This window comes from Pholis gunnellus (genome assembly GCF_910591455.1).
Source record: "Pholis gunnellus genome assembly, chromosome: 2".
Taxonomy (NCBI): domain Eukaryota; kingdom Metazoa; phylum Chordata; class Actinopteri; order Perciformes; family Pholidae; genus Pholis; species Pholis gunnellus.
Window position 1 is genome coordinate 16,382,330 of NC_136536.1, and position 120,153 is coordinate 16,502,482.

At 42.9% G+C, this 120,153-nt stretch overlaps 7 protein-coding genes across 10 annotated transcripts; 5 read left to right on the plus strand and 2 right to left on the minus strand.

Moving 5' to 3' along the window:
- The first annotated feature begins 7,231 nt into the window (after positions 1 to 7,231).
- znf362b (zinc finger protein 362b) lies at positions 7,232 to 15,646 on the plus strand. Of its 2 annotated transcripts, none has more exons than XM_079166570.1 (9): positions 7,232 to 7,287; positions 9,230 to 9,293; positions 9,585 to 9,846; positions 9,970 to 10,074; positions 10,870 to 11,188; positions 11,760 to 11,984; positions 12,100 to 12,178; positions 12,306 to 12,464; positions 13,457 to 15,646. In XM_079166570.1, the coding sequence occupies exons 2-9, from the start codon at positions 9,231 to 9,233 to the stop codon at positions 13,571 to 13,573; spliced, it is 1,329 nt and encodes a 442-aa protein (XP_079022696.1). In that variant the 5' UTR covers positions 7,232 to 7,287; position 9,230; the 3' UTR covers positions 13,574 to 15,646. The 2 variants fall into 2 exon arrangements, with proteins under 2 accessions (XP_079022696.1, XP_079022697.1); XM_079166571.1 differs by having other exon boundaries at positions 9,612 to 9,846.
- A 93-nt stretch (positions 15,647 to 15,739) lies between these two features.
- ccdc30 (coiled-coil domain containing 30) lies at positions 15,740 to 29,838 on the minus strand. Of its 2 annotated transcripts, XM_079180326.1 has the most exons (27): positions 29,723 to 29,838; positions 28,560 to 28,742; positions 28,308 to 28,428; positions 27,806 to 27,996; positions 27,396 to 27,476; positions 27,146 to 27,220; positions 26,488 to 26,644; positions 25,953 to 26,024; positions 25,040 to 25,155; positions 24,821 to 24,948; positions 24,452 to 24,644; positions 24,116 to 24,214; positions 23,763 to 23,891; positions 23,470 to 23,607; positions 23,108 to 23,286; positions 21,902 to 22,139; positions 20,999 to 21,100; positions 20,408 to 20,578; positions 19,939 to 20,148; positions 19,449 to 19,606; positions 19,159 to 19,324; positions 18,465 to 18,586; positions 18,143 to 18,284; positions 17,858 to 17,994; positions 17,514 to 17,631; positions 17,284 to 17,366; positions 15,740 to 17,176 (listed from the first exon to the last, which is right to left on the minus strand). In XM_079180326.1, the coding sequence occupies exons 1-27, from the start codon at positions 29,732 to 29,734 to the stop codon at positions 16,927 to 16,929; spliced, it is 3,771 nt and encodes a 1,256-aa protein (XP_079036452.1). In that variant the 5' UTR covers positions 29,735 to 29,838; the 3' UTR covers positions 15,740 to 16,926. The 2 variants fall into 2 exon arrangements, with proteins under 2 accessions (XP_079036452.1, XP_079036453.1); XM_079180327.1 differs by lacking the exon at positions 27,146 to 27,220.
- A 1,928-nt stretch (positions 29,839 to 31,766) lies between these two features.
- Positions 31,767 to 34,759, plus strand: emp3b (epithelial membrane protein 3b (MAM blood group)). The gene is made up of 5 exons (XM_079172525.1): positions 31,767 to 31,999; positions 33,082 to 33,169; positions 33,271 to 33,373; positions 33,487 to 33,627; positions 34,119 to 34,759. Exons 2-5 carry the CDS (start codon positions 33,092 to 33,094, stop codon positions 34,292 to 34,294), a joined length of 498 nt encoding a protein of 165 aa, XP_079028651.1. The 5' UTR covers positions 31,767 to 31,999; positions 33,082 to 33,091; the 3' UTR covers positions 34,295 to 34,759.
- Positions 34,760 to 35,157: 398 nt separating this feature from the next.
- On the plus strand, positions 35,158 to 40,756 carry zmynd12 (zinc finger, MYND-type containing 12; the record flags this gene model as incomplete). Its single annotated transcript, XM_079167624.1, is given in 9 exon segments — positions 35,158 to 35,336; positions 36,733 to 36,856; positions 37,587 to 37,766; positions 37,769 to 37,811; positions 37,814 to 37,998; positions 38,262 to 38,384; positions 38,467 to 38,560; positions 39,164 to 39,309; positions 40,625 to 40,756. Coding segments are annotated over 9 exon segments (1,167 nt in total). The 5' UTR covers positions 35,158 to 35,196.
- A 4,286-nt stretch (positions 40,757 to 45,042) lies between these two features.
- rimkla (ribosomal modification protein rimK-like family member A) lies at positions 45,043 to 56,099 on the minus strand (the record flags this gene model as incomplete). The annotated part of the gene is made up of 5 exons (XM_079169676.1): positions 45,043 to 45,554; positions 46,190 to 46,393; positions 47,673 to 47,759; positions 49,607 to 49,837; positions 55,937 to 56,099. 5 exons carry the CDS (start codon positions 56,097 to 56,099, stop codon positions 45,043 to 45,045), a joined length of 1,197 nt encoding a protein of 398 aa, XP_079025802.1.
- A 5,223-nt stretch (positions 56,100 to 61,322) lies between these two features.
- LOC306712114 (forkhead box protein J3-like) lies at positions 61,323 to 105,769 on the plus strand (the record flags this gene model as incomplete). The annotated part of the gene is made up of 13 exons (XM_079181222.1): positions 61,323 to 61,391; positions 69,688 to 69,811; positions 70,113 to 70,589; positions 84,021 to 84,095; positions 87,291 to 87,374; positions 90,875 to 90,976; positions 93,377 to 93,532; positions 97,072 to 97,282; positions 100,447 to 100,725; positions 102,149 to 102,238; positions 103,638 to 103,910; positions 104,422 to 104,523; positions 105,645 to 105,769. The coding sequence occupies exons 3-13, from the start codon at positions 70,230 to 70,232 to the stop codon at positions 105,767 to 105,769; spliced, it is 1,857 nt and encodes a 618-aa protein (XP_079037348.1). The 5' UTR covers positions 61,323 to 61,391; positions 69,688 to 69,811; positions 70,113 to 70,229.
- A 3,004-nt stretch (positions 105,770 to 108,773) lies between these two features.
- pdpn (podoplanin) lies at positions 108,774 to 119,112 on the plus strand (the record flags this gene model as incomplete). Of its 2 annotated transcripts, XM_079169727.1 has the most annotated exons (4): positions 108,774 to 109,184; positions 114,906 to 115,373; positions 115,745 to 115,853; positions 117,498 to 119,112. In XM_079169727.1, exons 1-4 carry the CDS (start codon positions 109,121 to 109,123, stop codon positions 117,502 to 117,504), a joined length of 648 nt encoding a protein of 215 aa, XP_079025853.1. In that variant the 5' UTR covers positions 108,774 to 109,120. The 2 variants fall into 2 exon arrangements, with proteins under 2 accessions (XP_079025853.1, XP_079025854.1); XM_079169728.1 differs by lacking the exon at positions 117,498 to 119,112 and having other exon boundaries at positions 115,745 to 115,857.
- Positions 119,113 to 120,153: the final 1,041 nt, after the last annotated feature.

Genomic DNA, 120,153 nt, shown 5'->3' on the forward strand with positions numbered 1-120,153 from the left:
GAAAATACCTTCTGTGGCAATAAATGTCTTTTAAACTGTACATGTTAAAACATTTTAAGGAATCATACATGAGAGTTTATATTAATGTGTGTCGTGTGACAGCATCTGCTGCATATCTACAATATATATAGTATTTGTTTACTGTGTTTGAATCTCTCCAGTGGATAACTACCAAACCCTCAAGCACCAGTATGTAGCTACTTATATTACTGTCAGCAGTCGAAAAAGTACTTAGATACTATATTTAAGCACAAGTATCAAAACCACAAACGCTCCACATATAAGTAAAGGCCCATTCAAGTAGAGAAGTATTTAAAGCGAAATGTAAAGTATCAAAAGTACAAATTTATAGACATAATGGCTCATGGCGGTGTTAAATTATTATGTATTATAATAGTGGATTATCATCAAAGATTGAGTCATGTGTAAGAAGCATTTTAATGTTCATGTTCACGAGTAGTTAAATATATAACACTGTGTCATATTTACAAGCTGATCATAGTTTTTTCTTATTTAAAATATTGATCTCTAAAATAACTCGGAACTTGAGCTGTAAAGAGTCAAGTGAAGCACAACAACTTTAAAACTGTACTTAAGTAAATGTGCTTAGATACATTCCAACAGTGGTTACCTTTGAAGTTCGGGTCCTCGAGAGGCGGCTCCAGGTCTTTGTTCACACACCAGTCTGGATATCTGAAGGGGCTCCTGGCGAAGAGCAGCAGGAGCCAAAGGAATAACAGAAGTGTCACCAGAACCACCACGAGAAACAGCCAGGACATGTCATTCACTGTGGCATTGGCTGTGGACACACGGAAACAGTGACATCATTCCACCACCCATCAATTCTAATTAATCAGTTCTGTCTGATCCACAGGATAAGTTGAATAGTACTCAACGCTTACCACACATGGTGCAGCAAAAGCCAAATCAATCAGGTTCTGTTTAACTTACTAAAATATCCACAGCTAATGTGAGTATAAAGTATGTTTAGGCATATGGGTCACAAAACTACGAAACCATGGACCAATGAGTTATACTCTCATGTCACTTGTTAAAGTACAGTACATAGTTAGCACTAGCAGTTACCAGAAACTCGTTTCACATCAGGATTTGATGTGTTGCTTGAAGCTGTGATTCTTGCAACTGTAGCTGAAGCTGTAGTTGCAGCTGTGGCTGTAGATGTAGATGTGGTTGCAGCTGTGGATGAATTTGTAGAAGGTGGAAATGAACATTTCCTCGTGCATTCTGGCTTTTCCAAACACCTGAAAAAAAGGAGAGATTAATATAGACCACAGAGGAATCTGACAACACATATTTATTTCGATAAAGGATTTTCTTTAATCTTGAAAGTCTTAAAACAATAGCCAGGTGCTATGTGCGGGGCCTCAGTAAAGCCACAGGAACTGAGTGTCTGTGAAAAAAATTCAGGACATTTGCAACAGAATGGCATAAGTTTCCACTGCTCTAATAAGAAGATAACACGCCCCCTGACCTGAAATTATGCCGTGCTTCATTTGGCAACGGAGATACATTTTAGATCGAGACCAAAATGCAGTTAAAAGAAAAATAAGTTGTCGTAAGTCTTGGGTTTGTGTACTATATAAAAATGTCTTTAAATGTCTTGTTTTGTCCGCCCAACGATCAAAAACCCAAATTCTAAATAATATAAAAGGCATAAAGCTAATTCTAACATTTGAGAAGCTGGAGTCAACAAATCGTTGCCATTTTTGCTTGATTAAACTACTGAAACAATGAGAAAAGGTTTTTGCAGGCTTGGTCCAGTTAACATGACAGAGAAAAACAAACTGAATTTACTAATGTGCGAGAAAATGTAAACCGAATGCATAAAGCATAACATTATTCAAAAAAGAAACAATTATGATAGAAAGTATTACACAGAAAAAGGTAAATATAGCAAATGTTCTGTTTTCTGCCTTCTGTTGAAGTTGCAGATCTGTGTGCACTCTCCACTTTGCACCAAAGACAATCTAAACATGTCTGTTTTAGACAGCTATCATATTGTAAGATCTACCTTTGGCATGGCTGGCACTTCTTTTTGAAGTCAGGATGTTCATCAAACTCTAAAAAAGATGAAATTTTGAGAGTTAAAAAAAATGATGTTTCCTTTTGCGGGTATATTATATTGAATAAGCCAGGATGTTATTCAATATGGCAGCTGTGATTGCCAATCCAGCTCTTTATTAACTCCCTTTGACTTCACTTACTTTTACAATTATTACAGCTGCATCGCACACACTCGTCAGACTTGAAGTATCCCTCTTGACAGTCACATACCACATTACTGGTAGAGGTGCAGGGCTTTATTTCAACCTCATAATCTGGGGAAAAAAACAAAACACAGTGTTTCTGTCTCCATCCACAGCATTTATTAACACCCAGTCCTGCCAAGGTGGCCACAGGATTCCATGCTGATTCCATGTTGCCTTCATGGAACAATGTCTCTAACCTCAGACATACAGCCTCAACCTGCTACTTTGCATGTTTTAACTTATCAAACATAAAATGTTCCTTGGATACCAAAAAGTGAATCTCATCATGAAAAGAGTTGAAACATCATATTTTCATTTATATAACCAGAAAATGTCGATCCAATTTATTATCTCGGTCAAATGCAATTTTACATAATATCCCACAAGCTGACGGCATGTCTCTCTATCACCTTATAATGGTATTTGAAGAAGATACTTACGATTACATGTGCCACACCTCAAGCAATTTCGTGACAGGTTTTCTATTTCTGTAAATGTGTTATTGCTGCATTTTTCACATTTGTACTTTGCGCCACCGCAATCATCAACTTTATAATATCCTGGGAAACAGTGAAAAAGAAGAAGAAAGGGAATGAGCTCATATGTGGTTAATCCACTAAAACTGTAATAGACAAGGCCAATGCACACCGCCCCTTGTTAACCTACCTGGCGGGCACAGATTATAACATGAATTCCCCTTTCTTTCGGTAACCTCACTGTTACTCTGTCCAGCGGAAAGGTAGGCAAGTATCAGCACCTAAAACAAAAAAACGAGGTTTCAAGTGTGGCTAAGAAGATGCTCACAAATCAACTGACACATACAGCCTACATGCCACTACAGCTGCCATACAAAGGGACAACTGTAGTGGAAACATGGCTCAATACGACTCATCAAGTCATTACACGGGCATCTATTGTTTTTTCATTTCCATGCACCTAAGATATCAAACAGGTCTTCAAGTTATTACATATGTATGTTCAAATATTTTACATCCGTCCTATACATTAACACATACTACTAAAACACAAAAGAGAGGAAAAGAAATGAAAATAAACTCTACATTAATGGGGATTTGTCCAATTTTGAAAATAGAGCAGAAAAGTTTGCCAGATCTTATCAAACTTTCTGGTTGAGCCTTGACTATGCTTTAGCTGCATGAGATTGAGATGAAATGGTGTTTTTTAAAAGCAGTGTAGCAGCGAAGGTCATTGGTCTTAACCTTCTTGGAGACCACCTTGAATATGGATTAACAACTGTTTCGAGGTGTGTCAAAAACCTCTGTTCAAACAATATGGCAGCGGGTGCCCGGGTCACACCCTCATATTAAACAATTCTCACCCACTCCTGAAAAAAGGTTTTGACAATTTGATGTCAGATGGGGCCTGTGAAGTAGTGAAAAAACATGAAGCAACCCACGCCTTATCCATATTAATGGGGAATATACCGGACAAATTGTTAACCCCTAAGACATTTCTGGTATTCATAAGCCCAGCTCCTCTTCCCATTGCTGCTTCATGTGATCTAAGGAAGGAGATGGATTGGCTTGCATGAAATAGATACTACACACTTTTGCAGTATAGCTCAATTTCCAAAAGTTCTTCTTTTCAACTGCTCTGTGGGGCCTCAGGAGACTGAGAGAAATATTACTTTTTCTAACCTGTAGCTATCGGAAGCAGTTGGACGTGGGTATGCTAAACTAAAGAGGTCCTTTACACAGGTCACACCTCTCTTACCCATTGTTGTGCAGAGTTAATGAGCCCAGATTATTCAAAAAAGGATGCTTAAAACAATTAAAATGAATCCTAAACTGGCCTCAAATCTTAAGAGCTCCAAAGACAACAAGGTTGTTGGTAAAAGGGCTCTTGCTCGGTGGCAGCTGGGAACAAATCAGAGAGCTCAGTGTAACAGGGTTGTGAGATTGTTGCTCAGTGATCCCCTAATTTTTACAGTGGTTCAGAGTTATATATATATTTATATATTTTGGTCACAAAGGCACCAATATGTGTAAATCTTAGAGCTGAAGCGATTAGTCAATTAATCGATTAGTCAACCAACCAAAACTGAATACAAATTGCAGAAAGTCTGAGGATTAGGTTGCTCAAAGGTGATGGTTTTCTGTTTGTCTTTTATGACAGTAAACTGAATATCTTTGGGCTTTGGACTGCTGAAGCAAGACATCTGAAGATTTGCTGATATTTTACAGACCAAATGATTAATCAAATTATCTGTGCATTAAACAATATCGTGGATAATCCCAATAAACAAGAAAATATATTATGTTATTAATAAATGTGTAGACTTGACCATGACAGTTAGCCCCATTAATCCCTTCACTCATCCACATATACCTTATAGCATATAACTACCTCGGTGTATTACAGAGACGTATAAGAAGCAACATGCTGTGCCTTAATGTCAACTGAAACCACTAGTGAAACTGTACGTATACGTCTCTCTATTACAGTAAACATCCTCCAGAGTCACCGATGCTCTGCAGTGATTAATGTCACCCAAGAATATACAAATGACAAGTTTTTAAAATAAATAGAAGCATTTAAATTTGAAACGTCTTTAACCGACCTTAATTAGTAAATAATGTATTTTTGTACTTTCATGGGAACAGCAATACAGAGACAACAGCTACTGTAACGATGAGTGATGATCTAAAACCGACTCATAGAAGCTAAATCATCCCTGAAACGACCGTGAAGTCAAAATAAAATAAAACATCTTATTTAAATTACTCACCAAAACAAAATCCATGGTGAAAGAGTAGACAGTGAGGAATTGCACAATCAACTTCAGATGAGAGTTAATTTCATTTGAAAAAGAAAAAGTCAGATGATCACCAGACGAGGACACCACTAAAATCACCCGAAGGATGAGGAACTCTGGCTTTAAGCCATCTGTAGATTTCCTCTGAAGTTGAGTCAAACAACGTGTTAAAGGAAGCCTGTGTGTTTGTGTGTCAGAGCCTTCAGTTCTTTGAAAGATTCAAAAAAGTGGTGCGAGAAACAGGAAACAGTGAGATGACGCAACCCCTCAGTGGCAACGTCAATGAGATCCTCCGCCTGATTTCCTATAATTCCACTAAACCGCTGACATAATGATGCCTACGTACGTGAGAGTAAGTCATGGGCCGGATACAGTGTTTGGACGTAGGTAGTGGTGGTGTGTGTAAGAAGAGGGTGGGTACGCTGGATATACTGGGCACATTAGTGGCTTCGATGCAAACTCTTTTTTCCTTCTCTTCATAAGCGAGTCTGAAACCAAAGACACAAATGTAGATGAGAGATTGTAGGCAGGTATTGGAGAGAGGATCAATCAAGTACAGCAAACTGAATCGCTGGTCAGAGGCGTGAGAACATGAAAGTCCAACTGACTCTGAAAAAGCCTTCCAACACACATTCAAATTAGAGGATACCGTATATACTGCAGTAAACCTCCACTGGGTCAGTGTTCAAAGGAAAAATCTCAGTCTTGAATTACTAGTGTATATATACTTCATAAGCAATATGAACATGAATGTATATATAATAGGCTAAGTTTATTATTTACTTTCCTACAAAAGTTACAGATATTAGGATTGCAACCAGCTTTATGGATTGATGTCTCTGGTTTATTGTTTCATGGTTCAGACACTGAAATTACACTTGAATTATATCTACAACTGTTCAGTAACTGCGTGAAATAATGATTTAGATTCCGGTGTATAAACACAAAACAATATTGACGTGGAATACGGTACCTACAAGATGTAAAATACTGATAGAGTTCCTTTCTGCAAGGCAGAAAGACTTGAACAAGATAAAACCGTCCTCAGAGCGCCGAACCAGTAAGTATTGATTTGGTTATTTGGAGGTCAGAAGCCGTCTAGACGTGAAAGTCACGATTGAGATAAATGTGGGTGAAAAACAACTGTTTTAGATGTCGAGGCCACATATAACTAATTTCAACACTATTTCAATTTAAGTCCTAAACATGACCATTACCAGTGAAATATGGTCATTGAAATGCTGTTAAAACAATGTCTGTGAATGTTTAATTCAACTAAGTGTTATATTGTATACATCTCTTATAGACAGTATATGGTCTATAGTATATACTGCACCTAACCTTGGTATATAAAGAAAGACATGGCTCAGAAAGTATCATACAAATATTATTACAACAATAAACTATATCGGAAATAAATTAAAAACAATAAATAAGAAACAAAAAAACCTAAACAGTGTCAACTTTATAACTGGGCAACATTTGGTTGAAACGTGAGTTTAAAATAATGGACAATATTTGACCTGCTTATATTTACTGGGGAGTTTAAATGTGACTTTTGACTGATTAGATTGGGATACAGGTGCATTTAAGTATTATTTATTTATTACTTAATTTTGTTTTGGAGTAGGCTACTTTCATTTTTTTTCACCACTACATTTTATAAATATTATAGATTTAACTTTACTGCATTTATCTGTCTGGGACTGTCCTTGTAGTATTGCAAGATTTCACAATACCTATTTGAGTAGTTTAAGCAATTTAACCCCTGAAAGCTGCCATTTGTCGTATTTAACCATTGTTTCTTTACATATTTTCGGTGTATTTACCAGTCATCTCTTGACCTAAATGACCATTTGAATGCAGTAGGCTTTTTCTTTGTAATGGGAGTATTTTTACACTGTGGCGTTGCTATTTTAGGATGTGAGTGTGCTACTACTTCCACCTCTGCCGGATCTGTCGGCTAAATCCAACCCAGGCACGCGCTGAAATAACGTTATTAGATGAATCATACATGCGCAATAAACGTTAATAGAGCAGGTCATCGTGTAAAAACCCAAAACAACACTAGCTGTACACTTCCCTCTGTGTCTGTACTGCACTGAGCCTGCAGCAGCACCCAGAAGTGAACAAAGCGACCCGGAAGCGGTGGTCCGACTGGAAGCAGGCAGAAAGAACATCAACCTTTTATATTATAGCTGTAGCCTTCTCGCAAGACAATATCTGCAACCGGGACACCAGGTATTTGTGCATGTATGTTCGTGTCTACGCTGCCGTGCATTTCTCTGATCGGTTATATCACCCTAGATGCGTGCAATGTGCACAAAAATGCAATTGCTGTCCTTTGATTCGTCCAAAAGTTGCAGAATGTGGGGGAAAAAAAAGCTGCCCTAAAAGTGAAATGTGGTGAAGATGGCACAGCGTTTTTCGGGAGAAAGGACATTGTGCGCCGGGTACATTTTGACCTTAACGCGTAGCTACGGTTGTTTTAATCGGTCTGGTGTTTGGGTCGCGTCTGCATCTTGTCCGTTTCCGTGCTGTTTTTTTTTTTTTTTTTTTTTTTTTTTTTTTTGCAGGGCATGGTTGTTGTAGGAAGTGTCAGTTTTTTTAAGAGCTGTGGAGGCCGGGCTATTCAAACCTGCAATTCGCCGTAAACAATCATTCATGCCTTTGACATGATAAACACACCTTTGTGTCCGCGTCGCGCTCGCTTCTTATCCCCGTCACCCCCCTCACCACTAGATGTTCATGCTCCTAAATTTTTTGGGGTCTGCAGAATATGGCGTCCCGCCTTATAAAAATAAGGCTGCCATTTTTGTTTCTCTTTTGTCTGGAAATGTTTAAAGAAAACTGTCTGAGAATGTCTGAGTCGCACCGGGAGGGTTGATCCGCGAAACCCTCCATCGGTCCGGGTCGCGAGACGCTCTCAAAGACAGCCGACATGTCCGAAAAGTCAAAGAATGGAAAGTTTTTTGTTTTTTCCTTAGCGTTTATCTGAACATTTAAAGCGACGTCCACTTATTTTCGGGATTTCACTCTCAGACAAAAGGAGCAGAGGGGCTAAATGTGGAAGCTAATCGGCTAATGCTCTGTCACACTGATGCCTTTCTTATAAGTGACACGATACATTATAGGTGACATTTAATGTTTGACCTGTGTTCACTTAAAAGTGACAGTTTGGCTCGTGGTCACACTGATGGCCTAATCTACACTCTGGGTTTTATTAACATACATTTATAGGAACTCCTCACACTGTTACAATAGTCTTGACATGTTATTCAAGGGTTATGACTTATTTTACTTATTTTCAAGGTTAATGCAGGTCCTTAAAAAATCGATAAAATCTGATAAATCCAGTTATTTTTGACAAATGTAAACTCCAGATCCGCTTACTAGATTGTTCCACCTTTTAACTGCATCTCTAGGTCTTCCTCAGCAGATGGAGTTTGTTTATGATAACTGAGGAAGACCATGAGACTTGAAACTTTAATTAATATTTTTGTTTTTCAAACTATGCATTTCCAAGTTTTGCAATTTCAGCCTAAATTGTGGTTAAATGTAAAGCCCATTAAAGCCATAGCCAACATAACATTTAACTCATTTTTTTTAGGTTTACCCAACCTCCAGTTTCACTTACCTGTCTTAAGAAATGCAAAATAACCTTTTTATTTGTCCTTCAGGGAATTGAAACAAATATATATTAATACAAGCCCTTTTTAAAATATGAATAACTTAATATGAAGCTTCCTATTAAATATCCTCCAGTTGCTCGTTATTGTGCAACCAGTGCAGTGAAACTTTGGCTCTTAACATTTCTTTATTTTTGGTCTTAAGAAAAGGTTTCAAAAGTTCCTCAACACAATGTGTCCTCAGTGGATAAGTGGAGCCGTTTGAGCACCATGAATTGTAAACTGTGTGATTTAAGCATGGAAGTGCACGCAAAGCTGGATGAGAGTGTACATGCTGGAAACTAATGAAACCTGTCCAGTCATTTGGTGCCAAAGGAAAGGCTTCACCTTTTCTACTGTCAATCCCAGTTAAAGTCTGCCAGTCTGTAACTTTAACGCACACTGCCTGTAGACCTAGAAAAACAGTGGTTTGTGTCATAAACCCCTCTCTGACTGAGCTCAACAAGTATAGATTGACTTTTGATTGTGACTAAAATACATTTTATATATTTCAGGATGGCAGAGCCTCGATTTAACAACCCGTATTTCTGGCCGCCACCTCCATCCATGCCGGGCCAGGTAAGTCCACCCATCACATGTAATTACTGTGACATTTCCGCCTTTCATTGCCATTTGTTTCCTTGTGTGAATGTCTTTTCAAACATTCAGCACCAGTCTGTAAGTGAAGCAACCTCTCAGAGTGAGAATCCTACACAGGTCTTCCTCGTAGATTAAAAACAAATAAGTCATAATCAAGCTTGTACTGTGTGCTGGTCTGTGTTTTCTTTCCGGGGAAGTGTTTCTGGGGCGTGAATGACATTCACACACGGTGGTAGTTTTCTGTTGAGCATGACCCGTTAACCCTTTCAGCTGGATAACCTGGTGCTCATTAACAAGATCAAGGAGCAGCTGATGGCCGAGAAGATCCGACCCCTGCACCTGCCGCCTACCTCTACCCCATCCCAGCAGTCTTTGCTGGTGTCCAACTCGTCCCCGGACGGCAGCGCTCAGCACATCATGTCGCTGCCTAAGCTCCAGTCGCAGCAGGTGCAGGGCCACCACCCGCAGCAGCAGGGCTCTGGACAACCGGACATTGCTCTACACGCTCGCCCCGCCTCCAGCTCTGGGCCAGGTACAGTCTCCACTTTGTTGTTTGTAAAACAAAGTTTGGGTATTGGTACTGTATAAAAGGTCTATCTATATCAAGACCATTCACTGTTCACGGATTAAAATGCCACCGCCTGACAACTTGCAGATGGAAATATGGACGACAAGTCAGCAGTGAAGGCCAAAGGATTGTGGGAAGACTGGCACATGAGACAGCTCAGCGAGCAACAGAACCGGATCAACCATCGCTCAGGTACTGCAGCCAGGTGGTCTCTGTGGTCTGGTGGTGACATGGGTAAATAACAGCAAGAAAAAATCGGCCTCTGGTGGTGTTTAACAGTGTGACTGATTACATTTGATTGTCTTAGTAGATTTTGATACACAAATGCACGCAGTAAGGGTAAATGGACATACCATAGCTGGTAATAAGACAAGTTCATTTACTGTACTAACATTCAGTGTGCATACTTATGTACTCAGTGTGTCATTAGTCAGTTAGTTGAAAGGTGTTCCTTAGGAATTAATGTATGGAAATACATGGAGAGAGTGTTGTGCAGGCTGAGCAGAGTATTAGAGTATTAGGGAGTAATACGGTCTTTGGTTTTCAGGCAATTTTAGATTCAGCTAATTCAGACTGAAACCTGTGAAACTTGTTGTAGCATATTTACAACAAATCATGTATTCACAGCTAACCATTTAGCAAACTCTGCTGCGGTGCTTTATGAATTTCAGTAAATGTGTTCTCCTGTTCCAGGCAGCCATTTGTTTTTTATTCATTTCTGTACAGTGTAAAAATCGGTGAACAGACTTGATGTTCCCTTCACTGTGATGCAACAACTCAAACAAGTTTCAAGAGTCTGCTAACAGATCATTATATCATACAGAAATTAATAGAAACCAATGGCTCTTTTGAATAGTAGGAAATATTCATTGAAAAATGTAAAACTGTATATAGCATGCATTCAAAAATGTACCAAACATGTCAATCTGTAGAACTTCCTTCAAGTCACCTGTAGTGTTAAAGCGGGTCTGCTTTTCACTTCCACAGGTCTGGCTCCTTCATCCCGACCTGACAGTCACAGCACCTCAGAGGCCCTGACCCCCACGACTCCAACCTCCAGCAGCCTGAACCGCCTGGGCGGTGCCCCCTCTATGAACATCATCTCTGGGCTGGCCAGCGGTCCTGGCATGGACCACATGAAAATCGGCGGCCTGGCCGGCCTGTTGGGCCCCCCGCCCAAGGCAACCCGTGGACGGAAGAAGATCAAAGCTGAAAACCAGGCTGGTCCTCTGCTGGTGGTGCCCTACCCTATCCTAGCTGACCAAGGCTGTGTCACTTTGGCACCCAAAGAGGGCAAAATCTACAGGTTGGGCACTGGACACCGCTGCTATTGTCTTGGACGTTTTTATTGCATCACAGGGGGAAGAATATTTCCTCTCAGCGCTGGCCTCGTAAAGCCAATACACAAATTGAATTGCGGTCTACAACAGATCAATAGTCATTTGCTTGTTTGGTTTTAAGTCGGCTGTAGATGATTGAGATGTGGTCCTCCTTACTGAGACATCAACATGAACCCATCGTTCACCTGATTGGATTCACTCAGTGGACTGTCAATTGATCTTTACCCCTTATTATCACCTGGAATATTTTTTTGGATACTAAACCTCCTCCGACTTCTTCTTTTTTAAATTAATCTACAATTAAACTCTATTCCGACTTTGGTTGGGACCCAGGCCTACTGCTTTATTAAGAATTGGTCTTGTTCTGGTTTAAATGTCTTGAAAATGACAGAAGTAGTCTTGCTATTGGGAAAACAGTGGTTCAATACTTAAAAACATCAATGGCGTGACACTGTATAGTCTCGATAGGGCTCCATTTCTATACCACCCTTAACTGATCACATGTATGCATTCTTGTGTCCTGTTTTTGTCCCCAAGATGTAAAGTGTGCCCGCTCACCTTCCTATCAAAGTCAGAGATGCAGATTCACTCCAAGTCCCACACGGAGGCCAAACCACACAAGTGTCCCCACTGCTCCAAGACGTTTGCCAACGCCTCCTACCTGTCCCAGCACCTGCGCATCCACCTGGGGATCAAACCCTACCACTGCTCCTACTGCGAAAACTCCTTCCGTCAGCTGTCACACCTGCAGCAGCACACCAGGTCGGTCCAGCTGTGAGCACAAAGCAGGGGAAGCTAAGCTAATGGGGGGGGGGGGGGGGGGTTAAAAGCAAACCTATTTGTTTTTAACATTTCTGATCTGCTTCTTTTGCCACAGAATCCACACTGGCGATAGGCCTTATAAATGTGCTCACCCTGGATGTGAAAAGGCTTTTACCCAGCTGTCTAACCTCCAGGTCAGTACATGGTCACTCTACTTAATTCTTCCACAGCAGATACTACAACAGTCACCGTTACTTTACAGCGGTTCACTGCTTTTTAAAGCAGAATTAACAGCATTTGTCTGCGTTTCTTCCCTAACAGTCTCACCAGAGGCAGCACAACAAAGACAAGCCGTATAAATGTCCTAACTGCTACCGTGCCTACTCAGACTCGGCATCGTTGCAGATCCACTTATCAGCGCACGCCATCAAAAACGCTAAGGCCTACTGCTGTAGCATGTGTGGCCGGGCATACACCTCAGTGAGTAAACCACAGGTTATCTTGATGTTATTTTATGTGTGTCAGGTTTTTCCAGTGTGCCTTCAGACGGATGGAGAAGATGATGGCCTTTGATGTTACTCTGCCTCACTGGAAACTAGCAGTTTCCTCCTTTGTGATAATTAACAATTCAACACGTTCTTGCTCGTATTCAAACTATACAGAAAAGAGGTGAATTATTTTTTCTACAAAGTACCACTTCACTTGATCCTTTTACTTGTAAAACTGGGTTGTACGGTGCACATTTAATCTCTTATCCAGTCAAATCAAAATGTTTTCTGCCACCGCCAATCTGCAAATTACACTCCAAGCCCGACAGTTTACTCTAGAGCTGAAACAATTCATTTAATACTCAATCAACATAAAATGAATTACCTCAATCAACTGTTTTGATCATTGCATAATTGTAATGGCATCTTTTGGGCAGAAATATAAAATATTTACTGGTTCCAGTACCTGAAATGTGAATATTTAGCTGTTTTTATTCTTCATAATAATAATAATATCTTTAAGTTTTGAATTGGACAAAATGTGCTTGGAGCAAATATTCCGAAATAGATTAGACGAGTGCTTCACAACCAAGTGCCATCGAGGCGTAACAGTTTGCAACAAAACACAACAAAACCTTATTTTGCCAATAAGCACACCTTCAAAAAGATGCTATTCATCTAGGAAACAGCCTCTGTGGTGGTTGAAGTGTGAACAGCGGTCAGTCCAAAAACATACGTTTTCGTTTGGCGTTGTTCTTCGGTCGCATGACACAACTGCAAAGCCAGCTCAGCCAATGTCTTCTTTGGTGAATTAAGCTTTTAAAAGCGTTCTACTAAATGTGTCTTCAGTTCTTCTTGCTGGATCCACTGAATATTTGTGTTATTTCTGAAGGTTACTCCGGGTATATTGCTGACAAAGATAAGATGTCCAATCTGTTGTCCTTTAATCTTGGACTGTTTGGTTTGTTTTCATGTCTTTCGTAGGAGACCTACCTTATGAAGCACATGTCCAAACACACAGTGGTGGAGCACCTAGTGAGCCACCAGTCGCCTCAGAGGACCGAGTCGCCCAGCATCCCCATACGCATCTCCCTCATCTGAGCTCCCGGCCGCTCAGCAGCAGGTCGGATTCAAAGTCTATGTTAGGCTGGAGTTTATGAGGCCCTGCACCCACCGCCATCTACATAAGGCTTACATTAGCATTATGACCGCTGACATAAGCATTCAGTGCTAGATTCAGTAAACAGGCTGCCTCCATCCATCTTGACACAGGCCGTCTTTGTCAAAATGAGCACAGCGTTATTTTGTGAATGTAAAGATACAGCTAGATGTTGCCCGGAGGATCGAGTGGCAAAGAATGTCTTGCGTCAGATTTAATAAGCACTTTCGTAAGCGTCATGTAAACTGCCGGATGCATTGGCCATCAGAAATGTTTTAGTTAGATTTGTTTTTATTTTTTCCTCTTCCATGAAATGGGTTTCAAAAATGTGCCAGATGATATTTGCCCTTATAAAGAATTGAGAAAATGTAAAATAAAATGTTTGCTGGGTGTGTTCTGGAGACATCCAAAGATAATCTTAAAGCACTTTTAGGCCTTGTGGTTTTGGCTCAAATTGTTTCAATCTTGTTGGATGGGAAATGCCAAAGGGCATTACATGTGGCAGCTAAGAGTACTGTCTGTGTATAAATAACAGTCTTTTTCTATTGCTTTTTTTGTTTTTACAAAAAAAGTACACATTTACAGGGTCATCTAAATTTGAAGAAAGGCAATCGCTAGATGACAATTTAAACATTTAATGATTGTATTAAGAAGTTGCATTATTGACTTGGGAAGACAAAAAGTAGAGCAACCAGGAAGGGAAGAAGGATGAATGTTTTTCTTTTTTCTTTCACTCCATATTTGACATTCACCTTTAAGGCACCTTTATGATCATAACATGTGATCAAAGAAACACTGTTTTTGACATTATATTTTCCTGACGTCCCATTAACTTGTGCCATATATGAACCTTGTTTAGGTTTTAAGAGAAAGCAAATCTTGCCATAGCTTGTCAGCTTTCTCTAGTCAGTTAAGCTTTGACTATTAGAAGTATTAGAAGTTGAATGCATTGCACATGTATCCGTGCCAGCTCTAATCTACTCATCCCTTCTTTGAAACACAGCTAAAATGAATTAACTTACCCCGGTGGTAGATTTTAAACCCAAACATTGGACCAAAATGTGAAGTTATGTACAGCTCCTCTGACCCAGTTAAGTATTTTTTAAACTTTAATAAGCTTTACCCATTTGAAATAAACTGCAGTACAAGTCATATTCCATAGACCTATGTTACGAGTTTGTGTGGAGGTGATGCTTCTCCTTTTTGACTTATTTTTCTCCTTTGTATTCTTTTTATTGTACACAGTATTGTTTGTTGTATTTTTACTGTAACTTTAACCTCCGGATGGTACTAATAGAGTACTCTGTATTCTTCAGGGCACTTCAGAAAAGGTGCTACGGCTAGACGTTACGTTTGAGATGGAACTGAGAATGATGTAAAATACATATACAGTATATAGTATGTCTTCAAAAGAATTAAAACGTATTACTCAAGCCACTGGCCTGAAAACAGACATTTACGCCAACAACAGACCCTGCCTCTTCAACTTAATCTCTCTTTTGAGATAATGGGAAAATGTACATGTTGCTGTACTGTAAAACATGTTACTCATTTATAGTACCTATTTTTTGGTTTTCATAAACATGCTCCGTTTGGGTTTTGTAAAAGTTTATGTATGAACTTACTGTAATTATTTTAGTCTACCCATATGTTATTAATATTCATGTTTTATATCAGTTATTTACATGTAAGCCTTAACTGTTTTATCATCCCATTTCCATTAATCTGTATTGTGTTCTGCAGTATTCAGTCGTGTAAACATTTTAATTTTCTTCCTTCCGCATGGAGTTCCTGAGCTGTAATCTGTATGATAACTGTTTAACCCATGTTCTCTATGAAAAGATATTGCGTAGATTTATTACACTTTTTCCTGTCTTGCATTGTGGTTTCATATACAGTTTCTAGACAACTAAATATGCACAGCCAAGACTGAGAAGTTAAACTAAGGTTATCAATGTTTAAAAAAGGAAAACAAGCTTTGTATCTTTACCTTGTTTAATAAACAGACTGTTATAAATTCATCAGTGATTGCTTGTTTTGTACTAAAAACTGTACCTGCCGACAGATCTGTGGTTTAAGAGAGGAGGAAACAAATACTACGTTCATTTAGTCACTTTTATTTATGAAAATATTTGTTTAAAAAATTATTTACATGGATGCAACACAAGTCAAAGTTTCTCGTCGATTTAGATGTCTGTTGCAAATAGGCTTTCGTTATTTGACGTGTTCACGCAGCAGCAGGATAAAGTTAAACACTTCATAATTTCAGGCACATTGTAGACAAAATAGAGCATGCTTTCCGCACTGTACAATACTATTATTTACACAAAATAGTACTAGCTCATGTGTATTTAGTTCACACACACACACACACACACACACACACACATCTCTTCGTAAAAGGGTGCAAGTACTTTCTGAATGATTGAGGTTGACCAATTATTTAAAAAAAGAATTAATTTTGGCCATTTTAAAAATTACAAGCGAAGAAGCAAATTGTAAATACTGGAGTGGCTACACATCACATGCAACAGGCAAGTGAGTCCATGATATCAACGTTATATACTGTACGACATGAGTAAAAATGCGCTAAGATTTTTGACACAGTAAAACCATAGACATACAACACCATTGGCATTCTTTCATTGAAAACACTGCCAGGATTAAATACAACTGAGGAAAATACGTACTATTGACATACTGCTACATTTTCCCAAACTGTAAACAAGTAAAACTTCTCATAAAGTGCTCAGTTTAAACTAGTCTCACTCAAACCTCCCTCATCAAATGTCTTTTAGACATTCACTGTGCTCGTGTGAAGTACATCGTCTTATCTTGTACCATTACATTAAAAAAAATATATATATCATCTTTTTCCGTAAGCCAACACGAGGCTTTCAAGCATTCTGGTTTGTCGATGCAAACAACTGACCAACCTCCCAGGCATAATGCACACAAGGATGTGCCACATGTATAGCTTCCAAATTAAATCTTCCATCACTTTCGGTTTCCTTTTACAAATGTCATAAAAATTGACACTTGCACAGGCTTTTTTTTTTTTAAAAGTCCATCGAATGTTAATTCTGAATCTGGATCAAAAAACAGTGCTGGCAAGCCGAACAACGATACAAAAGAGATATCACCCTGAGCAGAGCTCCAGTGGAAGCTCCCATATCATTATTACTGCCTTAAAACAAGGATTGTTTACTATCCAAGATGTTTTCACTTCTTTATTCTGTCTTTTGTCTCCAGTGGAAGTGGCGGATGCTTTAGTCCAACCCATGACAGTTGACTTCTAGCACATATCCTCGCTGTTGGAAACACCTTCCACCGCTTCCACCCGGTCGCTGTTATCAGAGCTCCCCTCTGAGCCTTTGGTGTCTGGAAGAACTAACGGTGAGGTGAGGTTCAGGTAGCTCTGCTCTGACGGTTGGTGTGTGGAGACAGACGCTCGACTGCCGTCCGCCACCACTACGCGATCGGACACCTTCACGCGGCAGATTGCATCAAGGATGTCGCGTGGGTCACACGAACCGGACGTCAGACTGGCAACACAGACGTAGAGAGAATTAGCAGAAAATGCACATACAAGCACAAATGACAAATGTCAATCATCATAACAAAACAATTAGTGGTCTCAAAACCACCTTACCTCAGCATAGATGTATGCAGGAAGGCATCACAGAGACTGTCAGAGGGGAGCACTTTCTTGGCAGTCTGTTGGGCATTTGCACCCTTTATGATAATAAAAAAAAAAAAAATTACAATTAAAGAAGCCACACGTCACTCAGCTGTGATGTAAAGCATTATAAAACAAGATCTAAAACCTGTGGATTTTGTGTGGCATGTCCCATTAAGGCATACCGATGTGTATGGCGTTACCTCCAGGCTGTAGAATGATTGGACGTTCCTCACGGCACGCTCTAAGGAACTGACTTGGTTGGAGAGCTTCAGGATTCGATCCTGAAGGTGTCTGTTTTCCATTTCTAAGACGTTGACCCTGGAACAACATTAGATTAGCTTTAGTAGTTTTCCTTGACAATAATCTTTAAAGTCTTTGTTGAGAAACGTCCCAATCTACAATTGTACCAATAAAGTAATTCAGTCAAGTTAACATATGTTCAGCAATCTGATATCCAATCAGAACACTTAATTTGCCCCTTCAAAAGAAACAGCGGCAGGTATGAGTGTTAAAAGTTATTCATCAGTGTGATTCATTAAGATACCTGTGTTGGACAGTGGAGGCGGTCCTCATGCCTTTGCTGCCCATTTCCTCTGCCTCGCTCAGCTTCCGCAACAGTTCCCTTTTCTCCTCCAAAAGCTTCTCATTTTCCTCCGTCACTGTATGGATCCTGTCCTTCTCCTGAAGCCACCGGGGAGAAATAGACAAAGACAGGGATACTTTAGAAAAGATTTTTCTGGCAAGTAGAGGAACTCTGACAGCGTTCTGTGTCATGTGTTTGTGTGTGTGTGTGTGTGTGTGTGTGTGTGTGTGTGTGTGTGTGTCAGACCTTGTCTGAGAGGCTGGAGGCCATCACCAGGTCGTTCTCCAGTTTCTGGATGATGCGATCCCTCTGGGCAGTCTCCTTGAGATACACCTGCTTGGCTTGACGCAGCCTGATCTTGTGCTGACTCTGCTTTTCGTTGTACTTTCTGGTTGGTGGAGCAGAGGAAATTGACCTCAGGCAAAGCAACTACTTCTCCAAGTGTACTGATAACGCTAAAACCTTGTTCAGCTGATCAGGAAGTACATGGTAATTAGTTAGCCAGGGTACCAGAGTTCATTATATTTCAATGTCAATACCTATATTCATGCTTGTGTGGGCGTCTCACCTGCCGTGTGCGTCCAGTTGGAGGAGAACTTGCTGCAGCTCCTCCTGCAGTCTGTCACACTCCAGCTGACTGGTCATCAAGTCCTCCTGCAGTTTGTGGCATGACTTCTGGCTGTCTCTTGCCTGAGGGAAAACGTATAAATACATAAAAGATAAACATGGCCAGCAGTTTAATGTGAAGACTGTGTGTACTGACTTTGTAAAGATAAAAATCCAAAAGTCAAGTCATTTGAAAAACACATTTCTACAGTCAAAAAAAGAGATTCTATCCCACTTGTGGGAATTTACTGGGTTGCAGCTACTGACTGAACTCTTGAGACCGCTCAAGATTTGAAGTGGAGATAAAGCAACAGGGCTGGTAGGCGGTACAAAAATTGTTTTGGGTATTAGCCGAAAAAACTCCCACTTTATATTACACTTCTATTAATTGAAGTTGTGCTTTGGAAAAACAGAAAGGCAAACTCTTCAGTATACGAGTCACAAGAAAAATAAAATAAAATCAAAGAGATGATGAATGACACAAGTTAGAATCCTACATTGAAAAGCTGAGTAAAGGCTGAGAACAACAATGGATATAAATTGTGAATCACGTTTGATCAAAACTTTTGTCGTGACGTGAAACGGACATTAAGACTGGCGTCCAAAACCCTGCAGCACAAATAACATCTGCTGAGCTGTTGTACACCGTTCCTTACCTCCTCTCTGGCCTTGCTAAGCTCCACCTCCAGGATGTTCAGACGGGTGTCCAGCTGCTGGGCACGGTGGCTGAGCTCTGTCTTTGTCCTAGTCATGGAGGCCTCTTTCAGCCTCAGGGAGCGCACCTGCTGCTGCAGCTCCTCGTCACGCTGCTCTAACAGCTTCCTGAGATAGAAATGGAAGACAAGATGGCTAGAAGGAGTGCCTTGCAATGCTGGTAATGGCACTATTACTGCTGCTGGGACCAAGTCAAACTGGACAGCGTCAGCAGCACCGCAATTTGTGCAACCTGGTGATGTGCTCCTCCTGCTGCTGGGCTCTCAGAGCCGACAAGGTGTCAGACAGATCCCTGCTGTCCCTCTCCAGGCGGCTGCTCTCTCCGGCCCGGGCTTCCTCCACGCGCAGCTGGTGCTGGGCGCTCTTAAGCTGCAGCTGCAGCTCCAACACCTGTCATTCCAACAGAGCCACAGGCTTCACTCAGTGTGACAAACAGATACCATGAGCTGCCAACCTCCCATCATTTCCAGAGTACCCCTGGATGTCCTGAAGGTATTTGACACAAATAGTCTATAACGTTGCTGAACAACCCAGAGAAAGAGCTACGCCAAGTGAAGCACAACACGTCTCTGCAAAATGAATGTCCCACGGATTCTTAACCTCAACAAGAGAGGAAAAACTGAGGCGTAAAATCCTCTGGGGTCTCTGTCGCAAAGCCTAAACTAGATGGGATTTATTAAAAAAGCACCAGATTCGACACCAGATGAGATGAAAGTGCTGACCTTCTTGTCAACAGCAATGAGCCGCGCCCTCTCGGCCTGCAGGTCCTCCTGCAGACTGGTGGTGGTGCTGCGGTTTGTAGAGTTGCGTGCCAGGTCCAACTCCAGTTCCTTGATCTTCTGCTGCTGACGTTCACACTCAGCAGCCTGTGCGCGGAGGCTCTGCTCCACCTGGACCAGCTTGGTCTGGACCTGCTTCAGCTCTGCAGAAAGCTGAAGGAAGCATGTGAAACACCAGAGCATGAGCCCAAAGCAGATGCTTAATAACACCAGCGTAACAGCTATTCTGACAATTATAGATTTCTGTATGGCACCTTTTTTACAAGTTAAGTTACAGTTTCACATTTGCTCATGGTGATTATCATTTACAGGGAGATGACTGGGTAACGAAGAGATTGATTAAGATGGTGATTATGTAATAAATGTCAGAGGCATTCAGGAAATTCCAACTGCGCTGTACTTAAATACCAACTTTGAGTTTTTCCTGGTCCAGCAGGGTGTTGTGTCTCTTCAGGTCCATGTTTTTCTCCTTCTCGTAGCGCAGCTCTCTCTCTGCTGAGGTGAAGAGGTTCCGGGCCCTCTGCAGGTCCTGCTTCATCTGTTTAGCCTCCTCTGCCTTCTGGCTCAGCACCGAGTCCTGGGACTGAAGAGGGAAATGTTGGGATGTGTTTAACCGTGAGGGAGGACAGATAAATAAAGGCTAAGCTAAGCTTGTTTTGCGGCTGCTGTGAACCATCAAGCCAATCCCAAGTGCCCTCGATTTAAATTATTTAAAAGTTAAATTCTGTAAAAAGCACCATGTAGCACTGGAATTGGGAGACCTAAAGTTTTAGTTTTTAATCATCAGCATTTATTATTAATATTAAAGAGAGGAAGAATGCCAGAAATGCTCAAATTGCTGCTGCCTAGGTCAAAGTAAAGCAATACAAAGACAATTATGTAATAAACTGAAACTCAGAAATACTGAATACAAGGAGACCGTGATTATTAGAGATTTTAAAGTGAACTGCAGGAACAGCATGGCTATCTGGGCATGTTAAGGGTGAGTTATGATCGTGCATACCTTGATGCGTGCCTGGGCTTCATTGACCTGAGCTTGCAGTGCCAGTTGGTGCTGAGATGCCAGCTGCCGCTCCTCCGCTAGGTTGGTCTGCAGATGATTCAGCTACAAAGAAAACACACACATATACAGTATGTATAATACATGATTCTGGCAGAGGAAATTCCCTCTCTGCTCGCCTTCCTCTACAAGCAGGTCAAAGGTTAGGATCAACTTCAGTACTCAAGCTGGTGGGAACTAGTGTCTCACTCAAGGACATAAAAACTGGACAGCTGCACATTGAACCAGGGCTGTCATGCTGAAGGACATCCTCTCCACTCTAACCCGTTACCTCAATTACTGAGCTTCTAAATAATCAATACGTATGGAGCTTTTTACAAACCAATTTAAAACTACCAAAGGACATTTAATCCAGTTACCTCCAGCTGGTAAAAAACACAGCTGCTCGGCTTTCATAACAGTCCTGTTTTAGTCTCTATTCACTGGTTACCAGGCAGTTTTAGAATTGACTTAAAGATTTTACTGATCACCTTTAAAGCACTTTTCCTCAGGCAGGACTCTGCTGGCTGTTCCTGAGTCCCAGCTCAAGACTAAAGGTGACCGGGCTTTTGCGGTCAAGGACCCTCAGCTCTGGAAGTAGCTGCATGAGTGTCTGAGGCTTGCAGAATCATTGGCTTCTTTGATATCACTTCCCTAAACTGATCTTTTCAGTAAAGCCTTTCATTTATTTTAGCACACCATTGTATCGTCAACATGTCTTATTTGTGTATTGGCCAGATTTCAGTCCTGAAATGTTTTCATCCTGGTTCGAACATGTCAAGCACTTTATAAATTAGTTTTAAAAAGCACATAAAGCATACTTTAAATGTATATTATTATTATTGTTATTATCATTATTATTATTACCTGATCCAACCACTCCTCCTTTGTCCTCTCCCCTGGACTAGTGTGCTGTTCAGGCTTCTGGCTGCTAGTAAGTGCTGCTGAGAGTTGCTCTTGATGCCACTTGAGCTGCTCTTCGAGGCGCTGCATCTCAAGCTCCAGTCTCTCTCTCTGCCCCTCAGCTGTCAGCTTCTCCTGGACACTGGAGCTCAGCTTGGCCTGGAGCTCGGCAGTCTGCAGCCGCTCAGAAACCATGTCATCCCTGGAACATATGCAAAGTTATGCAAAGACTGAGTAAGCTCCGGTGTGTCATGGCCGGTCACAGGATAGGACTGGCCATTATCAGAGATGGGCAGTATTTCTATTACTTGTATTTGAAATACGTATTTCAATTACTTTTGAGTATTTTGTAATTTGTATTTGACTGGGCCGATTAAAAATCTAATGTAATTTGTAACAAAATACTTTAGAGTGGAGTAATTTTGTATTTAAAATACTCAAAATACTTTCTCCACGAATCAAAAAACAGTTCACGAGTTCAGTCTTCAGATCTTCAAGTTCAGCTGATTGTCTGTCAAGTTAAATATTGTATCTGAGTGTGACAGACGTCAACTAGCTTGATGTATACTTTATGTCTGGGTCTGGCTACATAGCCTATTGTATATACATGGTGATGGTTAAAATATCAAGCTAGCGATCGATGCTAACATGCTAGCATGCTGTCTAGGCTAGTGCATAGCCAGTGTTTAGCAAGTTAGCTTATCAGTCGAGTAGCTAGCTATAGGAAGAGGGAGATTGGGAGCTTGTATTTCATATGTGATGAATATTTTCTTGTTGATACAAAGCCAAAGTTTATGGGCTGTTAAGTCCAATTAATACAAATATATATATACATAATCAAGTTGTTGTCTTTCAATAGCGTTGCTTAGTTACACTGACATTCTGTGACTGTTCTTCCTTTTTGTGGGGTTCACCAGAGCTTTGTGTACATTATAGCACAAACCTGAATGCTCTGCTATACCAAATTGTGAGAAAACAGAAAATCCAGAAAAAAGTATTTCCTATATTTTAAATACAAAATACATGTATTTTGTTACATTTTCTGGCACCAGTATTTTGTATTTTGTATTTTGTTGTAATACATTTATTTGGGGGTATTTTGTATTTTGTATCTAAATACATTTTGATGTATTTTTGCCCATCTCTGGCCATTATACATGATAGAAGTACCTGAAGGCATTGAGTGTCGTCTGGAGGCTGCTGAGTTCAGCAGTTAGCCGGTCAGCCTGCTCCTTCAGCTGCTCAACCTGAAGCATGCTTTGCCTCTTGTCCTCCTGGGCTCGGTTGCTCTCCTTGTAGCACTCCAGCTCGTTCCCCAGCCGGCTGTGGGCACGCTCCATCTGGGCCACCTGTCCGGCAGAGAGGCAAAGACGGGAAAGTAGTCAGAAACTATAGTTTTAGTGGTGTAAATGTGAAATTGATGCTGTAAATTGACATATTTTAATGTTGTCAAGTTCATTTTCATTTATTTCCTCGATTTAATAATCATTTATCCCTATCGCAGAGCAGGCAGACTTGTAAAATCAACAAACCTTCTCCTCCAGAACTGCTTTTTCCCCCTTGACTTGGGTTAGGCTCTTGATGAGTGTTTTCCCTTGTTGGCAGTCTGTCTGAAGGCTCTTGACCTCGAGTCTCAGCTTCTTCAGCTCACGCTCACCTATCTGCAAAGCCTTTAACGTAGAGAGTGAGGGATTTGTGAGGGAATCTGTGTGGCTTGTAACTCTAATTTTGTACTGAAGGACTAAATCTCCTGAGCTGAAAATTGAATTTCACATATTTGTGTAGCTGTGATGTTATTGCTCTGGCTATGTGTGTGTTTTTTTACCTCCTTGTCTTTTTTGAGGGCGGCCTGGGCAGCACTGAGGTCTACCTCCAGCTGTTTCCTCCAGTCTTTCTCCTCAGTCAGACGAGCCTCTAGAAGAGCCGTTCTCTCCTGGCTGCTGTCCCGTAGGTGCTTCACACACGGTGTCAGGGGAACACAAAGTATTTTCCGGTTGTTGCTTATATTTAAAAAACAACAATAACAAAAATGTTGCTCTATTCAAATCTGTGTAGTTGAGCTCATCACAAGCCGTAGTGTTCTTGCTGCGTTAACAAACCACTGTGAAATGAGCACAGAGGAAACATATAATATATACAACAAATATATATGATATTCAAAAGTGAGCAATGTCTTACCAGCTGCAAGTAGGACTCAGTGGTTTCGACCTCCTCACCATTCTTCAACATTCTGTCATGGACCTCCTGCTTCTTCAACTCTGCCTCCAGGGCCTTGATCTGCAATGACCAGTTAAGATTACCACTCAGCCATTAGGGAGAATAATAAGAGACAGGTGCTAGACTAAATTATATGAGTTCTTATAGTCAAGGACTGGCATTAGTGAATGTCAGAGACACCAGCTTTCTTCACCATCTCAGGTGAAATGTCTTTAAACTCACATTTAGTATGTTTAGTAAATAATCCGTTCATCTTTTGTTTGGTTGAGAAAATGTCTTTTTAGCGCTGCTCCTTACCCTCCTGTGCAGTCCCTCTAGTTCTCCCTCGTGGCGATGCCTCGCCCCCTTGCTGGCATTCTGGGCCTCCCCTAGCAGAGCCTCCAGCTCCTCATTCCTCTCCTCCAGCTCTTCCAGATCCTTGCGTAGCCTCAGGAGTTGCCGTTGCAGCTCCCTCATCTGTATAAGCCTGTCTTCTACCGCCTCATGACACCTGACAGAGAACGATGGTGATGATGATGATGATGATTTAAAGTCGGAAAAAGCAGGTGGGATAGTCTCAAAGAATGCCAACATTCATTTATCACACTATCAACCACTGTTGAGCTGCTGTAACGACTGAATTTGCCTGGTGTGGGAAAAATAAAGATGAAAAATGAATGTATTTACCGTTTGTGAACGTAATCCTTGTCTTGGGTTGAAGAGCCAGACAGACTGTTTTGTTGTTCACTGCTAATGCAGTTGTCCTTTCGATCCTCTTTGGTCACAACATCTTGGTCTGCGTCATTTATTGCCGACTGGACAGACACACAACACCAAAAAATGGCACGCTGCTGCAACAACACTATAAGTTTTAAATTCAATGAAGAAAATGAGTGAAATACCAACCTGGTCCAGGAGTTTTTCCTTTTCAGACTCTAAAGTGCGGACTCTCTCCCTCAGAGCTCTGTTCTCAACGTCTAGCGTGTCATTTTGCTCTTTGGATCGCTGCAGCTTCAGCATATCTGTGAAAAGACAAAACCATGACCGTGCATGAATATCTAAAATCTTGTTTTGCCCTTTTAAACCATATTATACAATGTTACACATATACGGTATGAAGTAGCTATGATGATAATACCTGTAGCACACTGTGGCCACAAAGGGAAGGCGATCAATTTGTTAAGAAAGTTGTTTGAAAGTTGCTCAGCATGTTAAAAATGTGTTTATTCAGTCCGTAAGGCGAACCGCATGAAGCATTTTAACTAACTAATGGAACATTCTGTTGGGACTAGTGTTACATTAGTGACTTTGTGCATCGGTCTGGTTATGCGAGACTGTTTTCTTGCCAAATGTCGTGCAAAACCATGGATGCATTCGGTAGCTGCTATAAGATTTGACTGTTTCAATCAAACATTTTCCTCCAGCTTATTATGAATATAAGGGGAATAATACAATGCCCTGTTCAAGTGTGCAAGCCAATGGAGAGGGATATACAGTAGAAAAGTAATAGTAAGTAAACTTCCTAATCAGGTAGCATTTCTTCTAGAAACCTGTATCAAAATGAATTACATTTAAAAGAATAAAATATGAATGTGAAGGATTGAAATTAACCGAATATAAAAAAATGAAAAAAGTGTGTTGAATATATTTTCCCTTTCTTAAGCACAAACAGAACAGTAATATCTAAACAATATCCAACTCGAACTCTTAAACCAACCAAAATGTTTGAATAATAAAATAAAATCTCCAAACAATGTGGCTGGTGTTAACGTCACACACTGAATGGCAGTTTTTAAGTTCACACCCAAGTCTGTCTCACCACAGTGTTTCAGTTTGTCCACTTCCTTCCTCAGGTTCTCTACTTCTTGGACCGTTCCTTGAAGCTCAGATCCTGAGATTATAAGCATATTTGTTATTCTATAAAGCCAAGAATATGTGTTCTTCTCATGCATGACTTTTATAACATTTCTTTTTATATGCTGTTAACGGAGTCCTGCAGATTGCTAGAACACACTAGTTCCACATAAAAAATGTACAGCTTAGAAAATGAAGTTGTTATATCGCCAAATCTGTAGCCTGACAACAACAAACATTGACATATGAGTGGGGCAAGACATTCAAGCTGCTTTATATGTGCATAAAAATATTTTAAAGGTCAGAGGTAGCCAGCTGGGTAGACCAGAGACTGGGGCTGCATTTGAACACCTGCATGTTTCTTCCAACCACCTAATTCAGCAACAGTGTGCAAAACAAAATACAAAACTTTAGTGTATAGTCTCAAGAAACATGACATCAAAATCTAACCCAGACTCACAATTCTTTGAGGGATACATACTGTAAGTCTTGCTACATACCACTTTGGTCTAGGTTGTTGTTTTTGGCGGCATCCAGCTCGTTGGTGAGTCTGCGAATATCCTGATGAGCCATCGCCAGCCTCCCAGACGCCTCTTCAAGGTCCCGCTCCAGCCGCTGGCGCTCATTTCGCTCCTGGGAAATCTGCTCACTGTGGGCCTGATGTAAGAGAATAAAAGCACGGATGGTAAGAGTGGGAGGAATGCAACAGGTAAGAAGATTGGTAGTTAGGCTGGAGATGCAAGTGTCCCAACATGCTGATGTAAGAGACATGCACTCAGAGGTTGAGAGTCATCATCACCACAGGCCTGGAAAGGAGTGAGGGCAATGAGTTATTCTCTTATATTTCAACATTCTCCTGCGCAGAGAGACCAGTGGGACAAAGAGTACACATGCGGTTACCTGTGACATGCCATTACTGTTCCACCCACTTCGAGCACTCGTCAGTTGTTAGAAAATCGCAATCACAGACGTGTTACTGAGACAAGCAATGTCGTCCGCAATCGTATTGGTCATGCAGATATCGAAGCACATTGTCAGCGTGGAAGGTATTTCAAAATGTAGCAACACTTTGAAACAAGCCTGCGATGCCCTCTTTATCACAGCGTCAGTGTTAGTTACTTAGTTAGTACTGTAGAATGCGGTGAGGGGGAAACCTACAGGGGTAATATTGTGTTTGCTCTGACCAGACCTGCGCAGCCCAAAGAGCTTCTTCCATGGACTCTGGGATGAACACTGCTGAGAGGAGAGACCCATGTGTGCAGAATCACAACAGACACTACATAACTATCACGTGGTATCCCTGTCCTTTAACTGGAGACAAAATATTGTTATTTTCTTCACAAATTGTATTCAACCTAAAGTTATACAGACCTGTAACACAGCTAAGGCACAATGACGGTCACCTCACCTTCGTCAGGTTATCTTTGGTTTTCTGCATGTCCTCCCTCTGCTGCCTTAGCTCTTCTTCCATTGTGTGGCGAATAAGCTCCTGTCCAAGAAAGACACTCACTTAACCACGTTTACGTTTATATCTCTGCCCTGGATAACCATTACATTCACTGAAACTATGAAGTCTTTGGACAGGTCAATTTGAAACGTCAAGGTGATCTTTGTTTAAGACGGTAGAGGCTGCGCACTTTCACCGGAAAACTGTCATGTACAGTTTAAATGATGCAAAATGAACCACACCAATGTACATTCTATATTAGCTGTTAAAACATTTCAAAATTTACTTTTGTGTGCGGTTTGTTTCCTGTGAATAATTGATATTCTGAGGAAACTGAACAGTTCTGATGTACGTATAGGTCAGTCCTTTACCTGGTGGTGGACTTCCCCAACGTCGACAGTGAGGCTCTGACTTTCCAGTCTCCTCTCAGCCGCCTCCAGCCTCTCCAGAAGTGTGGCCCTCTCCACCAGCAAGTAAGCCACCTGCTCGCTGGGGCTGGTCAAGCCTATCTCCCCGAGGTCCTCCTGAGCTAACATCTCCGCCAGCTCCTTGCTCTGAATCTCTGGAAGAAAGAGTTTTTTCACTGGTCAGAGATTTGTGAAAAATCACTGCAGACAAGACAAAATAGTGCACAGGTTCGCTATATGGCAGAAGATTTAACATAAACACAAGTAAAAATAAGTAAAGATAGCAGTAAAGATAGCAGATCCTTTAATATATTCACAGGCACAATTTTAGAAACTGTAAACTATGGTGTGTTTGAAATATCCATCTCAGGGGCTCTGGAGAGCCAGGCAAGGCTACAACTCAAAGGAAAGAATGCCAACATTTTATATTCCATACTATATAGTACTACATTCATATCGAATTCACCTTGATGTTGCCTGATCTGGTGAAGCTCTTGTCGCAAGTGATCATTGTCTCTCTCATGGTCTGCAGTCACACACTCTCGCTCTTCCAGCAGCCCTCGAATATGTGCAACATAGCTTTCCACCTGACAGACAAAAAGACAAAAATTCTAACTGCTGACAGGAACTGACATACCATTTTGAGCAATTGGCAAAGGTATGATAGACTGGAAGCTTGGGAGCTTTCCATCACACACATCAAACAGCCGGTGTTCACCTCCTTCATTTCACCGGCCTGCTGGGTTTGTAAGGTCTGCAGCTCTTGGGTGGCTGACTGAAGCATTGCCTCCCTAGCAAGCAGCTGCTGCCACAGGTGGCGCTGCTGCTCCTCCACACTGGCCCCTGGGGGCAAGCCATCCTTCTGAAGCCGCATAGAAATCTGGTCCAGCTCTGTCTTCACCTGAGAAACCCAGGAGGAGGAGCTGTAAGTTGTGTGACCGGCTATCATATCTATCACATACGTGTTGAACTGTTATGTTGCGCTGCAGCTTGTAAAATAAATGAAATCAAGAAGCATCCACAAATGAGGCTCGTCAGTGAATGAGTGGCATTGAGTACCCTGCATGTCACAGCAGTTATAACATAATATACTTCAACTCACGTGTCTACATATGCAATCATTTCCTTAACTTTTATGCTTTATGCGGTTGTATACTGCTACAGGTTGCTTTTTAATATGTGACACGCTATAACAACTGCAGCACAATGAGCTAAATAGTCGTACTTTTGCACTTGTGAATTGTTTACTTTTGCCAAACAATTATCCAGCAAACTAACCAGCAAACAATAGGATTAACAACAGTGTTCAACATCAAGGTGGTCAGTCTCGCTGAAAGCTGAGCCCGTGCGTGTAACACACAGCAGAAGGACATCACAACATCAGAGTGGCATGCCAGCACTAAACACCTGTTGCTGAATTCAATACTGTACGTTGTAGGGCTTGTAACCTGAGCAGCCCCCCCCCCCCCCCCCATGCAGCATTCAAACTACTCCTGGAGCGGTCCCTGCTCCAACAACATGCAACATATTGCTAGGTATCGGGTCTCGTGTGCCTGCTGTACTTAAACATCACAGAAACTGGTATATGATCTTGCCTTCGTGGGACAAACGGCTTAAAAGATCAGACATTAACTACAACCACCTGGCTATGGGTGCAAGATGTATACACTACAACAGCATCTTTCATTTTTACAGTAACTTATTCTTGTTAAATTGCCGGTAGACAAAAAAGCATCAGAGATCAACAAAACAATGTCACAAGTTGTGTAGATTGAAATGGTTAACAATCACATATTTCTGGTGTTGAACACTGGAACAAAGCTACTCAAGAGTGACTGCCACCGTGTTATCTGTAAGCAAATGAACAGCTGTGAACGTTACCTCGTGATCCATGGTCTGAAATTAACTTTGATGAAGCAGCATCTGTGAATGATGAAGTTCTGATCCCAAACAACAATTTAGCCGACGCGGTATCCAATAGAACACAAGTCGGTTTGAAATGATGCAGCAATGAACAACAAATCTTCAAACTTCATCACTTCCATTGTTGTTGCAGTTCATCCATGACAACGGCTCTTGTCCTCGAGCTCCCCTGCAAAACACGAGATACATTTTAAACAATGCTTCATCAAGTCATGTTGAGACTTGCGGTCACAAGTTTAGAGGTGAGACAGTCTCTCTCAGTTTAGACACAGGGCCACTTCAGTTCAACAGCTGAGTTATATTGCATCACCTGAGGCTATGCAAAGCTTCATGATGATTAGCTATGTTTGATCTACTGCAGCCAATGTAATCAGGAGGAATTTAACAATATGGGTGACACCTCTATCCTCGAAGCTTGCGCTTGCAGTTGGGAACGTTGCATTTAGCGACACAGTTTTTACTTCCATGCAATGTGCACGGTGTCGCTGCAGTAAGTAACGGTTGTTATCCCTCATGTGGAGTTAAAAATCTCTGCTTTCCAGCTACCCATTCTTCCCAAAATGTCTGACGAGGAGGAGCAAACGAGGGTTTGTGTAGAACAACAGCCACTTGCATTCCTTTTGGCCACGCAAGCTCACTTGTCATAAAGATATGGTTAACGCTAACTAATATCAGCATATTTGCTGACCACGTCGTGCTATGATAGGCTGGTAAATAACCAGCACCGGCACCTGTGATCACCCGCAGCCCTGCGTAATTAGTTAAGTTAGTTTCAAAGTTACAATTAGTGTAGTTTACGTTCAGCTAACGCTAGCTCGCTAACGGTAGCCATAGCTTTCTCCAGTGACCGCTTGGCAGCAGCGGGTGAACGCTGCGAGGGTTTCGTTGTGATAACTGAAGGCTGCTGCTTCAACGGGGACTTCTTTGCGTTGGAGAGCCTGAGTATGCAAGGTGTCGCTATAGTTAGTACTCACCTTTCACAAGGTAAAGGCGACCAGAAAGCCAAGTACCGAGGACAGGCGTGGCGAAGTGAATTGGCTTCTACTAGCACCTAGGCAACGGAGCGTACCATTGGAATAATGCAGGGGGACAATCGGTCAGGGAAGTTGCAAGCAAACAAATGGTGGTGTTCGTTTTGGTTTAGAAAGAGGTAGTCCGGGAATATTTTTATTTTAAATGACAGTTTTGCAATTTGGTGCAAGTCCTAACACTAAGGAGTTGTAACCGAGATAGGGTTGACCCGGGTCTTGACCTGGACCCTATGCATGGACCTTATGGCAATTAAACAATCTTCAAAATTGGTTTCGTCCATGGCAACCAGGGAGTAATCCAAAAGAGATCAATCTTTACCAATATCATGCTTTATTCACTGTTTTCAGTGAGAGTTAATGGACATCGATTTTGATGAAGTATGCCCATATAGAGCCTTATGAATCCTTGATTTGTAAACACCAGGGGGCGACGAACAAACATTAGTCTTTTTCTACAGGGAGGTGAAATATCAGATGTTAATGTGATGAATACTTACTACCAATCACCTGATAATATTTAGAAATTATTTATTTATAGACTCAATGGAGGGATACTGGCATTCACATAAACTTTTTCAAGTATATCCTTCTTACTCTTTCCCTTTTTAACGTAGATGAAAATGCATAATTGGTGTTTTGAAACTTCATGTTGTTTTGCTGTGGCCTCCACTGACCTTACTACATCAACTAAGGCATGTGTACATTGTCTCCCCCACCCAGATGTTTGCTGGGTGACCAGTCCACTCTCAAAACTCATTATGTTCTGGTTTAGAAATGTGTTATGTTGCAGCTGAGTGTTTATTTTTCATATTTGCCCCAACAAGACTGGAGTCATGAATGGATGTGACATGGTAGAATGATCATCATGCCGAAAAGCATTCCAAGTGGACTGTTTACAGAGGAGGGATTTTCCTGTGGTTTTGTGGGCCTCCACTGCCCATGGGTGGGTCTCTTTTGAGACTTTTTTTGGAGGGTGATGTTGTGCAGAGCGATTACAACGCACAGCAAAAGAGAGCTCTGTTCTGCACAGAGGAAATGGGCGTGCTCCTTGGAAAGTTTGGATGGAGTCACTGTAAAAATAAGGGTGTGTGGTATGGCTGGAAAGGAGAAGACCACCAAGAGGGACAGAACGTTGTAATAGAGTGGTGAAGCTGCTTCTACGCAGCTCCTGAGACCTGATTCACAGAGACAAGCAACACACAGGGTAAGTAGACGGATGCTTGACTTTTCATATGATTTCAGTTCATAGCGTGTTAAATCATGGTTCCAGTTGATTTTAAAACAAAGATGTCTTTATGGTGATTCTTCACGTCTTCTAAGAACACAAGTTCTAAAAGTATCCGGGAGCAAAAGAAATCATGCCGTCAAAAGACACATGTTTTTATCATCACACATTTTGTGTGCCATTGCTTATTTTGATAATAAATCTTACTCATTGTATCTGTGTCATTGGTGTATTTTATTTGATTCTTGCACTAACATTTTTTTCATAACCATTGGTTTTGTTTTTAACCCATTTTCACGTAATGTTTACCTTTCATTGCCTTTCATGTGATGGATGAAGTCTAGTGTAATGACATAATGTTACAGTGTTGTGACTCCACCGCCCACCCAAATGGACCTCTCCTACAGATAACGATCTACACAGACAATATTTGTCTTTTATTTCCCTGTCTTTTTCTCTCTCGCTGCATGTCTCCTTATTGTGAACTGAAATCATTTTCACTAGAGCTTTGGTAGCCTCTGAAGTGGTCGCTTGTGCTCTAGGCTTACTACTGTATAGGTGCAAATGCCAAAAAGCTTTGTAAAATCATAGGCTTTCCTCAAACTATAATTCTCAGCTTTAATGAAATCCAAATGTAAGTTGAATTACAGACTGTCTACCCTATATACGCAATTACAAAAACAGCCATTCAGAGGGGTAGAGAGATTAATTGGGTAAATATTTTGGTGCCGTTTAGATTCCAATAGGCCCTCCCAGGTTCTCTGTGGTTTGCTGTGCGATGGCGACACACAGCCCAGTCAAAGAGGAGTTTCAGAAATAACTCATTTCGCTCTGTTTTGAAGCGTGGTCTTACGCAACACAGAGTAAGCTCTGTTCAGCTACTCAGATTTTCCTCTTTTTTTTTCTTCAAGGCAAAACAAGAAAGTTCCCCAACACTGAATTTCACTGTGGAACCTACAAACACGTTAAATTGGTCGCACGCAATTTCCTTGCTAACCCGTTATGTTGTATGCAGTTGCTCAGGAAGCCTATATTGAAACAGTTTTGTTTGTTTTTGGCAGGGAGTTGAAAATGGCCTACCTGCTTATGTTTGTGACCCTGCTGCATCTCATCACACTGGCAATTCTCTTCATTGCAACGATGGAGAAGGTAGTAGTCATATTTAGGACAGCGAACAATCATGCCCTACATATTCAGCTGTATGTGCAACATATCCAGCTGTATCAATCACGTCTAATCTCTCTTTAAAGTCCTGGTGGGTGTGGGATGGCATGGAGAACTCCGACCTATGGTACAACTGTAGGTTTGACAACTTCACAGGAACCTGGTTGTGTGCATCCTCCAGAGAAACTGGTAAGCAACAATGTCTTTTTCATTACCTCTACATATGAACATTTCCCTCCAAAAGGTAAAATCTGAGAACTAAGACTGTTTGTTTAGATGTCAGGATGTTTTCTTTTTCTCAGAGTGGCTTAAGGCAGTGCAGGTCCTGATGGTTCTCTCAGTGGTCTTCTCCTCCGTCTCCTTCTTGGTGTTCCTGGGTCAACTGTTCACCATGTCTAAGGGTGGACTCTTCTACTTCACTGGGCTGTGTCAAGTCTTTGCAGGTAACAGTGGAGTGAAACAATGTCCCGCCGACATGTCTCAATATGATGATATCATTTGAAAAGGCTTGCTCTGACAAATCTATTAAATAAGCTACATTTTAGCCCTCTAAATTTTAGATTCATTTATATAATGGTATAATCCTTGAGTACAGTGGCTGTACCTTTAGTTCACTCTTAGTGATGGCTAAATTGGTACAAACCTGTGTAATACTGTGGATCAGGTATACATCTGATTTGTATACATCTCTATTTTTTAAGTCTATATTGAAGGAGTCACGCAAACACATACACAGATTTTGCGTTGCTTGCAGATATTAACATTTCTGTGACACTGCCGGAAGTAAAAGTTAGTATGTTGTGATGTATTCATGTTGTTTTGCTCAACAGGTGGTTGTTGCTGTCACTCTATTGTATATGACATTAATCATATAGGTAAACGAAATGAATCAGGTTAACTAAAACAAACTTCTTGCCTTTTTTTTTTTTTCTAGGGCTAACCGCCTTTTCTGCAGCTCTCATCTACACATTACACAATGAGGAAATCCTTCAGGACTCCAGAGAACTGACATCTGGACACTTTGGCTACTGCTTCATCCTGGCCTGGGTGTGTGTCCCCTTGTTGCTGTGTAGCGGGGTCATATACATCCACTTGCGTAAGAAAGAGTGACCAGAAAAGTAAAAACAAAAACAAAAAATGTTTTTTTTTTAGAGGTGCAAAGAAAAATAAAAAAATGAATTGACTTCTTGTTAATCAGAAATGTTTTTTTCGCAGGAGTCACAAATGCCTATATGATCATTGCTCAGGCTTTGGTTAATCTGATCGTGTTTTTATGGCCTACATGTATTTTTTTTTTTCCTTTCGCAAACATTGAATCCTCAATATCAATCCAATATATAATGCTCCCCTTTCTATTTTTTACTATAAGAGGTTTTGTTGTGCACTGTTGTCCTCTGTTGACCAAGGAAGGTAAATACCAAAGCAGTGTTATGTATTTTTGAATAGTGTTTTTAGGTCTTATTAAGCATTTTAATTACTTTTAATTGCACCTGCCTGTAGAGAAAGCTGAAAATGTGTATATTTTTGTACCTAAAGCTGATATTAAGAATATATTCAGTAGCTGTTTGAAATAAATATCACACAAAGAAAGAAAGTGTGCAAGTCTATTGTTTTCATTTTTGATAATACATTAAATAAAACGCACATTTGATACCATTAAAGCTGTACATTAGACATTACTTGATCATATTAAGAACATGTATCCTACATTACATGCACCACGTAGACTACAGTGTTGTGTGTGTGTGTGCGTGTGTGTGTGTGTGTGTGTGTGTGTGTGTGTGTGTGTGTGTGTGTGTGTGTGTGTGTGTGTGTGTGTGTGTGTGTGTGTGTGTGTGTGTGTGTAACGGCAGCAGAGAGGAAAACTGCCATAGCTAGAGAATAGTTGCATAGCGACCGTAAACTTTGAGTTTCTGAACAACCGGCATTCGCTGAATCAGTTAATTTGGTTGGAAAAACTAGCATAACACTGGACGTGTGTTGACCCATTTTAAACGGGCTTATTTGTGATAATGCAAGCTCAACCTTGTATAACGGGGACAACATCAGAGGTAGTTCCTCTTGCCTTACCCAAAGGACAGAAAAAGTTGTGTGAACTTTGTCAAGGAGCAGCGCGCCTGCAATGCACCAGCTGTCGGGTCACCTTTTACTGGTAAGTTCGAGTTGTCCTCGACATGACACAGTGGGGCTGTTCGTGGCTGTCGGGACATTAATGGTGTGAGAGCATATACTCAAGATAACTCGTCTAGTATTCTTGTTTGTGTGAGCGTGTTCAAACCACGTCTGCGGTGCGGACGCTAGGTGGCAGTGTTCGCCATATTGTTTCACAGCACACGCCACAAGAGAAACCATGCACGTAGCACGTCGGCCGGCGTGAGGAGCGACCACGTGACTGTGTCGTCAGGAGGGAGAGGAACAGCTGGAAATACAATCACCAACACGTTTTTTTGTTCATGTGACTGGAAGCCCTTGCTTGAATTCGTCCACCTCATCTCTTTTTTTCTTTTTTCAAATGAAGGTCAACAATACCGTTTGGAATAGGTGGACAACTCTTCAGAGTCAATTACAGATCAGAAGATGGTGCTCATTGGGGAGTGAGGAGGAGCACGTGGTGACGTCCCTCCCTGCAGGGGTTTATGTGAAGGGATGATGCATTAAAGCCAGTCTCCTAAAAGGAGCTTACAGACACTTATTGTGCTTGCTTCCCTCTCTGGCTTTTAAAATGAACTACACATTTCTTGAGTTAGATTATGAACATTATAGCCTACATGTCATTCAGCTGTACCTCAGAACAAGGTATAGAGGGGAGAAAACAGGAGTTTTTATCAGAACTGAAACAAATACAACAGTTTATACATGTTGCTAGTTAAGAGACTTACTTACTGTGGATCATTTATTATTATGCAATATGCAAAGAAAGCTCAGCAGAGACAAGAAAGTATGACCCCGCGACCCTAGAAGACCCCTTTTATTTGTTTGCACACCAGCTATGTCAGTGTTGATGTGACGTGGCCGGATCGCTGTCTGCTCGCTGCCTCTGTCCCAAGGCCAGAAACACAAATACACTGGCGCGAACACACATGCTCTTCAGTAGAAGAAGAAAAAAAGAAAGGAAAACCGAGACAGTTTCCACAGAAGTATGCTGGAGAGGAGAGCCAGATGAACAAAATGACAGACCAGTTATGTAATGGCATACAATTTAGCATGCCCTCTGTGCACTCAGATGATGTTTTCTAAATGGGATAGAGGCTCTGCTTTGGAAAATGTTAGCAAACCAACTGATATAAACAGTATAGACGCATTTCCCTCAGAAAAAGTTGTGGCAAAGTTGTTCAGAGAACATTTTTTTTTATCAATAGCTCGATTCCTGAGCCAACATTCCCCACATTGTGCCCAGAGGGGGCTGAGAAGAGGGGAACTGAGGCAATGAGTTCCTTGAGGCAAATGTGCGATGTGACATTGAGGCTATTTGAATAATTTTGACTTGAAGGAGGGAGTCAGCTCGGGATTATAAACATGACCTGAAGTTGCACTCCTGTATTCCTCAGTAATGCAGAGCACCAGCAGGATGACTGGGTGGGGATCCATGAGAGAATCTGTCAGTTGCTGGTTCCCATACGCACCCCAAAAGTTCTCCAGCAGGCTGGCCCCAATGAGACAGAGCCTAATAAGGTGAGGACCTATGTGATGCATTGGGACCACATGAACACACAGACGTCTTGTTTTGAGTTTGAGTCTAGTTTACGTTTCTCACTGTCAAGGAAAATGCAACGAATAACATGAAATCTGAAATCTTCAGGCCATTTTTTATTTTCTTCTGACGGCCTAGTGTTTGGCTTGCAGGTTTTTTTGTTTTAGCCGTCATAATTTAATAAGACTTAAGTTGCCGAATCCAAACCCGGAGCACACGATGAAATAGTAGAATTAACTGTCTAACAACAACAAAACAGCACAGATTCTCACAAATTCAGACGCAGACTGTGTTATCTCTCAGGAAACAGTAATGGTAAAACACACAGACCTTTGCTATTACGAAATAAGCTGAGTGAAAATGTCATAAAACACAGAATCGATAAGTGTAGAGGGATAACAAGGCTTCCTTACTGCACTCTACACTGTTTTAGTCTCAGATCTCCCCTATATAGTCTTTTATTTGAGCAGGAGGTTGTCATGTGCTGTGACTGACATAAGTGCACAAAGTCATTTTTTTCCTAAAGTTAAATTGAACATTGTTTTCTGAAATTTACATCAAGGTTCCTTTTTGCTTTCCTAGTCTGCTTTCCAGAGCGAGTTCCATCTTCAGTGGTCAATGTTTGGATGTTACATTGGTGATATTCAAGCTCATATGGGATATTCCTGTCATTGCTGTCAGTAAAAAGAGTGGTTTTGGTTCCCTGCTTAGGTGGAGCTGATTGAGATTTGCAGGTCGGTGGCTCAGAGCAAGCTGTCTGAGGGGAAACACCGGGAGGCTCTGCCGGCCGCCCAGTGCTGCCTGCGCTGCTCCAAAGACGTCCACGGCCCCAGGGCTGTCCAAATGGTCCCTGCCTACCTGCTACTGGCTGAGGCTAACATGGGTGAGGAAAGAGCTCAAATCATCTCCGTTCTCCTTCCCCTTATATGATGTTTAATGTGTGTATTTGTACTTTCCAGGTTTGGGTAATCTAGCCCTGGTAGCAGAGCTCTTGGCAAAGGCAAAGTGGGCAGTGTTGAAGAACCCGGAGCACCCAGTCCCCCACCGGCTGCACAGGAGCCTGGGCCGCCTCCACGAGGCGACTGGAAACCTCGAAGCAGCTCTGTTCAACTTCGCAAATGATGTCCGTGTGATAAGTAACTCACTCACCAGAGTACATTAAGTCTTTTCAACTGTTCAGTTACTTTGTATGCATTGTGAGAAGCAAAATGAGCACAAGTTCCTGCACTTTGTTCACCATATGAACTTGTCTCACAGCTTGTAAATACTTTTTTAAAATCAGAACAGCATAATGGTGTACATTGTTGATCTCTCAGGACCACCAACATTGGAAATCCATATAAAAATACCTCCTATTAAAGCTAATTTCTCTGATTTTTATTTCAGATATACTTTGCCAGTGAGGAATATGGTCTGCACAGCACTGTCGTCTGTGGCGGCTACTTTCTCATGGCTGGTGTGTTTGCCAAACAGGGGAAAATGCCCCTTGCTCATTCCTTGTACTCTAAGGTAAAATCAATCTGATGTGATGAGGCAATGTTTTTGTTTGTTTATGTGCTGCGTGGTTTATCTTATATTGCTCATATTGTAGGTGGCACAAACTTGGCACGGCCATTTGACCAAACTCCTGGAGACCCACGCCCAAAATGTCCAAGATCCTGCCAGGGTGTTGGAGCCCTCTTATGGTTAGTCTTGTCATCAAACACTTTGAATGTGATAAAGAATCACTAAAAAAATGCATACATTTAGGATTTGCCGCACAATTAAAACAGAAAAACTCAGAAAATGACATCACCAAATCCATCATTCGCTCCGCTCACTAAACAGCAGGGATCTCCATTGGCGTATCACTAAAAAACAAACAAACAAGGACAATAGTGCCTACGTTTATCTGAGCTGTCTTGCTGTGCAATCCGAAAGCTAAACCCCAGATTTACACTAGCATGCTTAGGGCTGACCTGAGACCAGTGCTGCTGACACATCTCTGGCTGTGCAGCATCCGCACCACTAGCCTCTATCGCAGTTGCTGCCCTACATATGATTCTAAGCCTGTTAGCTGCCGTGCAAATTTCCAAGGCTCTCTGGGATGTTTACCGGGGAAAAGTGGATGTGGAAGCTTTAACAAACTATACAGCAGACGCAGACAAGACCAGAATTTTATGTGGATCACGATTGAATTAATTAGGTGTTTCAATCTTCAAATATACAGTGTACTTATGCTCAGGGTAGTATACTGTAAAAGTTAACGAACATACGCAACTTTGTTTCTATCCCTGACTTTCAATCAGACGCAGCCCAGCGAGTTGAAGTGGACGATTTGTTAAAATCCTTGTTGGAGTTTGAGCAGAACTACTCCAAAAAAGACTCAGCTCAGGTTGCACTGGTGGCCCACTGCCTGGCCATGCTGTGGTTCCTCGGAGGAGACTCCCTAAAGGTGAGTCACCTGTCCAGGTGTCCAGGCACTAAAGGTTTGTTTTGACACAGTGACACAGTTCCACATTTCCCCTTTACACGCCTGCTTTGGCTGGCCGGACTCAAGACGGGATTATCTCTTAATTGGTAAAGCCGTAAAGATGCAGTGGGAATTAGCAGGACTTGATTTGACTGTCTCTCTTCTCTGACGTCCTCCAGTCTCTGTAATGCCTCGGAGGCTATTTGTGTGTGAAAACCGCACCTCTTTAGATGTGCGACGAATGAGCAGATCTCCAGTGTGTCACGCCAGTTTAGAGAATGGGAGAAATGGTGTGTGGGTGTGTCCATACCACTGATTCTACAGCCTGTACCAGTGAGGTGACTGCCACAGACTTAAAACCTTGTTGGGGTCTTAGGTTCAGTGGGTCCTGGGCAGGTGGGGATTGAAGATTAGATAAGATCTAATGGCAAAGTGCAAGTATAGCCTCACTCATAGAAGCAGACACGACACCACGACTACTATCAGTGTTTGTGTTCTATTGTTTCACACTCATGTTTCTATCTGGTGGTTTGGTACAGCTGGATGAAATACAGTTTCCAAAACTCTTTGAAAATGGTGACTTTTCACTCAGGTCAAAATGTTAAGCAACATAGGAAAGTTAGCACAGTTACTTATAAACTGGCAGCTGTAGGAAGAAGGACAATGGCTCACCAGGATGGTGTTACCTAACTAATCCCGAGGGCCTGATTGAACAGTATCTTTGATTACATATTTTGCTTGCCTTCCTCAATATGGAGTTCGTTGTCAGCTATACCATGTGCTCAACCTCTGTGCCATCAGGCCACAAGTCTACTGTTTCTGTCTCTTTTCCCTTATATTTATTGAACTACAAAGTAAAAAATAAATAATGCACAGGAGCCTTGGTATTCACGACTGAGGGAGCTCTGGGTGGATATTACACGAAACACTCACACAAACACTTGAATAACACTTACACAATGCATAGCTCTTTACAAATTGCAGGAATTCCACGGATTCCACTGCAAAGCTCAATGAATTCCACATGGTGCCTGTCATGTTTCCATCTAAGCATGCATGGTTTTGTCAGCAGTATAAGTCAGTGCTTTGATATCGTCATTTTTTCTTGGTTCCTAACTGTTATACAGTGCAACAACGTACCACATCAGGTTGTCGGAGGGGTTAAGTGGGATAAGTCAAGCCGACCAGGTTGCAATCCAATTTTCAGATATATTGTTATATAAGTCAGCTTTACTCTCCCCGGAGAGTCTAACAGCTGCAGCTGCTGTGTTTGTTTCCGTTTGTGTGTGTTTGCCAGGCACTGGGATTTGGCAGCACAGCCCTGCAGGCCAGCCAGCTGATACCGAACCATGACCTGACAGAACCGATCCGGGGCCTGCTGCAGCTGGTGCAGAGTCTACAGACAGAGCCACACACTGGTTCTGACTAGTCACAGTACCGGCCCCGCTGATCCCCTCTGCTTACAGATGTGCTTCACCGGGACATCTGTTTAGGCCGACAATGATTCACCCGTTCAATGAATTAGAGACAAATAAAAGAGGACAGAGCTTCTGATGTAATGTGGGGTTTATCCAGCTGTTGTGAATTGGTATTGTAAGCGTATAACGATAAAAGATTGTTGCTCAGTTACGTATCTTTAATAAGCATGTAAAAACATTTTGATATTGAAATGCTGACATAAGGAGGAGGAGACTCATTTTCATTAGTTTTGAATAATGACTCATCTTTATTTGAATCTAAAAAAAAGAGGGATATATATTTACATCATTATGCACATTTGTAAATAACATGATTTCGGGATCATTTTCGTAACACTGTCAGAATGATACAGAACAGAATATTGGTTCGGGCATTTGCTAAAACCATTTTTTTTTTGCGCAAAGTTTTTTGCGTACCTCGTATTTAGCAGTCCAGAACCTCATCATCTATTCACCATGTTATGCAAATATAATCCAATGTCTATAAATCGTCAGCGGAGCATAAACATTGCATTTTCCTTCTGCAAATCAAAGTACATTGTAAACCCACGCAAACCTCAGGTTCGTTTTAAAACACATTGACAAAAAATGAACCCGACGATTGCAGTGAAATTCTTCATATTATATACAATTCAGAATGTTTTTTTCATTATATCAAAACAAACAATCACCTTTAAAATCATCCCACTACTAGTGTCACTAGTACTGAATTGAACAACAAAAGGTTTGTTTTTTTGGCATTCAGATTCATTTTCATGTGTCGAGAGGCAGCAAAACGTGGAAACACTGGGATTTCCACATATTCCCTTTTTAATTTCGGAGCCAAATATACATTAGCAGCAGTTTGGAATTAAATAGTAACCTTGTGCTCTGTTGTGTGCTGTCGTACACAGTGACCAGTCCAGAGGTCCCAACACATTTGTTCCAGGCTGCCCAGGCCCCACACAGGCCAACACACGTCATGATTTGCACACGTTTTCTCTTCCTTCCCCGTGTCACTACCACGCAGTGCCCGTTTCTTTCAGCAGCATCCACGTCTTGTATGCACTTTATCATGGCCATTGTTGCACAAACACCAAGCAGAAAGAAACACCACCTGAACTGGGATCGTGACTCAACTATGATCCTCAAACCATTGCTCCCAGAGGGAACCAGACAATGAAAAGGCATTGTGAAAGTTGTTGGGGCACAGTGCTAACCCGAAACGGCTAGATGTGCTCTGTGTGCATATGGATGCTGTGTAAACTACAGATTGAAATAACAGGGCTGTAGGAATGATACGAACATTTCACTCTTTCCTATGGCTGGCTTGTCAAATGTGAAGGATATGTGATCTTTGATCTACATTTACGGACACAATGTAGAAGGACACAGGCATCAATAAAAAGACAAAAGACTTTTCAAAAAAATAGCGGCCAACCACATCTGGAGATAGTTCGCTCATACGAGCGTCTATCTCGGGATGTGACGTGTTGATGGATCAAGGCCACCAGCCCTTGCATGTCAGGAGAGTGGACATCAGCGGATTTCACAGTTTGTTTGTCAGATACTTTCATTATGTAGATACGGTGACGTCACAGGCGTGCAAATGGTGCCATCTTCTCAGTGGAGCCACTGTGAGCACTTGACAGGCAGACTTAAAGCTGCATTCCCTGTTGTTTCGTGTTCAGATTTGGCACCCTCGGGGCCCCTGTTAGATTCCAGGCGGTTAGTAAATTTGGCCCACAAAAAAAGGAAAATAAAATCAAGCTTCACAGCGGTTTCACTTTATTGAGACAATGTTAGTGCACAAAACCCACTTTTCTTTTCTTTAAAAATACTATAAATTAGGAAGAAAACAAGGAACAATATAAAACAAGCAAGGAAAAAAAGTGAATGTTAACCATGGTATACACCACATTGTCTCATACTGTAGTTTACAACCTTTTTTTCCGTTGTTTGTGTGTCTTTTTGTCTGCCTGTAGGTAAGTGTAATGTTGTTTTTTTGACATGTCTCTAGCTTCCAATGGATATGTCGTGCTTTTGGGGGTCAGGGGTGAGATCCAGGCTGCTTCCCTGAGTAGTGTTCAACAGAAAGGGTTAGGAGTCTAAAAACATGGACGTCACTACGTGGATCTGAAGAATTTGTGCTTTTGATCAGAGCTGTAAATTCTTCTTCTTACTGAATGACATTTACACCAGAAAACCCGACCTCTACGTTGATAGCTATCTCCGAAGGCGTACAAGGGGGGGCGAATCAACTGGAACAAAAACCATACGCAAGAAGCTCTTGGCCACTGAAATCCCTGGATTTGTTTTTCTTTCGTAAAACGTAACATTCTAATCAAAGAGACTGCAAAAAATATAGTTCCCATTTTTTTTATTTGTACATCATGCCAACAGATTTGTGTGTGTTAGGTACTTCATTGTTATCAAAAAGTAAAACAACAAAAGTTAAATCTTACAAATCATATGACTGTGAAAACACACCTGACCAAATCCAGAAATGTTAGCACCAAATTTCAGTTTCAACCTGTTCAGTATTGCAGGTCTGTACAAACAACTTTGTCCACTTTAGCCAAAGAAGATTTCAATGTTGGCAGTTATGTCAGCCATTCCAGTTTCATCCGCCTGGAAACACTAGTATGAAGCTAATTCACTACCTAAATATGTACATAGAAGAAGCTAAAAAAAATAGAAATAAAAAAAAATAACACTACTACCATTTTAGCTCTTGGACATAAAGAGAAGGAACACCTGGTGTATCAGGGGCCACTTGAAAACCACAAGGATCCTGTCTGATATGTACTGTATGTCTGTATAACTATGTCATCATGGCAGTGAAAAGTCACCGTTTTGAGGTATATTTTGTTCGCATGTGTAGACGCAGCTTTCACACTGTATTGTGTTTCCTAAATATGTCATCTGAGCAAAAACAAAAAAACAAACAAAACAAAAAAAAGCATCTGTTTATCATAAAGTGCTATTGAATGAATTTTAAAAAGCCGCAGGCTGCTGCTGCTGGTAAGGCTAATCAAACAAGCTATCTATGAAATTAAAAACTAGGATTCGAGTCATGGCACTCGATTCATTTTTTAAAATGTTCCGGGATGCAAGTCTAAAACAGGACAGCGATTTGTTGTTCCTCCCACCTCGCTCAGGTTAGTGCAGCTTTGCTGACATTTATATTCGCCTGCTTCACTCACAGTGAATGGACACCGTGTCAGCACCCAGGATGACTCTCTGGTGCTGTGGGGGTTTGTAGTCTGGGCTGATCATATTCCTATTGACGCATGAAAGGGAACTCATGCTGACAGCACGACGTCAGCCTCTTATTTAACGGTAAGAGTAGAAGCTCTGGCTACATTTAACACATTGGCAATTCAAAATTGGGATTTTAGTTATCGGAGCCTTAAAACATTGTGTATACATTCTGTTGTAGTTGGATTTACAACATATGACATATGTAGTGAATTCAAGTCTCATTTCAGTTATGAGTAAGAAGTAAACGTGACATGGAATCCAGTTGCTGTAGGACGGTCCCCATACTGTTCTGTGTCCTTGAGTACTACATTGCTACATTGGAACAGTATAATGTGCCTAGCATGAGGATGTATTCCTCTCCCAAGGAGCTAATCACTTGAAAAAAGTGACTTCATTTTGCCTCCAATCCACCAAACCAGTCCCCGCAGGAAACCCCCTTTTTTATGACAACATACTGTAGATTTGCCTTTAAATAATAGAGTAAAGTAAGGATAAAAATATGGCATGTGCCTTTTATGGGAATCCCACGCCCAATACAAAAAACATAGTTACCTTCACCCTTGCTATTTTGCAAAATAGAAACTAGGAGAGGCCAATTTGGCAGTCATCTTATGTACTATATATCCCACCACCGTGCCGCCACCCTGCTTGAGTGCGAGCTAAGTTTGGGAAGTGGGGTTTGCCGTTTGGGAGTAGAGGTGCAACGTGAGGAGAGTCAGGGGAGCAGCCTCAGATCTTTGTTACTTTTGACAGGAGTTAGTAGCAGAAGGCTCATGTTTTGTATTTCTGTGGTTCGTGTCTGTATGTGTGTGGAGTTTTTCGTTTTTTTCCCCCCTCTGCTCTTGTTTTGCATTTAACATTCTATGTTTTCATAGTTTTTGGATTGATATGTGTTTTAAAAAAGAAATGTCTGTTGGCATGCGTACAGGTGTGTGTCTGCGTGTTTTTAATATGTATTTGTGGTGTTTGTGTGTGCATGAAGCTGCTCGAAATCTTACTCAGTCAATAATTTCATTTCATTGGCGAGAAGAGTGTTGAAGTTGTAGGCTGGATCGGGGAGATCGGGGAGGGCGGGGGCTGTGGACTGGCGGGGCGAGGACTGGGAGGGCTCGGCCAGCTCTGGGTCGCTTTCGCTGGAAGTGGAACCCACGCTCATGTTGCAGACGGCCTCGGGCAGCGAGCCACCGCCGGTGGGCACGGGGCACACCTCCGGCTCGCTGCTGGTCTCGCTGGTGCTCGACACGACGGACAGCAGGGACATCTTACGGGTGAGGCGGCTGGGGAGCATCGACAGGGCGTAGTCGGCGACAATGCCCGCCACGTCCATGCCGCAGGCCTGGTCGAAGGCGATGAAGCCCACGTTGGCGTTGGCCTCGCAGACCACAAAGGAGCCGTCGTTGAGCTGCAGCAGGTCGATGCCGCACACATCCATGCCGAGGATGTTAGACACCTCTATGGCCAGCTGCTTTCCCTGCTCGCTCAGCGGGCACATCATACCGACGCCGCCTAACGATCCAGAGAGAGACATCAAACTGATTAATACAAGAGCAATATTAAAACATACAGTATATGGGGATGATATAAGAAACACCACATCAGATCCACCTACAGTCAAGTGTCAACATGATCTGTTTCATAAATGCAGAATGATGGCTGGTGTCCTAAATATATCACGTCACATTCCAGCATCCACTAGACCAAACCTGTCCGTGCTCTGACATTGAAAAAAGCAGTCTCATCAGCTGGAATGCTGTCACTTGATGTCTCCGGGGGCCGTTTCAGGATGAGCTCGTTGATTTTGACCAACGAGCTCATCCTGAAACTGGTTTGTATAGCTGATGGAGCACTTGATCAATCATTTAGAAAGACGATTTAATCGTTAAATATTGTCCTCGTATACACAAATGATTAGAACAGATCCCATAAGATCCAAAGGATCATTACATCAGAGTCAAAAGAAAAACATAAAAAATAGTTTTCCAAGATTAGGATCCGTTCCAGTCCGACAGTGCTGGCTTTGGTGGTGACTGTGACGGTAAATGAGGGTAAGGGGCAGCGAGTTTTCAGCAGTGTAATGTGTGTGTGTGTGTGTGTGACAGTGCTCAATAGTTGAGTAATTCAGCGTGTCACCGTCTGCCTACCCAGGGAGCAGTTGCTCTGCATGCGACCATCGGTGGAGCAGCGTAGCATCGAGCCGATGACACGGCCACCCACCAGGACCACCCGGACATCGCGGCCGTGCGACTCCTTGACGTACTCTTGAAACAAGTAGGGGGTGTCGTGCCGGATCAAGTGGCACAGGTCTGTCAGGTGGTGTTTGTCCCGCGCCAGGAAAACAGCCTTTCCTGAGGGGAAAAGGAGGAGAGATAAGATTAAAGAACAAAAGGAAAGATGAGCAAGTTGTAAGGCTGTGATGATAAAGTAGACGGGGTTTTATGTGCACATGAAAATAAGATGAGTGCGGGGGTCTGACATTTTGCGCAATATTAGCCGAGGTTGGATAACTTCCTCAAAGTCCTGCTGACAAGTAGCTGCTTCTGCTGACCAAGTCTCACGCCAGTTCCCGTGTCCCCTATAATAGATGGGACGCTCCTCTTAGCAGCCACAGAATTGCTTCTCACAGAGGATAGAAAACGCCTGTTTTAATTAGTTCCACTCGGCTCCGTCTCCTGGTTTGTCAAGCCCTGATCCAGCACCAGGGAAAATGTTGCGCGTGCTACGTGTGTGTGTACATTGTGAGTAGGTGACAATCCAAACAAGATGACAAGGCAATCCGCTGGTAACATCATGAAGATGTGAGGACGGACAGTGGCAGGCACACCTTACAAAAACAAGACAAGCAGGAAATCATGGTCCTGTGACTCACTGAGACACATGACTACTGTGTCTAGTACTGGTGGTACTAAAACATTGATTTCGAGATTGGGCACACGAAGTCATTCACTTAGTTTTGAATTACAGTATTTCACATCCCAACAACTGGCCAGGAAAATCACATGACATGTGGGATCTAGTATTGGCCTGATAATACAAATGATTTGTAATTGTTTGCAGGTCTTTATATTTGCTCAACAGAATAAAGGAAAGCCGGACTTAAGCCAATGACAATGGTTAAACACAGAGGGGAGGAAAGCAACGCTGGAGATGCAGAACTCCGTAAAAAAAGGGTCAAGTTAGTGGCTGACCAACGGCTGCTTTCCCTAACAATGCGTTATGGCGGCTGCCTGGGCGAGCCACGGTGCATTGTTATCCCTCGGCGAGTCCTTCATGTGTCAATTACTATGAATAGGAAAATCCCAATGGGTCAGCAGACACTGGGGCTCATCTCCAACATCAATGGCAAGGCTCAAATTTCCCCACACAAGCCCCCTGTGAATTCATGCAAAATGAGTGAAACCCGGGGTAAATTTACTAGGGACAGACGTGATTAACCTAGCAGCCATCCTGCAAGCTTCTGTCGCAGCACCGGAGTTCTAATGATTTAACACTGTCAACGAATTTCATGTCGGGGTGGACTGAGCTGCCTGCAGCGAAAACAGATTTCTTTTTTCTTTTCTTTGATAAGGTGTGGTGTGGTGAATAGAGCTGGTGACAGGAAGAAATAGACTTAAGAAATAGTCTTACCTCTGTGGCCACGTGCATTCTTCACCACCACAGGGTAGCCCAGCGGCTCTGCCTCGTCAATCATCTTACGGAAGTTGTCATGCCCTCCTGGGATACGCCATGCACACAAACACGCAGCAGACACACACCCAGAAACATGCACCCACACAGTGGTGTCAAAATATATAGTTTTTGTAAAAAAAAAATGAAAAAAATAACGTCCTTTGTTTTGATAGCATGGTTCACACATTACAGCGGGCTGAACAGGGTGTGTGTGTGTGTGTGTGTGGGGGTGGGGAGGGAGGGAGCACGTCGCCATGGCAACAGAAGTGACTCAAAACAGCCAGGCTGTAGGAGCGTTGTCCTGAGCTTGTAATCGTTTTTTTTTTTTTTTTTTTGCTGCTTTGCTTGATTCATGAGATTGTGGAACAGAGCAGTCACTGAGGGATGCGTTGATGTGGAGCAGCTGACCACATCTGACTTTGAGTCAGAGTGGCAGCTTGTGCAGCAACAGATGTGCTTCGGCTTGAGAAGCGATTGAAAATATTGAAAAAGAAAAACGAGGTGTAACTTCTTCTTTTTCCTCTCCACTACTCCACTACTGTCTCTCTCTCTCTCTCTCTCTCTCTCTGTTTTCCTGTCTGGTCTTATCTGGCATTCGCTCAAGTGAACAGATGTGAACTGCCCCGTCGCATGTTTTTTATTTTCCAGATTCACATGTGTTTTTTCAGTGAGAGGGAGAAAGAACAGAGGGAGCGGAGGAGGAGAGAGTGGGCAGCAAATGTGGGTCCATCCACGTCATAAGCTGCTGAGGTGGAGAGCACAGGACGGAGAGCAACGGCATCTTTTATTTTGAAAAATCATGAGGGGGAGGGGGGGGGGGGGGGGGGGGGGGGGGGGGTGTTGAGGGGGTGTTACATAAGCTCTCCAGCCGCTCTGCATGCATCGCCCGGCCTACTGTGCAGGGAGACGGATGGAATGTAGGCCAAACACCCACCCCTCCTCTTTCTTTCCCTCTGTCTGTTTCCTTCTCTGTCTGCTCTCACAAACACCACACCGCCGTCGGTTTTGTCTTAGAAAATCAGCAAACTACAACCAATAAAAACAGCAGCCCGGCTTGTGCTTGTGAGGGCCGCATCCCCACATATCAACAGTGGTAACTTTAAGTGCACGTGGTTTAGTGGACAGAGGATGTGACTCGGTATGTAAATGGGATTTTACTCTCTGTTGTTTGAGTAACTGCAGTGGTGCAGTGATTGTCTGACGAATGGCATATTAAACTGTTATACAGACACGTGGACAGAAGCCTGTGATGCGACTAATGTGATAGAAATGTCCAAAAAAACAACATACTTGACACAGCAGTCATTTCACTGTAGATGATGCAGTTATATTCCCCTATAATTTGTTATACATACTTGCAGACACTATTGACATCTATCATAATATAATATATAATAATCTATAGCTTGTATTTACTCAATATCACTTAATTTGACTAAAACACAGCCATATCATTGACATAAGCAGCAAGGGCTGTCCGTATTTCTTTGAAACACAATCATGTGGGACATCATTTCATAAATAATTGATGGCTGATGTATGAAAGAGCTGAGGCTTTGAAGCAAGCTTGACTCGATCTTTGGTTCAGCAGGTGCTGTGACGGAGACGTCTATTAGAGCCAGGGGTTTCTGTGCTTATCCGTCTGTGCACTTCTTTATGCGCTCCGCTGAGCGAATTACAGTCTGCACTGGACCCCTAGAGCCATTTATAAAGGTACAATGCAGCGTGGACTACTTGTTGTCCACACACTGGGAAGTATTAATGAAGCCAGTGGCATCACACTTTTCCTCCGCTGACTTGTGGACTGACGCCTTAGTTGCAACAGCGCCGTGCCGCCACCACCAAAACGCCAACACTGTGAAAAAAGGATAAACTCCCAAGTATTGATTTACCGTATGAGAAGGTGTCCGGCAGAGGCACGCCGTGGCCCGCCAGCTCCTGAAAGGTCCAGAACTTGTTGACACAGTTGAGTATGGCCTGGGGACGGTTGATCAGCCGGCAGCCCATCTTCTCCAGGTGGCGCAGCACGGTGATGTCGCTATCTGACTGCACCCAGGGCGTGGGCACCCGTACCACCACCACCTGTGGATAAGATGTCACCAATTCTTGCTCCACTCGCAGACCTGGAGGTTGAGACGGTTGGGGTGGTGGAGACAAGAAGGCCATCATTAAACAAGTATCCAAACCTCTTACATACAGGAAGTTCTTCAGAGCACGCAAAACAATTCTGAGCCACTACAGCGAGACCGTACTCTTATCCGGAGCCAATCTACAACACCTTGCTTGTCTTCTGTACTTGCCACATGAGAAAAGCAACGTGTCATTGTTTACAGCTACCATTACATCCCCCAAAGTCATATTCACAGGAGCTGGAAATATTGGGAAGGGGGGTCGGTGAGATTTGGAATCCACCATCTCCTGGTGGAGAAGTTAACTCTTCCTCTGAAGACTCTTTGTGGACATTGCTGCAGTCGTTCCCCGCACAGCTCAGACTGAGAGTTGGCCGGGTTACAGGACCGGGCAGAGGCAGCCAGCTCCCAGGCTGGTGGTGTTAAGTCATGAATTTGGAAGCTGCCTCGCTAGCTGATACGATTATTTACATGCTGCCCGTATCCATAAACAGTACTCCCCTGCAGCGCTGCCAGCTCTCCTCTGCCTTTTGGCCTCGCTGACGTGCTAACTCTACACACTACCTCGTCTAAATGTAGGGCAGTGGGGTAGCCAGAGATGTCTGAAACCCCAAGGGTCTTGAATGTAATCACACCAGAACACACTTCATGGAGAAAGGCATGGTTGGAAACACTATATTGTATTTGGTAATCAATTTTTATGAACAAAGCTAAATAACAGTCTTTAGTGTCTGTTATCTGAAATGTAAGGTGTTTTGTTGACAGACTGAGACATTAAAAACCAATTTCAGACACCACTTTATATATATATATAATACTATTGTAAGCTTAGTAAATACGACGGGCTAACTGAACAACTAACTTCCCTACTCGCCATCTCCAGTCTCTATCAACAGCTATCTGGATCTGCAGAACAGAATACAGTTTTGATGGAATATTGGCTTGATATTTGCCAAACACAGATGGCAAATTCACCGGCCAAAGCCAGAGATTTGGCAGCGTTTCACTGGTGACTGGTGTTACTTTGTCAACCCGGTTGAGAGGAGGAAACAGAGACAGACTGTGAGATTCTTGAGCAGGCGATGCCACCCAACGGCTCATCGGGAAGAACAGATTGGGTGACAACCAAACCTGTGTGTTCGTGTGGGTATGCACATATATATATATATATATGTGTGTACGGGATAAAAGGGAGGAGACACATTTGTCACTAGCACAGCACTTCCATCTCTAACCATGACCTGAATTTCAGCCATCTTAGAATCTGCAGGCTCACAATAGAGACAGCGCCACTGGCTGAGATCATCAGAGGTCACCAGAAGCTTGATGGTTGCTGCATATGTAATAAGAACAGACAGCTGCTGATGTGCCGGCAGATGCGCTGCGCCTCAAGCTCGCATGGTGTGCGTATGGTGCGCGCACTATGGGCGGGGCCCAGCCAGGCACTCGTTCTTCTTCTTCTTCTTCTTCTCTGTGCAGAGACAGGTAGAGGAGGGAACAAGGGACGAGGCAGCAGGCAGAAAAGGTCAGGGATGTCTTGTAGCCTTAACACAGAGGAAGGGAGGGAGCGAGGAAGGGAGGGGCATAAGAAAGCAGTATGAAGCCATGAAAAGACTGCCGCCCCTCCCTTTTTCTCCTCCTCCTCCTCACAATCTCAGTATAGAAGCGGGAGGATTTACTGTCTCTCCGGCCACACTGCTCTGATTGTGCAGCTACTGAGAGCTCTGAGAATGGTATTACAGTGGGAAGTGTCAGGGGAGGCGGCCGCATGCTTTTTGACAGACAGTATTCTCTGTTCATGGTGCTCGTCTCCATCTCCAGGGGAACCAAACAGAGACAAACGATGCAGCCAGATGAATCAGTCCTATTCATGTGTGCAAGTGTTCGTGTGCGATGCACTGTACGTCATGTGACCGTTTGCAAAAAGACATTCAGAAACCCTTCCTGACCATTTTGGTGTACAACAAAGGCCACATGCGGGTTTGTGTCTCCATTTAGTGTGGACGTGATCTGTTCACAGTGACAGCGGATGGGATTTTCTTCTGTCCTCTATGACAGAGCGTGGTGTTTTTATGGTTCAATGGACTGTGTATATATGTGTGTGTGTCCATTTTCAATCTGCCCGACAAAGCGAACAAGCATTACAAACATTCTATGCATACCGCTGCAACGTCACAAAGCAGGCAATGCTGTTGCAACGCTAGGCCGGCGGGTCCGGTCTGGGTCTTGGTATCCTGTCTTAATTAGCATGATGGGGCAGCAGGATTCTCCACAGTTTCCTCTGGTTCGTTTTGGGCTAACAATGCCTTCAATGGACAATTTGCATATGTGTCATCAGTAACTAACATCAGACAAAAAGAAACTTATACTGTAGGCCTGTACTGTGAGGCCAAGCATCGGCACAGCACAGCCAAGTGAAGCCGAACACTGAATAAGACATTTTTTTCAGGCGACCCAAAAGGTTACAATAAACTTTCAAGAACTGAAAACGCACCGTGACAGTTCTGAATATAATAAAAGCTCCCAATAAATAACTCCCAGGTCGGCCGTGGAAGCGGAATCACAAGGTAGCCACGCCCTGGAGGATAACCCGCTTATTTTACTTTTAATGGGACCGTGACTTACTAAACGAACATCATGCTGTATTAAAGAAGACGAGGGATTGAGATCATGAACGATGTTTGAGGTGATACATCAGGTGAGAAGTAGTCATTTTCTATACTTTCTGACTTCTTTTGGCTGATTTAAACTGATGAAGTTCTGAAAGGAATGAAACATGTTTATGAAGATTGTTTTTTGAAGGTACCAGTTTTCTTTGACATCACACATGCAGGTCAATGTGGTGTGCAAGTACTACAGTGATGACTTTAATACTTTAATATACATTAGTCATATATATATATTCATATACTATATGTGTACAATGAAGTAAATTGTTATTAATGAGTAATGCAACATGTCATTATAAGGTTTGTGGGAGAGAATGGAGGCACTTTGGTGGCAGAGTGAGTCTGTACACAGTCTTGCCATGGCAATGCAATGGCTATTCATTACCTGGTAATACTGAACAACTTTAGTGTGGGGGCTGTTGTCAGCTTGTGCAGCGAGCCGTTTATGTGGTATGACAGGAAAATCAGGGAAGAAAATGTAGGAGAAACATTATCCTTTCCTTAATATTTGTGGGTTTGTGGTAACCTGCAGCTTCCTCCCAACGCAGTGAGTTTGTACAGCGTTGCAACATCAGTCAGCGTCAGATAGTATGACGTTAGAAGGTTTGGTGCAGCAGACACTGTCCTCTTTGACTACTGCAACTACGCAAATTACAATGTGCTTATTAGCGGTATATGACCGTATATAAAAGAAAAGGCTGAACACTCAACACAGCTGGTCAGATTTGATATGGGAAAGATGTGTCAGCCGCTCACCCCCTGATAAGGTGCTGCTGTTCTTTTCTATCAAGAGGAAAAAGCTACTATGAGCCTCTTTGCGAAACATGTAAATGTTCCTGACTGCATGAGAGAACTTGCAAATGACATTACAGCAGGTTATTTAATGATGAAACTTTCTTTTTTTTGGGAGGACTCCGAAGGATCGTAAAATATCCGATATCTGTTTTAACATCTTCAAGCAGCACAAGCCATAAAATGTCAAAATGCCTCTGGCTCGCTGAATACTGGTTTGGCTCCCTTCGGTATGTGTACTTATCTCTCCTCCCGGGGCCACATTGAACCCCGTGACCTCAACCTGAGCAGGACATACAGGTGTTTGCTTTCTGACCCACCCTAACAAATACTTTGTGTCCAGGAACTGTTTTTAGTTCAGGTTGTTAATGTAGCATCTACTGCTAGCGTAAAGCTCATCTTTGAACCAGCTCTGGCATCAGAGTCTGTTTCCCATCATTTCTTTTAACTTAACCTCAACATTGTTTGTTTTGCTTTTGTATGAAGTGGTGAATAACTCTTTGGTCAGTGACCAAAAGGGCCTTATTGATCACACGATAGTGACATAGAAACAGTAAGGATAGTACACACTCACTGATGTTGTACAGTATGCTTATGCTGTATTGCTGTCTATCCACACAGCGATTCAGACAATCTCAAAGGATATGCATGTTACAAGAGACTGGCAACGTTATCTCGGTAAAGACGATGCGGTCAAGCTGCAGTTTCCACTGGAAAGTATCTTCCAGCTCCAGAGTTGCTGTCGTCTATGTGTAAATGTAACGTGGGTTAATTCAAACGTAGATAAAAAACAGCTGCACGTAATGCTCGGTGTACAGGGCCAGCATGCCTCCACAGAGTGTGTGTGGCAAACCCACAACGTGGCTAATCTGTCCGCTGGCTGTTAATCTGTGATGTTAAGCCAAGGCTCAGAAGACGTATACGCAGACTTGGGGCCAGGCTGTATTACAGCTCATGCTAACGGCCCTGCTCCAGTTGTGTGTATCTTGCTAAGCCACAGGTCTAGACAGCCGCCTACCTACCTGTGTTGGCTAATATGGTCTCAATTTCAGTATTTCCGTGATATATTTTAGCATTTTCTGATGATAAGCATATTCTTTAGATAAGATCTTGATATGGTAGCAGAAACAGCGTCATAATGTGATGTTCTCTATACAACTAGCCGTTTACAGGATTTCCTTATGTTCACAAATGTTCCTTTGGCTGAACTAAGGTGTTAAAAAGACATGCGATTTCTTGAATCGGAGGATTAAAGCCTTCCGCTTTAATACTCCGTTGTTGGCGTATGAAGCTGTACAGTAGAGCTGATGTAACAGCATCATCGGTATGTCGCCTGCGAGGGACGTGCTCGCTCAATCTCGCCCCGATTCATCCCACATGGTCTCCAAACTATATTCAGCATCTGCCAGTGCCAGCCTACACCGTTTATGTGTTAATTGAGACCCGCGCGCCTCTCATCTGGTGACACCGGCCCCACTTCACACCGCCCCGATGAATTCCATGTGTGTCTGTTTGTCGAGAGTTCCTACTGTTACCATCTCTTTCACAAGGCCTCCTGGGTAAATAGTGAGAAAGTGTTGTCATCTCATAACAAGCTGAACTCAAACAATGTGTTCTGGACAAAGCAGTAACAAAATGTACATAAGATCTGTCATTGTGACACAATGTGGGTATCGTAGATACGGTAACAATATACAGAAAAACCTGTGTGTGTCAGATGAAGCTGATACACACAGGGCTGCCCTCCACCAAATCAATTAGTAGTCGACTAACACACCTGTGATTTTGTTGGCTAATTGATTTAATCGATAGATCTGTAAAACTGAGTGTCTCTAATCATGTAAAAAGATGTTATGTGCACACGTTTCTCTGCATTAAGTCATTCGAAAGATTAGTCGACTAATCGAATAAGAGAGTTTTAATAATCAATCTCCCAATTTAGCAATTTATCCAGTCACATTAATAAACAAGCGCAGGTTATGGCTCCATTTGCTTCATGTTTTCCCTCCTTTAACCTGTATACTTGTTTGCACTCAATTTAAAGATATCAATGTAGTTGCTGGTTGGATCTGGTGTGCATAACATCGTGACCTCTCACATTTCACAGAGTCAATGTTTTAATTGATCACTCAAACACCACTAGTCCACATACGCCCCTTTGTATGTGAAGCATGTTAGCATGCGCCTCCTATGGGCTGTGGTGCCAGCACACGAGAGCATAGCACATTGTTTTAATTACAAGTCCTCTGTAATAGTAAAAAAAAAAAAAAATCCCCTGTTGCCTTTGTGATATTAAGTAAATCGTATGATCGACGGCATTGCCGGGATTGTAACGTATTCAGCGAAATCAAATCAAGCATCCTCGCGCCCCTCTGGAGGCACTCTCGCTGGAAAGTGGGTTAGGCGGTCACGTCTGTGGTTACACTTCGCTTCCTTGCTAGCAGGCAGACCGGGCTAGCCCTTCCTTTCCACACAGCAGTGTGGTCCCCCAAACAATACCCGCCTGCCATTACAACTTTGTGGGACCACGTAGATCACCGCTGATTCCCGAAACGATCAGCTCCACTGCACCCGGCCATGTGACACAGCCCACGTCAAGACGCACCGGCTGCTTTAATTGTGTGATACTTGCCTAATTGTCCCTCGCTGATCGTTAGCACGATCTGGTCCATGAGAAGCGAGCGGAATTCAACGTCCTCGTCGGCGCAGTGCTCCGTCAGCGCCCGGAGGATCTGAACCTGAGGGTATTCCTGGCTGATACGGCGGTCGGTCACGAACCAAATCCGAGAGCACATTCTGGATGCGTGGATTAAAGTACAAAAAATATAGATATCCGGCACAAAAAAAACACACACACACAGTTGTAGCTGTGCGAGGCGGCAGGTGTGTGTGTGTGTGTGGTGATCCGGGAGCTCACACAATGGAGAGCTCGGCGGCTAGCAGCGCGAGCAGGTTGTGATGTGGCTACAAACAGGACCACGGCTCGTTGTCTGGACCGAACCGGCTAGGACGAACGGTCTTCTGTAGCTATCACCTTCGATTGCCTTCATTTGCAGCCATTTAGTCTCCCCGTGGTGCAGCTAGTTGAACCCCAGGCCGCGCAAAATTCGACAATAGTGAGCCCAAGATAACGGTGTGTTTACCCGCAGAAACGTGTCCCTTTTCCGCGGTTAACCGGCTCTCGGCGCTACTTGCCCGCCGGGGCGAACAAAGCCAAAGCCGTGCCGCTGTAGAGTGTCCACTGTACGACTCAAAACTACCAATGAAGTTTTCCCGCGATCGCAGCGGTATGGTAATGCGAACCGCAGACTAGTCGGTTTAGTACAATAAGCTAGCCCACAACCACCACCCTCTCTCCTTCTTGTGGCTGCTGTCCACGAGTTTTGGTGCTGAAACGTGCACGAGCTTCGTTTACAACTCCACTTCTGTGCGTGCCCGTGCACAACAACATACGGGGCCTGCCCCAAAATAAAAGTTTTGGAGTGGCGTGAACCAATCGCAAATCGGAAACTTCCCCATTGTCCACACAGCACGCGGAGAGATGTGGGCGGGACGCGAGCGTCCTAACCAATGAGGGCGGAGCCTGAGGAGGGCGCGGAGTGCTGCGTGAAATCAGTGCGTGGAGTCTGCAGTGCGCACGAGACTGCGCACATCCGCGAACCGGTTCAGACCAGACGTTGCGAGGAGGTTTTGGTGAATACCAACGGCGCTGTCTCCATGCCGAAGTGGCAGGAAATGAAACAAGGTCATGACAAACCGAAGCCACTATATCTTCCTTTTGTTTTCCTCAGTTCTGCTTCATAATCCCAGAGATTCAGAGGCGTTTACTCCGCCATTACGCAGTAGTGTGACAGTCCTGGTGTCTAGCAGTGCTGTCCAGGGACCACTGAGTCCGCTGAGTTTAAGGAAAACACTCCCATGTGATAATGGTGCGAAATTATGCGAGTGACCCACTTCCTCCCTCTGTCCCTGTGCCAGAGACTAACATCGCCAGTCAAATGTGAACACGCAGATATGATACATATATTCTTAGATTCAGTGGGACTTTCTGGGGATATCATGTCCGATGTCCATCACGAATAACGTCCACGAATCAGGTCTTTAAGTTTTCTTTAAAGTAATCCAATGTCTGATGTTTGACAGTGATGTCTGTATATAGCAAACATGAAAGGTAATAACTCATTACAATGGTGTTGTAACCCATTGGCACCATTGTATATATGTGTATAGTGTTGAAAACAGACAAAAACCTATATATATTTAACCCATATATGCATTAAAAACACAAAAAAAGTCCTTGACTAAATAAGGCGCACAAGTAATCTATTCAATTTAACAGAACAAAGAGACGATACTGACACGCCCAAGGAATATTTATTAGAATAAAAGAAAAATATCGTCAAAAGTAGGCATGCAGCTGCCTATAACAATTTCAAACCGTTACATTTTAATTAAATCCATCTGGCGCTCTTTGCTTCAGTCGGCTCCAAATGATCCTCGTGGTGACCCTGTTAGGAAGCATCAACAGACATGTTACAGAAAATACACGTCAGCATAAAAGCTAATTATTGAAGCGAACTCACCAGAACAAACTTCTTTTTTTTTCCTCCATCGTTTAGGATAATTGTTTCGGCAGATGCAACTGTGCGCATGCGCAGCACTCTCTTTCTCATGGCGAGCTCGGCGTATTCTCGCGAGGCTGGGTCATGCTCTGTTCTGCTGCCATCAAATATGACATTATAACATGATGTAACTGGACTCAACTCATACATCTGTCATCTTGAGATGGTTACTCATTCAGAGGACATGAAAGCCGTTGATGACTTGTTGCACCCAATTCCGGACTGAGAAGTTGCATGTCCGGGTGTGATGTGTGTGCGCGCGCGCGTGTGTGTGTGATATCTCGGAGATCCCTTGCCTCCACACACTGCAACATCTGAAAGTCAGCAGGATCAAACCGGGCAGATCCAGTCGTGCTGCCTAATTGTCACAACATAAGGGTAAGGCGAGGTAGACACACCTCTAGATCAACGTCACACAAACATATCCTATCATGTTTACAACATAAACTTAAACCTTAAATTATGTGCCAAAACTAACTGTGGTTGTCCTGAAACCGCCTATGTTTTACATTCATCGTGGAAAAATACACTGCATACTTGACCCACACATGACTGCACTAGTATATTCTGTTTGCATCATCATTCAGTGTCACTTAATTTGCCGAATTTAAGCTCACCATGTTTGGATAGAATCAACACAGAAGATTCAGCTAAATAGCTTTTCACATGACAGCCTGGTTTTCACGTGTCTCTTCACAGTTTACAGTGTTTAAATACATTAGATTAAAATAATACAAAACACAGATAAGTGCACATTTAAAAAAACAAAACAACCTTCAGGTCTGTCTAACTATGGCAACACATTATTTTTAACCTGGAGAGTCCTCTGGTGGTGGACTCACAAAATACAACAGCTGGCCCAGAAGAAATTCCAAGATTGTTTATTCCTATGTTTTCATTTTATTAATCTCTCAAAGAAAGAAATAAGAGAAAATTCATGAACATACATGGATTTGTACCTTTACAGATTTACAATCTCTTTCATCCTAAAAAAATGTAGCACTCTTTATTGCTGCTTTGAAAATCCTCAAATCCTGGAACACATATTTGCAATTGCAACCACCTCCAACATCCAGACGAGTGCAGCACTGAGCTGTTTCTGAGCTGATGAAGTGGGACTGGAGCCACGTGACCAAGCTCGCAGACAAAAGGCACCTAATTGGTCTGACTAAATGTAGTGGTGTTACAAGATAGGGGAAGAAATTATATTACAGGAATGCTGATCAGAAATGTAATCGTAGTTGTTTTCATAGATGAACACTGGAGTTTGCAGGAAGCTTAAAGATCCCATTGAGACATAAAACTATATATATATATATATATATATATACATATGTATATATATATTTGTGTCCAATATGATTTTTACCTTATTTAACACATTTAAAATGGCATCTGCTCCTTCTCCCGAATTGAAAATCCACAATATCTAAATGTGCAAATATTGCTAATTTCAAAAGATCAACTGTTGGACACCAAATGTATTTTTTTGCCCCGGAGGGTTCAAGAATCCACACCACACTTGTGTAAATTACATGCTGGACCACCAATGGTGGTTTCTAAACCAGTTGTAATGTCACAAAACCATGCTTGTTTTAATATCATTCTCCACATTAAAGGTCAAACAGCCAAGTGAAGTATAACAATAAGCAAAACTGACTATTATTTGCAAGTCAAGCCAAATATTCCCTATTTTTTATTTGCTCATCTTGCCAGCATCATACCAGTATTAATCAGTTTTTAATACGTTTATTTTTGCACTTTACAACAAGAAGGTAGTTCAAAGTGCTCCACACGAGACATCAAATGAAATTTCATACAACTATGTCTCTACTCTGAATTATTTTATTTAAAGTGAATTGTCTCAGCCATCCTCTCAGGCTTGATGGTGGGATTATGGAGTTAGCTGTGTGCTAACTCCACAGCAAACAGCTATGGAGCTAAGTGTTAGGGGGGTTGTACACTTGCCAAGCTAATTTTTTTCTGAGGCCTATTATGTTTGCATAGATTCAAACCTGGCTTGTGCCACTGTCATGTCTTTCCTCTCTCTTACATATGTATATATATATACACACATATATATCTACTGAGCTACTTAACTCACTAACAATGTGTAGAGTGACATGAGGTGCTGTAACATAAAGCTGTTGTTCATATTGAGTTTCCATGCATGTGTATTTGGTGGTTTATATCCCAGTCAAGAACTTGAGTGTGTATTCAATGCTGAGTGAAAAACCTCTGTGCCTTTTATACAGATTTCACTCAAAATTTGCATTTACATCCAATAGTTACACGCAAGGCATGCAACTAATTTACAGGACATTACAACAGCAACAGCCGTTTGTGTGTTGTGGTTGCATGATTGGCAAAGCTCACGCTAATCCGTTAGCATTATGTGTCTTCAGGGTTTAAAATCCATATTTTGGCCAATCATATTTTAATTTACAATGCTCAACCCCCAAAAACTGCTGCAACAGTACAGCCAGTGCGAGACCACACAAACAAATATCACTCTGACCAGAAATCTTCAGCTTCAACAAGATGCTCTGACTGATGCTCTGTCCAGGTGGCCGCGCTGTGCTTCACATCAAGCTTCTCCTTGCATTCAATCAACAAATTACCGGCATGCAGCCTGGCTGAGGAATCACAAAGCCCCCTAGTTTATTGTGTAACAGAACAATATAATAGGCTGCTATAGGTGCCATTAAATGCCACTATTTTGCAGCAAATTATTTGCTGCACTTTTAGCAGTGTGTAAATTGAATGTTTCCCTCCCTACAATAACTGGATATCACACAGACAGTGTTTACACAAATAAATAAAAATAGTTTCACCCTTTTAGCAAAATGATGCTTTAATAATTTGTCATACTTCCAATATTTATGATTAGAGTGCATCAGATGATGGTGATTACTTAAATACATAAACCTAACATAATAGTGTGATAATGATCACGTTGTTAATATTAATAGTTATTATATGTATGGCTTATATGCTATCCATGGGTTAAATGTGGTATGTCTGCGTGTGTCCTGGTACAATCTCATTAATACTGAATTTGGGAACTAGTTAAATGGATGTGATTTAATTTTTTTTTTTCTCTCCATTGTGGTGCATGAATTTATCTTCAACGTGCTCCGGCTGGCGTTGGAAGTAGTTCCGGTGGTTCAGCAGCCGAGCGGAGCACAGAGACCCGGGATCTTCGTGCTGTTGAGCGCAAATGCGAATTGCCGGTCGAGTCCGCCCGTCATGACTGTCGAGTGACCCACGGCAGCGGTCAGCTTGACGCCCGCAGACGCTCACTTGCGTGCAGCCCAAGTGACAGCGTCCAGGCACCGCTGGAGCTTTTGTCTTCGAGGGGGGATTTTTCAATTGCGGAATAGGCGTCTGGAGCTTCTGAACCAGAGTACACACACACACACACACACACAACAATTTGAGCCGGTTCATATTCAGCATACGACGGTGAGTAGCTTGTGCAGAAGAATGTTTGAATGTCGGTCGTTGAGGTTTTGTGACAGTATATTGATTTACCGGGAAAGCTTCTAGTGCTTTTTACTCAACGAGCAGGCAGGCTATGACAAGTTCGCTGCCTGTCACTGTTATGCATGCAGACACGGGAGCATTCGTCTTTATCCCGAATGTCAGTCAGATAAAGTCAACTTATTTATAAGTTTGCAATAGCATTGAGATAGTGGGGGGTCGTATTGGACGGAGGACGGTGCTCTGCACAGCTGAAAACACTTTTGAAGTGATTACGGTGGAAGAAGCTTAGAGCCTGACCGAGCAACAGACCAAGCTCGGAGAACACCGAGTCCTCACCGGCAGCAACGTAAATGTATGGAGAGGAAATGTATCTTTAAAGTAGTGAATCCACCGCAAAGTTTAAAGCACATTGACTCGATAGGTGGAGAGGAAAAAGTGGTTAGAGAATGGAAATGATGTCAGTTCACTTGATTTGCGGGGATTCATGATGGTCTAATGAACTTTGTTTTTACGGCTTCAAATATGTAAGCTGCACTGTCGGTGTTGGTTTCTGAATGTATAGACTTTTAGAGTATTTTTCCTTTGTGTGTAGGCTCCTGTGTGGATGTACAGTATGTCATTCATCCCATGTATGCATCATCAGCCGGCACATTTTTTTTTGCAGGATGTGTCATTTTCAGTGGCTCCCCATGTCTTGTTGGGGACTATTTTACAAAGATTGTATCCAGTGTGAGGACTTGAATTGCCAAGTCAGATTTACACCATTCATTATTTACAGACTCAACGTGGTGCTTCATATGAGACACAGACTGCACAAAATGGCACATCTTTGAGTGGAAATATCTTGGTATACTTGATTCAGACAGTAGATACTGCAATTTGCCATGGCTGCCCTTGAGTGCCTGTTTTTCAACAGTGCGTGCAGTTCACTTTTGTTTTCCGTTTGCCAATAATAATTGGAGTTTGTTGATGGTGCAGTTATGCTCATCTACTATGGATTTATTTTCCACAGGCGGCCTCAAATGGACAGGTAGCCTACAGTCTCTTTCCATGAAGAGACTACACCACCTTAACATGAACGGTGACCATCCATTACTGTAAAGGAGTCATTATCTTTCATCATGCTGCCGTTGGCCAGTCAACACTATACAAAAACGCACAGACATGGGGAGGGGTGTGTGTGTGTGTGTGTGTGTGGCAAACAGACTGAGAAAACATTTGAGAGAGTACACTTTTCCTGATTTGGATGTGCCTCTAATTCCTATCAAGATGAGAGCTGTCTGAACAGATTTCTCTCATCATTATTTGCTCTGAGATTTACTTGCGCTTGTAAATGGTGTTGATTGAGGGTAATTTGGCTTTTTAATTGCCAAACAGCTGCCACACTCACTGCTGATTGCCATTGTAGACTTTTTTCAGTAGATCACTCATAGGCCCCTAAATGCCTCATTACAACGTTATGCAGAATCGCATGAAACGCGAAGAGAAGGAACCCTCATAATGTTTGACTGATTTCTGTTTTATCGTCAGAAAGGTCGCTGTTATTATCGTCAATGTCAGCAAATGCAACGCTAAGAAAACGGGTGTATGAGCGACGTTTTTGAATCAAGGGCTATTTGTGGATACACTACATGCGTTTGCATTTTTTGGATCAAGATGAACTCCATATGCCAGTGTAACGGATGTTAGGTTGGCATAGACGAGCAACACGCAGACCATTTATTCTATTCTCTGCAGAAGACAATATCACACACGTAGATTTCCTCCAGGTTGGTCATTGCACATCTGGATCATCAACGCAAAGCACCACTTTTAGGACTTCTGTCTTTATAATGTCTCAAGCGACACAACAATACTACATTTCTTTGACATAGCTTTGACAATGTGTTCCCTATGTTAGAAAATTATTAGCGAAGAGTTTTTAAAATTGACTGGAAATCCTTTTTTTCACCTTTTCCTTAAATCAATAGAACAAAACATTAACTGTCTCTCAATAAGACATTAATAACATAATAATAATAACATTTAAAATATAGAAAATGGAATCCAATGTAATAAGATGCATGTGGAGTTAAGCCACTTAACATAGGCGACAACATAACACTTACCTTAGATCATGTACCTGTATGAAGACAATACGACACATATTTCATTCTGCAGTTCAGTCACAAGACATCTGGACCTGTATTTATAAAATAACAGCGAGATAACCGCCAAAATCTCCACGTGAGTAAAGTTTAATGCTCGGAATGACGCTTAGCGAACCTCAAAGGTGAAATAGAAGCATCTATAACAATAATGACAGCTTAATCACAAACAGCAAAGTAATTTTAACAATAGGCATTACAGATTACAACTTGATTTGTGTACAAAAACCAGTAAAATAGCACCACACTAGTTACCCACAATGCAAAGCAGCACTGTGAGGGTTGTTACAGTCCATTAACAGCGATGTGACTTAATCAGCACAGGACACGTTGGTAAATAAAGATAGCCGAGGCTGCTCAATGACATGAAACTCACAGATTCTAAACAGAATTATTTAATTATGAATACAATTCACATATGCTCAATAAAATTCGGAACTAATAAATTAAGTACATTTTATCCATCTTAAAGTGACTTGTAATGTTTTCTTTTTGTGTGAATTCATTAGTAATAGTGGGCAGCCAAGAATGATATATATGATTTATACACACATACACATATATATATATATATATATATATATATATATATATATATATATATAGCTCATGAGCTCCCTGTAAAGAGACTATAGGCTCACCTTTCCATACCTCTGCCATTATACAGAATCTGTGTTTAACCTTGGAGAGAAGATCCGTTTACTTAAGGACTTAGTAAGTACGATTATGCTTTTAGCAAACACTAACACCCACACTCTTCAGTTGTACAGATTGATGCCTGCGAGCGTCTTCGTTTTCTACTGGTGTCTCCTGCTGTTGATGAACTGCCATGCTGGAAGATGGCTCGGCCACAGCTATTAAAAGAGATGAGGAAGAGGTCTCAGAAGCCATCTGATCTTCCTCTGTAATTATCCGGCCACTACAGCGTTACTGGGTCAACAGGTCAATTTAATTACCTCAGGTCACGTCAATAATCAGCTGTTTTAAATCATCATTTGGACAAAGTGATTATTGAAATGACCTGATATTAGATGTAATTAGCAAGTGAGTGGATGTGAAACCCTTCATCCCCAATCAGCTGTTCCTTAGTTGTTGATGTACCTACTGTATATACCGTACCATAGCAAACTCTTCTATCTGCAGGCTGGGAAGGTGAAAAAAACTAAAAATTGACAAGGCATTACAGCAGACTTACTCTCCTTTTAAGTACCTTTAAGTTCTCTGAGTGCTCCCAGTCAGTGTGATATTTGTTTTCTTGTCCCCAGTAAAGTACACATAATTTGGATTCAGATGCAGCAAATCCTTTTATCTTGTCAAAATCCTCTTTTGATTCTGTTCAGAAAGCGTTGCTGTGATTTGAAAGAGAAAGATGTAAAAGATAAGACGGGGGGGGGGATGATCACTTTTAAAGGGCTGTCATTTGGATTGAACTCAGCGGCGGCGCTGCCAGCAACCAGAGTTCAGTGCAAAGCCTCCATTGTGAACCTGATGTAAAGCCCCCGTCTTACACAAGCTGAGAGTGTTGCTGCACTCTCCTGGTAACGTTTTTAATGAGGAACAATTGTTAGCCAATTTGCATGTAAAACAATGTAATTATAAACAAGCATCAAAAAGCTGTAATACTTCTAAAAAATGTAAATGACTCTCCATTTATAAAGCGCAACAAAGACCTAAGCCATGCCTCTGAGCCAGGGCCTCTAGGTTTTGGATGCTCGCTTCCATTATTAATGCTATTCACAAGCCAAACTTTTTAGTTTGGGCGCTTTAATCTATTTTTGCTGTAAATTAATGAATTTTTAAAGAGGACTAGTCCTCGCTGAATAGGGCTTGATGTGAAAATGTAGTTTGAGTCGTGGTGATGCAGCGCTATAGCCTCCTTTTACTGTGCAAAGCATGAGTTCACAAACAGCATCCCGTCCGTCTCTCGGGACCTTTCGTTGGGGGAGTTTGCCGAAATGCTGCACTCCTATGTTTTATTTATGACAAAATATGCCTTTTTAACTTCGCCGTTGTCAGAATCTGGAATTGTGATAGCTTTTTCCTCGTCGACGGCGGTAAGTCTTCAGGGTCGCTAACTCCCTCTACCTCGGCAGATGTTTTCAGGTGTTGTGTTCTGTGTGGGCTTAGTGACTTCAATATTTTATTCGAGGCCTTCGGGGGATTCAGTGGAACCTTCTGATTTCCTTGCCTTCTTTCAGGCCTTAGAAAAATGATTTTCATCAGGAGGTTGTGTTTCATTTGAGATGCCACTTGATTGACACGGGCCAGCAATCAGAAACCATTAATCAAAGTGTTCTGATCCATTATCGTCCTTCCCCCCCATGTTATTTTTTCCTCTTAAGCATTAGTTTGCCTGACCACTCGCTTTAAGTAAGGCCACCAAACTGGACTTTGAAACGGTGCGTTTCATCAATGGCTCTCCAGGTCTCCTTTGAGAATACGTAGACAGTATCAGGCGATGATTGCTAAACCCAGCATCCATTGAGCGAGGAGCAAGCAGCCACTATAAGGGCAGCTGATTTGCCTTGATATCTTATAATTGAGCCTTTTCAGGGGTATGTTTTCTGGCGCTGATGCAGAAAGTAATTAAGACGTTCAATACTGCTTTTTGGACCTTTTCCTTCTTCCTTTGAATGGCCCACCCTCCTCGACACGACAGCGCTCGCTCTGCTTACAGACGCTCTTTTGACACATTAGCCTTACCGTTGCCAAGGCAGTCCTTCCCAGAAACCCCCTCTGCTTTTGCGCGCTCCAGGGGTGGGTATTTTGTCATTACTTCATTTTCCTCTGAAAATATTTTGATGCCTCTTTCTTTTGGCTCCCCCCCCCTTCGCTCCCCCATCCCCCGCCACTCCATTCAAAGTTCTCTATTAAAATGCAGAACTGTAAAGCCTCTCTCAGTCTAAAAGCCTGCTAGCAGCGGGGGACTGTTAGCTGTTAGGGATGCATACAGCTGAGCGAGTGCATCACAGCTACAAAGTCTAATGGGTGAATACATTCAATCACACACGGACCCTCAACTCTTTTTAAAGGGACAATGTTCCCAGTCATGAAAGCCCCCCCATCCACAGTGCAGAGAGTGATGTGTTTAAATTCTTTGGAGGATGAAAGATTTCTTCATAAACATCCAAATCCTTGCCCTTCTTTTTATATTAATGCTTGTAATCTTTTCTGGAAGTCGAAATAGATCACAACTTCCAAGTTGCCAAAGAAATTTCGGGTAAGAAATTTAAATCTGAGATGCCACATATTCACCATCTTCTAATGTTAGCCAAATGTCTATCTCTGACATTGTGCGTTCCCCATGCACATTCACACTACAAGCATTGAAACTATTTAATCAAACAGTCCTATACTTCTGTATGATCAGCTGCCAGGATATCCCCTCTTCACTACCGTTTGTTTTCTCTTCAACTACAGCTCTTTGAAATGTGCCTGGTTGGTAGAGTTTGTGATGTGTCCTGATCGATGATACGGAATGTGTCTCATGGGGGATTTGTCTTTTACTGTGCAGGAATTGTGACATTTCTGTTACTCTATGAGCCCCTAAATCATTGTATTACAATTAGCTCTCTCCTGCCCTGCAGCAAGGAGAATCACTTTCAGGGACGATTCTCTGAACTGTCACCACATTTACTTTAAATTATTCGGTTCAGTTTTGTCTCTACACATGCAGTTAATCACATATTTATCAATGAATACAGATACATTTTGTTATTGATGATAACATAATATCAATATAGTGTTTAAAGTGACACCTGCATTTAATAAACAGTACAATTACATCATAGACTCTTGATAAGGATCTTAATTTGAGCATGATGTAGTCATCTCTGGTTACATAAGTGGAGTACGTGCAGTATACTGATAGATTGTATGGATGCTCCCAGTCCAAACGTTTGTCCCTGAAATGCAACATTTTACCAAAAAGAACATCAACAAAGACCGAAATAGACGGAAGGGTTACTTTCCTCTCTCTCTCACACGTTGCTGTTTCAGTACACTGGATAATCACGAGCAATTACACAAGACGGGAGTTTAGCACTCAGCATCTACGCATACAATACAATGTGTTTCTTTAGAAAACTGATAGCCCTAAGATAGAGGAGATATACAGTAAGCTGTCTTCTCTGCCGTGATCTTTTTTCCTCCCCTGAGACCATGCGGGCCTCCGAGGCTGATGTGAAACGGCAGAAATCAGAAACAAAAGGCACAGTGCTGAGGTTGGCCCAGTCACCTTGGGACCAGTTGACTGAGTCGACGAGGTAATTGGTAGCGTCTACCAGCCGAGCAGGGCCCCTCTCCCCCAGAAGCCAAGTCATGCCCCTCCTCTCCTCTCCTCTCTCTCTCTCTCTCTCTCTCTCTCTCTCTCTCTCTCTCTCTCTCTCTCTCCGCTCTCTCTCTCTCTCCCCCCCCCCCCCGCTCTCTTCTATTACTCATCATCTCGACGCCTCACCGGGCTAACGGTGCGAAAGCTACACCGTGCCGCCGTGCAGCCAGCCCACGCTCCCAAACTTCTCGACAACAACAGCAGCCACGGCAGCGCAGCACAGCAGGTCAGGGCTTGTGGCGGGCTGATTTGCAACTTGAGCCTCCTTTTAATGAGGGGAAAATAAGTACTTGTTGTGATGTGTCTTGTGTGTCACCACCCCCATCCCCACCTACCCGCCACCACTACAACTAGCAATAGCTACCTTCCCTTCAGCGAGAAAAGAAGAAAAAAAAAAGGTGCACTAATTAAGACGGCTTCCTGGGATTTGTAAGAGGGGGGGTTGGCTATGGCTTCTCCCACTGTAGCAGGGCCTTGAGGAGGAGATGGGGGTGGTGTTGTGAAGGAGGCCTCATCGGGCACATCTCTTCTATCCTTTCATTTCCCGTAGACCCACTGCCTGGCTTGTTTGGCTTGACGAGTCTGCGGCTAAACATTTTTTTTTACTTGTAATTAAGCAAGGTTTCTGCAGGAGCTGAGCACTTCCCTTCCTCTTCTTCATCCTAGTGTACCGGGCTCTCCAGGGGGATTGGTGGAGAGAGAGAGAGAGAGAGACAGGGATTTGTGTTGCTGGTAGGCAGGCTCCTTGAAGTTCTCCCACCTTGATTATATACAGTGAGCATGAATGGAAAATGCGTGGGCCAATAGGCTCTTTGTTGTTCAAGGACATGCGAAGGTTGCTGCATGGGATGGCAGATGAAGGTTGAGATGTAGATTTTTGTATCCTTAGGAGGCTGAATCCATCCAGCCATTGTTAACTACACCCTGGCATTGGCCCACTCTGTATCCATCTCTTTTATAAAACTCCCAGGTTTACCTGCATTTCCCAGAATGCAGGATGTTTATCTTCTAAAAGCACCGAGAAACGTAGCGAGGCCATTCTCCTTGTGGAATCAGAGTGCGGTCTGAATGCAACACCTTCGCTCCGGTGATGAGTAACAGTTCCACGTCATTCTCAGTCCAGTAGTGACAAACCTACGAATGTTCTGTGTCAGAACAATTGGTGAGTAATTTCACTCTAGTGTCAAATGATCGTCTTTGAAAGTATTTTCAAAAGCCCCCACCACTCCAAAAAAACGAGTTCTCTACTTATGCAGGACACATTTTTAAGTTCAGCGCTGCTCTAAAAATAGCTACCAAGTTAAAATGTTGGGACTTCTTGAGTTCTTTCATTGTTGTTGTGTCTGTCTGAACAGGATCTGAGACGCTGGGGGGAGTAGCGGGGGGGGGGGGGGGGGGGGGTTTGACAGGAGAGTGAGGCACGTCGAGAGTCGGAGAATGGGAACACGGTGTGGGGGGGCTACACAGAGAGGGAAAGGGGACGAGCCTTTTCGGCTCCTCTAGAGGGTTGGAATTCCTCCCGCGCTGTTCCCCCCCCATTTGGCAGGCACTTGTGAAAACAATTCCCCAGCTTTTAGTCACTCCGCAGATCCAATTGCCATTTCCACTTTGGAGCGAACGACACTGAGAGAGGCAATCCAGATAGACAGAACACAGAGAGGGAAAGAGAGCAGAGTTTTAATCGGACTGGACAGATGCCGAGGCCAGTTGAGCGCTTGTGCGATATTAATATCTCATGAAGGCTGTTTGGCAGCGCGAGCTCACCGTCTTGTGTGGTTTTTGTGTTTGTGCGTTGCAGCAGCGGCCATTGCCGTGGCTAAATGAAGAACGTGTGAGGATGCACGAGGGAAGGACTCTACCTTTCACTTCGGTGACTTCCCCAGATGCTTTGGCCCAAAGAACGATGGAAAGGAATGGGAAGAGTAAGACCCTTAACTCATACCTAGCCTCCCATACTGCTCTGCTTTTCACTGTGTAATTAATGGAATACAACTGTGTGATTTAAAGTTTCTCTCTTATCCATAGCGCACGTTGCAGATCATATTTATGTGCAAAGAGGAAGTAATGAACCTGCCAAAATATTTAGTTTTCCATTATACAAAGCAGCACTGTATGTGGAAAATGATGTGCAAGTTAACATCTGCGTGTCTCTTGCCAAGTGTGCTTTCTGCTCCAACTAAAGGAGATGAATAGTCGTAGTAAACAAACCTCCTGCTCTTCCAGACTTGAGCCAAGGCTGCTGCACAGCACCCATTCAGTGAGCCAACAGGAGATCCTCCGTACGCCACGTCACTGAGCCGCTCACCCCTTCCCTTTGGACCCCTTCATCCTACAAGAGCCATGACCTCTGAGCTGGAGAGCAGCCTGACCTCAATGGACTGGCTCCCCCAGCTCAGCATGAGGGCGGCCATCCAGAAGACCGACGGGGTCCACCACCACAGCCACCACCACGGACACCACCATCACGGCCACCATCACGGGCACGGGCCCGGCAAGAAAGTGGTCCACCTGGAGCCGGGGACGACGCTGGACCAGGAGGAAGCCGCGCAGCACAGAGACGGCAAACCGCCCTACAGCTACGCCAGCCTGATCACCTTCGCGATCAACGGCTCGCCGCGCAAACGGATGACCCTCAGCGAGATCTACCAGTGGATCTGTGACAACTTCCCCTACTACCGAGAGGCGGGCAGCGGCTGGAAGGTAAGACCAGACGAGAGAGGAACACTTTGCAATATGTTGTCAAGCTTTTTTTGGGGTTAAGCTTCTGTATCTGGTCTCAGGTCTGTGTGTCGACATGTCTAATACCTCGTGGCAATCACAATCACTGTGGGAGAAAATATTGGAGGAAGGCAGTAGCTTATGTCAAATTTTATGCTTTTAAATGACAATTACCTTTTGGAATTTAATAAACAGATATTCAATTAGTCTTTAAATTACTTTTTTTTTTTAATTCGCTTTTAAGAAATTAGTTCTAAGGTCGTTATTATTAAATTGCTGCTGTTTTATTTTATTCGTAGCACATCCTCTGCTGAAGGAGTGTGGTCTCTTTTTAAAAGAATGAATGTATCTATGTTGTTTTTGGATAGGTTTTGTCTGTGTCAGATTGCAACCTAGCCATTCTGAATTAGGACCTTCCGTTTTGGAGCAAGTAGCTCATGAAATACAAGCAGGCGACAACAATCATTTGTTTTATTGTGCTCATGTTATTATCATGTCATAGCTGCTCAAAGTGCTTCTACCTTCCCACGCGACAAAAGGTGATTACCGATCTCCATTTCGAGTGAAGTTATTTATAACTTCCAAATGTTGAAGGCTAAACCTAGACTAAACCTGATACTGGACTGATCAAATGCTATCAGACCTCAACCCTAGTGCTCAAACTGCACAAATCTCATCCAGGTTGCCCGGAAGAGCACAGAAACCTTTTAGTGAACCAAGAATGATTGACAGACGCGTGTTGTCTCATTCAGACGACATTATTAAATCCTTATGTAAATGCCGCTATGCAAATCCTGGGTGGTATGAGCAGAGAGGTGGCAGTGTTATTGGAGAGAAATGAATAGATCCCTACGGTTGTGTCTTGGGGATTCTCTACCTTATTAGTGAAGAAGGGGAAGGATACAGTCCTTCCACTGACACATTGTAAAGGCTGTCTGCAAACTATCAACCAATTCATCTCGCTGAGAGCGGCGACATTTTTTCTTCTTCTCTCATTATTTCTCTCTCTTTCACTTTCTATCTTCATCTCCCAAGCACTTGCACTTCCCCCCCTCCCTCTCTCGTCCTCTCTCTTAGTCACTCACTCCTCTCTTCTCTTCTTCTTTTCCCTTTCACAAACCTGTGTTTGTTCGCCGCCTATAATCTTCAACACACCCGTTCCCTGAGCAGAGATGCACGCCAGAAACGGAGACAAAAAGGTTATGATACAAGCCAGGTTGTGTTGGCAGAGCTTCTTACCTGCATGTAGGATTCAATCAATTCCATTTCAGTTTCGGAGAGAGAGAGGATATGGGTTATTAGGACCATTCAGGATATCTCTCGCTCCAGCTCACGACTGCATTCTCCTGCTGGTTGTACTGCCGGGATGTTTTAGAATCCCATAATTACACCTTTAGATTCATTGATTAGTGCGTATGTGTGGCTGCATTCAAGTAGCGCCATTAAAGCGCTGCACTGATGGCGTTGTGGCTATAGTTACACATGTTCTGGCATTTATCCACAATGTCAGTGCAGAGAGTTTGTTGTGACATACATATAATAAGTTGTGTTACTTTCCTGTTAGGCCAGGTCCATTTAAATACTACACAATGATATGCAGTATTCAAAGCACAACAGTTTGTCCTTTCTGTTTTTGGCCTGTTATCAGTGAAACGTAATACAGTCTTACACAGATCTGTGGTGAAATAAGAAACCACTGACTTGTGCATGAACAAGTCAGCGTTCAAGAAGTCCATAAAGTATCAAATTCAGCAGTACTTCAAGGTAAAGCAAAAGTCCCATCTCTCTGTTAGAAAAAGCTTTAAACTGTTGCTTCCTGGATGCCCCGACTCAAAACAGTGGGGCTGGTTTTATACCAGCCAATGGCCGTCACAGGGAAAGTTACGTAAGTCCAGTTCATTCCAGTTCAGGTGATTGCTGTCAGCTGTACACAGTGGGACACAGACACAGAGATTGTCTGGCTGCCACGCTCGGCAGACATGGTCGACTCACACGTTGCACACTTGGAAATCCGTGTTTTCTGAATGTACCGACTCAAGACGAAACGCTTGAGCTTTCAGAAAACGCCTCATACGTGGTCTGTTGGGTTTGGCGTCTCCTTTCACCCTCTGCCACACAAATGCGTGGAGACACACACACACACACACACACACACACACACACACACACACACGTACACACATACACACATACACAGAGAGAGACTCCCACTCAGGTAGGCAGTGTACGTGTGCAGTCTGCAGATTACACACAAGGAGCGCAGCAGGAGAGGAGATGAGGGTGGGGGGGAGTCGGAGAAGAGAGAGGAGACTGTCAGAGAGCAGAGGAGAGTTTTACTACCCAGCACACGCACTCCGTCTGCTCTGTATGATAATGTGAGAGGAGCGCAGGAACGGCAGAGTTGAAACCAGGACACACACACACACACGCGTCGGCTTCCATCCTTAGAAATCACACAATTACGTACACCGGTTGAACACCACAGGCTTACTGCATGTTTTGCGTATACACACACACACACACACACACACGCGCACGCGCTTTCAAATGCTTTCCAAGGTCGTGAGATTTTTGTGTCTTAGCTGAGCTCTTTTCATCTGAGGAGTAATGATGAGCACCTTCCTCCAGAGCTGTGGAGGAAATTTGGTATCTGCAACAAAAAAAAGCAACATGAAATTAGATAACACACATTTGCCATTTGTTTATGGAGCTCGTTGACGCACCCAAAAGCATCTCTGTTTTTCAAAGCAACCGAATGGAGCTACTGGAGCAGAATGCAAACAGCATTGCATCAGGCTGCATCATTCCCACATTATGTTTTATCACTGGAACAGCATTATGGCCTGCATGTTATCTTCCCCAACCTCTCCCGCTCTCTGTCTGTGTCCTACACCGTGCACCGCTCTACTTTCCCATGTTCTCTGCAGCCCTTTCACACCCACGTGTCCCTCCACTTTAGGGTCCACTTTTACCACAACTCGTAGTGAGCACGCAGCGGGAAACCAAAGCCTTGCAGGGGTTTCTCTTTTTGTTGCTTTTGTCTTTGTCTCTTATTCATCAGTTTGTCTCAAATGAAATCTGTTTTTGGTATTTTGAGAATGTCTTTTTTTATTTTATTCCAAGTGCAATCACAAACTCTAAAACAGACCTTCACCACCTGCCCGACAGTATTTTCCGTTTTGCTTTAATTATCTTTCCTTTTATGCTGTTATTTCTCCCTATTTGTTTGACAATTTAAAGACTAAATGATAAATTGATTAAATGAAAAGCTATGAAAGATGAATCCGTATTCAATGCTGCTCTATTCTATTCAGGCTGAACATAATGATGGGAAGTGTTGGGTATTCAAAGCTCACCTCACAGTTATATTATTATTGAAATGTGAAGACCTTCCCATTATTTACCGCTTGAGAAACGCAGTCTCGTCCCTCACCTTCACCGAATGGTTTGCTGCAGTCGGTGCTGCTCCCTGGCGACCCCCATCGCCTCAGGCTAGCTCCCATGCAGCCAGGCTAATTGCCTGCGAATTAGCAAGGCCTAATGTGACGCTGTAAAGGGCAGCGCTACCACAGTGGCCTTTGGCCTTTGGCTGAACACCACATGTCGCAGACAATCACCTGATATGAATCAGCACTGGGCCATTATTCTGCCTCCCGTCCTCTCCTGCCTGCTCTGTGGGAGATCTCCGGCTGAGCTCAGTGGAGATCGGTGCACAGTGTCAAGTGTACTTACGTGTGTGGGGAAAGGCTGTTGTCATTGGCTGCTGGGAGTTTTTATTATGTGGATGTAGCTGCACCGGGGCTCCTGAGCTTGTGTGTTATGAGCACAACAGAAATTTCACCACAGTGCTGTGCTTGTTGTGATTCAGCTTTGAGATAGTCTGTGGAAAACACAGTGTGTGTCTGTACATCTTCAGAATATGATGCACATGTACGTCTGGGGCTGAGATGATGCGATTGTGTGTACGGCGGCTTGCTTTTGTCTGTGAGAGTCATTTCAGGAAGAGAAGAACGCCACAGCGGTCTGTTTGTTTCATTGTGTCTCTGTGTTGACCCCTTCGCCACTGGGTAACGCATACATAACTGTTACTCCCAGTCTCCATGTCACGTCAGACCGATCTGCTGTCCAGGTGTGTGTGTGTGTGTGTGTGTGTGACTCAAAGTCTCCTTCCTGACGCTGTAATACATTATAATATACAATATAGATCCCATGTCATTCAAATTAAACTTTGACTCTGACATTATTTTGATATTTCAAATCAAAGTTCATATCACAACCGAGATCTAAGTAATAAAGTGTATAGATGGAGCCGATATTACTGAAGGTAGAAAATACTCTTCACAGTTAAGCAAACTCTCAAAAACTCATAAGTTGTCATAAGTTATACTTTTGTAACATGAAAGCATCTTGAGATAGGTGAACCAAAATATATAGCTTATAAAATAATATACAACAGCAAAGTATTTCTTCTTCAATACAAAGTTAATGTCATGCAACAAATATTGTTTAATTCCCCGATTTGCAAGAAGTTGTGAAACTGAAACAATGAGATGAGGCATATATATATATATATATATATATATATATCTACACACGTACATAATTTAACTCGTATGTGTAACACTGCTCGTGCTGTTAATTACATACTAATCACTAATAGCAGTCTCGGTATTGAATTCTTAATTAAAAACAAGGAATTTCTCTTGCGGCCTCCTCGAGGATTTGGCGCCCATCCAGCACTGCATTTCCCTCTCGAACCATCCAGGCCTGTAGCACTCTCCATATGGCTAATAACAGGCTTATGGCTGGTTTCCGTAGCACTCTGGAATGCAACAATTATACCACAGAATGAGCTTATTCTCTAGTCACTGGGTTTGAACCCCCGGAAAGAGACATGGGGCCCATCTCTTGTCAGATCCTAAGTAACGTCACAGTGTTTATAGAATTAAAGAGGAAACTGTAGATGTTTGACAAAGGTTAGGAAAAGGCACATGAAATGGACACTGGTATCATCAGTTGACTGTATTTTGACGTAACCAAGTCTGAACCAAAGCAGACTTCTGTCAGTGATTGTCAGTTGTGATCAGTTGATTTTACATTTTTAGGTTTTTCAGAAATCAATATAAAGACAATGGAAGTATTGACTAAATGCGAAAGCTGTCTTTCATATAGTAAGTGGTATAAAGTAACAAAATAACAATTCTTACTCTGTTTTGCAGTTGAGCTTGTTTGTGCTCTGAACACGGTCACTGCGATCAAACATGCACAGTATAAATGTGTGGACACTTTTACATGAAAACATCACACTTTTCACTTTGCATGTAAAAACCCACACGCCGCCACCCTGGCACTCTCAGGTCATTTTGGTAGAGATCACTTTCCACACTGAAACAAGTCAATAATGACTAGAACTCCTCTTTGTGTTGCCAAACAACAAAGGTGTGCAACGGTTTGGGTACTTTGCTGAATCTGAAATGAATCTCCAAACTTTCACAATCTGTTCATATTTTGGGGATTCTGTAGTCCGACAACTAAGCTAATAGAAAAGAGATGTGACCGTGGCTGGTACCAACCTGAACAGCATCGAGAAGAGGAAAAGCAGGCTGTCGAACATTGGTAGAGCAGCAGAGCACAAGCAGGACACTCCTTCTTCTTCTCCTTCACCTCCTTCCTCCTTCCCTGCTCACTCGCCTCCGCTCCCAGAAAGCCGTTGACAGAAGCTGTCACCTCGCCACACCGCTCGGCTCGACACAACCAGCAACAGGAAGTGTGCCACAGTGGCCTCTTGCTGCTCCGCAACCTAGTTCGGTCTCAGTGTTGTTTTTTGAAACATTAAAACAGCAGCTGAAAGCATTTGTCTTCCAAATCAGTTGTGAGGTGAGAAACGCTGCCGATGTGACACAGGGAGGATGGTAGAGTCGCTAGATAAATCCGAGGGTCACAAGATGGGTACTTTTCTTTAATCTGGGTAGTTTTGCCACCTCAGGCCTCTTGGAACTATTTAAATGAAACAGGACCAGACCAACACTTAGTTGAACTTTCTTTAAAGTGGTGGGAACAGTCTTTCCGAGCTGAGCCGTGAGCAACTGCGACCACTCAAGTCATGCTGGAGTATTTATCCTCTGCACAGAATGGCGTGGTAAAAGATGTGACCAGACCTGCTACCAGGCAGGACCACTGTCAGGATGCATTGGAAGCGCATGTGTTAATGGCTTGGCACAGCGCTTTGCAGTAATTAAAGCAGGCCGACTAAGGCTCGTTACCTGTGGTTGAACGCGCTCGTGATTCCTATTTCTTCACTGACGATGCAACACTGTGAACAACAAATCCCTGTTGAAATCGGCAGGAGGAGAGCTAGCCGACGTTAGCTGTTAGTAGCCCTGTGATGCTAAATAACAAAGCTAACAGCTAAATGAGTATTGGCCAATGGTAAACTATAACATCTTGTCAAATGAAATTTTTACAAAAAAAATTAACAAATCCAGTTGTTTAAAGGAGATGTTTTCACATTAATATGAAATTGATGTAGGAAATGGAAATGTGACCTTTTTTTTCATGCACTGGTATTGGATCGATACTCTGTATCTGCAAGTTCAGGTGTTGGTGTCGTGAAGGAGAAAATCTCAAAATTTGAGAATATCATTGTTTTGGAGCTTCTTACTAGATCTCCAGAGGCAACAGCAATCCTTCTTCCACCTTGTCTGAGATGTCTTTGTGCCAGTCACACACACACACACACACGCACGCACACTCACACTCATGCCCTTTTTCTCCTCCTCTCTCCATCCCACACAAACATATCTGTAAGCAGATACAGGTACACTATTGCAGTAAAACATGCGTATACACACTCATATTCACACGGATAAACAGGTGTGACAGGCGCCTGCACAGATGCACACACACCTGCCTACACACACACACTTGTGCTCAGGTGAATGCGCAAGCAAAAACTGAACAAACACTGTAAATACTCACAGCTGCAAGCACGCACACACACACACACACATGCAAGCACATACAGCAGTGTACAAACACACACTGCACAGTCAGTCACACACACACCTCATCTTATAGATGACTTGTGTGAAGTACTTCAGTGAGGGAGTGAAGAGGGCGGGGAAGGGTCCATCAAATGAAATGAATATGTATGAGATGGAGTTTGAAGTAGTGACTTGTATCCTACCCTGCATTCTCACGGAGTGTCTGTCACTCCGTCACCATCAGGATATAATAAGGCATCTGAATGATGCTCAGAACCCAGGAGACTTTCACATCTAAGACACCTGTCCGCATGCGATCGTACCCCCACATTTCCTCTTCCAGCCGACTCCAGCGCTTCTTCTTTGTGCCTCTTGCACCCCCCCCCCCCCCTCCCAGCTCCTTCTCCTCTGCCTTACCTTGAAACTTTACCACATTTTACCCTCTCTTCATGCACTGTATGGGTTCAGCTGAAAGTTAATAAAATCTCCAACCTCTCTCTTCTCTCAATATATCCCCTCTCGCTATATCGTCCTTCCTTTTCTCTCTTTTTCTTCGTTTCTCTTTGCCTTGTTCAGTCTGTGGGCGCACAAGGACTCTGTGCTTCCACAATGCATCCACTTTGAAGGGCACTGGAAGCTCACGAATGCTGCTGTGAGTGTGTCTGTTTGTTTGTGCGCGTCAAACTCCATAGGCCCTCCACAGGTTAATGCATCAATGCCAGCAAACGTCTTGCCCTTTGACCTCAGTCTCCCTGCAGGCGCACAGTTGAGCGGAGATTCCACACAACCACATACATCCGTTCTGTCTTACCTGGCAAAGTAGAGGCTTCCAGACTTTTTCTCACAGCTTGCCAAGCCACACTTACTTTTTTTTTTCCAGCCTCTGAGGCTTTGCCATATCCAAAACAGCAATGGTCCTTTTTGTTTGATTTAGTTTCTGTATTTTTTACTTTTTTTTTTTTTTCCAGCTGTAAAATCTAACATCATTTAATTGTCATCTTAAGCTTTATACAAGTTGATTGTGCATTTTGCTTATCTGTATTTGTGTTGAATGTCCTGTAAATTCTTAAATAATCCAAAAGCCGTACTTGGGTCTGAAATACGGAATAGCTGTGATACAAAAAGAGAAAAGTATCAATGTCTGTACTAGCAAGGCAAATTTACAGTCATACTCACTTGTGTTTGTATGTGCATTTTCAATTAAAAAAAAACAGTTATCTGAGGTGAAAGCGTTGGTTTATCGATAAAAACAAAAAGCAACTTAGCAAATACATTTGAAGCAGACATAAACATCCGTTTTAGTCATAATTTTTCAACATTGTTTTGTTCGTTTGCCTTCTTCTTTTAGAAAACATCTAAATCTGGTCTTGTAGGATCCAATCACATTACAGTCATTCAGCAGATGCTTTTATCCAAAGCGACTTACAATTCAGATTCTATCACATAGGCACAGCTACGGGTTAAGTGTCTTGCTCAAGGACACATCGACGTGCGACTAGCGGAGCTGGGAATCGAACTGCCGACCCTCTGATTGAAGGACGGCCCTGCTCTCCACTTAGCCACAGTCACACTCATAGAAAGAAGCTGATGGTGACAAAAAGAACATGTTTTGAGGGCCTTTAAGCTTTTGTTTATCACATAAATGTTGTTTGGGAGTCGTAGTTGACCTTCCTCCTTAAGTTTTTATGCTCACACACTTGTGCCTTTGACTGTTTTATCAAAGAACCAGATATCTCGCTAATGCAGCTGCTCAGCTGATGATTCAACCAGGACAGTTGGAGTGTTTGAATTATGAGTCACCTCACATTTTCTCTGCAGAAAATGAATTCAATTCAATTAATTTTGTGTAGCCCAAAATCACAAATTTGCGTCAGAGGGCTTTACAATCTGTACAGCATACGACATCCTCTGTCCCTGGACCCTCGCATCGGAACAGGAAAAACTCCCCTTCACTGGGGAGAAAAGAAAGGACGAAACCTTTGAGAGAGCAACAGAGGAGACAGGAGAGCAATAGAACTGTCACTCCTGGAAACTTAGGCAGCCGAAAGTACTTCCTCCCAATTTGCGACTCTATACCAGTTGGGCTGCACTGTATGTTTCCAGTGCACCCAACTTCACCAACCCGCCATTTCAGTGTCATCAGCATTGTTTTGTTAAAATGGGACTGTTAAGGCGTTGTTGCCTGACTTGTGAAGCTTTTCAAGACTGTTTAATTCAGTTTAGAGGAAATGCCATCTCGTGTTGCCCCTTTGTATTTAACTCAGCTGCCATGACCCAAATCTTCCAAACCTACCCCGCTTATATAACTTCAGCCTTCTCCGTGTGACCTGTTTCCTTGGCGTATCTACACACACACACACACACACACACACACACACACACACACACACACACACACACATACAGCAAGCTTCCTGCCTATGGCCAGAACATCCTTCTGGCTCCTTCAACCTGCACCGTACCTCATCTTCACACACACGTGTACATATTTTTACCTCTTCGACCATTTCTGTCAAGCTTCAAACGTGGCGGTCTTTCTTTGATCTCGCTTCTGACTGATCCACACAAACATAAACACACACACACACACACACACACACACACACACACACAGTCTTACACTCCATTCCTCTGTCTTTCCTCCCCACCCGAAAGCAAGTTTCCAAAACCTGACTTTTTGTCACACATCACATTATATCACATTGCATTTAGTCAAAAAGTCATCCATGCTTATCAAGCCCGCCTTATGTAACTAACCTCTTCAACGCCAGGATGCTGCGCCCTACGTTAAGCAGCAGCAGCCACACACAAACGTAAACAGTCTCTACTGTAGGTACCCCACATGCATGCACGAAGCCTCGTATCTAATAATAACTGTGTAAAAACAGTAGTTTGACCTTATTTCTCTGCCACATAGCTCTTAATCTCCAATCTCTAAAAAATGGTCCTGTAGAATCGCGAGGCTTTATGGGAACTGAACTGGTACGATACATTATACAATGAACGGGGTGCATTCTAGTTTGCACTAAACATGTAACATATATTCAGTGTCTTCATACACATGTACTCACACACTGCTTGTCAAATCTCCATTTGTGACTCTATCTATCCATCCATCCATCTAATGTGATGATAAAACTTCAATTAGATCATTATTAATGAGTTATTTATTCATTTTCATTATTAATTTTGACTGCAGAATTATGGTTTACAATATCATTATTTTACAACAATAACATTGTGTCGAAAATGTAAGTATTACCTCAGACAATATGCAAGTTTTTTTCATAGAATATACAATGCTGATACAATTATTCATACATTATTTAAATCAAAGATGTTATCAAATGGAAATATTGTAGTCTTGTTAGTCGTATTGTATACATTTTCCCAAAATTCAGTCTGACATATGTCTCAAGAAACTTTTGGATCTGTACTACAATTTATGAATTGTAGTTTAGTGTTGTAGATGGAATAAAAAAGTTTATTTAGGTTTGAACAAGCTATGCACAGCATGAGTGGGAAATCCTAAGTGTACTTGTTGTGAACTGCCACACTCGAGGCAGAGTGAACAGTAGAGAGGAGGGAGTCAGGATATTGTTTTATTACGGCTGTGACGGTGCACATTTTCAGACAGTCGCTTCTGGAAGACATCCATGGTGTTGCACTTGATTGTACTCATTAAAGGGACATATAGGTGTGTTAAGAATAAACAACGGGAGCCATAGAGAGAAGTCCTGGCTCCTTTCTCACCTCCACACAGCTGGCCAATCCCGGCGTGCGTGCGTGCGTGCGTGCGTGCGTGCGTGCGTGTGTGTGTGTGTGGGATTGTTGGTTTTCGGAAAGTTAAAGAAATTATGGGACAGGGACGCCAGTAATCCGATGTCGGAAAGGTGTGCGGGGGGAGGGGCAACCTGAAGCTATGTGATCATCGGACGTCTGACAGCTTAAGGCTTTGTATACAAAGATTGGTTGTGTATGAAAAACATTAACATTGTGATATTGCTGATTTTTTTTCATTTGGCTATACTGCTACACATATATAACACTGATTTACTCCATTTAGAGATATTTTCCTGCAGTGGAAACATTGCGTGTTTATAGAGAGGGGGAGTTATAGAATTGGACCAGTCGTTCAATGTCCTCCTTTCATTTCACGCAGACACGACGCCCGCGACGGTGCGATCCATCAGCTGCTGGGCAGGAATGGCGTGGCCTCATCCCGGACCAATAAGCTCATTAATCAGGCAGGGTGAGGAGCAGGAGGAAGGAGGACACAGCAGTGACTCTCATTATCTTACTTCACAGCACTGCTAATCAGTACATTTATTGATGATGTCTATTCCCCTTCAGTGAGGGGATATTACTGTTTCCTCAACATGCAGGAAAGAAGGCATTGTATCCAGTATGTGCACACAAGCAGGCGTAGACTGATGCTCTCCAGGATGATGGGCTCCCTTCTCGCTACACAATTATACACACAAAGACACACACACACACACACACACACACAGTTTCCTTTACGAACATGTTCGACCCTGAAGCTATGTGAGTGGGAAAATTGTGGTAGGTTTTGTTTTTTGTTCCCTTTGTCCATTTTCTTTTTTCTTCGGTTCCTTTTTTGTGTGATGTGAAAACAGGCGTTGTTTGGTATCCTGGTGTTTCAATGGGTTTGGGTTAAAGGGTTATATGTATGTGTGGATCACCAAACGTAAAGGACACACCGATGAGAAAAACAAGCTCCCCAAACCACCCTAGAAATACAAAAATAGAAAAATGACTCCATGCGGCGGGGGAAACCTTTATCATACCTAATGACATGAACAAATATTCATTCATAATATCAGATTTTAACGTCCGCATTGGTAACTTTTCGGTACACCGCCCGGCCCCCACAGAGAACACGCACGCCTGAAGGTGAAATTGCCAGAGTGTGCAAAGTCTGAAATACACCGGATTGTGCATTGCAAGTAGTGCACAGGTGTGCAAAAAGTTCTTGGGTAATAAAAAATAGTGTGTAAGAAACCATAGATAGAGGTTTGCAAAGTTAGACGGGCTGGCTGCTGAAGGGACGATTGGACTCGATGTTAATGATCCAACGCCACCTCCCACAGGAACGTTTTCCAGAACAGATGGTTGCCTTTGTGTGCCGAGCTGGTGGCCGTTCCTCCTTGACGTTTTTTCATCGTCCGACTGTCACGCGTTTCCTTGACGGACGGCCGCATACAGCCAGTGACCCGCAAAGTAGAGCAGCCGAAAAACTGACGGAGCTTTTCTCCGGGAGCGGAAGGGCGAGGCAGAGGTGGACCAGGCTGTTATGGTACGCTAGAGACGGAGAGAGAGGCTGGTTATTATTGGAGAAACAAAGCCGGTGTAGAGCAGTGAGAGCTCAGGAGAAAGAGCAGAGAGATATCTCCCATCCCTCTGTCTTCTCTCCTCCTCCTCCTCCTCCTCCTCCTCCTCCTCCTCCTCCTCCTCCACCCCCCCCAGTGGTATTAATTAGCAGCAGCAGATGAGTGGAGAACGGGAGCCTGAAGGGAGAACAGGTTCACGTTAGGTTAGCCTGCACTGCTGTGAGCCCTCTCTCTCTCTCTCTTTCTCTCTCTTTCTCTTTTCACATGTACACAACACCCACAAACAATAGGAAGTGTTACAAATTGTGTTGGTTTCCCTGCATTAGGGCCCGAACTATGAATTTGTTATTGTATAGCAGAGTGTTGTTTCAGTTCTGCTTGAGTTTTAGCTTGAACACGCACCCTTCACATATCCCAAACTGCATTCAACCCCATAGCACCGCAGTCTTGGACCCCTGACCCAGCCTGACTCCTGTTGCCCCAGCCTGACTCTTGTCTTGCTGTCTATCTACATTGAATGTTCTTCAACCACCTTTTTTCAATCGCCCGTCTCAGGTGTGTCCGACGGAACAGATACGCTTTAGTTTGGATCAAGACGTCCGTCTACATCTGCAGCATAACGACTTGCGTTTCACTCGGCACAACAGTGGAAAGTGGAAGAGTGCTTTACTGTCACTAAAGGCCAACTAAGAGGTCCAGAGCCAGAAGAACCTGTAGCTGATATCAGAAACAGCAGAGTGGCAAAATAATGAGTCTGTGAGTTTCTTGGAAGGTGCTGATTCGCAAACATTTTTTTTTTCTATCCTATTATATTATATATTTTGACCCCTCGGTTGTGAACCACTGATAAAGGGACAGACTATCCAATCTCTCTCTCTCTCTCGCTCTCTCTCTCTCTGTGTGCTGTTGCAATTAAAATAGCATAAACTGGGACCAGAATCAGTGGACTGAAAATGTATTTTACTTGTTAGAATCAATGGATTTGTTGTTAAGTGTTAACCAACAATTGTTTTTTTTCCCGTTTCTTCTTCTTCTCTCCTTCCCCTTACCTTCTCTCTGTCTGTCGCTGCCTGCAGAATTCCATACGACACAACCTGTCCTTGAACAAGTGTTTTCTCAAAGTGCCTCGCTCCAAAGATGACCCTGGAAAAGTAAGTATGTCCTGAACAATGTAATGTGACTGAAAAGCTCAGCTTGAGTGAAGGCGCGGCGCACAATGGAAAAAATACAAGCCCATTTCAGCGAGCTTACAAACATGCGGCGACGGCGATTACTTGTCACGTGATTAGTCGCCCTTGTGCCGCACGTGTGCACACGCTCGCGCATAGGAGCGCCCAAAAGAGCGCACTCGCCTGCTCTGATTCTTTGTCGCACACGCAGAGTGTCTGAACTTAAAAGCAATTTGTAGCGCTGTAACCACCCGAATGCATAATGGCTGCTTTCTCCGTTTTCTGCAGCTCTTCCGATATTGATTCTGCCAAGTAATAATGTGCTACAGAGAGTAATGAATAATAAGTATATGTAGGTACACTCCTTTAGTTGCGAGGCTGTTCACGCATCTGTTATGCTTTATTAGGCCCTGTTTCTCTCTTACACACAAACACACACATAATCAGAGGGAGCATTGATATGTTTCACCACTGCAACTGCTGTGGTTAGGAAGCACACTTCAGCAGCACCGGTTTGAAAACAACAATTTGTCAACTCCTTGTTTGTGCTGAATTTTAAAAGCTCAAATGTCTGCTTTTCAAGTCATCACAGGGTTAATGTGAGGAGCAACAAGCCAAAACTTTTCATTGTGCACTGAAAACTCATTTTATTTGTGGGCGGGGTGTTCTCCAGGCTGCAGGGATTTTGGAGCCATTGAAAAATGAATTAGGGGGAAGAAGGTTTAAATAATTCAAACAAAATCCATGGGCTTGAGTGGAGGCCTATAGTCTGCAAAGATACAAAGAGAGCGGCTCCCTCGTGATTAGCCCGACTTGGACCTGACCAGCCCCTTAATTCACACCGTGGATCGAAGTGGTCGATACCTCGGCTACACATCTGTGTGGGGAGAAGTTGAGTGTGCGAGCTCTGTTTGAAGCCATAGAGAGCGGGGAGAAGCTAAATCATGCATGTGCTAACGTTAATTGGCTGTGTACTGCTCACTGATGTGGGACTGAGAGACAGGGGGAGGAGAAGAGGCAAGGATGGGGAGGTGTTCAGAGATGAGCCGTGTGTGTGTGTGTGTGGCCTAGATGAATATCCTGAATTCTGTCTGCAGCTTTGGACCTCCCTGTGAGGACAGAGGGAAAATGAAAGGGGCGGGGGGGGAATAGACCAGCAGGAAATCAAGGACCTAAAAGCAACTGATTTCCTCCGCTCTCATTGATTGTCTTTATTTTGGAGTGTGCTGTGTTTTAACATTGTGCATCAAAAGGATTGCAGTGGATTTTTTTTCTGGGGAAGCGAAGCAGGAGCGTGCACCGCAGGAAAAATAAACCCAGAGAAAGATTGGATAGAGAAGTGGAATAACAACTGATACATTGGTTTTATCGGATGCAAGGGAGATCCCTCTGCTGCGCTTTTTTCTGTTTAGTGACACTAAAGAAGTGGGAAAAAGAGACTAAATAGTATCCACAACAGGAGGAGATATACCAGAGACTAATGGAAATATTGTAAAGAATGGGATGGATATTACTCTAGCAAACACAATAGTTGACATTAATATAATGACAGCAGAGCTAATATATTATTTACAGTAACGATGTAAGGGTTTAAATAGTTTCCTCATACAAATATTTGACATGAAACTGAACTGGTCAGACTCTGGTTTGTGTTTCTGAAAGAAACTAAAGTCCTTCTAGGTCACTAAGAAGCTTTTAAAGTTAGTGCCTTGTTTTATTCTGCCATCACAGCATTACTGCCAATAATAAGAACAGGATTAACGCGTTAATTAAAGGGACTGGATCCGTATTTGTTTTTTACTACCTGTGTTAAGTGCGAGTAGTGTACGTGATGATTATAGTTATTAAGTATTCATACAGTAGCCGTGAGACTGTCACAAGGATGCAGGGTTCATATCACTTTCACCTCTGATCGTTCAGTCTGTGACGTGCTTGCTCGAAGCTCAGTTTGTACTCGCTGTAGTTTAGCCGGACTGTCACGTGACTTCATTTAGGTAAATATTTTGCCAGCCAAATCAATATTTAACCTTTGTTTCTTGATAATGCATTTCATTCTTGACTTGTTTCTTCACAGGGCTCGTACAAAGGCAGTAAAGTAGTCCATGAATATGAGATATGAGTTTCCAGATAATTACATTCCCTCCTCAGCAGTGTTGGTTTATGGCTTTTTGCCGGTTACACCTACAGTCCATCTATGGGTTACACTTGTTGTCTTTTTATTTCCTCACTGTTCATTTTGTTTGTACACCCTCTGGCGTTTCGGAGAGTGATGCAACGAACTGCGCATTTAATATAAACGCGTCCGTGCATGCTTGGAGCTGGCGCGCCATCTGCGATAATAAACAAAGTTGTACACGGGAGGTGGTGTGGGGAGGCCGCGAGCTTCTACCAAAACAGGACAAATGTGTTCTTAGCTGGCTTAGCTATTGGTGAGCTTACAGTCAGGAATGGGTTTTGTTCACAGTTTCGAGGGTGAATGAAGGACAGGACAACCGGAGTGCTGCTACTGTACAGGCAGTCAGTAAATACCCTTAAAACACAGGCTGGCCGATGAAACCATCGTGTTGTGTTTTTTAATACAAATGTGTGGGAATGGAGGTTCAAGTTTAAAGGCTACTTCTCTTTGATGTTGGTAGTGTGTTAAGTGGCTGGTTGAGATGCTCCAAAGATTGAGAAGATCTTTTGTGTCCACAGCTGTGAAACTTTTAGGTTTGGTTTCATATGGCTGTTTATACAATTGCACAGTTTGAAGGTTTCATTTTATATGTGTTATACGTATGGGAGGCTGCTTATTTACCCATTGATTAGCTCTCTGACCTGTGTCTCTCTTGCTATTTGTCACTTTACAAATCAGTACAATTACATTGTTCGACCACCGACACCAATAAAAGATCCAGATCCAAAAACACCTTTTTAACACAGAAATATTGAATCCTTATGAGTGATTGTATGATTAATACACAGAGTATATATTTGTATTCATTTCACAGGTAACACAAATACAAAGAAAATAATGTAAGTGATTATTTAAGAACTCCACCACTGACTCCTTATTTAAGTAAAATAGAAATATAAGGAATATGAAAGTGTACCTAAACCAACAAGAAAAATGACAAGCAGAGCATCTTCCATCAAACACAAGACTTACCTCTTTGTTGTATTGGGGTCACTCTCCAGGGTTCGTACTGGGCCATAGACACCAATCCTAAAGAAGACGCAGTACCGAGCAGGCCAAAGAAGAGGCCGCGCTCTGGAGAGAGGGTAAGTACTTTAACAATGCTCTATGAAATCTTCCTTTTAACACTAAAGCTGGTTGTTTTTAAAAAACGTATAATGTGGCAGTTCGCTGCTCAGTTGGGCTGTTGCTGCTGAAAAACAATAATCTCAATAACCTTTGTTAGTTTCCATTTTTTTATTTTTTTTTTTATTTACACCAATTCAAGCTCACTGACATCAAAGTGGCAAAGGATGTAGCTGTGTGAGAAGGCCCGTGGTCACAAAAAACAAGAGAGCGAGAAAAAGCAAGGCAAGTTTATTCATACAGTCAAAGCACTTTACATTAAACAAAAGACAAAGTGCAAAAGAAACACATTATGAAAAGGACATTTAAATTACAATTTAAGAGAGAATAGAAAATAAAAACAAGAAAAAATAGAATAAGACAATAATAAAAGTTACAGTGCAGTGTAAGAATTTATTTAATAAAAGGAAGCGGCAAAGCTTTGATTTAAGGTCAACAGAGATGCTGCAGAAATGTTTGTGTGGGAACAGACTGCCAATCTTTTTTTCCCTTCTCCCCGGCTATAATGATGCCAAGATAGACCAGCAGGCAAACAAGGTGCCTTTAAAGCAAAAACCTAAGAGTCTAAAGCCAAGCTTGCAGCTCTGTGTGGTGCGATGACGCCGTTTTGGTAATTGCTTCTGCATCACGGTTGAAAATCGTCTGTGATTATGTGCTAGATCAGTGATACCAAGTGACAAAGCCAAGAGGATTTGGTGACAGGGGAACGTACGGCTTAGAGACGATACAACCACTCCCGACGCCAGGCTTCGTATATTGATACTGTGCAGTTAAACCTACAGCTACCTGCCTGACTGTGGTACAAATAAATGTCTCTTGCCGCATGTCGTGCTCGTTTGGATGATCTCCATTAGTCTAATTGTCGACCAGTAAAAGTGCGTCTTTGAATAGGGTTGCGTAATTAGGATTCTGTAAAGACACAAAAGTAGCAAAGACCTCAATTACATTGTACACCTTTTTCCTTGGCTGAGTTGAACAGGCAGGGTTATCTGTGACACCAGATTTGCTTTGTGCCATTTGAGTGATATTACCCGCTTATTACTGGACCTCTACCACGTGCTGTATGAGAACCAGAGCTTATGGTCTCAATTAAACAAGGTCACCACCGTATATTGTACACACATGTTGAGACTTGTGTGGAGCCAATCGCTCAATATGCTCTAAATTTGGAATTTAGCACCCATAAAGAAGTTGCCGTAGCTTTTAGAAAAACACCTAAACTTGGATGGTTAAAGGAGCTGCAGGCATTATATAGCTACCTTATTATACCTCAGAGATCATATAAATAGAACATATAAAACTGTAATTCGGTGATGTTATGATAAGTATTCATAATTTATCAACATCCCGTATCCACACTAAACTTTAAGTAGCATGACAACCCTTCCTTCAGCCAACCAAATGAGCAACTATTTCAAATGGGAGTCTTTAATTCCAGTATGCAGATACCAATCTGTTTTTGTTCCTTTGCATTCTGTATCCAGCTTCTGACCCACTGAGGCTTTTCTGAATGTACAGCTGACTGTGTTTGTTGTTGCATTAAAAACCTGCAGAGTCTTTCATCATGGTGCAGCACAGCTGGTCGTCTCCCTTCTTTTCTCATCCCGTGTCTCCGCAACTCTTTGTGTATCTTGATCATTATCTTTCTGTGCGTCTGTTTGTCTGCCGCTCTCTCTGGCTGTATCGCTGCTTCAGCCCTCTCTCCTCTCCAGGGACCTCAGGCAAGCGTGGCGCAGTAAAGTGCACAATCACAGTTGCTCATTGGAGAAAACGTTGAGGTAAAAGAGAGAGAGAAAAAGGGGGGGAACAATGGAAAGAAGTGTGAAAGAAAGGATGCAGGAAAAAAAAAGAGAGACCTCAAGGTAGAGAGCAGAGAGGGAAAATCGAGCTGCAAGGGGAAGGAGGGGAAAAAAGTAAGAGGAGTAAGAGGGAGAGGAGGGAGAGTATTCTAGGCTTGTGTTCCAGTTAATTACCACAGAAGGCCCCGGGGCTGCCATTAGACATATTTTCTTCTATTTTTTTTTTATTACAAACATTAATTAATTCAGAGCCTTGTCATCTCGTCTTACATGGATGGGCCCTTCGACCCCTTTTCTTACGCCTCACTTGCACTGCTGGCAGACACACTGTGGGCTGTCACATGGGCTAAAGAGAAACAGGGAGGTTTTAAGTGCTAAGATTTATAGCAGTGTTACCGTCTGAAAGAAAAAAGCTGGGCTAAATATGTGGTACTGTTTTTATTAGGGTTTTGTTGCACCTATAGGCTCCACTGTCAAAGTCTTTAACGTCTCCTGATGACAGCGGTTGTGCAAATGAAAAGATTTGAAGTTGGCAGCGAGGCTAAACGGCAGCTGCATAAATGCATTGTGTAAATGTGTAGACAGGCAGTGTACACTTAGTTTAGGAGCTGCGTCTCCGGTGCCCCTCAGCATAATCACTTTCTTTCATTTCCTGTTTGCCTCTCCGTCTGCCTGTCTGCCGGTCCGTCACCACTCAATTATCTCCCTACCTATTCTTCCCTTTTCGCTCCCCTTCTTCCAAAAGCCTTCCTCACTCCTCTCTTCACCTCTCCGTTGTCTTCTTTTTAAGTACCTCCACCAGGGAACCGACAACCCATTTCACTGGGAGTTTATCATAAATTAAAGATTGCATTGTTACCAACCAATCCTCTTACTGTAAGCAGTTTGGGAAGGCATGCAAGCTGCCTTGAACCCTGAAAGGAGTCAGACGAGGGAAAAATAAAAAAAAGTGTCCTCGTTTTTATTTAGAATTTTTTTTTTTTTTCCAATTTGCTGGCGTCAATTTAGCCCCTCATCGATCTTTGAACAGTTCCTCGGTTAACTCTACTCCAGCTCTCTGTGAGGACAGCAGAAAATGAACTGCTGCTGAATCCATTTTAGATGCTTGAATAATGCATGAGGGATGGGTTCATTTATCTCATCAAGTGCGAATGATGTATCAACTTTTTCAGGCTGTTTAAGTGTCCAGCCGTTATAATGAAGTGCACCTCGACTGGTGCACATAGTTGGTGCCCGGGGGCGTGGCGGTGAGTCAGGAGGCTCAGAAACACAATCGTGAATTTACAGCGTTCAGAAATTTCTCATAACATTTGTCCAATTCAATTTCCTTCATAATTTCTCCTGTCACAATCAGCTGTGAGTACTAATAGTAGCAGTGTTTGTTGTTTTAGGGGAGTGGCTATGGAGGGAAGCCTGAAGGAACGGGCTGTCGGTGTTGCCGACTTGGCTACTTTCTCGCTAGATTTAGCAGCTTTTGTAGCTAGTGCTGCTAGCTACTTTCTTCTTCTCGCTAGTTTCTCGAGATTACCAACCCTAGCTTTAATGTGCTAATGAAAATAAATGATATGCCTCTTCAAACATACATTGCTAAATATTTTCACACCCATAGATTCATTTGGTGTCTCCGTCCTCGTTCTCAGTCCTCTGTCCTCTACTTTCAGGCATCAACTCCTTACAGCCTGGAGTCCGAGTCTCTGAGAATGGACTGCATTATGTCAGGAGGGGCGTCCCCCACTCTGGCCATCAATGCTGTAACCAACAAGGTACGACACCAGCTACTCACTTTTGTACATACAGAACTTTTTAAATAGTTGAAAAAGCTCAGAAAAATGTTACTTAATGGCCCTTTAAGTATAATGAATATTCCTGTCCTGATAATGTGTAATGATGATTGTTAACAAATGAATTAGTCAAGAAGATGTAGTCATTTGCTCAGAAGAATGTGTTGAAGTTTTTAATCATGATTACTAACTGGATGTCAGACGTACTTGCAGCAGAATGAGTCTTACAGGTCAAACAATGCAACCTGGTCGCACACATCCAAATACCGTTCTACAGGCTCTCACTTACACACACAACCGTATGCACTGAAACACACACACACACACACACACACACACACGCTGACTAAAAAGCTAAACTGGGTGTGACCGTCTGTATAAGGGTCAGAGATTAAGTAGCGACTGGGACCTCTGATGCCTGTCTGAACTGCCACACACACACACACGCACACACACACACACACACACACAAACAAAGAGAATGATGATGTGTGGTACGTGACCTCTTCGTCTGACCTCGACCAAAGAGGAACATTTGTCCCACAGCAGCAGCTCACATAACTCTTGAGTGTTTGGTCGGGACGTAATGTGAAGGTCTGGACTTGACAGCTTATTCCAGTTCTCCATTCTGCTCTTTTCACACATTTTGACTCATACTTCCCAGAATTTGTCAATGTGAAGCACTTTTATTAGAAATTATTAACGCTCTGTTAATTAAAAATGATTTCATCACCATCATTATATCGCCATGTATTCACTTGCTGCAATCATTTATCCACTAAAGATAGTAAGCACAGTGACTTCTAGGTTTGTCTTTTGGGGTTTTGGGAACTAGTTAAAGGTATTTCTCATTCATTTTGACATTGTCTAGACTTAATAACAAAGTCATGCATAGATTGATATAATCTGAATCTAAATAGTTTGCCTAAATACCATTATTGTGCAAGACAGTGTTGTTAGATCCACACACATATAGAGTCTTAATGTGACAACAGAAAGTGAGAGGTGGGCATCATTAACGGCCAAGGAGATCAGCGTCAAGTGATTATTGTTTTCCAGACAGTTTGGTGTAATTTACCTCTTGCATGTCAGTTTGCACTTATTCTGTTTCTACCAAAGGGAAGATTATAACTTGATTCGTCTCAGCCATCCCTATACATTTTGAAAAAAAAAAAAAATGATTCAGAGCAAGGAGAGAAAGACCTTGATGATAATGATGCCAGCGTCAATGATATCCGCCCACATCCAGACAGGTGGCGTCCTGCAGGCACAGCAGCGCATCAGAGCTTCTTTAATAACACATTTGCACACTAATATTCTGTTTGCAATGGAGAGTGGCTGTTCTTCTGAAAAAGACATTCCTATAAGATAATGCTAAGAGCTTAGGATAACAGAAATGTTTTTTTATCATTTATTTCATTCGGATATTGTAATGTTTTTACTTGAAATCTAAAATGCCTAGAAATTGAAGCTCTGCCAAGTCTAAAAAAAACAATGTTGAAACCTTTCCAGAGACATCATGAGCTGTTATATTATCAGTTTTTCCTTTTTTTCCCTAATGTATATAGACTTTAACCACATAATTATTTCCTTGTTACTACAGTAACACAGCAAGGAGAATTACATCTTCACTCAGATGTCACCAAATACACCAAATACACCAAAACAGAAAACGTTCACGATTAACACTTAACGAAGCTGACTCTTGAAAATGCTTATTTATTTCCGCTACAAGAACATCTACCGGGTAGAGCACCGCCCCAGAGAGCCTTTACTGTTTTCTCACCCGGAGGCTATAATTTCACATTTGTCTATACAATTAAATGTAGCCTGGAGGTAATACTGGCGCTCTTCTTCACAAGTACTGGCAGTCAAAGACAACAAGAAAAACATGATTCAACATAATCCTGAGGCATTTCTTTTTAAAGCTTTGTGATCTGTCACCAGAAGACCACATGCAGTCCACTTCCTCTGAAACAATAAAGTAATTTCTGAAGTTACCGTTTTGTTTCGGGGTCGCGACATTTAATCAAAATCACCATGTTCAAGGAAGAAAGATCATCATTAGTTAACGTGCTGTCATGCAGCAGCAAGACCAATTTGCATTTACCAGCACTTTGATTTCCATATTTCCTCATGAGTTGTCTAATAAGTTAATGGTGCTTGGGTAATTTGTTGAGGTGGACGGAGTTCACTTTAGGCTGGAGATAAGTCTGCGAATGGACAAAATGAAGGAACTACAAAATCTCAAATCGCTCAAAAAAGGAGTTTATATGGTGCATTGCCTCAACATTTTTGCCCTGTGTAATTGCCTTTATTGTCACATTAACAATAAATGGATCGTGTGTGTGTGTGTGTGTGTGTGTGTGTGTGTATATGTAGGTAGCACTCTACAACTCCGAGGCAGAAGGCAGCGAGAGTCCTGGTAGTCTGGGCAGCCTGAGCAACAGCCTTTCAGAGCAGAGTTTGGCATCCGTCAACCTTAACAACCTGAACACCGCCGTCAGCAGCGGCAGCAACGTACACAGCTACACACCAGTAAGTTCTTCTCTTTATTTTGAGTGACAGTCTAATGATTGCTGAAGGAAAATATCTCTATTCTTCTTTCTGTCTGCACAAGAACCAACAGCTGACCTGCCACTGCCACAGACTCTTATTTAAGGGCACTTCAGCGGGGCCGGAGCTTTCTGCCACTTTTCTTCTGCTTTTTTAAAATGATTATCTCGAACTGGCAAACGTTCAACCAACAGCATTCAAACTAAAAGTTTGGACTGTGTTCACTTGATTCTGAAATAAACCGGATGATTCAGTCACCAGTTCAGACACTCTGTCGGTACAGAAGGTGTCTGCAGCACCCTTAGCAGACTGAGGAGGTGGTAACCAGCTAACGACATGTACGCTGGATCTACAGTGCTGCTGGAGCTCTGTTTCACATTTAGACTTTGCAAGCAAATATATCTTCAGTTGGCTTCTGCAGAGCACATGTAGTGTGCTTAGATGACATTTGCATTGTTCTCTACAATGTTAGTACAGTTAAGCAGATGGCATGAACAGACACGTTCATATATCTTTTTAACCTGGATAAATCATAGATTTTAGTGGTGCTCTCTTGCTAAATAATTAAATATTTAATATATATAATTAAATAACTAAATATCCATTTTATTGCTGTTTGACATGCAGAGACATGCATGTTTTCTATACATTTTTTCTAAACAAATCAAATTGCCGACACCCAGAAAGATGTTTGTATTTATTTTATATATTTTATTTTATTTTCAGAGGTGTGGAAATGCAATTAAAAGTGCAGGTTGATTTAAAACTCTATTGCTTGTTGTTGAATGTTGCATTCTTATGCACCGCTTGTGAATTACATTTTTGTTTTGCAGCCAGCCATCAATACTGTTTGCGGCCCCTCACACTCCTCAAGGTCTACCAGCACTAATAAATGCTTAACCTGTAGCAAATGCTGGTATTTTTTCATCGAAGTGCCTCGGTCGAGCAAAAAATGAAACATCAGAGTCATCCCTCTTCGTGTTGACGGTTCACCGGCTCTGATGAATATGAACGATGCCTGACCACTCCAGAATTAAAGACTTTGAGAAAAAGGGGCAACATTTTGTACAATAAAATCCAGATTAATTAATACATGTTCAAGCCTGCAGTTACACACTTAGATTTTCTTGTCTCTTTGCCATTTACTGCACTCACAGACTCGCACACAGCGAGGTTTATTTGTATCAAGGCGTCTCATGTCACCTACTGTAATGGTGCCTACGGGCTTGGCCGACGTAAAGTACACCCGGGACTTGGCAGGCCACGGGCCAGATGTGTGTGAGACGATAACAAGTTGCCTTTTTATAAAGGAAACTTATCACGACAAACAATTTATCCCCAGCTAATCAATTGCAGAAAATATGGCTGGAGAAGGAGTCCATTTTATAACAAAAGCTCAATTTAAAATGTCACAGGTTCAGATGCAAACAGGTTTTACTTAAATTGGCAGCTGGACACTATTTTAAAAAACAAAAGTTGACTGAAGATCTCAGTTGTTAATGGGGACTTTTGCATTTCACATTTTGCATACACCATTTTTAAGGCCAGTCTCAGCCCAAAAACAAAATGATAGGAGTGCTGAGAAGTCCCAACTCTTTATTGTTTTTCCCTTGTAACAGCTGCTCACCTTTTTACCATCAATCACTTTGCCCCACTCACCTCCCACCTGCATTAGCAAAGGTCAGTGCAATCTCATCTCGTTAACCTCTCATTTCTGGAGGCCGTCTTTTGTTTTCCTCCTCCCTGCATCGTCTCCTCCATCCCTCGCCCTCCTCCTCCATCGCCTCAGACCTCATCTGCGGTTTGGTCCGGGGGGGGGATCGGGGTTAGTTCTGCCTCATTACCTGGCACAGGTGATACCCCCCTAACTGACGGTGATTACTAGTGGCATCGCTGGCAGCGATCTCAACGACACCAAGTTAGTTGACGGAGAGGCATCCATTACTGGGTTGGAGGTAGACGTGTGGGGGATGCGTCATGCTAAGTCGGCTTATATATCGGGCGGAGGCACACTGATCACAGCAAATTGCTTGTGTTTGCTGGGTGGAGGGTGAGGAAGATGACAGCTAGGATGAGACGATTGAGGGTAGAGGGAGACAGGCAGCAATCACTATAGGAGACAGAAAATTGAAGCAGTGGATTTTGTTTTTGTGTGTTCATACGAAAAGGAAATTAGTGCCAGCCAAGATTCCCTTGTAATTGCGTGAAATTGAATTTGGTATGATAATCCGAGCGAATAAAGAAAAAATAATTTGTTAAATAGAATTAATGTGAAAATTTAATTTGAATGGTACAATTGGAAAATAAATTAAGTTTCTTGAAACTGAATGTGATAAGTATTGAATGTTACTTTTTATCCGTTTTACGATGCAGCTCTCCCAATTTAAATTCAGGTTTCTCCATTTAGACAGGTTGCAGCCCACACCAATGTGTGTATGTGTGTGTGTGTGTGTGTGTGTGTATATATACACACAGTCCATATAAACATTTGCTGCTCATTAAATCTGTGCAGTTACTTGGTTCCTTCCACCTCTACAGCCTCCTCCCGTATTAGCTTGTAGCTGTTCGTTATGTGTTTTAAATACAGTATGTGTTCATGTAAGTCGGGGGGTTGTGAGCTCAGGGACAGTCTGTGTCAAGCTTGTGATATGTGTCAAAGCATCACAGAGCCACTCCGCCAAACTGAGACTGTTGCTATAAAGCAATCCTTGGTCTGCTCCCAAACTACCTGTGTGTCTGCGTCAGGCAGAAAAGTGTCGGACAATACTCCTCGCGCTCTCAGGACTTCTTTATGCTCACTGTCCCAAATGCCAGAACGGAAATGGGAAAAAGGGCTTTTGTGTACTCTGCACCCTCATCATGGAATATGTTGCAGAATGATTTAAAACTCAAAGAACTGATATCACTTCAATCTAAATTGAAAGAAATAGAGGCAGGTTCCCAAAAATGTCAATGTTTTTCTAAATTAACTCGGTTACGTCAGTGTCTCTTAACTTTTAGTTTCTTTTAACGAGTCTTGTTCTGTGTTTTCTGTCTGTAACTTTGTGTTTCTTATGTTGCTGCCTGTCTCGGCCAGGTCTCCCTTGAAAAAGAGATTTTTAATCTCAATGGGACTCACCTGGTTAAATAAAGGTTTGTATAAATAAATAAAAGAAAAGAAATGATGAGAACCTCGAATTTTGTGTCATGACTGAACAGTTACCGACCAGGAATGTGCACATCGCCCTGTTTTATTTGTGACTGTGGTGCTTTAACGGATGATGTTTCTGTTTGTTTCTGATAAAAACCCGGACCCCCCGGTACTCCCATTGTACCGGCGCAGTGCCGTTATTGGTCTTATTGAAATATGTTTTTTTTTGATGCAGTGCCGATGTCTGTCTGACCGCAGGCTTTACACTTTGAGCTGCCGTGTGAATTCAGCCTTTGATGTATTTTTTTCAAGCCGATTCCTTCATTGATGTATTTTTTTAGTTTTTACCTCTCACAGCCTCTACGTCTGTTCCCTCTCCTCTGTCTTGAAGGTGAATAGCCACTCAGAGCCTTCGTCCCAGTCCCTGAGCCTCCAGCAGCCCGCCCAGCCACCGCCGCCGCCGCCTCCCCCACAGCCCCAGTACGATCTGCCCGTCCTGGAGTCCCGGGACAAGCAGCTCTGTTTCTCAGACTTCGAGGACCTCAGCTCTTCTTTCCGCAGTCTGTACAAGTGCGTCTTTGAGCAGTCCTTCTCACAGCAAGGTGGGTGTCGACCCTCATTTTGCATGTGGATTAGTGTGTGTCTGTTCATGTGTTCCCGTCAAACATACTAATTGACGCATGTGTTGTCAGGAAAAAACAACAACTTGTAAACCTCTATGTGATGCACATAATTAGCTGTCAGGCTTAAGCTCCCAATGAAATGCTAAGAATTTAACATTGCTGTCACAGCAGTAAAAGCATTCCAGTATTAACCTCCATCACACTCTACTCCTACTCCATTGTATTTTAATAAACAACCTGTTGTTCCGCATATCTGCGTTTTACGACTCGCTCAGTCAAATGAGTAAAGGCAATTAAGAGGAAGAATTCTACAGAAGAAGGAAGAAAAACTCACAAACGCATCCGCAGTCGAGCGGAGCAAAGGGCTTTGCAGCTTTGATAGCAGCTAATTAGATTGGTTCTACAGTTTGTGAAGCATCTTGCTAATTGCATCCTGAAGCTTTCAGGTCACCAGGCCTCGTTCCACTTCGACCCCCCCCACCCTCCTATCACCTTCCCTCTCCCGCTTTCGTCTCCACACACACATCCACGTAAGTTATGTAACTTGTGGAGATTGATGCGCTCTGTTGAGCTCAATAGCTGCTGCCTGTATTCACAGTCTGACAAGGTCCCCTTCACTTTGCGGTCAGGGGTGCACACGCAGAAAAGATAAGACGGTGAGGATACTAGTTGGGGGGGGGGGGGATGATACAGACAACTCAATAAGAAAGTGAATAAGAACATGGATTTACTGGATACTTGAAAGGGTCCCTGAGGTGTGAGGCTTAGCAGGAAGTCACAGTATTTGAGTCACAATGAGTCACCCAGACAGCGGAGCTCATCGCCTCCTTTGAAAAACTACAGTGAGTCTAAAGACCGCACACCAAACTGTAAGTGACTCAGGTCAGTTCGAACAATGGAGACAAAATGAACATCAAATGAATAATGTCAGGGGTTATAAAGGACTCACGATACAAGCGTAACAACTCCCTGACGGCAGGAGGGGAAAGTCACTCACTAAGATGTGCTCAGATAGCCTCGGTGTGATTTGTTGGTCAGAAAAAGAAAAACTCAAGTCCCTCTGTATCACTCCTCTGATGTTTGAAGAGATCTTAACAGTCACTGCTCGGGCATTCTCTGTCTTTTAGTGATAAGCAATGAAACAGCAGATAAAAGAAAAGGTCCAAAGACTCTCGACAAAAGAGATAAATGTAGTTATGGAAAGGAAATAAGTTTCTGACGATAGTGCACTCTCTGCTGGCCACACCTATGCATCATCTCTGTTTCTATATTTAACCAGTATTGATTGTTGAACACCGTAACTGTGAAACTCCTTTACATTTAACTCGACTTACATTACATTTAAAGGAGCAGTGCGTAACATTTAGGGGGATTAATTGGCTGAAATGGAATATGATATTAATAACTATGTGCCTGAAACTAAGAATCGTTGTGTTTTCCTTAGCTTAGAAAAAGACATTTATATCTACATAGGGAGCGGGTTGTCTTCCACGGAGTCCGCCATCTTGTACCGCCATGTTTCTACAGCAGCCCAGAACGGTCAAACCAAACACTGGCTCTAGAGAAAGCCTTTAGCGGTTGTTTTTAATCTGAAGGAGGTAGGTTTTCGTACCATAACCCTGGTATCAAACGTGCTACGGTGCTGAATTATTAAAGACCGGAGTTTTGATAAGCTCCAACGTTACTGGTGTTTATTTACTATCACGCTGCAGCGAGCATCTCCTCTGCTGTGTCGGGCTGAGCTCATCCAACTACACACACACACACACATAGACACAAGCACACAAACACATGAAGGCGTCAGCGAGCAAAGATGCCGCGCTGGAGACCGTGAAGTGAACCAGATGAAGTGAAGAATACTGGAGTTGAAGGCAATTACGCTTGTTACTGTCGGTGCAATAAAATATTTGTGAGTAAAAGCCAAAACTCAATCAATACATCTGTTCAACAAGCATTAACATGTAAACGAAAGTGAAACCTAATTCAATCGGCTCTGTCCGCAGTCTCATCCACCTCATCTAGTCTCATATGTTGACACAAGCACAGCACGCACGCTAATGCTCAGCTAACAGCTCATTTTTATAAACAAGCTCAAACTGGAGCAGTGTGTATGTAGTTTGTTTGTCTTAGTTTGTTTTTGTACATTTCTCTGCTGGCTGGGAGGAAGCAGCCAGGAGGACAGAAGACCGGAGGAATGACTGATACTGACTGATGATTGTGTTCTTCATTCTCTAAATATAATGTATGTAAGTATTGATAAGAGTAGCTCCTAGTTGTACTAAAATCCTAGAGATATCTGTCCCGATATCTGTCCCTACACATTGTTCCTTTAAATAATAATAACTTGCATTGTACTACTGCCCAAAGGGTGGCTACTTTACAGTTACTGCAGCTTCCAGTGTCCATGATGGAGTGTAAAGGAGATTCAATTAAAAGCCATTGACAAGAAAATCCTGTATCGTTGAAATGTGTGTGGTTTGTGAAAAGGAACGATGTTTGGCACCCAGCCACCCACAGCCCAACAACTGGACAGAAAAAAAGAAAAAAGTAATTGGTTTGTCTATTAACTGTTGCAACAATCTCTTACTCTGGTTCGGTCAAAATAAACCTGTGAGTTAGATGTGAGAATATACTTTACTTTCCCCGCTGTGTCTCTCGGCCCGCTGAGCAGTGGCTCACCATCTTCAGAGATAACCCAGACCATTAAATTAGTTGAATGAAAAGCCACAAAGCATCCAAAAAATCACCCAAAAACTGTAGCCCTACTGTGTGATGGGCATGAGGAATATTCCGTTATGATATATACGCATCAGGAAGTAAACCATAAAACACGTCAATGTAAGCGCTCCTCAGTGCCGTGGCTCAGGTCACACACTGGTTTGCCAAAAATAACCTTTTGAGTGGCATGAAAGCAAGAGAGTGTCGTAGACGGTCCGTAGCTGGTGACGCTGAAACATGAGTGGGTGTAAATGTGTGGGGGGAAAAGCTGCAGAAATACCTTGGTCAGATTAAAAGGGCAACGTGAGATGGACGGCAGTTGAGGGTTTAATGTGCATGTATATTCGACAGAATTGTTGTCGTTTTCTTGTTTGCTGTCCTCGCCCGTGATATCTTTGGTCTTTGTCTGTCTTGTTTTTTTCCAGCAGGTTTGATGGGTATGCCTGGTGACTCCAGCCAGCAGGCCCGGACCGCCTGCTCCTACCAGCACTCTCCTGGTGCGGGAAACGGCGTCGGCCACCACCACCAACACAACCACGGTCAGACGTCACACCACCCCCACCACCCTCAGCAGCACCTCTCCCCTCACTCCACCCACAGCCAGCACCAGGCGCACGGTCAGCATGGCCAACACCAACAGCACCCGGCTCACTCCCAGCAGCACCCGTCTCTCTCCCACCAGAGTCAAACCTGCCCCTCAACAGGTGAGAACAGAGCCGCGGTTTTTTACGTTATACGGTTTTCATGTGCAGGCGTTGGAAATTTCTGGCTCTGATGACAACTAGTGCACAGTATCAAAAAAGACAAAACATCATACTACTTTGAAAGACGCTATAAACATAAAAACATTCCACCAAAAAAAAGTTTTCCTTAGCAACATGCGAAACCCCGAGTTATTGAACAATAACAATCTTGTGATTGAGAAATCACATTGTTTCCATGAGTTATGGCTATTGTTGATATGCACATCATATTGCACTACGTACTGAGCATATCGTATAGAGTATCAATACAAGCAGCTGAGTGGGAGAACCGCTAACATCAGTCTCCTGGGTGTAATCGCAACTTTAGAAGGGTCCACAAACTGGAAATATAATCCAACATCAACATTCGTAATGTCAATGCAGCTATTTCTCTGCTCTGCTGCAAACCTTTTTGCTGATTCTTTTGTGTGAAAGGAAGCCACAAAGTGTATGGTGTAGTTTATTGTCTCCTAGATATTGATGCTGTTCAGCAGCGAACAATGATTCTTCTCCCCCCCCGACTCCCAAAGCAACATTGGTGTAAATACAATTCACCTTAAACATCCGAATAGGCTTGTCTCGGCACGGACTCATTGCATTTATATTATATTCTTTCCTCTGTAAGGTCCCAGAGCATTTGGTATTATGAGGCTGTGCTGATACAGACAGGCATCTCCAAAGCTTCACCGAGGCTTGTCCTGCTCATATTCCCAGTCTTTGTTATTCTTTCTGGGTTGTTTTTTTTCCCTTTGTGTCTCCTTTGTGGCAACACAGCTCTCAGACCAAAAAAGGTACTCTTCAGATATTATTTATCTAGGTTAGTATTCCCCTCAACCAGGCAGAGGATGAGTGAAAGCAATCCCTCAGTCTTTGATCCACGGCATCCGAATGTGTTGTTGTTTAGTTTGCGGTGGTGAAGGCGGTGGAAGGCATCTTCCTTTATTTTGTTCTACCGAAAGCAAACCTGTGGCTGGCATTTTTCAATGGGAAGTCACACCACCTTGTGGTTGACTGCAGAACTTTACTGAGATTTTTTAATCTGGATTAGTTCAGATCATTTAACACTGATCACACTGAGCTTGTATTTATTTTAGTGTTGAAACAATTAGTTGACACTTTGATAACTGATTCATTTCGCTTTCATTTATAATTGTAAATTAAACGATTTTGTAGATGTTGTGATGTCCTCAATTTACAAACGACTGAACAACAACATTTTTGAACGTGTGTGTGTGTGTGTGTGTGTGTGTGTGTGTGTGTGTGTGTGTGTGTGTGTGTGTGTGTGTGTGTGTGTGTGTGTGTGTGTGTGTGTGTGTGTGTGTGTGTGTGTGTGTGTGTGTGTGTGTGTGTGTGTGTGTGTGTGTGTGTGTGGTCTCTCGCCCAGACTGGTACCCCAACCTGGACTGGCTGAAGGAGAGCTGCCGTATTGCTACCAGCTACAACTGGGCTGATGTAGACCTCTCCCCGTTTCAAGGTAACACACATCCTGTAAACACACACACACACATCACCAAGAGTCGTGGTGCCATCAGTGTAAACAGCATCTGAAATGATGAAGCTGTCTACTGCAGCCTGTTTTGACACAGTGAGAATTAATATAATGCTTATTATGCCGATCAGTTACTTTGATTAAACCATTACGATTCCTCTCTGAGCTTTCATATACATTCGCCCTTGAGGCCCAATATAATAACATCCAGTGTTGTAATAGTAGCCCGAATAAAAGTCATTATCCTGCATCTGAGAGGTTGCTCTCTGTTTCTCTCTGTCTCTCTCTCTCACACACACACACACACACACACACACACACACACACACACACACACACACACACACACACACACACACACACACACACACACTGTCTCCCTCCCTTCCAGTTGTATGATGTGAATAATCCAATTAGGCCCCGGCTCAGTAACAGCCTCTTATCACGGTCAGCACACAAAGCCGGCAACATCCACACACGATGGATGGAGATGGCTGGTCTTACAACACACGGGCCCCGCTGCCGCTCTCTTTCTCTCTCGTTTTCTTTTCCTGCGGCGCTTGACCTCCCTCACGCCGTCGTAATGCCATCCTTCACCGCCTCTGGCTCACCTCCAACGAGCAAAGGCCGAGCGTCTCGTCTCTGTCGACACCAGGCGCGATGGGAATTTGATTTTTTGGGAAATATCAGACAGCAGGTTGTGAATGGAAACTGAGGTTTGTCTTTGTTTGAAGAAGAGAAGGTGTTATTCAGGGTCTCGTTCTCCGTCTCCAAATGTGAACAGGCATGTTGTCAAAGTGATGGTCAGCGCTTGTAATTTAGGTGGAACAATAGTGACAGTACATTTTACATTAGTTGGATGTTAATTACGTGGGATTTGGGGTTTCTGATATGAAGTTTTTCTCTTAAGGTGCTTGGAGTGTTTGTCTGGAATAAGTCATTTCTGACTGAAGCATTGTTATTCTAATGTAAAGGACATGTTACTGTCGATACTACTTATCATACTACTTACTACTTATTCTTTATATATTAATAACTTTTTAAATCCTGGATTTGCAGCGTTTACACTCAAAGAACATTATTTTTATATTATAGCTAAGATCCTGAAAAACCAAATATGTCATGTGAATAAGATGATGCAAAAGACCAGATCTGGTGCAACTGTGGAGCCATAGAAAGGCCAACTTTTATTTGATTTAATATTTTACATTTAATGAGTGTGATGTAGCTTCAGTGAACGATTGTAACAGACAGAAATTGCAGGTGAAGCTGTTTTACAGTCAAAATAAAAGTTAGAAATGTAGATATTAAAACAATCTAATATTGAAGCTGTGAGATATGTGGAACATTCAGGTCGATCTTTGTCTCTCTGTCGGTCTGCCAGGTCTGAAGGACAGCATGCGGCAGGCTGAGCTCAACAACTGGTCGCTGGACGCCGCTCAGATGGCCGACCTGTGCTCCTCCATTAACCAGTTCTTCACGGCTACGGGGGTCATCCCCCCGGTGGGCGCCGCCCACCCACAACCTCAGGTCCCGCACCCGACCCCACCTGGAGCACCGCAGCACCCGGCTCAGCCGCACGGCGCGATGCACCCAAAGGCCAGCCAGCACAATCAGCACGGGCAGCACAACCAACATCACCAACACATCAGCACGGGTCAGCAGACAGAGCAGGGTTTGAAGATACAAGATACAAAAGCTGTATATTTATGAGTTTATCTCACTTGTTACTCCAGCTGTCAGATGAATGTAATAGAGTAAAGACATAAAATATTTCCCTCTCCTTATTAAGAACGGTATTTTAAACCTCCCACCTTTGACTGTCGGCATTCTCTTGCAAGATTTCTGCACTTTCTCGCTGTGACGGGAGCGGAGTTACAGTCTCTCCCCTCACCGTGCCATTGTTTTCATTATTATAGATTTACAAGAGAATTGTGGATGTTGTCGGCTTCATGGCAGCTGGAGTAAGGATATGGAGACGAGGAGACATTTCACCAGTGGGAATTCCAGCCCAATCTGTAGGATTTCTCAAGCTTAGCATAATATGGCAGTAAAACTGTGTGCGCAAGCGATCGCAGCTCGTGTTCTGCAGAGTCGCATAGGCATGTGTGAAAGCCGGGATACTAATCTGACAGTTAGTCATTGCCCTTTTGTCTGTTCTCCCACAGGGAACATGTACATCGACTCGAGACAGAGCATTTCCTCTCTGATGGGCCCACCAGGGTACCCACACATGCCTCCCATGAGCAACACGGCTCCCACCATGACAGGTGACTGCTCCATCGCTCTCTTAGCAGGTCAGGAGGAGCAGGTGGAAGTGAAGAGTGTATGTGTGTATGCAGGTTTATATCAATGCGTGTGTGTGTGTGTGTGTGTGTGTGTGTGTGTGTGTGTGTGTGTGTGTGTGTGTGTGTGTGTGTGTGTGTGTGTGTGTGTGTGTGTGTGTGTGTGTGTGTGTGTGTGTGTGTCAATATCAGAATTTCACTAGTAGTCGGTACAACATCAGTATTTGATACTAGTAATATGGAGTAAAACCAAGATGCAATTTCACACATTAACGTTCTTAAAAAGCAGAAAGAACCTATAATTCATAGTTTTTTCATTAAGGTTGGTAGATTTCACCATATTTATTAATACGGTTTAATCTGTGCATTGACTACAAACTATAAATATACAAGGGAGTCACAGACTGGCTCAGAGAATTAACAAAGGTTTACTCCAGCAATTTAGTACTGCATTGATTTTCAGTCTCCAGTATGGTTCAAACTGCAAAACAACTGGATCCTACATTCCCCATGACTCAAACGATGCCCCTTGTAATTTTCTCAGACTTGACAAAGCTCCTCCAGAGTCACAGAAAACATTATACGACTGTTTTTACGGGCTAGTCGCACTAGCCATGACTAGTACAGTGATCTTCATGTATACAATCAGTGGCGTGCCCCTTTAAGACAAATTGTTGTCTCAGCCTCATGAAGATACAATAGCTTTTATTTCATTGGATTAAATTACGAGTTGTCCATGCCATTTTGTCCACCCTCTATATTTGTTTTGAAATTTTAATTACAACAGTGTGTAAATGCTAAATGTCATGCATCTCCCCGATAGGACAGCCATTTGTTTCTAAGTGGACGAGGATTTAAGGCGTGGTGGATTGTTTGATGTTTTACAAGGATTTCTATGGTTTTGGACTTTTCCGCTCGCTGCTGCTGCTGCCTGTGACATGATTGGCTGCCAGAGAATTTTCTAGTCAAAATCTCAGTTTCCTATTCTTCACCTGACAAATACGTAATACAGATACAGTATGTGATGCAGAAGTGGCACTGAAATGTCACTGGGTGTGCAACAGTATCTTCTAGTCTTTAGGCTTCTGCTTTCCCTCCACGTTCAGGTCATCTCAGCCAGCTGAGTCAGCAGCAGCAACAACACAGGCTGCCTCTGGGACACTTCCAGGTGAGACGCATGCTCGCCGCAGACGACATCCAGGACGACTTTGACTGGGACTCCATCGTCTAAACTTAGCCGTAGTTGGAGACTGAGAGAGAGAGAGAGAGAGACGTGATGACAGGTGAGGTATGGAACTAGCCGAAAAACCTTTCACCTGTGTGAAAAAACAGAAGACAATCCAACAGAAAACAAACCGAAAGTCATTTTTCTGATCTTGCTGCCCCCCCCCTGTTACAAGTGGATGTTGAGTCTAAAGACAATCATTCAAAACAATGAGACTTACACAGGATTGGACCAAGCCGAGATGCAAACACACATCGTCCAAAGCAAAAATGAAGTCTGAAGCTCTCTGAATTGTCTCATGTTGTGTCCCCCCAGTGCCAACAGGGTTACACGTCGCCAGCGTGTTGTCAAATCGTCTGTGAATTGTTTTCTTTTTGTTTTCTTAAATCTGTTTCCTGCTAAAAGCTTGTGTGCCATGTCTGCAAAGTCTCAGCGCCTGTGCCTGAAATGAATAGAAACGTTGTCTTTTTTCCAAACTCCCTGCAGAAAATCCTCTCTCACACACATTCAACACACTATTTCATCCTTTCCTCCTCGTAACATCTCTTTGTTCACTCTAATACTGGGCATCTGTGTTCGCTCTTTACAGCTACAGTTAGAAGGATGATTTATGAAGAAGAAGGAAATGATTGTGCAGCTGTTCAGTGGTGGTTGAGTGAAGCACCACCTGCTGGTTAAAACAGGCACCATTATAGCTTCCTTTGCCCAAAAAAGTTCTATGCACCACAATCTGCTCTTTCTTCATGTTTGTTCTTTCGCATCGGAAACCAAGTCTAAACTTTTATTTTAAGTGTCGTCATTGTGTGTGTGTGTGTGTGTGTGTGTGTGTGTGTGTGTGTGTGTGTGTGTGTGTGTGTGTGGAACAGTCCATGGTGCCATGTCCTCAGGGTGTTTACATTCATAAACCACGTCAGACCAACACAAAGCCATTTACATCTCTGTACATTAGGTTACTGTGTGTTGTTCGGTGCCGTCAGTGATCATTTCCAGTGAGCCTCCTGGTGACTGTGGTCAAAAGGTTTCAAATCTTCATTTGTCAGCTTATAAGCTAACTGAAAATACTGTGGAATGGGCTTTTCAGTTGCTCAAACAACAAACACTAATTCAAATGAAAATGAGATGCTGGGGCTAGACTTGGACTTTGTCAACGACGATCAGATATAATTCAGTGTTTCAAGGTTTTATAATTTTGAGAAAGTGCATATCAATTATGACCCGGCATGAGAAGGTCGGCCGTGATTTCAAGATGCATCATTTGGGAGACGACGAGCAATTTTTGCACAACACCAAACTTGATAGCATCTAGTGAACAGAAATAAAAGAAAACCGTGAACATTATATTTCTTTGTTTCAAAAGACATTTAAAAAAAGAAATAAAAAATAGATCAGCAAAGGAGCAAAAAACTAAACAAAAGTTTAAAATGCTCAACTTTTCTTACTGTGATGTTTAATTTCGTCTGTGTGTACAAGTGTGTATAGTCTTCTCAGATTTCATTGAGCATACAGCTCCGTACAGCTCAAAAAATATACATGAGAAATAAAAAAGTAATTTGTTTGTATTACGTGGGTACAAAGTGAAATTTGGGACCTTTTTAAAGTGCTCTTTCTTTTTGGAAGATCTCAGTGATTGTTCGAATGGTCTAAACAAGGTCTCATAGTAAAAAAGAAAAAAAAATGAGAAATACTCTTTATTATTGCCATTAAATGCTGTATTACAGTGACCAGCATATATATCTTGTATGTTTGTGTGTTGTTGTCCATGTAAATAACAGTATGTTACTCCTATGTTTGCCCTTGAAAAACACAGACTGAAAAAAAGAAAACAGCAAATGGAGAGAAAGTATTTTGTTATCTGTCCTTCAGGAGACACAGTATGTACATATCTTCAGTATATTGTAAATAAGTGACAAAAAAAAAAAATGGCATTGGCGTTTTGTGTGTTATAAATAATCTGTGTATGGCAGTTTAACAGTTCAAATCTGTTTCAGTGTTTATTAAAATGTCATCAACCATTTTTACTGCGCAAACCTCACATCTGCTGTCGTTATTTAATCAGTTGTCGGCCTGTTTGAATTAACGGACAAGTTGCTATAGTGATGAACTTCTCTCTAAATCTAACACGTTGCTCCAGTCTTTTGGAGTTTGTAAAAATGAGAATGAGATTTTTTTTTTCTGGTTAAACAAAACTGTAAAAGAACAGAGAGAGACTCAGCGTTGTGCTGTTTTGACCCTTGTAGCTTGTTGTCCAACAGGTGTCAGCCTAGTGCCAAGCAACAGTTTGTTTGCCCTCCATCACATGTAAACTCGGCAGACCACCCATGTTTGCCTGTGTGAAAGTCACACGATGTTCTAACTGTATTTACGGCTCCTTTACAGCTTTTCAGGGAAACCTGTTTTAAAAGCAGCGCTCTCTTGCTTCTTGTCTGTCAGCCTCAGACGTACGTTTGCCACAAGGTTGGTGGTTTAAAAGATCAATGCAGATGCATTAAGGACGCTTGTTTCATTTACTGTTTTCTTTTTAACAGTTAGATACAGTTAAAGATGCTGATATTGAAGTCTCTCTCTCTCTCTCTCTCTCTCTCTCTCTCTCTCTCTCTCTCTCTCTCTGCTCCTAACTGTGATTTAAAGCTCTGTTTACATTTAGCTCCATTCATTCGCAGGGCATTTTCAAGGCCTGTTTCTTTAGCTTTCTAGTCGTATGAGCAGGCCAATTGTAGTTTGAAAAGCCTGTGTTGTCTTGAGAAACAAGTCAACGGTGTATTTATTGGTATTTCCAAGTGTGTTTGCATTTGTGAGCGTGTGTGCGTGATATTGCAGGGTTTGCAAACAGGAGGGTTGGCTGTGCCCCAAGACGAGAGCACGTCCTACACGGGGCTGGACCACGAGGTCTGAAACCACCTTACTGCCCCAATCCGGACTCCCTCCTCCCAACCCAACCCGCCCAGCCCACCACCAGTACCAGCACCCCTCCTCCACTCTCAGCTCAGTTACTCACACACGCTCTCTTTGCTCTCTCCTGCTGTGTGCCAGTCCCTCTCTCCCTCTCCACTTCCTCAAAGTGGCCACAGCTCCTCTCTTTTCTCTTGTCCTCTCTACATCCCTCCACCACTCTCCTTTTTCCTCTATCTATAATAGATAGCTCTGCCTGTTCGCTTCTACAAGTTAAACGGATCTCAGGCTGATACTTTCCCAAACTCCCCCTGAAGACTTTATTTTCACCTCTTTTTTTCCTTCAACCTTCCCCTCCGGAGAGGCCGGTTGGTGCGTGTCTGGCGTGTGTGAGGGCTCTGTTGTCGTGCTCTTTGCCCCGAGGGAGTCCCTAACGGTTGTGACTGGAGGAGAAACGTTATCACCACAATGAATGTTCAGCTGCTGCTCCTGTTGGCCCTGGCCGGCCCGTTCTGTGCCTTCACACATGCAAGTAAGTGAACTCTCCGCTATCACTGTCCTGCTGTTAGCACACTGTGTCCCCTCGCTCCCTCTCCCTCCATGTGCCCACCCCACACCACTCTTTGTCTGTTTTAATCCCCGTTGACTGAACAATAACACTCTGGAAGCTGGTTTCAGGAGGTAAAATACACTCCATTTCTATCTGTGTATTCATTAACTAATTAATGAGGTTCCCAAGTGCAACTGATTTTAAATACTTTTTCTATTTTTTTTCTATTTTCACTGTTAAATCATCACTTGAAACTGCTTCTGACAACTGCCGGCTGTAGCCTTTTCCAATGTTCCACTTTAGCCGATAATATCCCTGATGGAAAAGCAAAACTTTGGTCGAGGGTGTTAGTTTAACAAAGGGGAGCGACTCAAGAAAGTCTGTGTTTATTTCAACATTTTAACTCCCTCTGTCTCACTTTCTCTCTCCTTTTCACACTATTATTGAGCTCTGGAGCAAAAGTTTGATTTGCCGACACCAAAGGGAAATGTGATGTAATCGCAGGAGCTCCGCTGCCTCGTGTCTGTAAATTATTGGCACTGGCAGAGAGAAGAAAGGAATATCCTTTGGATGGCTCCCAAAAACAGTGCTCATACACTGCGAGGGAGGGATGGGGGCTGTAAACGGTAACATACACCGTACACATTTATCTGAAAGCCTATCCACTGTCGCCTCTCATTTTACCCCTGATTCTCTCATTTCTCTCCCACTGCATCTGTTTTTCTCTCTGCCTCTCTTGCTCCCCATTTACATGTTTTCCCTTTCTTCCTCTCTTTCTGCTCCCTTCCTTTTCGCCTTGACCAGCAGTGTTTGCCATGGGGAAGCAGCAGCAGGCGGGGGGGGGGGGGTGAGGCCTAAGGGAGCTGTAGGGCAGGGCAGGGCTGGTTTGCGTGAGTGTATTAATAGATAAGAGGCTCTATATTTAAGAGGGTCGTATCTAGAGAGAACTCCCGGTACGTGATGAGCTTTAAGAGGTGCCCCACCCTCTTTTACCCGCATGTTGTTAGACCATGCGGCACGCCGCCCCTTGGCATTTACCCATCTTTGGTGGGGTATCAACTTTTACCACTTAACCCCTCCTCTCCTACTTCTCCCCCGTCTCTGAACAGTCCTCCGCCTGCCTCCAACTCTCTGCCCCTGTTCGCCTGTTGGTTGAGCTCGGTGAGACTGTACCTCGGGGTTGGTGTCGGCACGAGAAGAGCAGAGAGGGGCTGGGTCTATTTTTAAACAACAACCTTTACCGGTATGGGAGACGACGTGTCTGCAACATTCCCATGGAGGTTTCCTCTGGAAGAAAAAGTCCTTAAACTTTCAGCAGGATTCTCAGCTCAGAAGGGAAACAAAGAAAATAGCTCATTTCACTACTATGCTTCACAAATGGGGGGGGGGGGGCTTTTAACTCCCTCATGCCCGCTCACTTAACTAGCAAACCCCACGTATCCTGTAAAATCCTCCACCTCCTCCCTCACTCTGCTGCCCCCCCACCACCTCCGGTCTCCTTAATGAGTTTTGTCTGCCTCTCTGGGCCTATAACGTCCCTGTCACATCTGGCTGCTGAAGGGAGAGGTCAATGCCCTTTGTCCGTGCCCACTTCTAAAAATGACTAAAATGTTGCGCTCATACTCCAAATATGAGACAAATGCTGGGAAAGAGGGACCATGAGGAAAACTAGCACTTCTCACATGAACTGAGTCTCATTTAGAGAAAAAAAAATGCTCTGTCATACTTCCAAAACTTTCCGCAAGGAGAAAGAAACATCTGTTTATGGAAAGGAGTCTGAGGCGGTTTTTGCCAGGACCAAGCCCTGGTGACTGTAGCAGGGCTTCAGAGTATGGCCCGAATCTCTCTGTGGAGATTTTTTTTTTGTGTTTGTGTCCTCTGTGAGTACTGACACAAATGTCTCATATCTCTAGCACCTACTTGTGCGGCAGGGTGAGACATGGTGCAAGAGAAAATAAGAAAAACAATAGAGCTGCTGACTAAGGAACGCTTCCACAACTGGGTGGGTGTTTTATGATGTGGGAGTTGGACTTTAAGGTGAACAAGATTTGATTTTGGGCGCCTCGTTTGAGTCCGTTCGAGGCTCTACGCTGCATGTCATCCCCTCTCTTCGCCCTGCCTTTCCTGTCTAGCTCTCTCATTATCAAATGAAGCAGAAATGCCCAAAACATAAACTTAAAAAAAAAAAGATGCTTCTTGATTAAATTGTCGGTCTGCAGTGTTTAGTTTTGTTTAAAAGTAGAGAAGAGAGTTGGGAGGCTTTGTGATGCCACAGCACGATCTTTCTATTTTGTCATTTCGCAGCGGTTGCGTTTAATGTCATCCCTGCCCGGATTCATTACATTTTAGGAATTTAATCAGACCTGTTAGGCCTAAGATTAAAGGCCCACTTGATCGAGCTCTGGACCAGTCTCTGCCACTGGCAATAGAGTCCAGATGGGACCTGTTGCATGTTGTCCAATCTGGGGGGGAAAAAAACAAAGTGTGGAGCTCGTTGTGTTGCGTCTGTGATAAGACTTACTGAGAATATTCCACTCCAGCCTGTCTCCTGCTTAAAATCCCCAGTGCGCAAGTGCATGGCACGCCCCAGTATCTCCACAGCTGACTCCTACTGGTTGAGCAGTGGAGGCTATGCTGTGCGGCATCTCGTCAAAAGTGCGTTGAGATGGGGTAGGGCGCCTATTTCTCTCACATTTCCCTCCTCCAGCGCGGCGAAAACATTCTTGGGCTCAAAAGGTGGACACACTCCCTCACACCGTCTGCACGGACCCTTCCCCTCCCACACAGGACTGTGAATTAGTAGCTCTCTCACACACACACACACACACACACACACACACAAACGGGGGGCCTCAGCGACAGCTGATTGTGATCGTAATGGATGGAAGCTGCTACTCCCTCGTATATCGTCGTGTCCCTCCCTCACTCTTTTCACTCTCTCTGCAGGTTTTATGTATGCCTGGCAAGAGTGAAGCCCCACATGGGTGCCTCCACAGCTTCTTGCTGTGTTCCCGTACAACTTCTCTTACTTTTAACTCTTTTTTTTGCCTGCCTGCCTTTTACACCTCTCTGTCCCTCCCTGTATACCTACATCCCGTCCATAAACCTTAGTTAAGACAAATGTTTAAATCATTCACGGTCACAATTACTCCATTGTTATTTGAATTACTTTCTGAAATGTTATTACAGAAAGCGCCATCACCAGTTGTTTTCTACTTGTACTTACCTCGTCTTAACTTTTCCATAATGAGTGAGAAATTTGAAGTGAGAAAGTGTGTTTCGCAATTTCAATGAATCAACCCTTTAAGGCGCAGTCAGACAGCCATAGGTTTACACACACACACACACACACATAAAAACATTCAGTATGAACTCACTTGCACTTTTATGCTTGTTAAGTGTTGATGATTTCAGGCTCTTTCATGCTTTACATGGAAATGGATGCGAGAGAGCATGTGGCCAGAATGATGTAATCGTGGGTAAAATCACCCACCAAACATTTGGAATAATAAGGACAACGCCACAGTTACATAAACGTTCTCAGTCTGGGATTGAAAGAACGGAAATAAAACTGCTTCTGCTAAACGGGTGCATGGATCTGAGTTTCCTCGCAGTGTCCCCTTAAGTTCTGAGCTTTTAATGAGTTTACACGGCGCTCGCATATCTAAAAACATCTTTGACTGGTTGAGCCAGGCTCAAACCCCCTCGTGTTGGTAGAAGTCCTCCCCAGCTTCAGGGGTCCTGTTCTGATTCTGATCCCGTGCTCCGACCCCCCTGAGGTTTAACAGAGGGTCATTTACCACTTTAACCACTACACACATCTCGCTGTGAGCAGAGACGGCAAAACCAGAGACAGACCGTGTTCACAAGGAAATCAAGCATCAGAAGGGACCCGGGGCTGTTCCCTCAGAGCTCCCCTCCACCCTATTGCTTTTCCCTTTCTTTCTCTCCGGGGATTCAGCCTTCTCAAAGGTTTCAGCTGCAACAAAACCTATCCTTAGGGAGTGGCAGGGTCATGAACGTGAGGCCGGGCGAGAAGTTGAAAGGAAAGAGAGGAGAGGGGATGTAGACTGCAACAGTCTTACTGTGTTACTCACTAAGCAGCTGTATTCACCCAGGATGGTCAGCACAGTGGGGAGGAAATGCTACTCAGAGCTAATTGTGGGAACTGTACACATAATGAAACAATTGTTGGAGGAGGAGGCGATTACCCAGCGTACGGCCCATGCTCTGTGAAGCGCAGACCATTTTATCATCACTTACAGACTTTCCAAACCAACCGTCTGAGTCGTCTTTTGAAAACCCCCTTCAGTACTCTGCCACAGTGGGAACAAATACTTTGTTATATTTATCCCGCCTGTTGCTAATGAACACGCAACACAGGACTAGGAATAACCGCGCCGGTTGTTGGACCATTCCGGGTTATTTTTACCCTTGTAAAGTATTCTCTATTATTTCAAGTATTCAGAACAATTGGAGAAAACGGAGATGATGTCAGAAAGCTAAGATTAGAAGTAAGACTCTACAGTAAGAGTGTTTTCAGGAGAGAGAAGTAGTTTTCAAGGGAAAGAAGAAGCGATTTTCAGGCCAACATGTTGTCAGTGGAAAGTTAACTGTAGACCGTAATTTTGGTGCCACATCGAAATCTACCTCCTTAATTCTGAAGCAGTGCTGTCCAGGCAAAGCTTTCAGTTGTGGCTACGAGGATGTTGAACGTGGGGTTATTGGAGGGAAATGATTAGGTTGAGCCCTGGCTGCTTCATAGTCCAGACCTTGATGAGAGACACAAGGATAAATACATGTCTTTTGGCAGATGGTAAATACAAAATGGGAGCCTCCATTTTACTGCAAGCACTGCAGGTCTTTTGAGCTCTGTCAACAACTTGATTTTACATAGTTATCATTCAAAATCGTCACTCGAGATTGATATTATACAATAATTCCACGTATCTATTTTTCAATAAAGAGAAAGAAACAAAAGCTACGAATGCTTTCAAAATATATGGCTGACATTTCCTCAAGGTGTTCAGTCCGCCATTTCATCAAACCCGCCTCCTTGAAACTGCAAATCTTCCACTTTGTGGTGTCTCCCTCACGATCGGGCGTTGATCAACCCCGCCCTCCACATGTTAAGAGGCTGAGGGTTGACGAGCCTTCCCGCGCTCTCTTCTCAGGCAGCTCACTCCACAGGAAATGAGGCAGAGGATGTGGCATGCCAGCACGCAAACACAGAGCCTTAAAGACAGGATGGAGGGGTGAGTCGGGGAGGGATGTGGATTTTATGAAGTCACGGGGTGTGCGGGTCATGCTGTCACGGTGCTGGTGATGGGAGTGTGAGAAAGAGTGAAGGTCATGCCATCACATCATTATATCGGGGAGAAATCTAAACCTTCTTGTCCTTTTGGACCTTTTTTTGGACCCATCCTGACACACCAGGGGCCTTTTCTGTGTCAGTTGCCAGTCTGGACGTAATGTAACCGGCCAAGAGGCAGAACAATGTATAAGCACGCTGTTCGGGGTCGCTATGACAAGGGGCATCCAATGTCCCTTCATATCGTCACACTTTTCAGGAAATTAACCATGAATTTGAATGAATCAGTCAAAGTGTCAAATATATACAAATGATCCACAAGAAACCGCTCGACCGGTTGTATTCTCCCATGTATACCTGCATGTGACCTCATATGTGACCTCTCTCCCCAGGCCCCACAGAGATCCCCGAAGGGCTTGATGCTGGGATCACCGAAGCTGTAGCAGGCGACGTACCTAAAGTTACAGAGGCTCCTGAAGCGGACCTAACTATTATCACTGGTCCTCCTGCAACCGAACCGGGGGCAGCCCCAGAAGTACTCGCTACAGAAGTAGTCGCTACAGAAGAAGTCGCTACAGAAGGAGTCGCTCCAGAAGAAGTCGCTACAGAAGGACTCGCTGCAACAGAAGTCGCTGCAACAGAACTCGCCACCGAGGCGGCGCCGCCCGCCGTTACATTCATCACTGAAGAGGCCGTCGTTGAAACAGAAGCCGCTGCTACTGCAGCACCAGAACTCATTATCACTGACTCTCCTGTAGTGGAGACCGCAGGCGCCACTGAGATAGTAGACGTTGCGGTCCAACCGACGGATGCTGTGAAAGTAGAGACGGAAGATGTGGTCGTTGAAGACGAGACAGAGGGTGAGGAATGTGTGGGATGGTAGCTGGCAGTAGTGTGACGGTGGTCAGTTTGAAGTCAGGTGTTATTATTGACAGAAATCATACAACAGCCTAATGTGGAGGTGAGTGTTTTTGGCAGTGCCATAAAGGGTTTAAAAGTCACATGCAGGCCTTAAATATTACTCTCTTCCATCTTTCGCTCGCGTGTCATTCTGTGTTAATCAGAGGCTATTAATCCACTCTTAGATAGAAAGATGACATTTGATTCATTCTTAGTGTGAAAATATCCCATCAAACTTTCACTGGTTCTACATATAACATTAAAACTAATCGTCTCAAAATCCAACTGAAGTCTGAAAAGAAGTGCTAACGCTTGTCTTTCCGTCCCACAGAGGGCCTGAGTTCTGGCCAGGTAGTCGGCATCGTGATTGGCGCTCTGTTGGCAATGGTCATCGTCATCGCTGTTGTGATCGCTGTGGTGAGGAGGATGGGAAAATACTCGTAAGTACCTCATCTCGAATGGTGGTTACACACACACACAAACAGCTTGAATCCATGTGAATGCTGGCAGTTATACTGATGTTGTGCAGTGAGTCATCTCCTTTGGTGTCCTCTAAATATGGAGCGAACAAAACAGCCTGAGCTTTTAGTCATCGCTGACACATCCGATGATGAAACAACACGGGCAGTGATGTAATGGATCCTGGACAGAGAGCTGTTCTGTGTGATAAGGGGGACCTGGCATGCTCAACACAAGCTGCGCAGCCATAGTTGGTCTCTGCTGTTCATGATGCTAATGATGAATGTTTCTTGTGTCACAGGTCTGCAAAGAACAAAAAACCCACCAAAAAAGACATGGTTTCTGTAAATTTCTCTATTTGATTCCTTCAGCTAATCACTTTAACCCCTTCAAGTCCATCAGGGTCCTAATTTACAGATGTGTAACAGATGTCTCTCCCCCCCCCCGCCCCCCAAAAAAAACACAGAGAAAGTTTGATGCTTGTTGCCGCTTCTGCTGACAAACAGTCCCATGGCCTTATGAGGAAAATTGGGCATTCATGATGACAAGTGAGCTTGTTTATTGACTCAGTGCCTGGCGATGTGGCCAGCAGTCATCAAGTAGCTTGTTTCATATTAACAGCTTGATTTGATCCCTACAAACAGAGGGATTGTGTTTGTCAGAAGTGGGGCAGCAACACAAAGTGTTAAACTTCTGTTTTGTTTTTTGTCTCAGGAACTAATTATCAGTCTATTTTAAAATAAAGGTTTATTTCAGAGTATATCGTCTTAAGATCTGCGCTGACTTAAGCTACATGTTGTCCGAAGACTAATCTTGTCAACTCTCATACAACCTGGCTTTAAAACAAAATGTCTCCCTTTTAAAGGTTTTGATAAACATCTCTTATGTCAACCTTTTGTTGTTTCTTTTTTGTATATCGACCTACATCTTTAATCTTTTAATTAAATCTAAAAAAACTGCTTTTTTCACCATCCATATTGTCGTCAATGTTAAATGAAAATGTACACCATTAAATGACACTAAACTCAACAAGTGTACAGATTAATAAACTTTAATATAAGTTGAGCCTCAGATACTCTACTACGGAAGCCCTAAACGGACATAATTCAAACATTTTTAATATCGTTATCTCAAGATCACTATTTGATTATCTCGTGATCTCAAGAAAATTAACTTTGTTATCTGGAAAAAAAAAACAAGACAATGAACTCGTTATTACGTGAAAACAAAGGGTTGTTCTTTCTTTCTTCTTTTATAATGTTTGGGTCAAATCAGATCGAGGGGAGGTAGAGCTACATTTCTCTTCAGATCAGAAGTCAGCTCAATCTAGACCGTTTGAAAACAGTTACAGTCGGCTGATTTGACCCACACATTTGAAGTAATAAGAGAAAACAACTTTTTTTCTCATGATATCGAATTAATTATCTTTTTATCTCAAGATAACGAAGCATGTTTTTTCGAGATCACGAGATAATCGTCTCGTGATCTTGAGATAACCGTTTTAGAAATCATGCTCGTTTAGTGCTTCCGTACCTACTGTGACTACTGTAGATTCAACGATCTCCCTTTTTCATCCACTGTCTGACTCTCTCTCTCTCTCTCTCTCTCTCTCTTTTATCTCACAGCCCTTGAAGAAAAAGTCGGCCAAGCAGCAGGAGCGCACAAAGTTCTGGAAAGCCTGAACTACTGAACTGTGACATCATTCGCGACCATTAAAACAAGCACGATACCAGAACTAAACAAATCTAACCATGACTCTGGACTGTTGCCAAAAAAAGAAGGGGAGGGAGGCTCGTGTGTGTTAATGTATGAAGTGTATGTGTGTGAGACAAGAGGGGTACATGAGCAAACATCCTCACCTCCCCCTTCCACATCCCTGACCCCTCTTAAGTGCCGCTGATTAGAAAGGCTCCCTCCCCCTACTCCCTAGGAGAGAACAAAACAAGGTGACGGCAGGATGTAGCTAGGAATTTCAGGCCTTTTTAAAAGCATTTTGTTAAGAAAAAAGAGAGAAAGAAAGGTAGGGGATTATCTGACATCTAGGCATAAAACCTCTCGCCTTTAAAGAGTGACTGATTTAGATTTGCATGGACGTTTGAGAGGACATACAAATGGATATTGCTGACAAAACAAAAGGAAATTAAACACAAATGGAAGGTGCGAGCAGTAGAGACTGCTACAAATTCCACAGGATGTATATACAATACAAAGGGACTACATAGTATACAGCTCATATAGTATACAGCATATGACAAATGCCTTTCTCATATGTTGCAGTTGCATAGGCTAGCATTTGATATTATGGAATACACAGTACATACAGGCAGGCTATTGTTGCGGCTAACAGACCTTTAAAACACCCCCCTGAGCACCAGTTCAAACATTTTTTTTTCTCATGTAGCCAGAATCCCTGACATGTTGTCCAACTGTATGAAGCACGTGTGCAGAAGTTGTTTTGACATAACACACTCATGAGCTCTGAGGGCAAGCACGGAGCTAAAAGAAAAGGCACCCTCGTTTTGCAAGAGTAACGTGACATTCTGCCCACTTTAACACTGACATATAAAAACCTAATACATATCTGTGAAATTTAGCAGAAGGGTTTGTGCCACTGTCTCTGGTATTCTCTAGGTAGTTAGGAAGACTTTAACTTTTGAAGTGCATTATTAATGTGAATTGACTGTACCTTTTAACTGCCACCCATTCCAGACAGAACAGCTTGTATGACTTGTTCCTTCTAAAGGCTTACACACAGCCCTTGGTTATTAGACATAGTGATAGCATTGTCTTGACAATGTCTTCATAGTACCTTTGTTAATAGTAAGTTTACCAGAACAGCCGTCCGGTCTTTAAATTGAGCTAACCCCTGATTGCGTGACGAGGATGACATTTTATAGTTGCACTTAGTTTTAGTGCACAGTATTAGGCAGTAATGCCCTATTTTGTTATATTTGCAATTGTAAGTGTGCTAAATGGGTGTACAAATAATGAAGTCTCAGCTTAGCTCCGCTTGCTTTACAAACTCGTTTAATATGTGCACTGAATGAGTGATGTAATGTTTAATGAAATAGGCTTTAGACACTGCAAATGTTTGCAACGACATGTCTTTGTTTCCTCTCCCCTGCTTTGCCACATATCATCGGTTCTGGGCCTTTCATTTGTGCCATCTGATTTGTTTGAACCCTTTTATTTAATTGCAGTGTTTTTGTTCATACTGTTTCAATAAAAAACTGAAAACACTCTGAAAGCTCCCTTTTGTCTTTCGTGCCTGATGTCTCTCAATAATCCAGTTATTGTCCGAGCCATTTCCTATCAATTAGATCACGTAGTTACCGCTGCAGCGCCGAAGAGTCACCACATTGTTGAGCAGCACTGTATTTGTTTTTCAGTCAGGCCAAAATACTGCAATTCACACACACACGCACACACACACCATTATAAGAGTCCACAGGGGCAGCAGTCCACTCTGATTGGCCCATTTAAGTAATGCTTCAGATTTAAAAAACAACCCCTCCTCATCAGGGAGACAAACAGCACCAAATATGGAGGAACATATGGACCGTTGATTCGGTTGAGCCCTCTGACAGTTAGGTGTGTTTTTTATGTGATGTAGTGGACTTTTTCATACAGTGCTGTTATGCTGAGGCAAGGCTCCCAACAGAAGGCTGCGAGTCGCACAGAGATGCTCTGTGTCTGGCTCCCTCTCTCCTCCGTGTGGTTTTAGGCAGTGGCCCAACGCCCACCGCCCCAGCCTCTGCCCCAACGGCGAGCCTCATAACTCTCTTTAGCTCACTTTCTCGCCTCAGACTGCTGGGAACAATGGAGTCTTTTGAGAGGGGCAGATGGAGCGGCTATGGGCCGGTCTGTGAAGCTGTTTGCCAGCAGCTCCCTCTCTCCCCTTCAGCAAGGGGGGAATTCTGTGCATCGCTACAGGGTGGAGTCACTTCCTGGGTGGGCCCAGAATTGATCATGTGAATTCACCAACACACACACACACACACACACACTTATAAATACACTAATAGAGATCTAAATCACTAACTATGTGCCCTCTGTGCCTATGAACACATGTTAGACCTATCATAATGTTCCAACAAAAATGTCAGCTGAGGCAGCTATTAGGACACACCATAAAAGTGTGTGATTCACCAAGAGAGTCCCAGTCGGATTCATGACAAACGCACACAGGTCTATGTCTCATATTTAATTATCAGAACTAAAACCGCCTGTTTATGTGGTGTGCAGGCATATATATGAGCTGAGTGTACGGAAGCTCTGCAC

Coding starts and splice junctions, on each gene's coding strand:
- ccdc30 (XM_079180326.1), bottom strand. Junction 21,101..21,901: donor AGGAGGAGTGGTTGGATCAG/GTAATAATAATA, acceptor TTTTCTTTGTAG/CTGAATCATCTGCAGACCAA. Junction 18,285..18,464: donor CAACTGGACGCACACGGCAG/GTGAGACGCCCA, acceptor TCCACCAACCAG/AAAGTACAACGAAAAGCAGA.
- znf362b (XM_079166570.1), top strand. CDS start 9,231: ATGGCAGAGCCTCGATTTAACAACCCGTATTTCTGGCCGCCACCTCCA. Junction 9,294..9,584: donor CTCCATCCATGCCGGGCCAG/GTAAGTCCACCC, acceptor TAACCCTTTCAG/CTGGATAACCTGGTGCTCAT. Junction 10,075..10,869: donor CCGGATCAACCATCGCTCAG/GTACTGCAGCCA, acceptor TCACTTCCACAG/GTCTGGCTCCTTCATCCCGA.
- emp3b (XM_079172525.1), top strand. CDS start 33,092: ATGGCCTACCTGCTTATGTTTGTGACCCTGCTGCATCTCATCACACTG. Junction 33,170..33,270: donor TCATTGCAACGATGGAGAAG/GTAGTAGTCATA, acceptor CTCTCTTTAAAG/TCCTGGTGGGTGTGGGATGG. Junction 33,374..33,486: donor TGCATCCTCCAGAGAAACTG/GTAAGCAACAAT, acceptor TCTTTTTCTCAG/AGTGGCTTAAGGCAGTGCAG.